This window comes from Gopherus flavomarginatus, chromosome 7, assembly GCF_025201925.1.
Source record: "Gopherus flavomarginatus isolate rGopFla2 chromosome 7, rGopFla2.mat.asm, whole genome shotgun sequence".
Classification (NCBI taxonomy): Eukaryota; Metazoa; Chordata; order Testudines; family Testudinidae; genus Gopherus; species Gopherus flavomarginatus.
The window spans coordinates 55035905-55155724 of NC_066623.1; the positions used below are offsets into that span (position 1 = coordinate 55035905).

At 45.3% G+C, this 119820-nt stretch overlaps 5 protein-coding genes across 17 annotated transcripts; 3 read left to right on the forward strand and 2 right to left on the reverse strand.

The window, feature by feature from the left end:
- The first annotated feature begins 6561 nt into the window (after nt 1–6561).
- Nucleotides 6562–17771, forward strand: LOC127055884 (uncharacterized). Of its 3 annotated transcripts, none has more exons than XR_007775634.1 (2): nt 6562–7273; nt 16497–16592. XR_007775634.1 is itself a non-coding variant. In XM_050963424.1 (2 exons), exons 1-2 carry the CDS (start codon nt 9192–9194, stop codon nt 16764–16766), a joined length of 333 nt encoding a protein of 110 aa, XP_050819381.1. In that variant the 3' UTR covers nt 16767–17771. The 3 variants fall into 3 exon arrangements, 1 of the variants encoding a protein (XP_050819381.1); XM_050963424.1 differs by lacking the exon at nt 6562–7273 and adding an exon at nt 9192–9254 and having other exon boundaries at nt 16497–17771; XR_007775635.1 differs by lacking the exon at nt 6562–7273 and adding an exon at nt 12446–12568 and having other exon boundaries at nt 16497–16540.
- On the reverse strand, nt 8947–23939 carry ANKRD45 (ankyrin repeat domain 45). 2 transcript variants are annotated; one of them, XM_050963407.1, is made up of 8 exons: nt 23660–23939; nt 22018–22162; nt 18727–19026; nt 17790–17957; nt 12440–12534; nt 11365–11503; nt 9880–9964; nt 8947–9235 (listed from the first exon to the last, which is right to left on the reverse strand). In XM_050963407.1, exons 3-7 carry the CDS (start codon nt 19007–19009, stop codon nt 9912–9914), a joined length of 738 nt encoding a protein of 245 aa, XP_050819364.1. In that variant the 5' UTR covers nt 19010–19026; nt 22018–22162; nt 23660–23939; the 3' UTR covers nt 8947–9235; nt 9880–9911. The 2 variants fall into 2 exon arrangements, with proteins under 2 accessions (XP_050819364.1, XP_050819363.1); XM_050963406.1 differs by having other exon boundaries at nt 21993–22162; nt 23660–23938.
- A 63-nt stretch (nt 23940–24002) lies between these two features.
- KLHL20 (kelch like family member 20) lies at nt 24003–71317 on the forward strand. Of its 3 annotated transcripts, XM_050963215.1 has the most exons (14): nt 24003–24092; nt 27286–27351; nt 47374–47947; nt 52473–52631; nt 54214–54308; nt 56503–56618; nt 57406–57589; nt 58435–58578; nt 58960–59093; nt 59759–59967; nt 61918–62024; nt 66184–66264; nt 68780–68828; nt 70591–71317. In XM_050963215.1, coding segments are annotated over exons 2-13 (1827 nt in total). In that variant the 5' UTR covers nt 24003–24092; nt 27286–27328; the 3' UTR covers nt 68781–68828; nt 70591–71317. The 3 variants fall into 3 exon arrangements, with proteins under 3 accessions (XP_050819172.1, XP_050819171.1, XP_050819173.1); XM_050963214.1 differs by lacking the exons at nt 68780–68828; nt 70591–71317 and having other exon boundaries at nt 66184–68019; XM_050963216.1 differs by lacking the exons at nt 24003–24092; nt 68780–68828; nt 70591–71317 and adding an exon at nt 45834–45959 and having other exon boundaries at nt 66184–68019.
- On the reverse strand, nt 70047–81831 carry CENPL (centromere protein L). Of its 2 annotated transcripts, XM_050963341.1 has the most exons (5): nt 81695–81828; nt 75673–75849; nt 73499–73750; nt 72062–72604; nt 70047–70414 (listed from the first exon to the last, which is right to left on the reverse strand). In XM_050963341.1, the coding sequence occupies exons 1-5, from the start codon at nt 81731–81733 to the stop codon at nt 70343–70345; spliced, it is 1083 nt and encodes a 360-aa protein (XP_050819298.1). In that variant the 5' UTR covers nt 81734–81828; the 3' UTR covers nt 70047–70342. The 2 variants fall into 2 exon arrangements, with proteins under 2 accessions (XP_050819298.1, XP_050819299.1); XM_050963342.1 differs by lacking the exon at nt 75673–75849 and having other exon boundaries at nt 81695–81831.
- Nucleotides 81832–81836: 5 nt separating this feature from the next.
- Nucleotides 81837–116475, forward strand: DARS2 (aspartyl-tRNA synthetase 2, mitochondrial). 7 transcript variants are annotated; one of them, XM_050963208.1, is made up of 19 exons: nt 81880–81986; nt 84035–84219; nt 85690–85789; nt 90700–90766; nt 91337–91438; nt 93368–93463; nt 94412–94535; nt 95240–95286; nt 99079–99185; nt 101046–101115; nt 101733–101912; nt 102969–103076; nt 107638–107700; nt 109320–109472; nt 111300–111518; nt 112665–112775; nt 113914–113989; nt 115482–115675; nt 116007–116475. In XM_050963208.1, exons 2-18 carry the CDS (start codon nt 84093–84095, stop codon nt 115667–115669), a joined length of 1938 nt encoding a protein of 645 aa, XP_050819165.1. In that variant the 5' UTR covers nt 81880–81986; nt 84035–84092; the 3' UTR covers nt 115670–115675; nt 116007–116475. The 7 variants fall into 7 exon arrangements, with proteins under 7 accessions (XP_050819168.1, XP_050819165.1, XP_050819163.1 ...); XM_050963206.1 differs by having other exon boundaries at nt 115482–116475; XM_050963207.1 differs by having other exon boundaries at nt 81975–82045; nt 115482–116475.
- The last annotated feature ends 3345 nt before the right edge of the window (nt 116476–119820 follow it).

The window sequence follows — 119820 nt, forward strand, 5'->3', positions numbered from 1 at the left end:
GTAGATGCAGTGCTCCACTTTTACAGAGATTTGCAAGAACCTGCTATGTGCACTAGAATAGAAACTTGGGTGAGGTGGGGGGAGATAAAGAGGTAATCATAAAATATCAGGGTTGGAAGGGACCTCAGGAGGTCATCTAGTCCAACTCCCTGGTCAAAGCAGGACCAGTCCCCAGATGGATTTTTAACCCCAGTTCCCTAAAGAGCCCCCTTAAGGATTGAACTCACAACCCTGGGTTTAGCAGGCCAGTGCTCAAACCCCACTGAGCTATCCCTCCTCCCAGATTTGCAGGTGACACACAAATTGGGGGAGTGGGTAAATAATGAAGAGGACAGGTCACTGACACAGCATTCTAGATTACGTTGGTAAGCTGGGGACAAGCAAGCAATATGCATTTTAATACAGCTAAATGTAAGTGCGCACAGCTCGGAACAAAGAACGTAGGCCATACGTACAGGATGGGGGATTCTATCCTAGGAAACAGAGATTGTGAAAAAAGATTTAGGTTGTGGTGGTGGAGGATAATCAGCTGAACATGAGGTCCCAGTGCAATGCTGTGACCAAAAAGTCTAATGCAATCCTGAATGCATCAATGGGAATACTGAGGAGAAGAGAGGTTATTTTACCTCTGTATTTGGCACGGGCGTGACCGCTGCTGGAATACCATGGCCAGTTCTGGTGCCCAGAGTTCAAGAAGAAAGTTGATAATCTGGAGAGGGTCAGACAAGAGCCATGAGAATGATCAAAGGCTTAGAAAACATGCCTTGTAGTGATGGACTCAAGGAGCTCAATCTATTTCACTTAACAAAGCAAAGGTTAAGGAGTGACTTGATCACAGCCTATAAAAGCCTACGTCAGGAACAAATATTTAATGTCTTTTCAATCTAGCAGAACGAGGTCAAACATGATCCAATGGCTAGAAGTTGCCACTCAACAAATTCAGACTGGAAATAAAGTGCAAATGTTTTAACAGTGAGAGTAATTAATCATTGGAACAATTTATCAAGAGTTGTGATGGGGCGGGGGGTCTTCAGACAGCTCTCCTCATTTCCTTTTGCAATGAAGGACAACTATGGGCCAGAGTCTCAGTGGAGACTTCAATGGAGCTATGCTGATTTATGCAGCTGAGGATCAGACTCTACGAACAAGGCCAGGGGACATGGACTGCTTAGCTTTGAGAAGCAATACAATACTTTCTCTTCTATTGATTCTGTTTTCATTAGACAGGAAAGGCTATTTCACTTGCTTAACATTCGGAGTTCGTTTATCTGTCTATCAGGCTGTTCCAGAGCCGGAGGAGTGCTTGATCATCAGAGTGAGAAGAGCTTGACTTGTTTCCAAGTATGCCTGTGTAATGCACTGGGCAGTGTTTGCTACTGGTCCCCCTCTGCAACTGCTCCACAGCAGAGAAGAGTCTAGTACAGCAGTTGCAGGGAGAAGCTGGCACTGTAACAGCTCATACCCTTAGCCATTTCAGGCCTCAGGGTCAGCCAAGCTGTAGCCCCTTCCCTTGGAGAGGTGTCCATTTGGACACAATGGAGTTGTTTAATCTGTTAACACAAGAGATAAAGATCAGCTCAAAGGATGGTACACATAGCATAAAAAGGGGCAAGAGGAAAGATATAGACGAGCTGTTTGTAATGGCAACCAGAACAGGAGTCTTGTTTTCTAGTTTTCTACTAGTAGAGCTTCCCTTGATTACCAGAGAAATAGAGCATTAGGAATCAAATCAAGGCATGTTTAGTAGGGAGTGTTCTTAGAGCAATTATTGACCCCATCAATAATAACAGGACATCACAATTAATGGCTGACCTGTAGAGGCAGTACATGAATGTAATTCTCTGGGCTCATACATACCCCACCATGGAGGCTGCTTCAAAGAAATCAGAAGTTGTCTGCAGATGGCTCACTCAGACATGGCTTCCCTCATGAAAGCGTGGGAAAACCATGCTATCTCAAAACATACCAAGGTTCGACTGGTGAAAAGCTTCATTTTTTTTCCATAGCAACTTATGGCAGTGAATCTTTGGAAACTAAAGCTGTAACAAAGGAGATAACTGATGCCTTTGAGCTGTGATGCTGGCTCTTACAATCTATTCAGTATCTCCTGCAGGGAAAAGGTGATGAATGCTTATGTTAGAAATATAATTGGAGAGAAGTAGCCCCTGCTGTCGGAAATCAGATGCAAACTTATGTATTTTGGTCACATCAGGCATACAGAGGGAAATAGCATTGAGAAGGCTATGGAGGAAGGAATGGTGGCAGGTCATCATAGTAGGGGATGACCACTGAGGAGATAGTAGATGGTGTGTAGCATATCACTGAGCAGCTAGCTGCCAAGAATGCAAAATTAGCAATGGATCAAGAAGGCTTCCAAAATTCTTTTTTGCTATGATGTCACCTGTGTTCAGACATGAGTGAATGGATGTGCTCTTAGAGGTGGATGAGCTAGCTACAGGGAGAGATCCCAGGATCTACACACACGAGTCTGTGCTGCCTGAGCTAAAAGGCCAGTGCCATTGGGCACTGCCACCTAAGGCATCAAACCTCAGGTCATTGATTGCAGTGGGAGTCCTAAATACCTGTGAGAATCTGGGCCCAAGTTATTCTAGAGAGAAATGTAAAGAGGCCATCCTTCTGGCCTTGCACACGAGGGTTGGTTTGGGACCCCTAATGTCCTATTAGAGCAGTAGTTCTCAAACTTTTGTATTGGTGACACCTTTCACATAACAAGCCTCTGAGTGCAACCCCCTGCTTATAAATGAAAAACACCTTTCTGTATACCTAACATCACTATATATGCTGGAGGCAAAGCAGGATTTGGGGTGGAGGCCAACAGCTCATAACCCCCTGAGGGGTCCTGACCCCCAGTTTGAGAATCCCTGTATTAGAGTCTCACCTTGATAATGTCCACTAATGAAGCCAACTTGGTGCCTGGCTTTCTGTGGGAAGTAATTTGCACATTAAGCAAGAAGAATGACCTCCAAAATTGACCACCACCTGATGTGTCATAAGATGCATCACAACCATTGCCCAGGTAGGATGTGTGTCACACACAGGCAGAACCATCCCCTGAGACTGAAACACACACTGCTTTTTCTCTCATTGATAGGAACTTGTAAATCACCCACAAGATGTTGCTTCAGTGTTCAAAGATATCTTTTTCCCAACCAATCTGAGGGCCCATCACGTATTGAAACCAGCAAAACTGGCTTTCCTCTTCACCAGCTACAGGATGTATTTTAGGTGTGTGCTACTACAATGAATTGGTAAGTCACACAGCTCAAGTCAGCAGGAAACACACCCACCTTTATTTTTCTCACCAACACAAAAGTTCATCAGGAACTGAACTTATGTTCTGTGCCCAAAGCACAGCCCTACTCAATCAAGCCAGTAGCGGGGTTAGTTTTTGTTTCTCTGGGAAAGGAATTTGTAAATTAACTAATAAGTATTTTTTTATTTATTTATGGTGGCTTTGGTGTCAGCAATGTGAAGGGACCTCAGATTTCACACCATTGTGACGCATGGGCTTCTGTTGGATTTACATCCAGAGCTTCTGAAATCTTAAATTACAGTCATTTCACTAAGAAGCCAGTCTTGTTTGCTTGTCTCTCAGGGAAAGGAATTAGTAAAGCTGGTTTAAGGAACTACCTCAACTCTGCTTCCACCACCACTGGCAGCCCCAACTGTACCCAGGGCGGGTGTAACCACTAGGTGAACTAGGCGGCTGCCTAGGGTGCCAAGATTTGGGGTACCAAAAAGCAGTGCCCCCCAATTTTTTTTACACTATTGCTCCCGGCGGGGGATGGGTCGCTCGCAGCCACGTTAGCACCTACCTCTGCAGGTGTCCTCTGCAACTGCGGGCCCCGCCACCTCGCTCCGCTCCACGTCTCTGCCCGCTTGCCCCCCCACACACCAGCCCAAAGCTGCCTACTCCCCGAGCCCTCGGGCTTCCGCATTGCTCCCTAACCAGCTCCCTCCGGCTCTGGCAGTCCCAGACAGGGCCAGTGCAAGGATGTTTCACGCCCTAGGCAAAACTTCCACCTTGCACCCTCCCCCGTCCCTGAGCCCCTGCCCTGAGGCGCCCCCCGCCCGCGGCAGCTCCCCACCCTCCGCCCTGAGGCACCCCCCCAGCCCCAGCTCACCTCTGCTCCACATACGAGCACCCTGAGTACGCTGTCGCTGCTTCACTTCTGCCTCCCAGGCTTGTGGCGCCTAAGCTGATTGGCGCCGCACGCCTGGGAGGTGAGAGAAGTGAAGCAGCCACATCATGCTCAGGGAGGAGGCGTGGCAGGGGTGAGCTGGGGCAGGGAGTTCCCCTGCGTGCCGCCCCACCGTACTTGCTGCAGGCGGCGCTCCCCACGCCCCCTGCCCCAGCTCCCTCCACCTAAATACCAGCAGCGACTGGGCCACGGTCACTGCTGAAAAAAATGGTGCCTCCCAAATCCTAGTGCCGTCGGTGACCGCCTAAGTCGCCTAAATGGTTGCACCAGTCCTGGTCCCGGACCCCATGCCACTGCAGCGGCTGCTGTCCAAGGGCTGCCGGCTCCAGATCAGAGCGGGTGACATCAGCCTGCCTGCAGCTAGTCCTATTGACACAATGCAGCAGTGGGAGGGGGGGCTGGGGTGGGAGAAAGGAAGAGGAGACTGTAGCCACTGGTCCACCTGTGGGGGTGGATCATGGCCCTGCCAGAAGATACAGGGTTAAAGAGCTGCAAAAGTGTAACCGTGCTCAGCACGTGTCACCTTCCAAGGCTTCATCCCCCTCCATCCCTGCAACCCTGTGGAGCAGGTAAATAAAGCCCCATTTTGGGGGAAACTGAGGTAGAGAACAGGGACATGACTTGCCCAAGGTCACCTGGGGAGTCATTGTCGGAGTCCTGCTTTGAACACAGGAGATTGAGGTTCCTAGTTCTGTGCTGGCTCAGACCATTTGACCAGAGGCCTTCAAGCCCTGAGCGCTGCACCTGCCCACACAAGGTAGTAATCTAGGATTCAGGGGTAGCACTCTGCAAGTTTTCAGTGAAGAAACATGGCTGCCTCGAGCCCTTATGGCTACAAGGAAAATCTTCCAAAGGCAATGGGCGTCTAGCTGACACAGTTCGGTCTGCCTGAGTCTGCAGCCAGCCTGGGACAACAGCTCTAGGAAATGTGGCAGTAACTGTTAATCTGGCTCTGACAGTGTCATAATTAGACTTTTCATGTAACATGGGTGACCAGTTGCATCGTGCACAACCACTGCAAGTGTGCAAGCAATTTCAGGTAAGTGCAGCTGAACCCTGGGCAGGCTGCAGCACCCAAGAGATTTTTGTTCTCCCACTGAATGACAGCAGATGCTCCAGTAACTTTACTAGGTAGAAGTTTAGTGACCACAGTAGGGCCATATCCTCCTCATTCTCAGCATTGGGCCAACTGCTCCTCATCATCCTCCTGATTGCTTGTATTGCTAGTGATGGGAGATCTGCTGTGGATTGAGGGGTGTACATGGACCTGCCTTTGCAGGCTCAGTCCTGGCCCAGCATTCAAAATAAATTGCCCTGAGTTTCAGAAGTACTGAGAACCCTGGAGTTCCCACAGACATCGGGGGAACCGCAGGTGCTCAGTATCTCTGAAAATCAGGCCCAGAATGACACTGATGCCTCTGCCCTGGGCCAGAGCTCTCTGAGTAAGGAGCTTCAGCAGTGATTGGCATGGGGCAGAGTAAAGCAACCAGAAGGGTCATGACGGAGGCTGGAACTCTGTCCATACCTCACACCTGTGGGGAAGACAGGCCTTCAGACACCCCCTCCTGCCTGCATTGCACTTTCCAGCCCAGGAGCAAGGAACCATTTCACACCATGGCACTGAGGGGATCTGAAGCCCAGAACAGGGAAGTAACTTGCCTGAAGTCATCCAATGAGTTGGTGCCAGGGTGGAGAACAGATGCCAGATTCTGATTCTCAGCTCTGTGCTCTGATCCCCCAAACAGCCCTTTCCAGATTCAGGTGTGGGGGGCAGGAGGGACTCTAGCCCCGTGCAGGAGACCCAAGGCCATTTATTTTCATTAAATAAGTAGACTAAATAATGAAATTAATAAATTTTCAAGGCAAACGTGTATTAATTCTAACAAACAATGCCACATTATTCAGTATTCATTTTTGAAAGTTTATAATAAGTGATGCTCGGGGAGGGGAGGGGAGAGGAGGTGGGGGGGGGCGCAATGTGGAAGTTTTGCCTAGGGTGTAAAATATCCTTGCACCGGCCCTGAATGTACCACCATACACTTCCCTGGCAGGCTCTGCTACCATACATGCCCTGCCCATTCATGCACCAGCAGAATCAGCTGCAGTTGGAGGATCAACACCATGTTAATAAAAACCTGATGAGGGGCCATGAGCAAGTTAGAATTAGCCTATGAAGGTAAAAGTTAGACCCCAAGGTGCGACTACTCTTCTGCTCCACTTGTAAGTTCTGGAGTTTAGGCTTCTTCTATCAGCTAGCTCAAGATAGCTGGTTCTGTCCCCAGTTCCGCAAAAATTTCTCATGTGACCTTGAGCAAGTCACTTAGCTTCTAGTTGCCTTAAGATCCCTTCTGTAAAACTGGGATGATACCTAGCTGCTGAGGAGTGGTGAGATTTAGCTCAGGGTCATGCGCCTGTTGGTTTCCAGGTGCCACAGGAGTATTAACACAGGCACAGAAGCGCTACAGAGCTGGCAGCCCTAACCAGGGCCATCCCTAGCCATTTGGGTGCCCTACACAGCCCCCCTGCCTCTCCCCCACCAGGGCCCGGGAGGCAGGAGCTGTGGGGGGCCACAGGCTCAGAGTGGTCTGAGGGATTGGGGGGAGGGCCGGGAGCAGCCCACTCTGCTTCCCTCGCCCCGGCCCCAGCCATATCGATTAGGGGAGGGGGCTTGGAGGAAGGGATCCCCCACTCACCGTCAGTGGCGGGAGGCAGAGCAGTCCGGGCCCAGCCTGCTCTACTCCGCCAGCTCCCGGCCGCGGCGCTCCGCTTTCTGCCGCCGGTGAGAGCTGGGGGCGGGTCTTTCCCCAACCCGAGCGACATCGCTGGGGCCGCGTCTCTCGGCTTCCTGCCGCCGGTGAGAGCTGGGGGCGGGTCTTTCCCCAACCCGAGCGACATCGCTGGGGCCGCGTCTCTCGGTTTCCTGCTGCTGGTGAGGGCTGGGGGCGGTCCTGTCCCCTCACTCACCGGCGGCGGGAAGGCGAGCGCCGCGCCGGGGGGCTGGCGCAGCAGAGGAGGCTGGGGCCGGCTTGCTCTGCTTCCCGCCGCTGCTGGTGAGCGCGGGGTAGCCGAGGGAAGAGGTGGAATGGGGGCGGGCCTGGGGCGGAGCAGGGGGAAGGGTAAGAGGCAGGGCGGAGGGAGTTGTTCGGGGCCCCACGCCCCCCTTAGGGACGGCCCTGCCCCTTGCAGGGGGTCCGGCCGAGGTATAGGGTTGGTCGTCGGGGTTAGAGCTGCCGCGTATGCAGTACACAGCTGGGATGCCCCAGATTTCATGGTGCCCTGCGTAGCTGCGTATGCTGCATATGCCTAAGGATGGCCCTGGCCCTGGCCCTAACAAAGCTTTAGCTCACTAGATGCAAGGTTTCTTACGTGAGGTAATGGAGGGACTAGGCTGGTCTTTCTAAACATACGGGACTATTCCTAAGGAATAGGTTAATATTGGGGAATACCACAGCATGATTCATCATGCTCCCCAAGCCATTAAGATTCTCCCTCTGGAATAACACCGTTTTAATTAATTTGTCTGCTCCGCAAAGCCTAGTGAGTGTGTGACTGGAAACCCAATCACTGCCTCCTGCATAGCTCTGTGGGGTACTAACATATGCCTAGCCTGAGCTGAGGTTTCTTTCAGATCACTTCTTCCACCCACACATTGGAATCTCTGCTAGTGAGCCCAGCAATGCTGCCAAGGAGAGTGTACATCAGAGCAGTCAGCCTGGGACACACCAAGGCTCTATCTAGCCCAGTATCCTGCCTCTAACAGAGGCCAATGCTAGTTGGCAGTGTGGACAGATAGCAGCACTTTCCCCACTGCGCTGGACGAAGGCTGGTTTAACTCAAAGCGCTCTACATCTGCAAGTGTAGCCATGCCCTTAGTTAGTATCACTCACAGGGGCCCCCCTCAGCAAGTCCTTACACCTTGAGGGTCATTAGCTTAGCAATGTATCAGCTCTTTGTGACATTCTCCTCTGCTCCTGCAGAGAGCCAGCCCGAGGCCTATGCTCCACTTAAACCTTCTAAGTCAGGTTTAAATGAGGCATGAGCTTTGCAGTGGCTATCTGCATAGGCTGAACTTCACCTGGAGTGAACAGACAGGTACACTTTTTAAAGAGGGCATTTTATAAGGTGCCTGTGGCAACAGAAGGGCCAAACAGAGCTACTCTCTGACCTACCCACAAGCTTCCCTTAAGACCTAGTCAGAGCTGAGCCAAAGGGCGCATGCATGGGACAGCTAAGTAATCAAAAGCAACGGCTCATACCGCGGTGGATTTGACTAATTTTATGGCATGTTTGGTGCAAACTGGCTTTCTGTCTGCTGCCATGGCATTGAGTCACACTGGATGGCTGAGGAGTTATTATGCTATTTGATTAATGTTTTGCATCATCAAGATTATGTGAGCAGCCATGTGCTGGCTCCACTAGCCAGGTGAACGGATGGATTTCATTCTGATGGATCCTGGCTGAAAGCCTCTTGTGAGCACCTTGCTTGTGGGCAGCACATACCACTACAGAATGAGAGTCAAGTCATGGAGGCTCTGGCAGCCAGGCGATTCCAGTCAGGGAAAGATGCCCCAGCATAACCCTTGGGGACCATCCATGCTTGGCCCAGATCACAATGAGCACATGTAGGCCGAGCCCTTGTCCCAGTCACAGAATGGCCTTGACCCAAACAAGAAGGAGACTGAGGTTTAAACCAGCATGGAAAAAAAATAAACAGAAGCTCCACTAAGGGCAGCCAGAGCACAGCCTCCAGCACATGCTCAGCTGAGTGATTTTAAACTGCACCTGTTGATTCAAGGGAGGGACAGGTGAGAGACTTTGCTATTTTTAGATTGCAAACTCTCCAGGACAGGGCCGTTGCCTTCTGTGTTTGTAAAGCACTGCACATGACTAGCGCCCTAGAGTAATAACTGAAGTGGGAGAGCAAGCCTGACAGCCCAGCTGTGCTTTGTCCTTCCTGTTTCAGGAGGCATGATCCTCAGAAGGTTTTCTGCCATCTGGAACAACAGCTACACCTGGGAAAGCATCAAAGAGGTACTGCAAAGTCAGGCTGATTTTTTAAAGTGGAAAGTTCAGGGTGAGCAGGAGCTGGGGATCTCAGGTCTGCAATTAGTAGACTTGTGGTGCAAAAAAACACTATAATGAAGACCCTAACCCTGAGGACTGCCCCCTATTGGTGTCACTGGGAGTTGCAGGTGCCCAGCACCTCAAAATCAGCCTCTAAATTACTGTGGTGCTGAAACAACAAGCCTCTGGATCAGAAAGGGCCAGCAATGACACCGAGCTACAGGAGATCTAACCCCAAAGACTGTATCTAATCTCAGCCTGAGTGGGTCATTCCTGCCTCTGACAGGCCTAAGGGTTCTGTCCCTTTTTAACACTTTGGCAATACTTGTAAAGCTTGTCATGCCAATAAAGTCTCGTTGAATTGAATTGAACTGAAAGTGCCACTGACCCAGATAACACAGAATAGCCAGCACCTCATCTGACCTTTCACGAACCGAAAACAACCTTGCTATCTTGGCATTTAGAAACTGATCAGGGATGGGTCCATGCTGCTGGGTCTGCAGGTGGACCCAGCCTCTCCCAAAGTTTGGCTCTAGGGCTGTATTTTCAGATTAATGACTATATATGTGTGAGGCTTAAAAAAATATAAGACCTGAGACAGGCAGGAGATGTGGAAATGAAGCTTCAGATTTTGCTGCAGTTCAATGCTGACCTGGTGCTCTTAGCTGTCAGAGGACCTGCAAGACAACAGATTTCCAAGCAATGCTTCATTGCGTTCTAATACTACCTCCTCTAGTGCAGTTACACACTAATGGATATGGCAAATACAATGCGTTGCAGCTGAGAGAGATGAGAAAACTGTCAACATCATTTCCAGACATAGAGACAGAGGGCTCTGTGCTCTGGTCACTTTTGACAGCAATGCTGAATGACCATTCCCTTGCTGTGTGCCCCTTCCTCATCAGACCTATTGAATCTCAGTGCTTTTAGTCCCTGGGAGGGGTTTTAGCCTGAAGTCTCTGATGTGCTCTCCGTCTTAACTCCAACTAACAAAGTCTTTGTCTGGGAATTTCCTTTGGTGTCTACGGAGAGTCCCAGCACAGCTGGCACGTGCAGAGCGACTCCCTTAGAGCTTGCAGGGTCTCTTCCCCATCACTTGCTTCCCCACCCCTTCTGCTTTGCAGTCCTCTCTGGCTTCAATCTCATGATGGAAGATGACTCAGAAAAGACTAGCCAGGAAGCGAGGACTGAATGGGAAGATTAGAGCAGTCAAGGACTTTGGATATTGAGGAAAGCAGAGTCTGTGGCCTGGGCTGGAGAGCAGGGGATTTGGATAGAGGAGAGAAGCGGGGAGTGGGAGCATTTAAGAAGGGCTCTGGTTGGAGGCAGTGATGAGTTTGGAGGTGCTGGCCCTTGGGTTTTGTGTGGCTCCAAGGGGAGAATTTGAGTTGCAGAGGTCAAGAGGCTGGGTGACTGAGGGACTGCTGGGGTTTGGGAGCTACAGGGGAGTGGGAGGACATCTGAGCCAGGGATAATTGGGCGTGAGATACGTTTGGGCAAAGAAATCCAGGATTTCCTGAGGCAGTGGGAGGAAAGAGCCCCCTGCATCCTTAGGAGGTTCCCTGGCCTCTGGCGTGTCCTTCTCACATTCCTAACTCAACAGTGAACAACTCTTCAGATTCATTTCTCCCCATTGCAGGTTCCCATCTCTCCACCTACATTCCGTTATGGCACCTGTCTGCCTGGAGTCTGAGCACCTTCTGTACACACAGGATGAAGGTGTTCATCCACCCCCTCCCTGCTTTCCAGTCAGAAGGGGTGGAGACCAGCACAAAGCTACCCTAAAGGACTAAAGAATTGGGCCCATCATCTTTCCGCCACAGCACATCCTTAGGTAATCTTGTCCTAGAAATACCATATACTATGTTGTGTAGGGCAACAGACGTGTACCATTTTAATTTATATGGTCACTCAAGACCCCACTCTGTATTCAGTGGCTATGACTATTTAAATTTATTTTTCAATAATTTATTAGTCTATTCATTATTATTATTTATTATTATATACAAATATTGATAATCATAAAACGGATTCATCCTGCCCTTCAGGCTCTGAGCTCTGTAGCCCCAATACTCACGGGGCGTGGCCAGCTTTGTGAAGATGGGAAGCATGGTATCTTCCAGCTGCTGCTTCTGATCCAGGAAGTCTTGTCTGGTGGGCTCCTTGGCGTTCTCAAGCCAGTCAGATTTTACACAACAGGCACTGAGAGACATGTTCTGTAGAAGAGACAAGAGACATTAACCGTTAGAAGACGACCTCCGGAAATCAGTTACTTCGTTTTAGATGAGGTTACAAGTGGCCCCTCTCATTCAATCAGAAGGTCAGGTAACAACCCAGGGTCAAACTGCCTGTGTGATCTCTTACATGCCTGCCTCTGTCAGCCACTAAAGAGAGGATGCAACATTGGCCTTCTTGAGCTGAAACTGGCCTCTCCCGTTAGGAGTTACAAATAAGGCATATAGATTAAGTTTGTATCAGTTAATTGAAGAGAGCGGTATGGTGTAGTGATCAGAGCACAGGACTGGGAGCCAGGAGCTCCCAAGATATCATCCAGAACCAGACACTCACTCTTCCTGTGCCTCTGGGTTCAGGAGAACTGGATGCGACTCTCTTCAGAGCCCACAACTGCTGTTGGGCTACAGGAGATACTGGCAAAGCAATACGAGGTTCCAAGCGATTCAGCGTTAAGAGTGCAGTGAAAGGGCTAGAGCAGGCAGGAGGAGCGTGGGCTCCGTTCTCCCTGTGTAACCTTGGAATACCTCTCCGTGGGTCGCTTTCCCCATCTGTAACTGGGGATAACACTCACCTCGCACAGGACCTATAAGGCTTCATTCATATGTGCAAAGCATCAGATCCTCAAAGGGATTTAGGTGTCCAACTCCCATTGAAATCCATGGGAGTTAGACACCCAAATACCTTTGCAATCTGAGCCTCTGTGTTTATCCAGCACCTTCTCCAGCAGGCTATCAAAGTATTATCATTCATACGCTGATCTGCTCCCCATTGCAAGCACTGCTGAGTGTAGTCTCCTTCCCTCTTATTCTGCAAAGGGTGTTGTGAGCAGAAAACATATCCCCACATGGAATCAAGAAGGCAGTTCTAAACTTTACTGCATATAGTTCGGTTCTCCTGATAAGAGCTCTGCACTGTACCTTGTCTTCCTTGTTCAGCCTTCCCTGCACCTTCTCTGGGTCTGCAATCGTTGCCTGGATGTGGGCAATGAACGTCCGCAGAGCCTGCTTAGCTTCTGCGAAACAGGACACACACGATGAAGAGACAAGGTTAGTCATGGGGAAGTACTCACAGAACGAGGCAGGGGCTTAAAGAGAGACAGACTGCTACACAAAAGGAACCAGCCTTGTGTCCCATATTGATCCAGACTGCTTTTAGGCTATTTAGGTACTAAATATTTGCCCTTCCTTGGAAGCCCTTGGGGTTTATAATTATAATGAATGGAGCCTCATCATACTCCCAGGAGGTGGATAAGTCTATTGTCCCATTTTATAGATTGGGAAACTAGGCACAACAGGACAGATCCTCAGCTGGTGTAAATCACTGCCTTCAATGACAATTTATGCCAACTAAGGATCTAGAAATGATGGGCCTGCTCCTGTGAGGTGGTGGGTGCCTCTAGTTCCCCTGGACTTCAAGGGAAGTCCCAAGAGCTCAGCCTCCCACAGGGTCACACCTACACTAAGGGTCATCTTTGTAGGGTCATCTCTGCAAACCTGAGGGGTCAGTCATTGGCAAAACTGTGTGTATTAGAAAGAGCACAATGCAGAGCACTGCCCTGACCAAGTCATTCGGGGGCCAGACTGTGAACCCCTGACTCACAACAGAGCAGTTACTCACAGGAGGAGCTGTGACTTCAATGGGACTAGTTGTGTGCACAAGAGGTTCACAACCACTCAATGACATCAGGTTTCTCATGTTACCTAGTTTCATAAATATAACTGGCTGTACTAGAACAGCATCCTTAGCAAGTCAAACATCTGTATTAACAATAGTTTGCACTTATATTGCTCCTTTCATCTGTGGATTTCAAAGCACTGTACAAAACAGGTCAATATTATCTCCATTATACAAATGGGGAACTGAGTCACAGAGCGGCTAAATCAGTTACAGATCTGGGATTAGAAGTCAATCTTTCTAACTCCCCTTTCCCCACTCTAGCTGCTAGACCATGTTAGGCTGCTTATATCTTTAACTTCTTATGATGCCCACTGAAAAAAGCTTTGAGATCCTTATGACATCACAATACCTTTCTTGAAAGCAAACGCCACTGGCTGATGATGTTACCAGCTGACAACTACTCTGGCACTCAGGACTGGAGCTTGGTCACAAGCCACAGAACGCCATGGTGGAGTGGTTCATTTGCTTAAAATCTATCCAAGGCACTACTGTATGAACTCTACAGGCTATTTGCTGCTGGATCTCTGGCTGCAGTTGGTACATGCTGATGATCAAGTCACTGGAGACCTTTCCTCTTAAAAAAAGAAGATAATGTTTGTCCGAGGTGTCTCCCTAGTCTTTCCTGTCTGGATTGCCTTGTTCCAAGAGACCCTCTGCCTTTGTGATCGCCCCAGCTGGGTTAGAGTTGGATGGGAAATTCTTCCAGAAGATCTGGAGCAACTGCAACTTGGAACTCCACTTCAATCTAACTGCCTGCCCTACCCTCTGGACCAACTGTCTCACTGCTTTACTTACCTGGAAATAGCCAAAGGATGGTTGGAGGTTTTGTATACCAGCTGCAAAATTATACTTTTCCTCCTAGGGGGCTTATGTGTATGTGGTCTTTGGAGCAAATTGAGAAGACCGCAGAAGAAGGTGAGTGATGGAAATGAGGAAGGTAGGAACAGTGCAGGTTAGATTAGAGCATGGGACTGGAAATCGACTAACTCTGCTACTGATTCACTGGGTGGCCTTGGGCAAGACACTTAAGCCTAACTTTTGAAGACACCAAGGCCAAGAGGTTCAGAAATAGGAGACTAAAGCTAAGTCCATATTTGGGCACCTCAGAAAGTGGCCTGATTGTCAATAATACTGAGCACTCAAGATCTCCCATTGATGGTACTCATGTCTCCAGGGGCTCTGCTGTGTGCTTGGCACTTTGGGAAGTCAGACCACTTATTTAGGTGTTGAAATATCCTGTGTTGGCCAGAGGCAGTTGTCAACTTTCAAGTTTTGTGCCATGATACAGCTAGAGGCTATGAACAGCTAGAGTCAAGGCATTTAAATGTGTGAAATAGCAACCAGCCCAGGATAGCACCCACTGCTTTGGCTTGGATCATACCTGATCCTTGAGTCCCATTTCCTGGGGGAGGTGGGAGCCCTCTGGGTATGGCCAGAGGTCTAGGGAAAGCCTACCTGTATGCTATTACTATTATTTGTATTAGAGTGGCACTTATGAACCCCAGTAAAGGATCAGGGTCCTATGGTGCTTGGTGCTGTACAGAGAGTAGTAAAACAAAAATAGTCCCTGCCCCAGAGAGCTTACAGTGTCAGTTAGTGCAGAGGTTCTCAACTTTTCTCTTTCTGAGGCCCCCCCAAAATCCTATAAAAACTCCACAGCCCACCTGTGCCACAACAACTGTTCTTCTGCATCTAAAAGCCAGGGCCAGCGTTAAGGGGTAACAAGAAGGGCAACTGACTGGGGCCCTATGCCACAGGGAGCACTGTGAAGCTCTGTTGCTCAGGCTTCGGCTTCAGCCCCAGGTGGTGGGGCTCGAGGCCCCAGGCTGCAGTCCTGCATGGTGGGGCTCTGGCTTTCTGTCCTGGGCCCTAGCAAGTCTAGCACTGGCCATGCTTGGCGGACTCCCTGAAACCTGCTCATGGCTCCCAGGGGACACCTGGTGGAGAACCACTGGATTAGGGATACCGAATGGTGCTCTCTGAATCCAAAGAGGTAAGGAAAGGAGCAGCGGAGAGATGAGAGGGGGTAACATTCCAAATATTTGGTGACCACCAAACAGTCGATGCCTGGGGCCTTGCTGCTGCAAACACTGAGCTTTCCAAATTAATCCACGTTCAAGGATTTGCTCCGGCTTGCCCATGTGGCAGGGCTGCCATCTGTCCTCAGACCACACGCGCCCTCAGTGAGGCAACATACTTGCACCTGGGCTTTCAGATGGAGTCAGATCTTGGCCCAGTTCCTCCAAGTATTTTGGCTCCTAACTTCTACTGAAATCAGTGGAAATTAGGAGCCTAGATACCTTTGAGGACCTGGGCCCTGCTGCTTTTGGGGCAGAGTGCTGTATGTCAGTGGGACTATTCACAAAGCAAGGTACAGCTCAGGGTAAGTGCATCAGGAAGTGGCCCTTACAGCTCAGTCCTGCTCACACTGATGAAAAGAGGAGTTTTGCCGTTGACATCAGCAGGCCCAGGATTAGACCCTTTGTCAGCAGTCTCTAGAGGATGCTTAAGAAACTTGACTTCTTGATTATTTAAAATGCTCTGGCTCCTCCTTCAGCACTGTTCCAAGAGGCTGGAAACCTCTCCATGAACCATCAAAGGGGAAAGGGCTGATTTTAAAGGGACAGGTCAACTGGGCCTCATCGTTTTAAACTGAATTGCTATTCTGAGGACTGAACCTAACGGCAAAGGACTCTGTAGCATGGGCTCGCTCGAGGATTTATCTCATGCACCATGAACATAACATAGGAACAGCCAGACTGGCTCAGACTTGTGATCATCTAGCCCAATGGCCTGTCCCTGGCAAAACCAGACACATCCAAGAAAGGTGCAAGAAACCCCCTATAGGCAGATGTGGGGGTGATCTGCCCCCAGGACGGTCTCATCCTAGTCCCTAAGAGTTAGAGATTGATTTAAGCTCTAAAATGGGCAATGGAGACATTTGAAAATACTGTAACAGCCAGGATAGAACCCAGTGGGAGCCTTAGCAGGTGGATGGGAGGATAAGTCTGAAGTTTTCTTATAACGACCTCCAAAAAGTAAATCTTTGGAGAACAACAGACTGGACCAGATCCCCAGGCTGGTGTAAACCAGCATACCTCCACTGAAGTCCATGGGCCAGATCCCCAGACTGGTATAAATCAGCATAGCTCCACTGAAGTCAGTGGAGGTGACTTACACCGGTTGAAAATCTGGCCTGCGGACTCTTGAATTGGTAAATAAGAAATCCAGGCTGATGGCTTTTGGCTCTCTATGAAAAGAATTACTGTCACAATGTCATCTGCTTTGTCTTTCCAGGTGTCCGTGAAGACCTCTTCTGTTTCTGTCACGACAGAATTTCATGCTGAGTGCACCTGCAATGTGGACAAAATGCTCTGCAGGCTGGTGGCAAACACATCTATCATGATGAAATGCCTGAAGTATGTATGCCACCATCATAGGAAAGAAGCCAGGCACCGGAAGTTAAGTAAGAAGAGGAAGGAAGAAGAAATTAAGGATGAAGAGATCTTCCCTATTTGTCTGTACAGCCACTGCTCCAGCACGGATACCGTGATGCAGGAAGTATAAGGGAAAGGACTCCTTCTTGGACAACAATCATATTTTTGTGCTCTGATAATTGTTTATCCATATTCTTTGCTAAGATGTTGCAAAGGCAGGAGAGTGGGGAGGTCAAGGACACAGCCAATCCGAAGTCAATGTCTGTTTGTTTGAACGTTTATCTAATGATGACAGTTTGAGAATTGAATGTTGTCGATGTTCCCGTGGACAAGGTGGGGAAGGAGGAGGGGAGAAAGAGGGACTTTTAAAAAAACATCTTTCAGAAGCATGGTGATGGCACTTTGAATTTGGAACATCAGTAAAATAACATTGTACTAGGCAGAAAGAAGCCCCAGTTCTCTCCTGTGATCCAACTTCTTTGAGCCACTCCCTCCATGCAACGCAGCTGGAAAGCTGCCTTATTCCAGATAGCTGGGGACTCCTCTAGCCAAAGGTGAATCCCCATATGGCATGGAACAAGAATTAGTGCTGTACATCAGCTCCTCCAGCACAGTGGGCATGGCCAAGGAACAGGGGGCATGACTGGAGAGCCGCTGTATCCAGCAACCCCTGGCTGCTAGAACGGCCCATTAGGGCTGTAGCTGCTGGGTCACACCAGGGGCCAAACTGCTCCCTGACCACTCTGCATGTCAGGGAGCTGCATGGACAGGGTAAATCAGCTTTGTCCCTTTTCCTCTGGTCCTGCACTAAGAATTGCTTGGCAGGACCAGAGAACCTCAGCCTGATGCTTTGCATTTCTGCTATCCAGGACTTTCCTTAGGGCATGGGCACCAAGGGTCCACCCACAGAGTTACTGGTGCGGCTCTCACCTTAGGAGCTGCATTTGTTGTTGGATCAATCACCTTACAGGTCAGGCCTAGAGTAGTATTTAAAATTCACTTGACCTACAGACATGGGGGTCAGATCTTCAGCTGGTGTAAATCAGCATAGTTTCATTCACTCCAATGGAGCTGTGATGGACTTTCACCAGCTGAGTCTCTAACCCATGGTGATCACAACCTCCCCTGTGTAGCTGGGCATTACCAGTCTCACCTGCCCAGTCCAGGAATTCGACACAGTCTATCTGTGCATAACGGTGGGCTATATCTCGGGCCTTTTCACCCTGGAAAGTCGTTGCTAGAATATCAGCTTCCAGTTCTACCAGAGTTTTCAAAGTCTCCAGCTGGCCCCAGGCCGCAGCACAGTGGAGGAGTGTGTAACCTGTGGGATGACAGAGAAGTCATCAGAATGAAAGGGAGAGGTATCTTGCTGTGGGTCAAATGCCAGCTAATAATACTTCGCATTTTCAGAGCAACTTTCTTCCCAAAGTGCTAAGTACATGTGAAACTCCCCTGTAATGCAGCCGCCACTGGAGGGGAGGTCAGCAACTAACCAGTGCTGCACAGCAGAGTGAGGACGGGGAGAAAATTGTGGCCAAGGGCAATCCTCAGACAAAATGTACAGGGAAGGAGAAAGCCATGGAGGGGAGGGGAAAGGCATATGGAGTCTGGAATCAGTGGTACAACAGAGGAAAGGGAAGTTTTGTAGCAAGCGGGTTAGAGAATTTAGGTTGCAGGAAGTGAGAGATGATCAAGCAGCTGGGACAACAGAACAGGAAGATCAATTTCTAACAGTGGAGAGTTACAGGAAGGGAACAGAGGAGAGGCCAGGATAGGGGGAGTGAGTGAGCATAGAGAGGAGGTGAGTATAAAGCCATGTGGGGATTTGGGGTCAGATCCAAAGCCTAGTGAAGTAAATGAAAAGGCTCCCATTACTTCAGTGGTTCTTGGATCAAGCTTCAAAGAAGCAGAGTGGAGGGTGGAAGGAGAAAGTGAATGTGAATTCAGAGAAGTCAGGCTAAGCTTGAAGGAGCAGAAGGGCTGATCCTGCACCAATGAAGTCAATGCGTCGGCTTGGATGGGAACTGGGTCAGGGCCGGAGTGAGCAGGTGTGGGGCCCAATCTGTCACCCGCTGCCGTCAGCAGCCTACCTCTGGCTGTTTTATCCTTCATGACCACTCCGTATTTTGCCAGTGCTCTGATGACTGCACTCTGTCCAGCCATGCTGGTTGCGTACAGTAGGTCTCTCCCTATGATGTCCTTTTCCATGAGAAGTTGCATGGCCTTTTCACCATCAGGGTCTTCTGGGTCAGCAAAAATCTGCTGCACACCTTCCACATCTCCAGTGAGAGCATGCCTCAGGAGAGGGTTAGAATACTCTGGTTCCTTAGGCTCCCCTGTATCTGCTGGCTGTGTTGCTTCTACTAGCTCCATTGTCTCTAGAGCAATGTCTGCCAAAAAAGGAGGAACAGTATGGAATCCTTTAAAGCAGCTGATTGGTTTTGTGGTTTGCCCATATATATATTCACCAGGATTGTAACCTGGGTCTTTTCCGAAATAGAATGGGGCACATCCAATATTCACCAATGACCCTCCCTGATATGAATGTATTCTTTTTATTTACAGTGTGGCCAACTCTCATTATTTTATCGTGGGTCTTGTGATTTTTCTTAAAGCCCCAGCTGTTGGAACCATGATATTGCATGTGAATCTCAACTTTCATTTAAAAAACAAAGTACACTGCGTGCCTTGTGGTTGCAGAGTACAGCTGGAAAATGTCAACCCTAATGGCTCAAACCCCAGAAGGCAAATACCAAGAACCCAACATTTACTACTTTTAAAAAAATCTCATGATTTTAAAGCCAATTTTGTGATTTGTGTGAGTCAGAATCATGAGTTTTGAACTTTGGGGTTGGCAATACTGTTTTTATATTGTTACCAATGCACAGGCCAGTTTTGCAGAATGTAATGTTTAAAAGGGCTTGCCACCTAACTCAGGCAGAGCAGATCAAATTAACTAGCGACAACATTAAGTGCAGATCATTGTGATAAATTAAGACAGATTTCCATGAGTTTATACATCAGGAAGAGCTTGGTATGAGCAAGACAATGAACTTTCTTTGAACTCAGTAGCCCTTACATAAAGATTTCAAATGTGATTTTTCTGCCCAGGGTCAATTTATTTCCATTACTATAGTGTATATTCATCCCATTACTGGCTCCTCCTCCTGGCTAAAGTGAAACATAGCAATTCGCAGTTTTACTTTTTACTGGGATGCTGGAGAAGGATAATTATTTTGGTATTGAAGATCACGGGCTCCTAGTCTCTTGCAGCTGTTGGGGAGTGTGCAAGACTAATTATTAGAGTAGACCACTGAAAGTTGAGATTGCTGGGTTCTAGATCTTGCTTTGTCACTTATTAGCAATGGGCTTGCTCCATCACCCATTGAAATCAGTGGAAAAACTCCCATTGATTTCAGTAGAAGTATGAGGCCGTGTGTGACCTCAGAAAAAAGTCACATAACTTCTCTGTGTGTTGGTTTCACCACTGGTAAATTGGGGATAATAATGTAAATTTGCAAGATTGTTGTGAGGCAATTAATTACAGCCCAAGAAAGCTAGCAACAGTGATATTGGTTGGGGGATAGGGACATAGTTTTTAATCTCATTGAAACTGGGCACAGTATGTTTTTTGTATATATATGGACTGTCAATTAATTGCAGTTAACACAAAACAAATTAACCAAATTAAAAAATAGGGATTAATCACAGTTTTAATCACACTGTTAAACAATAATGGAATCCTATTTAAATTTATTATAAATATTTTGGATGTTTTTCTACATTTTCAAATATTTTGATTTTGATTACAACATGGAATACAAATTGTACAGTGCTCACTTTATTTTTTATTACAAGTATTTGCACAGTAAAAAAAAAAATGACCCAAAGCAGTGCAAACCAATGCACCTTCATTTTCATCATCTGAGTCAGATGCCACCATCAGAAATTAACACATTTATTTTAATCATCAGCATGGAAGCATGTCCTCTGTAACGGAGGTCCAAGCATGAAGGGGCATACAAATGTTTAGCATATCTGGCACGGAAATTTCTTGCAACGCTGGCTACAACAGTGCCATGCGAACGTCTGTTCTCACTTTCAGGTGACATTATAAATAAGAAGCAGGTAGCATTATCTCCTGTGAATGTAAACAAATTTGTTTGTCTTACCAATTGGCTGAAGAAGTGGACTTTTGTTTTTAAGTGTAGTTATGTAAAAAAAATAAATCTACATTTGTAAGTTGCACTTTCACAATAAAGAGACTGCAGTACAACACTTGTATGAAGTGAAATGAAAAATACTGTTTCTTTTATCTTTTTTACATGACAAATATTTGTAATCAAATAATATAAAGTGAGCACTGTACAGTTTGGATTCTATGTTGTAATTGAAATCAATATTTGAAAATGTAGAAAAACATCCAAAATATTTATAATATATTTAAATTAGTATTCTATTATTAACAGGTGATTAAAACTGATTAATTGCAAATATTTTTATCTCACAATTGCAATTATTTTTAATCGTTTGACAGCCATTATATAGCCATTGTTTATTTTCATTTTATCACAAAAGCACTTATTCATAGATTTAAAATACACAAATACTTGGAGATTAAGGAACAAAAACACAGGAGACTTTAATATCTATGTATTCCATAAGAGAGGGACTTTCTAGGGACAGTTTGGCATGTATTTCCCAGGATCAGGGCCTAACTCAGTTAATTCAGGACAGAGGATTACGTAGCGTCCCAGTGAAGTCAGTGGGGCTCTGCACAGGAGAAAGGGTCCATACCTGGAAATTGCATCAGGCCCAACGTCACTTAAGCTGATAGGAACCATTTTGTTTCTGTTTTCTCATGAGAGGGCAAATACACTCTTACTGTGAGGCTACTTCTCTCTCCAGCCCATGGGAAAGTGCCATTTTCACAAACATTTAAGAAGGAAAGCCATGTTAGAGGAGAATTTGTCATAGAAGGACCTGATCCTGACTGATGCTGGGTGCCCCAGACTCACTGATCCCAGTGGGAGCTGCAGGTACCATGCTCACACAGTTTTCAGGGTAACAACATAGGACAAAGGGCCAGCTGCCAAGGGGATGTCCCCTGCACAGTGGCATCAAAGCTCACAAGACAGGGGCCTGCTGCGCTGGATTCGTGCATGCACCTTCATTGTTCTCTGTTCAAATGCTTCTTAGTGGCTCCTGACTGGACCCAGGTTGCTATGGGAGAACAAGCACCACACCTGCAACGTCCCACAGCTCCCTAGTGCAGATTCTCAGGATCAGGCCCTAAATGACCACACTGAACAAGCCACAATTAGGGCCCCATGGCCCCTCTAGGGCTCACACAAACCTGTGCACAGCGGGGATGTCCTCACCTCCGAGTCCCAAGAAAGCTATTCCGGACCCTGCCTGGCCCCACCGATGCAGACAGCTTCTGCTGTTGCCATAGCAACAGTTCTCTGTGTGCCACCGTAACTCTCCTCCGTGCCAAGAGTTCCAGGGTGCACAATGGCACTGAGTCTGGAAATGAGAGGGAAATCACTCGTGAATATGGCTGGAGGAATCATCAAAGCCTTCTGATGCCAGCCTGCATCTCCTGACACTGAAATTTTTAGGGAAGGGATTTAAAAGCCATTTCCAAACCCTTGTTATCATGTCATTTGTTTTGAAATGGGTTGTCAAGCTTAGGAAGGAGCATAAGTCTTTGTAGAATCAGAGTCCAGTTGAAGTACACTGAGATGAGTTCTTGCAAATGCTCTTCTTTCATTTTTGACACAACACAAATCTGCTATTCTCTCACCACTGTTATTGCCTGGTGTGGAGGTGGGAATTGTCTTGAGTCATTCTGAGCATATTGAGTTATTCTGATAGGCAAAGAATAAAAAACACAACACAGTTGTTGCAGAGGTTGCAATTTGTAGGGTACTTTGATATTCTTTGGGAGGAATGGTGCTCTAGAAATGTAAAATATTATTAGTTCAGGTTTACTTAGGCTGCTGGATTGTGCTGGAATGTTGGACTAAGTCCTGAGTTCTATATCTGGCTCTGTCACTAACTCACTGTGTGATCATGGGCCAGTCATGTAAATTGTCCATGCCTCCATTTCCTCATTTGCAAAATGGGGATAATAATCCTTACCTAGTAAACAGGAAGAAATCCCACCTGTCCCCAAATTTTCCAGGGTCATCCCACTTTAAATAAGTGAAAATGTGCCAAGCACCGTAATTAGGGATCCTAATGTAGCCTGAACATGCCTACAAATTTTGAATTTTTAAAAAAAATGTGTGACCTTTCATTTTATTATTCTGAATTCTTGTCATCAGGAGTGCTGAGGCATTAAGCCACATTTTGGGACATTTTGCACTGTGGGTTGGTAGCACTTCACCGTGATATGGCTATGCTTTGCCTCAACATGGTGATGCTTCATTGGGATGTTTCTCCACAACAGTTCGCTGTGACGCTTTATCATGACATAGTGACACTTCACCGTGATGTGGTGCTACTTTGCTATGATGCTTTCCTGTGGCCTGGTGATGCTCAGCTATGGCAGTATGACCCTTTGGTGTGACTATTTCTCCATGACACACTGCCATGATGGAGGGATGCATTGCTGTGAGGTGAGTGCTTCTCCAGGACACTATGATACTTGGTGGTAACCCATTGACATGACACAGTGAAACTTGACAGTGATCCATTACCATGACACTTGGTGGTAACTGTTGCCATGATGCTTTGCCATGACACAGTGACTCTTGGCAGTGTCCCGCTACTATGTCACTTGGTGGTGGCTGCTGCAATAATGCTTTGCCATGACACAGTGACACTTAGCAGTGACCTGTTACCATGACACTTTGCCGTGACACTTGGCGGTGACCGTTGCCGTGACACAGTGACGCTTGACAACAGGGTTGCCAACATTATAAAAAATAAGGGACTTTTCTTAGCACTCTCACCCCACTCCTCATCCCGACATTATTATGATCATCATTATTAATAATAATAATAAGCAGTACTCACCTACATTCGCGTGAGGTATTTCTTGCTGTTTTTGCAGCACTCAATAACTCCCAATCTTGTTCAGAGATGAAAAAATAAAGGACATCCTTGTAATAAGGGACTGGTAGCCACCTTATTTGGTGGTGATCCACTGCCAGGAGGCTTTACATGACACTTCATGGTGACGCCGTGACAACTCAGGGCGATACCAGCGCAGTTCGCTGCCATGACGGCCAGGCGTTCGCTTTCACCCTGGTGCCACCATTGGGCCCCCTGAACCCCCATCCCCGGGGGAGGAAAGGGGGCGGGCCGGTTTGAGGCCGGAACGGCGGTGTCCGCGGCTGCGGTTCCGGGGGGAAGGCTGGGGAGTCGGACCACGTCCTGCTGGCTGAGCTGACTGGCTGGGGGGTGGTTACTCGCTGTTCCGGGACCCGCAGGCACAGACCCCGCTCCTGTGAGTGACAGGGTGGGGGTCCGGGTCCGGGTCCGGGTCCCTGTCCCTCCTCCGCCGGCTACAGTCTCCCAGGTGGCGGGTCCTTCGGGGGAAAATTCCCTCTCCCCGCCCAGTTCAAGCGAGGGGGTCAGGCCTCCGCAGGATGGCCGGGGGCCCGGGCCTTGGGGCTGGGACTTGGTGGGAAGGGGGTGCTGGGGATGACGCGGGGAGGTGCAGGGTCGGAGCTGGGGGAGGAGCAGGGTGCAGGGTTGGGGCTGGGGGAGGGGCTTCCCATCTTCAACTGTAATACCTTACAATTCCCAATGCAGCCGTTTCCCCCCTTCCCCCCCGGACTGGTTGGGAATAGACAGTGGGTCATGCTGGAGTCTTGTCTGTGTCTGGAGGGTACTGATGGTATCTGAGCGCATCTCCCATCCTGAGCTCACGGTACTGCCTTGCAAATGTGAACAAATTATCCAGCATCACGGTGAGAGGAATATCTTGATTTTGGGGAGGGTCTCAGAGGCACAGATGTTAGTTAGGGGGCCCATTCACATTGGACGTCAATACACTGAAGTTCTTAACTGCTGTTTGTGCCTTTGAAATTCCTTCCCCTCCCTGAGTGTTACAGATGGGGAAACAGAGGCATAGGGATTTAAACCTTCTTATTGATGAGGTATAAGAAGTGATGATGCACCTAAGGTCCTGATCTGGTATTTTTTTGGAGGCAGGGGGATGCAGGGAATAATGTTGTTTAAGTTGCTTTTCTATTTTTCAATAACATTATTTGCTAGTTCTCTTGCTGACTTCTTTTCGTTTCATGTCACGTCTTATGCATGACATGATGCAAAAGGAAGGTCTGGTATCAGGAGGTGATAGAAAACCAGCTGTGCTTATTCATGAAAACAGCAGCGTATATCTGCTATATAGCTATATTTGTATATCCTGGAACTGAGACAACTATGAGAGAGTAAAGAACACTATTAATTGAATGGAACAACAAATGGGACTAAGTATTACGTGGTGTTACTATCCCAGTGAGCACATTAAATCAGGGACATAGTAGCAAAATTGTACAGAAATGTATTTTCTTGATTTTAATGATATTTTGAGGGGATTAATTCTGACACAGTCACACAAAGACTGTGAAGAACATGCCTCAGTCCCTTTACTGCACAAAATTCCTGCAGCATACTGTGAACATCTTATATTCACATTCCTGTAAAACGGTCGGGTGTGGACATGTCCATTTATCTAAATGTATACAGGTGATTCGTGACATCCAGTACCGTTAATCTTGTAGTGGAATGATCTTTATAATTCTCTGAAGCCCCTTCATACATGTGAAAAGTGTTTCACGTGTTGCATTGGAGTTGCATGTGCTCAACACGCCCCAGGAATAAGTTCCAAATGATTTATTAGTCACATTTATTAGCAAATAATAAAGAGGTACTGATAATTTGAGAAGCCTGCAAAACTAGAGAGAGCAAATCTAAACATCATCTTGATTAATCAACAGCCTCATTGGGGCAAAATATTAAATTTTCCCTTTGCATTCATAATGTATCATGTTGATGGAATATATGTATGATTGTTTCTTGATCTGACCATGTAAGATTTTTATAAATTAGGCTGCAAAAACAATATGTAAAGCTAAACCTTTAATATATACAGGAGTTAGGGAATTATTATTATCCCCGTTTTACATATATAGAGCTGAGGCACAGAGTGGTCATAAAGAAAATCTGTGACAGTGGAGAATTGTGTCCGGATCTCCTGAGTTTCTGTCTGGTGCCTTAACCACAAGACCATCCTTTTGAAGCTTTTTTCATGTACTGAGGATGTCTGCTCTTGTAGGTGGTATAATTTACCGCTTTCCAGTCTCCTAGCAATGTTGTGCATCTTAACTGTTTGTGAAGTGTTCTTTGATTCTTGAATAGGTGCTATGGAATTAGAAAGTATTGTTATACTGCTCTTGCTTCTTGAGTTCAAATGTTAAAGGCTGTTACGAAACACCACAATATAGAGGGAGTATTTGGTATTTCTGTAAAGTTTAGTTTATATATTGGCTTGATGTTCCTATTTTAAAAGAAACATGAACATTGCACTTCTTTTTTGTACCTACTATAGATTTTTTTACCTAAAGCTTCTCCCTTGCTGAAAAGACATTTATGATTATTAACAGAGGGGAAAAAAAGAAAGAGAGAGTATTAAAAAGAAACTTCACATATCATTTAAAGTAGGGGTTCTCAAACTGGGGGTCAGGACCCCTCAGGGGGTCACAAAGTTATTACATGTGGAGGTTGCGAGCTGTCAGCCTCCACTCCAAACCCTGCTTTGCCTCCTGCATTTATAATGTTAAATATATTTGAAATGTTTTTAATTTATAAGGGGGGTCACATTCGGAGGCTTGCTGTGTGAAAGAGGTAACCAGTACAAAAGTTTGAGAACCACTGGTTTAAAGGATGCTGTACCAGAAAAGCGGAGTTTCATTATATTAATCATTTTTTAAAATGATCTAGTTGACAAGGGTTCCTGTAAAAAGAGAGTGTATTCAGCATTAGAATTGAAAGTCTGAGGAGTACAAAGTATGTAACTATTGCTTCTACTAAAAAGTAAATATACATTTAATAGAATTGGAAAGTGAGTTACAGTATCATGCAACTTCATCTATTTATTCTGTAGATATGTGGCTTTGTTAGCGTTCCTCTTACCTCTGGGACATACAGTTGTTCAGACCCTAACCTGATCTTATACCAAATATTGACCCTAGGTCAGTGCTGTACTGTTTAATGGATGCCATCTTTTTCTCATTAGTGGATGAAGTATAAATATTTTCTGGCACTTTTTTGGAAATGTCAAGAGAAACATCCCATTCCCCACCTCCCAGTGTCCTAGATAACCTTTCCTTCCTTGATAAAATTGTTTAGAGTGTCCAGCATAGTATGCAGTTTACTGAGCGCATGATGGGTGTCACATGTGCCGACACCATCACTGTGTTAAATGTATTAAACTCATTATTTGTTAGGTGCTTAACTTTTCTTCTGTCTTATTCTCTGCAACCCAGCCATTGTTTAGCAAGATTGTGAATTTTGCAGCTGGATAAGGGCTTGAAGTCATACTATTTGGGTATGATTAGTTATTGTTTGTATCATGGTGAAGAGCTGAAAGAGGACATACTTTCACTTTTTTCATCCTTTTTTCCCCCCCTTAGGTCAGGTCTTGAAGTGTAAGGTGCAGACTTCTCTTCACAGTGCATGGACGGAAAGCCAATGCGCAGGTAAGGTACAAAAGAAGAAGTGATTCTTCTCTGATCAAAAGCTGACAATTGATATTGAGTTGATTTTGTAAGTAGCTTGTCCATAACATGGTTATTTGAGGTGTATATTCTACAACTAAGAATATTTATTTAAGGGGCAAAACTAAACATCTGTTAACATGAATATGCTGTTACAGAAAGGAAGTATAGAAGATATGTGTTGCCATAATCATCCATTTTAAAACAGTTCACTGTGTTGCTTAAAAAATGTACTTTGGGCTACTTATTTTATGATGTGATTATACCAATATTTCCTCGTGAACCATCTAGCAGTATTTCTTAAACCTAATCATGCTCCTGATGTGCATTAGTGTGACCTTTACTGTAGACTCGAGTTCTCTACAGGCCAAGGGGATTTGTCTCTTATTTGTGGATTCTAATTGCATCTACTGTAATGGGCTGTGGACACATCTGCAATCTCTTCCTGTGTAATGCTGACATCAGCTATGTCAGAAACAATTTTTGTCCTGTAAAGGAAAGAAGAATTGTGTTGTTAAAAAGGGACATTGACCAGCCTGCTTAACATGAATTGTATCTGTCCATTTTGATTATTTTAATACTGAGTGTGCCATCGTTTATGCTTTATAGCAGATATATTTCTGTATTTTTAAACAGGCTGCCTACAAAAGGCCTGTCTGTGTTTGCATGGTTGTGAATCACTTTTCAAAGGTATTGGACAGCCAAGATTCATGAATATCACGTAGCCTGATAAGCTGGTTGTGTCCCTTAGGTCAAAATATCTGCTGGAAGTGGGGAAAACTTATTAGATGCACACCAGTAATCACATAAACATTACAGTAGGAAAAGAGGTGGGATTTTAGCATAAGCCACTTTGCAGAGGGATATTAATTACTGCATTTGCAGAAACAAGTACTAACATAAACTTGGTTGTGTAACAGGGTGGTAGAAATTGCATTGTGTATTAGCTCAGTAATGTCATTCTACAAACCCTTATTGAGTTAAATGAACCCCTCAACAACCAGAAAAAGATTATCTATGATACTGCTTCAGTTAAGCTAATAAATACATCCTGGGACGTGACACAGGTGTCATTGTATCATTCAGCATTTTGCTGAGACGAGGAGACTGATTTAGGCTGTGAGGGGACACAGTTGGCTTTCTACTGGGAGTTTTTTTCCTCAGAGGACAGACTGAATAATCTACCAGATATTTTCATCTTGATCATCTTCAGTGGGAGCAGTTTAAACATTTTTAGTAACCATAAGGCCACATCTATTCTATTCGGATTCTTGTTCTGCCTCATCACTGTAGTACCTGAATGCTTTGCCTAAACGCATAAAACAGTGTGATAAGCATTTGCTATGTGTGGCTTCCCCCCCACACACACTTTTTTGTGTGTGTGCGCGCGCGCACAAGGGCAAAAAATATGTGAGGTTTTTTAAATTGTTTCTGCATTTATTTTGGTTGCTGTGCTGTATGAGAAGGAATGGAAAGTGTTGAGGTTTTAGGTTGTTTTTAGATCCTGTGGAATTTCATTTCTCAGCCTTAGCTCTGTCTCCTGCACAGACAAGTTTACCCTGGCAATGGACAGGGTAATGAGCAGCAGATTTTTCTATCATGGTCCTAATCCTGGAACATTAGGCAAAATTTTTAGATATACTGGATCCAGACCCTCTAGCACCTTGAAGAGAAGGACAGAGATCTTGAATTTGACTCAGTGTTCTATAGGAAGCTAGTGGAGAGAGCAGATGATAGTTGTGATGTGCTAATGCTAACTTATGTTGTTGAGGTGTTTGTGCTGTGTACTAACTGGAGTTTCCTAACAGCTGACAGCTTCATGTCCAAGTATATTGCATTGCTGTAGTCCAGCCAGAAGCCGACAATGGCATGGATCTTCTTTTTTTTGTTTTTTTTTTGGGGGGGGAGTGAGGAGGGCTCCTAATCTTCTGCATATCTCAGGGAGCTCTGTGTGAACCATTAGCTTCCTGTTTTGTTTGTCATTCTATTGCTTATTTGCTTCCAAAATGTATTTCAAACAAAACTTGCTACATTGTACTATTGGGGAAGCATTTATTTTTATCCTTAATCAAGACCCTGCAGACATAGTAGCACCTTGTGTGATGGTCTTGTCAGAGCTTACAAGCAAAGTGGGATTGGGCTGGGTCATTACTTGGATAGATGGTTATGTTAGGTCTGGTTTCAGAGTAGCAGCCGTGTTAGTCTGTATCCACAAAAAGAACAGGAGTACTTGTGGCACCTTAGAGACTAAGGCCTTGGCTACACTTGCGCGTTATAGAACAATAAAGACACCAAGAGCACTCTAGCTCACTCCCCAGCCACACTGGCCAGCATGTAGAGCACTCTGACTCCGTGGCTGGAGCGCTCCTGGTACTCCACACCCCCAAAAGGGATAACGTTTGTTGTGCTCTCGCTGGAGCGCCGCAGCACCAGTATGGACACTTATTGCGCTCTGATTGGCCTCCAGAAGTGTCCCACAATGCCTGTTCTAGCCAGTCTGGTTGTCACTTTTGAACTCTGCTGCCTTGTCCTCAGGTGACCAAGCATCAAACCCGCCCTTTGAAAATTCCCCTCCTGTTTGCTCAGCCAGGTGTGGAGTGCTCTCAGTGCATCTTTCCAGGTGGCCGTGCCTCCACGCGCCAGGCAAGCCCCAGTATGGAGCAATGACGAGGTCCTGGACCTCATCAATGTTTGGGGGGAGGAAGCTGTGCAGTCCCATCTGCACTCCAACCATAGGAATTACAGTACCTTCCGGCACATATCAAGGGCCATGATGGACAGGAGTCATGACCGGGATGTGATGCAGTGTTGGTTTAAAGTAAAGGAGCTGCAGAATGCCTACTGCAAAGCCCACTAGGCAAACGGCTGCTCCAGTGCTGCCCCCGTGACCTGCAAATTCTACAGAGAGCTGGATGCGATACTTGGCGGTGATCCCACCTCCACCGCAACGACCACCATGGACACTTCTGCGCCCAGCATAGCAAGGATGTGGGGGAGGAGGAAAGCACAAGTGATGGTGCTGAGGCAGTGGGAGACAATCCAGAATCCCTTGATCAAGGGTTGGCAACCTATGGCATGCGTGCCGATTTTTAATGGCACGCTGCTGCCTGCCAGAAGCATGCCATTAAATATCCTGCCCAGCCCGGCCCACTCTTCTCTGCCCTCTGCTCCGTCCCCCGCAGCAGGGACAAGGGGCAGAAGTTTGGTCCTGCCGGCTCCCCTGTCTCTTCCCTAGTGTGCTGGGTTCCTGCCCCTCCTCCTCCTCCTCCTCTCTGTCCCTCTCTCCTTGCCAGCTGATGGCCCTTGCAAGGGAGGGTGTCCGGAAAGAGCAGAGTCAGCGTGCCCGCTGCTACAGGCGGAGGCAGAGAAGAAGCGGGGGCAGAGCTGTGGGGAAGGGGGGATGTAATAGGGACATATCCCCTCTAGTCCTCTGCCATGACTCCCTCTCACACACACTCAGCCCTGAGCCCCACAGCCTGCACACCCCCCAGGCCCGTGCCCTGAGCCCTGTGCCCCGCACACACCCCAGGCCACTGCCCTGAGCCCTGTACCCCCCTCATACACACACAGCCTCTGCTTGACTCCTTCACCACCCCCCCACGACCCCAGCCCTGACTCTTGCACCCCCCCACGTACCCAGCCCCCACACACCCCACGCACCCCCCACATCCTGACTCTTGCACCCCCCACATTTCCCCCCCTGAGCACCAGATGGGAGCTCCTGCACCACCACCCCCCAGATTCCCACCTGCTCCCCTCGCACCAAATGAGAGCTGCCCAGGTAAGTGCCTCACACCCAAACCTCCTGCCCCAACCCTGAGCCCCCTCCCTCATTCTAGCTCCTGGCCAGACCCTTCTCCTCCAGCCCTGTGCTCAGTGCACTCCCACCCTCATCTCAGTGCAGAGAGAGGAAGAGAATAGGCCAGAACCAGGAAGAAGGTAGATGCCTATTGTATGTGAGCAGGGCTGGGACCACAGACTGGCAGCGGGCTGAGCGGGTCCGGCAGCCGGGATCAGCCATTCAGCCCAGTGCCGGTCTGGGGTCCCGGCTGCCAGCCCCACACAGCCCACTGCCAGTTTGGGGTTCTGGCTGCCGGACTCTTGCCAGCCGTGGTCCCGGCTGCAGGCCCCACTCAGTCCATTGCCAGCCTAGGTGAACAGAACCTCAGACCAGCAGCGGCTGAGCAGGCCGGCGGCATAAGATCAACATTTTAATTTAATTTTAAATGAAGCTTCTTAAACATTTTGAGAACCTTGTTTATTTTACAATACAACAATAGTTTAGTTATATAATACATAGACTTATAGAGAGAGACCTTCTGAAAAACATTAAAATGTGTTACCGGCACACGAAACCTTAAATTAAAGTGAATAAAGGAAGACTCGGCACACGACTTCTGAAAGGTTGCCGACCCCTGCTCTAGATGCATGCAGCCAGGAGCTCTTCTCGAACCAGGAGGAAGACAGCCAGTCGCAGCATCCGGTGCTTGGGGAAGGACAGACAACAGAGGAGGTTCCTGGTAAGTGTCTTTCTTTTTGGGAAGGAAGTTTTTAGATACAGGCTCTTTGAGCGACGAGCGTAGGGGCTGCATGCATGCCTAGATGCGGAATAGCACATTGATGTGGTCTATCACATTGCGATAATCGGCATCGATGACCTCTTCAAAAGTCTCAGCCAGAATGTGGGCAATGCGCTTGCGCAGGTTTATTGGGAGAGCCAGCATAGTTCTTGTCCCAGTCAGCCTAATGTGTCCATGCCACTGTGCCGTGAGGGGCGAGGGGACCATTGCTGCACACAGGTAAGCTGTGTATGGGCCAGGGTGGAAGCTGCATTGTAGGAGAAGACCCTCCCTTGCTTCCCTGGTCACCCTCAGCAGCGAGATATCTTCCAGAACAAACTCCTGTGGAGAATGTTGGGACAGTGTTCGGTGTAGGTGCCCCAGCTGTTGGTTCTCCCCAAGACTTAGAAACCCAGAGGACAGTACAGCCATGAAACAATCAGTCCCCACTGGACCCTGTGCTTACTCACCATTTCTGGGGCTCCCATGGGTTATGTGCGCTCGCTTTAGGACAGACAAAGTATGTTTTTTGTGATTGCCCTTCTTAAGTGCAGGGGAATCATTGCTCTGTCTGGTGTGTACAATGCTGCCTCTGATAAGTGTTGCATTTTGCCTGTCTAGGTGCAACCTTGAGATCTCTCAGCCGTCATTCTTATCACCGGCCGACAGACTGAGAAGACTCAGGAAGAGGCTGCGCAAAAGCAAAGAAGACATGCTGCATGAAGTCATGCAGCAGTCTGTAAACGAGAATCGAAAGGCACAGAAGTGGAGGGAGAGCAAAAGGAGGATCTGCCAGGAAAATGCGACACACCGGCGACAAAGAACAGAATGGCTGATTAGTATAATGGAGCCACAGTCAGACTCTATCCAAGCATTCGTCGCCATGCAGGCAGAGCACTACCGCGCTAGCCCCCCACCCCACCCCCACAGGCCTTGTCCCAAAACTCTTCCCCATGTGCCCCCATGTCCCATCCAACCCACTTTCCCCAACATCCGGGTTCTTACTGCCCCCAGCTGTCTCCTACACCTGTAGCTTCACCACCCACCCACAAAAACTACGACCCTTATTCATTGCATTCAACCCCCTCAACATGCCTTATAGCCATCATGAAGTGCATCACTCAGTGCACAGTACTCCAGACAGGATTCGAGTGTATGAAATCAGGACATACTCAAGCCTATGAGTGAAATGGTCCCCACTCCACTCCCTTGCCCTCTTGTTATTTCTGTGTTACTTTGGTTTTTCTCAATAAATGAATTTTCTTTTCAATAAATGGAGTTTTTTACTTTGAAAACATACTTTATTAGTGCATAAAGCAAAATATACCTTAGCCCAGGAAAGCAACAAGGACTGCAAGTCATTGTATCAAACACAGCCACTGGACTTAATTCCCGTGCAGAGCACCAGACATTACTAGTGGCTTTCAGCCTCAGATTGCTCCCTCAGGGCATCCCTAATCCTTGCAGCCCCATGCTGGGCCCCTCTAGTAGCCCTGCTCTCTGAGTGTTCAAATTCAGCCTCCAGGTGTTGAACCTCCAAGGCCCATGCCTGAGTGAAGCTTTCACCCTTCCCTTCACAAATAATATGGAGGGTACAGCACGCAGATATAACCGCAGAGATGCTGTCTTCGGCCAAGACCAGCTTCCCATAAAGAGAGCGCCAGCAGCCCTTCAAACAGCCAAAAGCACACTCCACAGTCATTCGGCACTGGCTCAGTCTGTAGTTGAACCGTTTCTGGCTGCTGTCCAGGGTCCCTTTGTAGGGTTTCATGAGTCATGGCATTAAAGGGTAAGCGGGGACTGCAAGGATCACAGTGGGCATTTCGATTTCCCCTAAGGTGATCTTCTGGTCTGAGAAAAAAGTCCTGGCTTGCAGCTTCCTGAACAGGCCAGTGTTCCGAAAGATGCGTGTGTCATGCACCTTTCCGGGAAGCCTGCGTTAATGTCAATGAAACAACCATGGTGATCCACAAGCGCCTGGAGAACCATGGAGAATACCCCTTTCGGTTAACGTACTCGGAGGCTAGGTGGGCTGGGACCAGAATAGGAATATGCATCCCATCTATCGCCCCTCCGCAGTTAGGGAAACCCATTTGTTCAAAGCCAGCCACAATGTCATGCACGTTACCCAGAGTCATAGATCTTCTGAGCAGGATGCGATTAATGGCCCTGCAAACTTGCATCAACACAATTCCAACCGTCAACTTTCCCGCTCCAAACTGGTTAGCAACTAATCGGTAGCTGTCTGGAGTTGCCAGGTTCCAGATTGCAATAGCCACTCGTTTCTCCACAGTCAGGGCAGCTCTCAGTCTTGTGTCCTTGCGCTGCAGGGGCGGGGGGCGAGCTCAGCCCACAGTCCCATGAAAGTGGCTTTTCTCATCTGAAAGTTCTGCAGCCACTGCTCGTCATCCCAGACTAATTAATTAAGATGAGCTGTTATCAGGAGGAGAAAAAACCTTTTGTAGTGATAATCAAGATGGCCCATTTCAGGCAGTTGACAAAAAGATGTGTTTACTTAACATAGGGAAATAGATTCAATTTGTGTAATGCCCAGCCACTCCAAGTCTCTATTCAAGCCCGAATTCATGGTATCTAGTTTGCATATTAATTCAAGTTCAGCAGTTTCTCGTTGGAGTCTGTTTTTGAAGCTTTTCTTTTGCAAAATTGCCACCTTTAAGTCTGTTACTGAGTGACCAGAGAAGTTGAAATGCTCTCCTACTGGTTTTTGAATGTTATGATTCCTGATTTCAGATTTGTGTCCATTTATTCTTTTGTGTAGAGACTGTCTGGTTTGGCCAGTGTACATGGCAGAGGGGCATCCCATGGTGGCATACATCACACTGGTAGATGTGCAGATGAACGAGCCCATGATGGCGTGGCTGATGTGATTAGGTCCTATAATGGTGTTACTTGAATAGATATGTGGACAGAGTTGGCATTGGGCTTTGTTGCAGGGATTCGTTCCTAGGTTAGTGTTTTTGTTGTGTGGTGTGTGGTTGCTGGTGAGTATTTGCTTCAGGTTTCGGGGCTGTCTGTACGTGAGGACTGGTCTGTCTCCCAAGATCTGTGAGAGTGACGGATCATCTTTCAGGATTGGTTGTAGATCTTTGATGATGTGCTGGAGAGGTTTTAGTTGGGGGCTGAAGGTGTGACGGCTAGTGGCGTTCTGTTATTTCCTTGTTGGGCCTGTCCTGTAGTAGGTGACTTCTGGGTACTCTTCTGGCTCTGTCAGTCTGTTTTTTCGCTTCAGGTATCCAACCTTTAGAGAGAACTGGTTAAAACTGTCTTCTTTGAGCAAAGAGAAAATAGCAGGTATGGGTTTTCACTGAAGTGATTACAATGGAGGAACGAGAGGAAGTTAATTAAAGATTAAATTGTAGTTTGGGGAAGGCTGTTGCCTCTCACTGGGGAAGTCAGCCAGCTGCATGGATTGGGATCTCATCTGAGTGAAATTAGCTGCAGAAGGCATAGAAACCTTATTAAAAGACTCAGGATGCAGAGCCTCATTGACTTCTTTCTTTCTGCATATAGATAATCTCATAGTTAGTGAAACTGACTTAATTGATTTTAATTCACTAAACTAAGAGAATTGTCATAGTAAGCAGTGTAAATAGCGACAGATAAACTGGCTTATTACAGTTATTTAATTTTTAATAATATACGGTATTAGTATCAGGTTTTGAAAAGTGCATGTTCACAACACAAACCTGTAAACTATCAGTGTCCCTTTAAATCCAAAAATCTGTGAAGGGCAGGGACATAGTTTTGTTCCCACTGTTGATGACTGGAATTAGTACTCTGCTCCTAGAAGCCTCCACTAAACATCTGGTTGATCCAGTGCATAGTGTTGAGGATTTAATAGCTGGCATTCATGGTCAATACTGAACTAATGTCCCAGCATGTTGTGAGTGGGCACTGTGCTGTTGGAGGTAACTTATTCTGGCTGAGACATAAAATCAAGTTCCTTGTGTTCTGAAAATCCCATGACAGATTTAGGAATTGTAGCCTGGTGTACACACCAAATTCCAACACTGATATTTATATTCTTCAAACAAAAATGCAGTCCCCTTGCAGCTTCAGTTGGATACTGTAATCTTCACTTCTTTTCCTAATGAATGTTGCAGAGTGCTGTTAAACCAGCTGCCTGCTTTCCACCCTAGGGAGTGTGTGGGGTTGGGGATGAGGGGCTGAGAGTTGAAAGGTGCTTAAAAGTAAATTATTACTGAAGTGTCAGTGTGCATTTCACTCAGAAACATAGCCTTAGATGTTTGGAACCTTGTAGGAGTTCTTTTTATACTTCAGGGATGGGTGCAGTAGAGGAACTAGAAGTGGATAGCAACGTAGGCAGCAGTGACCATGAGATGGTTGAGTTAAGGATCCTGACAAAAGGAAGAAAAGAGATTAGCAAAATATGGACCCTGGACTTCAGAAAAGCAGACTTAGACTCCATTAGGAAACTGATGGGCAGGATCCCCTGGGAGGCTAATATGAGGGGGAAAGGAGTCCAGGAAAGCTGACTGTATTTTAAAGAAGCCTTATTGAGGGCACAGGAACAAACCATCTCGATATGCAGAAAGAATAGCAAATATGGCAGGCAACCAGCTTGGTTTAACAGTGAAATCTTTGATGTTCTTAAACTCAAAAAGGAAGCTTAAAAGAAGTGGAAATTTGGACAGATGACTAGGGAGGAGTATAAAAATATTGCTCGAGCATGCAGGGGTGAAATCAGGAATGCCAAGGCACAATTGGAGTTGCAGCTAGCAAGGGATGTGAAGGATAACAAGAAGGGTTTCTACGGGTATGTTAGCAACAAGAAGACTGTCTGGGAAAGTGTGGGACCCTTACTGATGGGGAGGCAACATAGAGATGGATGATGTGGGAAAAGCTGAAGTACTCAATGCTTTGTTTGCCTCGATCTTCACAGACAAGGTCAGCTCCTAGACAGCTGCACTGGGCAGCACAGTATGGGGAGGAGGTGAGCAGCCCTCAGTGCTGAAAGAACAGGTTAAGGACTATTTAGAAAAGCTGGATGTGCACAAGTCCATGGGCCCAGATCTAATGCATCCAAGGGTGCTGAGGAAGTTGGCTGATGTGATTGTAGAGCCATGAGCCATTATCTTTGAAAACTCATGGCGATTGGGATTGGTCCTGGATGATTGGAAAAAGGCAAATAGAGTGCTCATTTTTAAAAAAAGGGAAGAAAGAGAACCTGGGGAACTACAGACTGGTCAGCCTCACTTCAGTCCCTGGCAAAATCATGGAGTAGGTCCTCAAGGAATCCATTTTGAAGCACTCGGAGGAGAAGAAGGTGATCAGGAACAGTCAACATGGATTCAACAAGGGCAGGTCATGCCTGACCATCCTGATTGCCTTCTATGATGAGATAACTGGCTCTGTGGATATGGGGAAAGTGGTGGATGTGATATATCTTGACTTTAGCAAAGCTTTTGATATGATCTCCCACAGTATTCTTGCCAGCAAGTTAATGAAGTAGGGATTGGATGAATGGGCTGTAAGGTGGATAGAAAGCTGGCTAGCTTATCGGGCTCAACAGATAGTAATCAATGGCTCAATGTCTAGTTGGCAGCCAATATCAAGCAGAGTGCCCCAGGGGTCGGTCCTGGAGCTGATTTTGTTCAACTACTTTATTAATCATCTGGATAATGGGATGGATTGCACCCTCGGCAAGTTCGCAGATGACACTAAGCTGGGGGGAGAGGTAGATATGCTGGAGGGTAGGGATAGGGTTCAGAGTGACCTAGACAAATTGGAAGATTGGGCCAAAAGAGATCTGATGAGGTTCAACAGGGACAAGTGCAGAGTTCTGCACTTAGGATGGAAGAATCCCATTCACCGCTACAGGCTGGAGACCGGCTAAGCAGCAGTTCTGCAGAAAAGGACCTGGGCATTACAGTGGACGAGAAGCTGGATATGAGTCAGCAGTGTGCCCTTGTTGCCAAGAAGGCCAACAGTATATTGGGCTGTATTAGTAGGAGCATTGCCAGCAGATTGAGGGAAGTGGTTATTCCCCTCTATTCAGCACTGATGAGGCCACATCTGGAGTATTGTGTCCAGCTTTAGTCCCCCCACTACAGAAGAGATGTGGACAAATTGGAGAGAGACTTGTGAAGGACAACAAAAATGATTAGAGGGCTGGGGCACATGACTTAGGAGGAGAGGCTGAAGGAACTGGGGTTATTTAGTCTGCAGAAGAGTGTGGGGGGATTTGATAGTATCCTTCATCTACCTGAAGGGGGGATCCCAAGGGGATGCAGCTCGGCTGTTCTCAGTGGTAACAGATGACAGAACAAGATGCAATGGTCTCAAGTTGCAGTGGCGGAGATCTAGGTTGGATATTAGGAAACACTATTTCACTGGGAGGGTGGTGAAGCACTGGAATGGGTTACCTAGGGAGGTGGTGGCATCTCTATCCTTAGAGGTTTTTAAGGCCTGACTCGACAAAGCTCTGGCTGGGATGATTTAGTTGGGGTTGATCCTGCTTTGAGCAGGGGGTTGAACTAGATGACCTCCTGAAGTCTCTTCTAACCCTAATATTCTGTGCCTAAGGGCATGTGTACACTTGCCATTTAAAGTGCAAAAAGTCCCTTTTTTGCTCAAAATCCATGGGAGCGTCTACACTTGCCAATGACTTTTTGCGGTGAAACTCAGAAGTTTCACCGCAAACAGAAAACCACCTCCACGAGAAGTGTGTAGTTGTTACTGCTGATCCTTTTGTGGTGATGTGCAAGTGAAGACAAGTTCTTCCTGTGTAAACAGCATTTTGCCTCCGAAGGATAGCCTAGAGTGACCACTCTGGCCAGAGGCTCCGCTGCTCTGACGCCAGGTAAACAGACGTCCGCCCCTCCCCCCGTAAAGCACCCGGGAACTTTGAAACTCCCTTTCCTGTTTTATTTGCAAATGCTCATCTGGCCAAGTGACCATGGCTGCTCCACAGAGCAAAGGAGCTCCCGTTTGGACCCTGAGCTCCCCCTGCCACCTCCAGAGCTATGGTCAAAATGGAGAGAGCTGCACTGTGGGATAGCTGCCCTAAGTGCACTGCTCATTGGTGATGGAAATGCTGCAAATGTAAACACTATCTGATGCCTGTGGAAGCAAGTGAGTACACAAAACAGCAGGCTTTTCTTTCACCAGTTCCCTAATCACAGGTGAAACTGGCAGTGCAAAAACTCCCCAAGTGTAGACATCAGCCTAATAAATGCTTGTGACAATGAATAAAGCTCTGGGAGCCAGCATAGCCAAATACAGTGAGGAGATAAAACAGCCCATTTATTTAACTGACTTGCAGGCTGGCTGTATTCCTATTTTACTTTTCAGCATTGTATGCTACAAAATGATCTTGTCAGCTCTTCCTTAATCCCATTATATTTGCTGATTTCCCCAGCCCTGCACACTGATGGAAGCTAATCCGTGAATATCTGTATAGTTGAGTGTGAATCTTTGATCCTTTCATACACAGTTCCTCTTCAGGTTTCAGTGGTAGCCGTGTTAGTCTGTATCAGCGAAAAAAAAAAAAAAAGATACCTCCGCCCCCCAGTGTAGACCAGGCCACAGGCACAGAAGAGTGAATTAAAAGGACCCAGCTGATGGCATATGTCTAAACCAGGCTAATAATTTAACTGCATAATGTGTGCATTATGCATAAATATGTGCAGGGAATGAAATGATGACTCAGTGGCTTAGAAGTGTGAAAGACAGAAGGCAGCACTTGATTCTCACATGCTAGGCTGGCTTCCTTCCCCCACACAAAGGGCTGAGAGATGCTCCTGCGAGACTGAAGAGGAAATAAAAAACTGAGTCGTCCTTGTGGCACCTTAGAGACTAACAAATTTATCTGGGCATAAGCTTTCATGGGCTAGAACCCACTTCATCAGATGTATGAAGTGAAAAATGCAGGAGCAGGTATAAATACATGATAGGATGGGGGTTGCTTGAGTTCTAGCCCATGAAAGCTTATGCCCAGATAAATTTGTTAGTCTCTAAGGTGCCACAAGGACGACTCAGTTTTTTATTTCCTCTTCAGTCTCCCAGGAGCATCTCTCAGCCCTTTGTGTGGGGGAAGGAAGCCAGCCTAGCATGTGAGAATCAAGTGCTGCCTTCTGTCTTTCACACTTCTAAGCCACTGAGTCATCATTTCATTCTCTGCATATATTTATGCATAATGCACACATTATGCAGTTAAATTATTAGCCTGGTTCAGACATATGCCATCAGCTGGGTCCTTTTAATTCACTCTTCTGTGCCTCTGGCCTGGTCTACACTGGGAGACGGGGGTGTTGATGTAAGATACGCAACATCAGCTACGGGAATACCGTAGCTGAAGTCGACGTATATTATTTCGACTTACCTCCCGTCCTCAAGGCGCGGGATCAACAGCCACGACTACCCCGTCGACTCCGCTACCGCCGCTCGCTCCGGTGGAATTCCAGAGTCGACGGGGCTCAATTGCTACCCACTGATACAGCGGGTAGTCTGGACGTACCCCCTGTATAGCAGCAACCCACAGTACATAACATCAAGCATCTGGTCTGATCCAATGTGAAAATTCCCAAGTCCACTGATCTCCAGCACTATCCAGAGCAGGGGTCGGCAACCTACAGCACGCGTGCCAAAGGTGGCACGTGAGCATATTTTGCCTGGCATGCGGCTGCCAGCCAGGGTTCTGGCCACCAGCCCCACTCAGCCCGCTACCGGCTGAGTGAACGGAACTCCAGGCCAGCAGGAGGCTGAGTGGGGCCAGTGGCCGGAACCCCCGACCAGCAGCAGGCGTGCCCCCCTGCTTCCCTCTCACCGCGCTCGGGTTCTGCCGCTCCCAGGAGTGTGAGCCACAGGGGCGCGGGGCCCTGAGCCTGCTGCGGGAGGAGTGGCAGCGGCGGCTCACACTCCCGGGAGCCACAGAGCCCGAGCGCGGTGAGGGGAGAGCTGGGTGCACACAGGGACTGCCACCCGCATGTATTCTCTTCAGGAGCCCCCCGAGGGGGCCACGGGGCCGCAGCCCAGGCAGGCGCGTCCCTCGGCTCCTCCCTCACCGCACTCAGGTTCTGCGGCTCCCAGAAGTGTGAGCCTCCGCCGCTGCCCCTTCCGCAGCTCACCCCGTCCCGTTGCCTCAGCACTCTGAGGAGTTTTGCCTCCACATGGAGCCAGCGTCTGGCCAGCATGGGCATGGTAAGGGAGTCCCAGGGAGCAGGGGGAGGGTTGGATGGGTCGAGAGTTTTGGGGGTCCTGTCAGGGGGCAGAGAGTGGTTGGATGGGGCATGGGAGTCTCCTGGAGACTATCTGGGGGCGGGGGTGTGGATGAGGGTTGGGGCAGTCGGGGCAGATAGGGGGTAAGGTTCTAGGGGGACAGTCAGGGGAGGGTCTCAGGAGAGGGCAGTCAGGGGACAAGGCGCAGAGAGGCTTAGATAGGGGATGGGGTTCTGGGCGGCAGTTAGGGGCAGGGGTCCCAGGAGAGGGCATGCAGGGGACAAGGAGCAGGAGGGGTTGAGGGTTCTGACGGGGGCAGTCAGGGTGGGAAGTGGGAGGGAGTGGATGGGGGCTGGGCTAGGGCAGGGCTTCCCCCTCTTTTTTTATTGTTGAAATATGGTAACCCTAGGCGAGGGAGGAGCTGGGGGGCACATGGGGACTGGTGCCTGCATACATCTATTGCAGCCTGCAGGAGCCCCCGGGGGGGTGCCGGGCTGCAGCCTGGGCAGGAGGGGTGGGTGGGGCGTGACTGCTCCCCGCTAGTGGTGCCGCCACCTTTGCAGGGCTGCGGCCCCTCTGCACCGTGCCGACTCCTCCATGGCTGGGGCTCGCTGCTGCCGCAAGAGGGATGCTCTGGCTCGCCGGTGCCTCCAGAAGGTGGCACCTCCCTGCCAAGCTGCTGCAGCGGCCCAAGCCCGTCAAAGCCAGTGAGTGGACTCGGGGCGGGGGCCACCGGGGTGGGGCAGGCTCGTGGTCTGGAGAGCAGCCCCTAGGCACAGCTGGCCCCTGGGCAGGCTGGCCCTGGGGGTCTGTAAAGGCTCATTGGGATTTGCCCGTCAATGAACCGATGTGCGGGGGGGGGGGTGGCGCAAGGTGGAAGTTTCACCTAGGGTGCAAAATATCCTTCTACTGTCCCTGCCCCAGGTGGTGCATGCACCCCAGGTTAAGAACCACTGCACTAAACTGATAAGATCTGCATTTTAATTTAACTTTAAATGAAGCTTCTTAAACATTTTTAAAAACTTATTTACTTTACATACAACAATAGTTTATAGACTTATAGAGAGAGACCTTCTAAAAACGTTAAAATGTATTACCGGCACGCGAATCCTTAAATTAGAGTGAATAAATGAAGACTCGGCACTTCACTTCTGAAAGATTGCCGACCCCTGATTCAGAGATAAGTTATGGACGAATTGGAGTGTTGACTTTAAATTTCCTTACATCTGTTCAGCTTTCAGAGTGGTAGTTGTGTTAGTCTGTATCAGCAAAAAGAACGAGGAGTACTTGTGGCACCTTAGATACTAACAAATTTATTGGTCATAAGCTTTCATGGGCTAAAACCCTCTTCATCAGATATATGCAATGGAAAATACAGTAGGAAGATATATATACACAGAGAACATGAAAACACGGGTGTTGCCATACCATGGAATTAATTTTCAAACTGGACACCATTAAATTAGGCTTTAATAAAGACTGGGAGTGGATGAATCATTACACAAAGTAAAAACTATTTCCCCATGCTAATTTTTCCTCTGCTGTTACTCACACCTTCTTGTCAGCTGTTGAAAATGGGTCATCCTGATTATCACTACAAAAGTTTTTTTTCTCCTGCTGGTAATAGCCCATTAATTGATTAGCCTTGTTATAGTTGGTGTGGCAACACCCATTTTTTCATGTTCTCTGTGTGTATATATATATCTTCCTACTGTATTTTCCACTGCATGCATCCGATGAAGTGGGTTTTAGACGACGAAGGCTTATGCCCAAGTAAATTTGTTAGTCTCTAAGGTGCCACAAGTACTCGTTCTTTTTACATCTGTTCCGTTTGCTTTAATCATTAAGTAACACTCTTTCCTTTAGGAAATATACCAGATACCTTGTAGGTACTAGAATACCAAGATGATGGGCATGGTGTAAGAACCTGAATAGAATAGAATTCTTCTCATTAACAAGCCAATTTTCAGCTATTCAGTTTAAAACCAACTTCAGTCTAGTGGAAGGGAGGAGATTTCATTCTCCCCAACTAGAGGCAAAGGGCTAAGGTTTTTTACCACACAAATTCAACTAACTTAAAATATAGCCTTAGCTGGATAAAACGCCCACAAGCCTAAGATTTCATAGGGAGCTTTACTCAGTCTAGAACAGTGGTTTTCGAAGTTCAGGTCGTGACCCAGTACTTGGCAGGGATCCAGGGACCTTGGCAGCCGGCCAGTAAAAACTAGTAGTAAAACTAGCACTTCCTACCTGGAAGTGGCCAGCAGCAGGTCCGGCTCGTGGGCAGGGGGCCACGGGGCTCTGCATGTTGTCACCACCCCGAGCACTGGCTCCACACTCCCATTGGCCAGTTCCCAGCCAGTGGGAGCTTCGGAGGGTGCCTGCGGGCGAGAGCCGCCAGAAGCCACTGCCGCGGCTCCACCTAGGAGCCAGACCTACTGGCCACTTCCAGGGCGCAGTGCGTTCCGCAGTGCCAGGAGAGGCGAGAAGCCTGCCTCTGCACTCCAGCTGCACTGCTGACCCAGAGCCGCCGGAGGTACGTCCGTTCCCCAACCATGTGCCCCAATCCCCTGCCCCAGCCCTAAGCCCCTCCAAGCCCAGAGCCCTTCCTGCACCCCCGAGCCCACACCTCCAGCCCAGATCCCTGACCCCCTCCTGCACCCCAGCCCAAAGCCCCTCCCACACCCTAAATCCCTCATTCCCGGCCCCACCCCGCAGCCCTCACCCCCACACCCTAACTGTCTGCCCCAGCTCTGAGCCCCCTCCCACACCCCAAACCCCTCATCCCCAGCTCTGTTGGGTTGCGGGCATAAACAATTTTCAACCGGATCACCAAAAAAAAAGTTTGAAAACCACTGATCTAGAGGACACTCATAGTTTTCCCCTGGTTCTCTTCCCAACTCTCAAAATCAACAAATACTATGTCTACACTAGAGACCTTACAGCAGCATAGCTGTACCAATGCAGCTGAGCCGCTTTAAGATCTTGGATTTAGCCACTCTATGCCGACGGGAGAGAGCTCTCCTGTCAACATAATTAATCCACCTCCAATGAGCAACAGTAGCTATGTCGGCAGGAGAAGCTCTCCCACCGACATAGCACTGTGCATACTGCCACTTAGCTAGCAAAACTTATGTTGCTCAGGGGTGTGTTTTTTCACATCCCTGAGTGACATAAGTTTTGCCGACATAAACGGTAGTGTAGAAATGGCTTAAGACTTCCAGATAATGGAACTGGCTAAGTAAACCATCCTACTTGTAGGGGAGTAGCCTTTGCCATGACTCTGTAGAATGGAAGCATATACAGCTCTCAAAAGAGTTTAGGAAAGCTGCTCCAGGACCACATTTCAGGGGGCATATGTAGTTGGGAAGCCCACATGTGTCTTCAAAAGTTCATCTTCAGGCATAACAAGGAGCATCTCATTTTTCAGAAAATGGCTCCCCTAATAGAAATATCCCACACTTTTCTGTGATGGGATCTATAAGTTCATCAGGGTCACTTTGCAATTGATCGCAGCATCTACCTTGCTCAAAAATGCTATGGCTGCAAGCTTGGTCAAGCAACACTATCCAAAGTGGTCTTGATGGTACACATTTTACTCATACTCTCTCTTTTTCAGAGAAGGCTTGATGCCTCTTAAAAATCGTGGTGCATAATGCAATCTAACTTTGCCTAGCTAGCACTAGATCTCCTACAGGAGGATTTTGTCACAAATTATTTTGAGTCCCTCTCCATCTCCTGATAGAAGGATAAAGTACCTATCCTCTGGCCTGATTTACTAAAAACTATTAAACGAAACTGGTAAGGCAAGTACATGAATGTATAACCAAGTTTTCTAGGGTTTGCATGGGGATATTTCTGAGATTAATTTACATAATCCACACTGGAGAGTTTCCCAACATTGTATGTGAAATTACCTTTCTGAAAACAGGGCATGTCTTTGAAAATGTTAAGAAAGCCCCACCTGGTGAAATGAGCTAGAAAAGTGCAGGAAGGTAGAGAGAGTTTAAAACCAAAAGGATTTGTCAGAGGTGTTATGAAGGGATAACAATGAGCATATAAAAAGGATAAAGTTGAGGAGGAACCAACCAAGCTATTTGAAGTGTACAGAGACTGAATAGGAGTAACCAGCAAAACCTAGAGGAGAGACCCAACTGAACCTTTGTAACCAAGATATGAGGGAAAGGTAATGGTCTGAAACATCTGAATATGACGATTGGGAAGGAAGTGTGGAGAAAGAGGGAAAACAGTTTAAGATGCAATTTGAAATGTCATGAATAGAACAACTTCTTTGTGGTTAGAAAGTGCGTTTGACATCATAATGAGAGAAAAAGATATGATCTATTTTTAATTCTTCAAGCATGCAGCAAAATGTACCTTGCAGTTGCAAAGTGAGGCTAAATTTCCTTGTAACTCTTAGTGCAGATTGAGTGAGAATGTTTTGCTACTAGTGGTTGTGAGCAGCATAGAATTATAGAATTGTATGGCTGGAAGGGAACTTGAGAGGTTAACAAGTACAGTGCCTGTACTGAGGCAGGATCAAATATAACTAGACCATCCCTGAGAGATGTTTATCCAGTCTGTTCTTAAAAACCTCCAATGATGGGGATTTCACAACCTTCCTTGTAAGCCTAGTCCAGTGCTTAGCTATCCTTACAGTTAGAAAGTTTTTCCTAATATCTACCCTAAATCTCCCTGCTGTAGATTAACCTTCAGTGGACATGGAGAACAATTGATCACCATCCTCTCTATAACAGCCCTTACCGTATTTGAAGACTGTTATTAGGTCCCTCCTCAGTCTTTTCTCAAGACTAAACACATTCCTCGCAGGTTAGTTTTCTAAACCTTTTATCATTTTGTTTCTCTCTGGACTTTCTGTGATTTGTCCACAGCTTTCTTACAGTGTGGTTCCCAGGACTGGAGATAGTACTCCAGCTGACCCCTCACCACTGCTGAGTAGAGCAGGAAAATTACTGCCCACGTCTGACATACAACACACATTAATACACCACAGAATTATGTTAGCCTTTTTTGCAACTGTGTTCTCCCTATTTATAGCCAGTGTGGGTGGGATACAGTGCAGTTTCTACCCCTTTGTTTTGGAGGGCTTGTGTGGCTGGTGATGATAGTATAAAGCAGTGGCTCTACTCCTAAGACACCGTGTGGCTGATGCCCATCCAGGGGCAAGAGGGTGTATGGGAAAGGTAGTTGTGGCCTAAAAACCTAGTGGAGGACAGCAAAGAGCTAAAGTTATTTCAGAAGTGGCTGAAAACTTTTTACACCTTAGCTAATGACAGTGACATTGGTGAAATACCAGGGCAGTCCTCTGCCCCCCCAATCTCTGTAAAACATATTATTGTTTATATATCTTGCTGAATAGTTTCTAGTTTCTAAGGTTTCCATCTTGACTTTATTTTCTTCCTTTCGGGGAAAGAGAGTTGATTTTTTTAAGTATTGTTGAAAATGTTTTTACTATTTAGGATCCAATCACACTGATTGCAGTCCTTAGTATGCCATTCCTAGGAGAAGTTAACAGCCTCTTGGAACCCACAGAAACACCAGAGTGTGTATTGTGTCTGAAGAGTCCAGGTACAAAAATCAGAGAGAGAAATAAATTAGTGGCTGCACCAGGAAGCTGGGACATAACCATGATACTAGCCAACTGTCTTACTTTATGAAAGTCTGCAGGGCTGCCATGTGCTCAGATACCACAGAGGTGGGTGATATAAAAATCTATGTAGAGGAAGCTTGAAGAAGAGAAGAAAGTTGATCTTGTAGTTAAGGAATTTGACTGGGACTCTGGAGATCTGGGATTTAGTTCCAGGTCTGTGTCAGACTTCTTGTGTGACCTTGGGCAAGTCACTCTTTTATTCCTTAATTCACTGCCTGTAAAATGGGGGTATTATTTCCCTACCTCACAGAGCTATTAAGAGGTTCAATTAAATGTGTAAGACATGCTCAGATACTACAGTGATGAGTACCAGAAAAGTCTATAAAATAGATGTAAACATGAGCTGGTTTTTGTTAACTCACTGGGATGCTTTGATTTAGACTGATTTTTTTTTTTTTTTTTTTTTGGTTATTTGATCGGAAGTGCTTATTTCTATAGGTGGCCAAGGAAGCTGGAAGTGGTTCTATTTCTGTGCCCAGCTCAGACCAGACAGTGATGGACACAGAGCCACCAATGACATTTGGTGAGAGATGAGTCAATGATAATCCTGTTTCATGGCTTGCTCCTTTGCAGGTGTACCAGTACTCGACCAGGAGAGACCGGAATGGATGTGACGAGCCGTTGCACCCTTGGAGATCCCAACAAACTTCCAGAGGGGGTACCACAACCTGCTCGCATGCCCTACATCTCAGACAAGCACCCTCGGCAAACCTTAGAGGTTATCAATCTTCTGCGGAAGCACCGGGAGTTGTGTGATGTGGTACTAGTCGTGGGTGCCAAAAAGATCTATGCACACCGGGTGATACTTTCAGCCTGCAGTCCTTATTTCCGAGCCATGTTCACTGGGGAACTGGCAGAAAGTCGGCAGACAGAGGTAGTGATTCGAGACATCGATGAAAGGGCCATGGAACTGCTCATTGACTTTGCATACACTTCCCAGATCACAGTGGAAGAGGGCAATGTCCAGACCTTACTGCCAGCTGCTTGCCTACTCCAGTTGGCTGAGATCCAGGAAGCCTGCTGTGAGTTCCTAAAGAGACAATTGGACCCTTCCAACTGCCTGGGTATCCGGGCTTTTGCTGACACTCACTCTTGCCGTGAGCTGCTGAGGATTGCCGACAAGTTCACACAACATAACTTTCAGGAGGTAAGCTGCAGGTTGTGTGTTCTGGGCATTTCTTGTTTAGTGCCTCCTTACAGATCCTGCCCTTCCACCTGCAATGTCTCTTGTTCCTGGTCAGTATTGACTAGCGTAGTAAGAGAGAGAGGATGTACCTGCAGCACTAGTACTAAGTTGCATGATAACTATTCTATTTTACATACTAGTTCTTTCTCAACTTAATGTTCTGATGTGAATACTACACATATTATAAACAGTGACTGCTGAAAGCTCATTGGTAAGTGGCAATGTGTATAGGTCGCATCTGAAGCTCTGTTCCTGAACAATAGTTTGTGACATTCCACTCTCCTTTCGGAAGTGTTTGAGGTGCGAATAGTTTAAAACACACACACACACACACACACACACACACTTCAAAAACTAAATATAGAGTTTTAATAAAGGGATCGGAGAGAACTGAGGAAGCTGTGGGAAAAACTGCAGAGGCCTCAGAGGAGCTTTCCTATATCCTTTCCTAATCAGAAACTGTGTTTCACATCTGTCATTCAGCAACAGTTGTTTGAAAGTAATTCAAATGTGTATCTGCAGAGGTGACCTTTTTAAACCCAAGCCAGGTTTTTTACTTTTTCAGTTATTTCTAGCAGATGTGAAAGACTTACCAGACATCAGCTCAGTGAAGGACTAGTCCTACTAGCCAGAAATAGATCTGACAGAAGACGGTGGGGTCCCACCAAGGAATCCCATGGGCAGAGCTCTGGTGAGAAACATAGCCCCTTCTCACATTCTCTTCTGGGAGTGATAGGGCTGTGTTTTTTATCAGGATGCTTTTCCTGATCACTGTTTGGTGGTTTGGGGGCTGTATATTCTGTGTCAGCCTCTGACAAGAAAGTGTCTTCTGAACTTGAAGTTGTACTCGCCTGGTGGAGAAGGAGCATTATATCTCTCTTACCTCCTCCAGAACCTGCACCATTTTACCCCTCACAGCAGCCAGGAGGCTTGAAAGGAGTTACTCCTACTCTATTTCCCCGCTACCAAATTTTGGATCCCCTTCACTTGTAAATAACTTCAGTGCCTTCTCTTCTACATACAGCTTTCCCAATGCAGCAGTATGTAATTGACAGATTGGTTGTGACCCACAGGTTTTTCTGAAGAGCCTGTGTGAAGCTGACTGGAGTTGTGTTCATTTCAGTCTGGTGCCACTTAGTCAGTTATGAGCAGGGGCAGACAGGCTTGAGCTTGACTGTTTCAAACACGTTGAAGACTGCTCCACAGCTGACTGAAGACACACTGCATTGATTTACGCCCAGATGTATTTGGAAGGCTTCTCAGACATGAGGGCTAGAAGCTGAGGGGGTTTTTTATGAATCTAAATTCTGTAGAACTTAATGATTTGCCATAGATGAGTGAATTTTTCAGGCCCAGGCTTCAAGCTTGCCATGCCACTCCACATTTTCTCTGTACTGCATTAATTCTGCTGTTTTCTTGGGGAGGGACGGTAATCAGCCAGTTGTTTATTTTCAGTGCTTGCTGTTTTCAATTATTAGAGCTGTGTTCTTTCCACCATTACATGAGTAGGGCATGACTACAAGCCTCTAAATAACTTTTTACAGTCCAGTATTTTTGTACTGAAATATTCAAGCATTGATACATGCAGCTAGAATCTGAAAGTGTTAGGTCCCAATGGCAAGGAGTCCATTTCTTCCTTTATGTTCCCACTGCAGCCAGCTCCCTGTCTTTCTTCCTACCCACCTCAGATTACATGCCACACAAAAGCTTTGGCTGCCAAAAAAAAAAAAAGAAAAAAAAAGCTTCCCCTTCAAATATATTAGTGTATAAATTACTAAACTGAAGTGTGGCCTTTAGAAAGCTGCTGCCGTGATTACAACAGTATTTTTTTCTTTACTCAGAACAGTTTATATTAACTTGGAAGGGGCAGATGCTATTGTTTTTATGCCTCTATATCCATGTCCTTATCAGAGCCCTAAAAAGAACTCCCTATTTTTTCATCCTCTCTCCTCCATCTCTTTCCCCATCTTATTGGTGCCACCATCCTTGCAGCCATCTTCTTTCCACCTGAAGAATGGACCAGAATCCTGTGTGGAACCCAGTTACCTGGCTATTTAATAAGCCAAAATGGAGACTGATAAGCAATGCAAAGCATTCCTTCCTCCAGAGGGATTGCATATACATACTTCTGTCAACCTGACAGAATGAAACAAAAGATGGACTCTCCTGCCTGGCAATGTAGAGGACTAGGCAACTGGGCAAAGCCAGTCAACTACTTTGCACACAGTCTTTGGATTAGTCCATTTACTCTACTGTGCTAACTTTCTAGTTCTGTTTATTTTTATGTATGTTGCTGCAATACATCATTAATTCCTTGGTAAAGTAGTTCTCCAAGTTTTCATTCCTCTCAGTTAAATCTGTCCTAGTGAATCTCATGCAAATAATGTGAAATGAATCTATTAACAACTTTATTCTGTGAAGGTTTGTTCCGGCATAATTTTTTTTTGTTCTGTTCCTGACATCTGTGCAAAGGGGGAAAAAAAATCAATTGTATGATGGACAGCTCATACTTTTTTGTGTCAGTAGGCAAAACTTTTACCATATATTCTATTTTCAGACATTCGTTCTGTGAGGATGAATCATGTTGTCTGGTATATAAATCAAATAATCACAGCCAATACTGTAAGATAAATTCTCCTGTTTACAATCAGCATGACAACAGAAGTGTAGCCCATTCAAGATCTTGTGTAATGCTATAAGCTTTCAGTAAGGAAGCAGTCAAATAGTCTATTAATTTTAGCCAGATAATTATCTGGAAAATTGGGACAAAGGTGCTGTTTAGAGATTTTTAAATGATATGATTGTTAAATTATGTGTGCTAGCAAGTTACATGGAGGTAGCAACTCAGGTGGCAGAAGCGCTAGCATTACTTTCAGGGTCTTAAAAGACCTCCCATTATGAAATAAATTGGAGAGTCACAGGATTTTGCTCCCTGCAGTGCTCTGCTACTTTTCAGACTGACACTTTGCAACTGTCAGCGCCAGCCTTAGGCACAAGCTACCGTTTGCAGGATTGGGAGGCAGACTCTACAGACATGCTGGCAGCCCAGTTTCTCCCTCCTTCCCCAGCAGTGGAACTGTAGGGGCAAGGTAGTTTGTTGACCAACTTTATCTCAGTTTCTCCTATGACCATTGGAATCTAGTCGGATAACTGTGACCTTCGCTGCCTGCTGAGTCCCGTTTAGCAACATGTGCTGTTGTGAGCATCTTGGATATTTTTCTAATACACACACAATATTTCAAATCAGTTCTTCAAGTAACTAAATGGAACATGCAGCTGATCACTAGAAGAGTGGAAATCTTTGCCAAGAGAATTTATTTTTGTTATGCTTAAAATCTTACAGCCAGGAAGCTGAGCTCTTGCATGCACATTACTTACTGTGGAAGGCCAATGTTCAAGCACTTCATGTTGCTGAACCTCTTTCCCAGGTGCCGTGGTAGAAACTGGGCACACTTGTGTGGAAGATGGGTTGGCTGTCAGCAGTTATGCCATGTCCATACGTGTGTTTTATTTAGGTTGTTATACCTCTCCCGTTGTCCTGCTATCTGAGTGCCTGAGCATGATATTCAATGTGTCTTAGCTCCATAGCCACCCAGGAATGTGTGCAGCATGGCTGTGTAGTGCATTATCACTGTGCTATCATTTGGGCTGAGCATAGGAAGGAGAAGCATCTCCTCGGTCTTCTAATACTGGCTAAAGTCTTCAGAGAAACTTGCTTCTTATCTTGGGTACAGAAGAAATTATTAACATGTTTGCAGGTTGTCAGTGGCTTATATTTCATAGGAGATCAGTCCTTGGGGTTTTTCAGAGGCTCTGATTCCCTCTTAAGTGCATTTGCACTCTATCACTCTGTGTATATATTTAGAGAGAGTGAAAGAGACAGAGTTAGGATCATATGAGTCCATCTGCTGTCCTGAGACACTTTCCATTCTGCTACAAATCAACATCAGGAAGATTTTTCCTACATATCTACAATGGCTCTGGTAATTTGTCTTTGAGATTCTTTTACCTTCCGTTCTGGTTTGGATTTGTTATTACATTACAAATAAAATGTCTTTATTTTGATGCCGTTTTCCTCTCAAATATTTATCAGCTGCAGAACATTTTTCTTTCTGTTTTATGTATTCCACATGGCAAATGCAGAGGCTGGCTTTAAATGAGGGCTTTGCTACTCCTGAATTTTGAAACTAGATTAGTGCATTCTGTTACTTACCACTTTACAGAACTTTTATATTCCCCATTCATTTGCGTTGCCATCTAAAAGTTATCTGAACTGCACTGTTGGGGTCCAATTTTGGGAAGCGCTGCAGATCCTTCACTTCCACTGATGTCAATGGAAGTGGAAAGTGCTCAGGACCTTGCTGGACCAATTGGACCCTATCTAAAGGGAAAGATTTCTCCTTTAACCTTGAGGTAGAATCCAGAAGCAGTGAGTGCTTTGAAACACTGTCCTTACCTTTTTCTTTATCACCATCTTTTTGAACAGGTGATGGAGAGTGAGGAGTTCATGCTTCTTCCAGCCAATCAGCTCATAGATATCATATCCAGTGATGAGTTGAATGTTCGCAGTGAGGAGCAGGTGTTCAATGCAGTGATGGCCTGGGTAAAGTACAGCATTCAAGAGAGGCGACCCCAGTTACCCCAGGTAACCTTGAGCATGGTTCACATGCATCTGCTTTGTACAAGGAGAGAGAGATTGGATTTTGTTGGTGTAAGCAGTGGAAGTAATTCCCCTCCTAACTTCCTAGATGTGTTAGAACACTCACAGTTTCCAGTCAGCTAGGCCTAAAAGTCCAGTGCCCAGGTACATCAGTAACTGGCCCTTTAAAAGTGCTTACAGATAGAAACATTAAGATTTGCTCTACTGGATCGGACTCCAGGTTCATCTAGTCAATCCTGTCTTTAACAGTGGCCAGTACCAGATGCTTCAGAGGATTGTGAATAAACCCATAATGCAATTATGGAATAACCTGCCCCTAAGGGAAGTTTCTTCTTAACCCCAGGAAGTTGATTTATACCTTGAAGTCTGAGGGTTTATACTAGAGCTGGTCAGGACATTCTCAATTAAATATGCCCTTTTGTCAAAGCTAAAATTTTGCGGCAGCATTATCTGTTTTGACAATGTTTTTGAGGGAATGGTTTCTGAGTTCCAGGATTCTCTGGTCAGAAATAATGAGAGAGAAAGAGAGACTTTTATTGCCCTGCTTTGCCCTTTTTGCTCCAAAAATGGACATTTCAGCACAATTGCATTTCATGAAAACTCTCAAAAATTGTTGTGAAACAGAATTGTCATCCTCTTATCAGCTCTAGTTTATACCCCTTACAACTCTTTGGACCCTTGTAGGACCATATGTTCATCTGTGTTTAATTCTGTGTTCTATTATACCTGCTTGTGCATTTAAAACAGGGGTCCCCAATGCGGTGCCCACGGGGGCATCTAAATGCGCCCGCGTCCTGGCCGGCAGTCAAGCATCTGCCGAATTTCAGCGGCATTTCGGCGGTGACATCTCTCAATGACGTTGCTTGCTGCTGACAAGCGGCATCATCGAGAGGCATCACCACCGAAATTTGGCGGCATTTCGGCGGCGGCGCCTCTCGATGGCATCACTTGCCACCGACAAGCGACGTCATCGAGAGGCGGCGCCACCAAAATTTGGCAGCATTTTGGCAGATGCTCGACCACTGCCATCGTCCTTCATCTGGCACTCACCAGACGAAAAGGTTGGAGACCACTTATTTAAAGTGTAAGCTGTTTGTGGCATGTTTGATGTAGTTCATTTACTGTACAATGCAGTGTACACTCAGAAGGGTAAATAGATAATAAAACTGCCAGCCAAACAAGTGCTTAGGACAATATGTATAGACATCTGCAGTCTCCTCAGGATTTTCAGTCAGGTTGTTGGTTTCATCCATTAGCAGTCTCATTGGATCAGCTCTTTTAAAATCTGATGATGTCCTGCTGGATGACTACATTGGCTTATTGAAATTGCAAAGGTGCTATAGACAAAAAGCTGCATTGAGCCAGAGTGTCATGGTCTGTATTGCTACTGGGATTGTTATTACACTCCTATTGCTAATCTTTCTATCGTTGTGACTGCATTATAACTTAATTGGATCACAAAGCATGTGGAAGCAAGTTAACTAATGTTGCTCTCTATTTGACTGTTCCCTCCATCTGTAAGGTGACAAGTGCGTTGCCTTTAATTGTGTTCTGTTTTGTCTCATAGGTGCTGCAACATGTCCGTCTGCCACTACTCAGTCCCAAGTTCCTGGTGGGTACAGTCGGCTCAGATCCACTCATTAAAAGTGATGAAGAATGCAGGTAAGTCCTGCTGGAAAGAATGAAACTGAACAGTGTACTTCTATAAATTTCACTTCATATGGGTGCCTTATCTGTGTTTGCACTCCAAAGATATTGTGAGTTGTCAGTGGTAAAACTAAGGTGATACTTACCAGTTTCCTTTTCTGGGATTGGGTAGAGTTAAGCACTGCATTGCAAGAAGAAAGCACCACATTGCAAGTATGTATTTCTTTGTGTAGAAGTTGCAATGTACCCTCAAAGGAGCTTTTTTAATTAATATTTTGGTGGGAGAGAAAGCTTTGGGTAGGCAATTTATCTTTCAGATAAATCACCCTTCCCAAGATGGCATGTTTTTCCTATCACTTTGGCTGTAAAGCCAGGTGCCTTAGTTACCACGAATCCCACTGAGCACTGCTCAGAGGAAGCCATTTTCTAAACAACCTAAAATTGCTTTTCTGTATCTGAAAATGTCATTACTTTAATGGCCTGTGTCGCCAGGTGTTCCCAAACTTTTTTCCCTGAAGTCCACCCCCAGCTGCAAAAGGCACTGCGACCCACTATTAATACTTCTTGGGGAAAATTTTAGATTTTTGTTATTACCTACATATAAATTAGAACACTATACAAAATGTGCATGTTTCCTTTTCATTTTAACATAAACAATTATGGAAATCCCAAGCAATATGCACTCAAGGAAATGCTTCATGATCTTTGAAACCAAACAGCTTTAGTAAAACTACACCTCACTTTAAAAATATGTTGAGAGCAAAATTCGACATTCAGACAGGGAAAATGCAGTGTGCAAATGTACAATGTATAAAACTGAACAATAAGCAACACAACAATGTTAACAAAATTGTTTAAAAAATTGTTGATTTTAAAACAAAATAGTTGTCCAACTTTGAACACTATCTTGTGTTTTCAGTTTTTTTAATGTAAAATCTGAATTTCTGTGCTGTGTAAGTAAAGACCCAACCATACTCTCTACTAACTAGAAAAGAATAAAATATTGTAAATAAAACATAAAATGACAATTATATTATAACACGCTGAGACAACAAATACTTAACTGATCTGGTAAAAGAGAATCCAAACTTCAAATATGTGTCATCATATTTTCTTACCACTTCCTATATTTTTTTGACTGGCTCATTTCGTGTAGCTCTAGATGGTCTGAGACTTCCAGTATCTTCTCCGTCAGAGCATCCTTCTCATTTTCTAAAAATAAATATATCCATGTCAGATTGAAATACTGCTTGACATTTTTTACAGTTGTAAATGGTGGACTGTGTGTACATTACTAGATTACCTTGCAGCGAAATGCTCCATTGTACTCACAAAAATTAAACTTGACATATTGCAGCTTGTTTTTAAAATAAATAGTTTTTTCTATATTTTGTCCAACATACACAGCTCAGAACATTACATTTATATAGCTTTTACTTAGATTACATGAGTCCCATAAAGTTAAATATTTACTAAGAGATTGGCTGGAGAATGCAGTTGTGCTGGCAGACCACCCGAGACTGTGTCGTGGCCCATCTTTGGGTCCTCACCCACAGTTTCAGAACTCCTGACTATACTAACCCTCCTGGAACTAGAAGAGAATGCTAGGACTATGGGGAAGCTGCAGCTCTCCTTTACAGTGGCATAAAGCTCCCCTTTCTAATGCTGCAGGCTCACGAGATATCAGACTTTGAAGCTCTGGTGTTTTTATATACAGAAAATTGTCACTCGTGTAGCACTAAATTGTTCCTTTCCTGGTCTTTGGACAGATGTAATACTTTGGTGCTGGAGAAGTTCAATTTGTGCAGGGAGAAGGCGGAAGCTTTCTTGTGGCAGGTTATTTAAAATAAAGTTGTGAAAAAGCTGATTGAAGTTGCTCAGGGGGTTAGAGTATTAGAATTATTTGCAGGGTGATGGGTAAAAGGGTGAGTGAGCTAGTTAAAGCTGAATGATGACATTTTTATCATCTGGATACCGCTTCCATCTATTGGTATTTTGTGTGAGTTTTTTAGCAGTAGATGTCTAATGAATACCTAAGAGAGGTCATATATATAGTACATAAAGTCATGCGTGTTCTATTTAGTATGGCAATAACTGGAAGGTGATTGATGATGGTTGCTATTTTTAGGGATGGCATGTCCCAAATAGTACTTCCTGAAAAATGCCACTGTCACCCAGACATTTAGAATAAATGTTTTCTCTTGCACAGGGACCTGGTGGATGAAGCTAAGAACTACCTGCTGTTGCCCCAAGAGCGGCCGCTGATGCAGGGACCAAGAACTCGACCCCGCAAACCCATCCGTTGTGGAGAAGTACTCTTTGCAGGTGTGTACAGTGCCTGCAACTTTGACTGTGAGATCCAAGTTTAAATGCTCTGTTTCAAAGTTAATCCATATGGCCAACCCTAACTATCAGACCATCAGAAATGACATTTTATATTACCCATCCCACACTTTGAGTTAACGTTCACTTTCTTCTTGTCTTGCATTGTCTTTGGGCTTGTCTATACTTACCAGGGATCAATGCATGGCAATTGATGCATCAGCGGTCGATTTAGTGGGTCTGGTGAAGACCTGCTTAATCGACTGTAAATCACTCTCCCGTCGACTCCTGTACTCCACCAGATCGAGAAGAGTAAGGGGAGTTGACGGGAGAGTGTCTCCTGTCGACATCACATAGTGTGGACCCCGTGGTAAGTAGATCTAAGCTACGTCAGTTTGAGTTACAGTAGTCACATAACTCAAATTGTGTAGTTTAGATCGAATTTTCCCTGTAGTGTAGACAAGGCCTTTGTCTTGCAAAATGGGTTTCTGGTCTATGATTAGGGCTCCCAGGCACTGTGGTAGCACTTATAATAATACATGCTGAAACACTTGACTTTCAATGGGACTTGTGCTCCTAAATTTACGTAGGCACTTCTGAAAATCCCATCCTGTTTTCTTATTGACAGTCTATCTATCAGTGAATAATTCTGATAGACTGTCTTCTTGCGATATTGTGTAAGAAACATCTGTGGGCAGAAGATGTAGATAGATTATTTGTTGTAGACACATACACATGGTGTGAGTTTGATGTACTACCTTGACACTGTTTCTTGTGTTGATTCCCACAGTGGGAGGCTGGTGTAGTGGGGACGCAATTTCCAGCGTGGAGCGCTACGACCCTCAAACCAATGAGTGGCGGATGGTGGCTTCCATGAGCAAAAGACGCTGTGGAGTTGGAGTCAGTGTTCTGGATGACCTCCTGTATGCTGTGGGAGGCCATGATGGTTCTTCTTACCTTAACAGTGTAGAAAGGTAGGTCTCCAGCAGATCATTGCAGAGTTAACATGCATTCAAAACATTGTGCTATCTGTGATAAGGGTATCCATTTTGCTGTCTGTGTTGATCGTATGCTGAACAGCTGAAATACTACATCTATACTATCTACATTTCCTGCATCAGTACATAAGCTAATATGTGGCAGTGATTACTAGCCTTTTTGATATCTGTATCAATGTTATACTAAACTAAGACATCAGACATAACAGGATGTAGCCTTGTATCCCTAACTTAATGGTAATCTTAGTCTGACCTCTGCTCTGAGCTCTCTATAAAGCATAGCCTTTGGCATGTAAAGGAGTAGGGAAATGAAGTGTAAGAGTGGCTGTAGTTTCTGATGGGCATGGCTTTTGCTAACTTCCTTACGTATGCATTCCGATTTTCTTGTTTTTTTAGTGTTGCTCATGAAGGTGAGCCTGCAAGCATATATTTACTTGTAAGGTGCGGAAAACTATCCAGACATTCTTTTCTGGGCTTGGTAAACAGAGAATTATGTGAACCTTGGAAATACATACAAGGGAGGAGGAATGGAGTTCAGAATTGGGCCTTTGAAACCTTCAGTGATTTAAAGTAAAATACAGTGGAGTAGGTAACTTTTCCAAGAATGAATTCATGCTAAGATGAGGTTTTACTGCAACCAGAATTGCAGTTTGCACTACATAGTGCATTGTGCATTCAGGACTTTCATCCTTCTTCTTTATAGTTTCCTTCTGAATTCAGGGTAAGCAAGTTCCACTGTACCACTAATCCTAAGCCACAGGGGATTCAGAGATTTCCATAGATAAGCAGTTCAGACTTGAATTATTTGACACACTTTTTAGATATGACCCGAAGACGAATCAGTGGAGCAGTGATGTGGCTCCCACCAGCACCTGCAGGACCAGTGTTGGAGTGGCAGTTCTCGGGGGATACCTGTATGCTGTTGGTGGCCAGGATGGCGTCTCTTGTCTCAACATTGTGGAAAGGTATTAAAAATAATGAAGCTGGAGGAGAGGAGAAGGAAAGATCTTATAAGAAGATGCAGTTGGTGCACATGAGTTTGAAAGGAGGCAACAAATGCTGAGTGGGTTTGTTAGTGATTGTATTTGAAGGTGGATGTCTTTAGTTTAACCTGAATTCCAGCAAACAGTAACTGTCTGCCTAGCTGCCACAGTGTGCATATCCTGAACCTCTTTTAGAGGCTAAAACCAGAACAGACGTGTTAGTATTACCCCACCTGAATGTGGAACTGTCGGAAATACTGCTCCCCCCAGATTCCTTTGGTTGCTTGGTGCAGCTCCCAAGGGAATCAGGGCCTGATGTGTATATTTGAAAGCTCAACTGGTCTCTGCTTTTTCTTGTGGCAGGTATGATCCAAAAGAAAACAAATGGACTCGTGTGGCTTCCATGAGCACCAGGCGCTTAGGAGTGGCAGTGGCTGTGTTAGGGGGCTTTCTTTATGCTGTGGGAGGCTCCGATGGGACGTCGCCTCTCAATACAGGTATGTCACTTCTCCATACTGCACTGCAACCAGTATCTCCCATGGTCCCGTTCTTTTACCCATAAGCCTTCCCCAGACAGCTAGTAAATATTTTTTGGTCTGTTTTCTGAGTGAGTTCCTCACCTGAAGTTGATTTTGCTGTACCATAGTGTTGTTCCCATCCTGCTGAACCACTGATAGCTAGTTATATGTTTGTATGTCTGCTTATCACTAGGATGTTGCAATAGGCAGTTACTTTCTGCATTTTCTTAGCATTTGCCTACCAAGAGCCAGTGCATCATCTCTGCAATATCTCTGGTCTTCACTGGGTTGGGCAACAGGATACTTACTGGAGGTCACTTTGTCACAAGTGTAGATGGCAGTATAGACCAGTTGTAGCTTCACCAGATTGTCATTCTTCAGCTGAGATGCAATAAATGACTGAACATCTGGCATTCCTGTCTTTGTTAGACTAGGGTTGGGGAGAGGAGGAGGAATAGCAAGCCTTCTAGAAAAAGCAGGGAGAAGCAGTGTGGATGGTGACAAACTGACACAATGTGTTTCTGATCTGGGGAGGAAATGTTGTGTCTTCACAGTCTGATTCGTGTTATGGCTACAAGCACAGAGTCACTTATAGAAGGGCATTAGATGGTGTCCAAAGATTTGTAATGTGACTTTCTCCACAGTGGAGCGCTACAATCCCCAAGAGAATCGCTGGCACACGATAGCTCCCATGGGGACTAGACGGAAGCACCTGGGCTGTGCAGTATACCAGGACATGATCTATGCTGTGGGAGGCCGAGATGATACCACAGAGCTCAGCAGTGCCGAGAGATACAACCCCAGAACCAACCAGTGGTCTCCTGTGGTGGCCATGACATCACGGCGTAGCGGCGTGAGTTCTGCTTCATTTGCCAGCTTGTGCTGTGCATAGCTATTTAGCTGGAGCATATGGAGGGCTCTCTTCTTTTCTTGCTTCTTGCACTTTTCCTGCGTCTTAACCCCCTTCTAAGAGGGAAATGTTTGTAAAAAGGCAAAGCACATTGCCCAGAAGGAAGTACAAGATGTAGCAATATTAGCTTCCTATGCTGCAAGGGGTGAATGGGTGATGACAACTTTTTATACAACTGAGAAGGGGAAATGTTTTTAGGCTACTTTTTTCCATAAGAGTTTTGACAAATAGCACTGAGTCATGAGCACTTAATTCTGAAGCAGGGAATTCTTGAGCGCACTACTTCAGTAAGTACTTCCCCCCACCCTCCCAATAACATCAGAAGCCATTAGAGGAAAGAACATGCCATTAAACACACAGGCCCTGTCCTATTGTGCACTTTGGAGGAGTTAGCAAACAGACTAGAGAGCTATCATGTTTATCTTGCCATCCAGACAAACTGGACTTTGTGATAAATGGTCATTTACACCAAAAATCACACCACATTCAGGTTGCTTCCTGTCCCAAGAAACCAGTCACTTACCTCTAGTCAGTTGGTACCCTAGATCTTACACCAAAGACAATGCCTGTAGCCATTCCTGTAATAAACTATCTAAAGGTTTATTAATTAGAAAAAAGGAATGAGAGCTATTTACAGGTTAAAGCAAGCAAACATATACACACAAATGACTTGCAATCTAAATCCTAAGAGTGATTGAATTGACAGACCACTACAACTCTAAGTGTCTTTCAGGGCAGGCCCTGGGGATCTCTGGCTTCAGTTTAGAGTCTCTGGCCCTTCAGAGTTCAAATAGCCAAAACGTTGGAAAATTTTCCTGTGGCTTTGTTTTATTTCCTTCATTCAGCTTCCAAGGCCACAGGATGAGCTTTCTTGCATGTAGCATTTCCTACGTATGATCGGGCCATTAACCAATCCTTTGTATTGCAATGATCCTTGATGGCCTGTCTGATTTTGGTAGTCCTTCTGGATGGATGGGAGAACGATTCCCATGCCTAAGTTCATAAATTCAGAGCAAACATTTTCAAAGTTATAAAGCAAAATGTACATATTTTCTTATAGCATGGAATACAGACATTATAAGTGTGATTAATGCATACAGCAACTTACAAGCATTTCATAGAATCTAAACACTAAATACAGTCTTATAAGACTAATACCTGTTTTAAGCAAAACTAACATACAGGTGACCTGGTCTGGTCTCCAGCTACGAGATTGTCGGTTCTTTGCTAATGTCTACAGCCTGGGCAAGAGCTGGCATCTGGCCTGCCAGCATCACAATGAGGTCCTCGGAGCCTGGGGCTGGAGGATCTTACTGTTCGCTCTGGGATCAGGGTAGTACAACTGAAGGTCTTGTTCATTCTAACCCTTGCTGTTTTTACTCTCCCAGTCCCTGGGGCATGAGCTTGAATGTATCATTTGTGCTATCTGATGAGCTGAACCAGTCTTGAGAGCAATGACATTTAAATCACTTGTAAAACCAACATACTGCTGATGAGAGTCCAACACAATTGCCAATGCACCAAGCAGCAAAACACATTTTTTGTCTTCTCTGACAGGGTGGGAAAGCTCTAATCTTCTTTTCTTTTTGGTTAACTCTACTCAGCATCCCAGGGAAGTAGCCGTGTGTTTTGAGGGAATCTGTACTGAAATGTTCTAGCTGAATACAATTTTGTGCTAGGTTTTCTGAATCTGTATTTTAACAGAAATACTAAAATACAATTGTCCCTTCTCTACCCCTACTGCCTCCAGGAACGTGTGTGCTGTGTACTGACATCTTCCCAAGGCTTGACTGCTGACTAATGAATGGTCTTTATTGAAGTGTCTTTCTTGTGAGACAAGCCTTCAGGACCTGCAATGAAGCATGAATAATGTCTAGGGGGGTTGTTTTCTAGGTTGGCCTTGCAGTAGTGAATGGACAGCTAATGGCAGTGGGAGGCTTTGATGGCACAACATACTTGAAGACCATTGAAGTGTTTGATCCTGATGCTAACACATGGAGGTAACCTTTAAATTCATGAAACAGTGACAATGCAAACCTTAGGCACACCTGCTTAAATTATGCTTATGACTAGAGTCTTCCCAGCAGAGCGGAGATGTGTTGTGCCTCATCTTACTGGAAGTCTGGTTGATGGAGGTGGCCATTGTAACCCTTTGTGTGACTTGGCTGGTTTGTTTGAAAGTGAAACAAACAGAGGGAGCAGGCAATGTGATCCAGCATGTCACATGCTTAACCTCCCATTTCCAGTGTGAGAGAGAGAATCCCTTTCTGAATAACTGAGAGGTGGAGAAACTGTGTTTCACTGCCACCCATATGCGCCTGGAATGTGTTTCAGAATAGAAAGGAAATGGAGACATTTACCACTCATAATGCTGTCACTTTAGTGCTGATAGACTATATCAGTAGCAGTGAAGTCTCTCTACACAGCCATTTCCTAAAGAGAGGTAGCAAACCTCTACATAAGTGTTGGGCTTTCACCAAAATAATCCATATCAGAATGGTCTGTAGTGCTGCTGTGTTCCAATATGTGTCATGCCCATTGCTCCCCCATACATCTGACCAGAGGAGTAACAGCCATTTTGGAAATAGCTCCCTGTGGTGAGGGCCTGCAGTTTCCTTTTTCAAAACTGCAGCCACTGTGCTTGAAGTCCCCTCTACCATCTTCATTTTGAATATAATAGAGGTGATTCTACTATAGTGCCTTATACTTAAGGACCCCAAAGACCTTTGCCCACTTTAGTGAATTAAGCCTCACAACACCATTAGGAAGTAGGGAAGTGTTGATTTGCCATCATAGAGATGGGGAAACTGAGGTCCAGAGAAGGTGAGTGACTTAGTCAGTTACACGGTGAGCCATTGGCACACACTGTGGGTACGTCTACACTACAGGATAGTTTCGAATTTACTTAAACCGGTTTTATTAAACAGATATTATAAAGTCGATTGCACGCGTCCACACTAGGCATATTAATTCGGCGGTGTGCGTCCATGGTCCGAGGCTAGCATCGATTTCCGGAGCGTTGCACTGTGGGTAGCTATCACTATAACTATCCGGCCAATAACTTCGATTTGCGGCCGCACTAACCCTAAATCGATATGTTAATATCAGTCTTAGCGTTACTCCTCTCGTTGAGGAGGAGTACAGAAATCGATTTTAAGAGCCCTTTAAATCGATTTAAAGTGCATTGTAGTGTGGACGGGCACAGCGTTAAATCGATTTAACGCTGTTAAAATCGGTTTAACAGCGTAGTGTGGACCAGGCCTGTGTTAGAACCTAGACCTCCTAATCTCAAATACTGTGCTTTGGCACTTTTTTTGTAGGCTAATCTGGAGATCTCTGTGTGTACGTGTGTGTGTACATGTGCATTGAGCCATGTCTGCTCAGTTTACCAACAAAAATAAACATATACCTTAGCTGTGGTAGCTTTAAAGATACAGAAAGCAGAGAAGAATTCAGTGTGCTCATTTGGGGCTATCTAGGCTTCACAGTGCTATGCTCTGATTCCAGAATCTCTCTATATGGGGATCTATTGTATGAAGCAGAGCAGTTTGAGTATATGGAGTTCTGTTAAATCTACATGGTTAGCAGTTAGAAAAATCTTGTTTTGACCTTTAAACTAAACAGATCTGATATGAAACCACTGGTGGGAAATATGTATTGAACAGAGAGAGGCTGTTTTTCCAGAATCACTTTTCTGACGATAACTGCACTTGAAAACAACTGTTCGTACATTAATCTAATCAGTGTAGAGTTTGACTCCTATTTATATCCTTAAAAGGGATTTGATGCTTTAGAAATCTGTCAGGGTGCAGGGAACAGGAAGAAATTAATGTCCTTGACCTATTGAACTGGCCTGAACTAGTATTTTACCCTTTCATGCTGAGATTTTCCTGTGTAGTATAGGAGGCACTCCTCTCAGTTAAGCACTTTTGTGTGGTGATGCCTCAGCTCAGAAAGGCAGCCCAGTGGGGAGCAGTATATACTTAATATTCCTGAGGGAATTTTGCACCAAAAAATTAAAAACTCGGTGCCAAAAAAATATTCTGCGCACACATTAAAATTCTGCAAAATTCTACAAATTTTGTCAATAAATAAATGTGGAGGCTCCAGCATTGCAATGGAGAGCACAGGCCACAGGCTGCACAGAGGTGGGAGATCACCTCCAGCCATCTCCCCAACCCTGCCCCACCAACACAGACTTGATGCAGAGGCAGCACCCAACCATGACACGGCGCAAGGGCTGGGCTTGCCACAGAAACACCCTGGGGCTCTGCCCCTCCACACCAGGCACACCGGGTGTGGGCAGTTAAGCTCAGCCCAGCAGAATCCAAGTGTAAGGGGGGATCCAGGTGTGGGATGAGAGGGTTCTGTGTGAGGCAATCTGGGTATGGGTGGCTCAGTGGCAGGTCTGGCTGCGGGGGGATTTTGGATGCACAGGGGCTCATTCCAGGTGCAGGGGCAATGGGACTCTGCAGGGGCTCCAAATGAAGGTGGTTGGGGCGCAACAGGGGAATCTGTTTGAGGGGGGATGGAGCTTAGCATGGGGTGCTGGTGGGGTGGGGGTCTGGGTGCAGGGGGCTTGTCAGGGTGGGGATTGGAGTGTGGGGGACTCACTGGGGGGGTTGTCTGGGTGAAGGAGTTGGGGTTCAGTGCGGGGGGTCTGAGGAGGCTCAGCGGGGTGGGGGTTCAGGTATGTGGGGGTCTGGGTATGCGGGGGTCTGGATGCACTGGGATTGGGTAGACAGCAGAGGAGTTCCCTCTACAGTGACCCCTTCCCCCATTGATGAGGAGCAATGGAAGGAGGGTGTGGAGCTTCCTGCAGATGGCGGAGGTTTCTGGGGGTGGGTCTGACCTGGCCCAAGCCGCTCCTTTCAGGGGAAGAGCAAATCCCATCCATCCCAGCCCAGCCGGAACTAGCAGCTGAGCCCGGTGCAGGGTAGTTGCCACCGGCCCGAGCATCCCCAGCCCCGCCTTCCCCGCACCCCTACATCCCATGCAGTGATTTAACTCTCTGCCATCTGCTCCAGGTGCCCAAAACAATGCGCTCGCATTGCTGGGGTGGGGCGAATGACCGCTTTTGCGGCTTCCCTTTGCTTCCCCTTCAGAAAGTCCTTTCTCTGTAAGGAAGCAAAGAAATCTGTGGGGGACATGAATTCTGTGCCTGCACAGTGGTGCACAATTCCACCAGGAGTAATTTAATTCTGCCTTTTAACAGAATGGTGACAGCTGCTCTCCCTGGCAGGAGTGGTAGGACATATTGTATGGAGAGCTAGCCAAAGCATGTGTTTGTAGCTAATATAGGTAGCTATTGAGGATACTAGCGTATTTGTTACCGTCACTGAATTGAATAAAGCTGGTGATGTCGCCTATCATCTTCCCGCTCTTTATTGGCTGCGGTTCTTCTTGCTGTGTGAAATTTTTCTCCTGTGTGTGGAGCACCACTGGGAAATCCTTGATATGCAATCTGCAGTTAGTGGGTGGCATTGGTGACAGTTACTGAAAGAACTCCAGTCTTATTTCTTCCAGCAGACTAACTGCGTCAGCACATAGAGGAATATGCAGCTGAAGCAGGAAATGAGAGCTGATAGGCATCAGATTTCCATATGAAATGTGGTCACTGTTTCAGTATCATAGCATGGAGAGAACAGATGATGTTTGAAATGCATTATACATTGGTCTGTTCAGCTGTGTGTAGTATAAAGCAGATATGAGTCTGAAATTAGCTGTGCACCATGTAGAAGATTTACCCACTGCTTCAGGGTTGCCCAAAGCATAGTCAGGGGGCCAAATGCAACCCACAGAGTTGGGGCCAAATGCAACCCACAGAGTTGCTGCCCTCTGTTCCTGAAACTACATAGGAGCAGAAAGGAAATTCAGTGTAGTTTTCTGATGCTGGAAGACACGAAGCAAAATAATTTGCTGTCCTCCTCAAGGGTGATACATATGTGAGCAAATATGGCTATTTACTTTAGATGTGTGTTTAAATAGATTGGGGATCCCTGCCTTACTCATCAGACAGCTTAATCACAGGCATCACGTGAAATGGAGACCAACTATTGTGCTGAACGATACATGCCGCCTATGGAGGCTGTTTCATGCTTTTATTAGAGAAGACAGTGCATTAAGAACCTAAGCAGTATGACCAACTTGTCTTTGCAGGTTGTATGGCGGAATGAACTATCGTCGGCTGGGAGGTGGTGTAGGCGTTATCAAAATGACACATTGTGAATCCCATATATGGTAAGCGTCTAATGGAGGGAAAGCCCTTGGTTCTCAATCCTAAACAAACTGAAGAGACTTACTGACTCTGGAGCTCTGTGCAGCTCTAGTAAAATATAGATCCACCTTAATTCTTTGCTGGTGCCTCTTTCTATGGAATTATAAATAAAATGACTTTTTTGAGCGCACATCCAATGGGAGACCACCGTGTCAGACTCCAGGAACCACCTACTACAACTAGAAGCTTTGCTTATGTCCATATTTTTTCCTAAACAGTCTCTTGGTTTTTGAATAAACGGAACTGTAAAAGTAACTCTAGCATAAACAATGACCTGGGACTGCAAGCTGTGCCAGGAGTCTGGCAAAGAGGAGGGCCTCTCCTCCTCCAGCAGTGGAAGTGGCATCCATACAGTGGGTGAAAGAGGAAAGTGATACTGAAAATAGTGCTTTTGCCTTATTTACAGAGAGCTTCATTTAAAAAAAAAAAATGTACTTGACCAGAAAGGTGCCACCTTTGCACAGAAGCTTTTCTGAGTGCAGAGTATATTTATTTTTTCATTTAATTTGTATCATGTATTTTCTTTGTATCACTCACAGTGAAAGATTCCATCTTTTAATTTTTTGAGATTGAGTTCTGACAGGCTGATGGTTGGGGCAGGGCTACATCCTGTGATACTTCTAGATGCTGCTGTGCCAAGCCACTGGGCCTCTTAGAGCACAGGAGCTGTGAAGATTAGTGCCCTGAGTGCCTGGTTGGTTTTTTGGGCAATGAGAAGCAGGACTGGAACTCCCATCTCTTTGCTGAATTACTGATGCTCAAAAAGGAGGTTGGGGATGAAAGGTGAAAAATAGCTAGACTCCAAAATTACGCATTTTTCCAGTGTGTGGTACAAAGGTTCAGGATCTCTGTCTTTCCTGTATGTGAACCTTATGAGAGCACTTATTGTTATTATCAAGGCTTGTCTCTGCTCACATGGGAACCACTTGTTATTTTTGGAGAATCTAGAAAGAGATAGTTGCAATTTCCTAACACTCACCTCTATTGCAGACTTGAAATAGCTCCTGCTGAAAAATGCTCTGGTCAGAATCAGCTTAGCTCCCTACCTATCTCTCTCCTGTTCCTTTATAATTCATACTGGGGAACATTAGGATAAGGATCAGATGGTACCTCCCCTTAGTGAATTTTTATGCACTTCCTTATGTTGGCTTTAGAGCTGGAAAAGGTGTGAGGCCTGCTTAATAGACTTCTGCAGGAGGTAGTGTGCAATTGCATTGTGAGTAATGGGATATCTTTTAGCGAGTGCAAAAAACGTGGGAGCAGCCTGCCATCCAGCTTGAGCAAACAAGACAAGTTTGCTGTATTGTTATGCTCCAGAATGAGAGAATGTCATGATGCAACCGAGGTAACTTTGTGGCATATCTACTAAATTAGAGATTTGAAAGAATTGGAGAAATGTACATCCTTGATATTAAAAGAGCAGTGCTAGCATCTCAGTACGGTTTGGTTCTTATAACTCAGCACTTTAATGTGCTTGAGAATGTAGAAAAATAACACTATGCTAACAAAAATGGGTCATTAAACAAGACTTTAAAAAAAAAAAAGGCCCCTCAAAGGTTGGCATTCTTGTGTTTACATTTGAAGATCATTTGCACCTTTACAAGGAAAAACAAGTATTCTGTAAACAATTGTTTACATGTATCATTTATGCTTTTTTCTAGCATGAGTAACTTGTATAAATAGCAGTGTTACCTTAATAAATTTCTTTTATGCTGTTATTTATTGCTTGTTCTTTTTGTCTAAAGCAGCAGCAGGAGGAATGATTTATGGTTTAATTTTATGCTGATTTGCTTCCTTTGATTTCAAGAGAAGCAAGAACAGGCCCATTTCAACACTGCTAACAAAAGCAGGACACACATGAAATTCTAATAAGCTGTTACCACTGTCCAGTTAAGTTATAGAGGCTCATTGCTGCTCCAACTTTAGGGTATAAACTGATCTGCAGATGGGAGTCAGGCAGAACTACTCTTCCCCTACCACACGGTATAGTATTATTCAGTCGGGGTTTGACACCTTCCTGAAGCACTGGCCCAGTAAAGACAACATACAGGAATGAACAAATGGCTGGCTGAAACAGTTCCTAAGCCAAACTGACTTGTAGTTCTGCTGGGAGGCGTGGGGGAACGGCACATGCATTCTTTAGCCTAGAAGTGCATTGTTCAGGACACAGCTATTTGTCTAGAGGGAAAGGTGGCCCCGATAACAGAAGCCCAATCCAGCCCTAGTGTAATTCCACTCATTTGCAGACGGGCATTTATTTTAGCACGCTTTCCTAGAACTATGGTTATGTAACACTGAACATAGGGAAACAAAGTTATTTAGCAGGTGGTTGTAAATTAAATACCATTTTCCAAAGTGGAAGGTGGCTGTAGGTCACAGGTACACCGTATTGATCTTTCTTTCAGTTCTTTTGTCAAAGCTGGAGTGAATGTGGGCTAGTGTGAAATTTTTGTATTAAATTCAATATATTTATTTCAGATCTTATAATGACCATGCAAACAAGACAAGGATTTTGGTATCGGAGAAGGTGAGAGAGACATACAGTTCTGGGATAAATGTAGTAGTTGGATCTTTCTCCTAAACTGATCAGCAGTGCAAGTTAAGTCACTGAATTTCAGAATAAAGCTCCTCAATATAAACAGGAACTGCCTCAAGCTGCCAATCTTTATATCAGTTTTCAGTCTCTTGCCAAACAAGGCCTAGAATGTACTTTTTTTTAAATGAAAACGTAAGCCAAGATTTTAAAAAATGGAACTATGAAACTATGCTCGGGGGAAAAAAAAAAAATCAATATTTAGGTACCTTTCATCCAACAGCAGCCATGGATCAGTGGGAACTGGTGAGTGCTCAACACTTCTGAAAGTCAGGCCACATAAGCACCTGCCTGCTAGTTGTATTATAGAAGTACTTAAGAGCCTAGTCATAGCCAGTGTGCCATGTGCTGTACAAACAACAAAAGGATGGTCTGTACCACAAAGTATTTAACTATAGACAAATTCAAGAGTAGGTGAGGTGGTCTTACTGCCCACGTAGATTGCGGCAGGTAGAATGCAGCTTGAGCAAAAGTCTGTTTTCACATTGATTCAGAGCCAGTACATTCAACAGCAAAGTCAAGTAAGAGGTTGACACTCTCAGTGAAGCTAAAGTCAAGTAAAAGGAGGAGAAAAAAACCCTCTCTATGTATTTGCAGTGTGTGTGTGGTGGGGGAAATCTCATTTTACCTTACAACACTTTAATTTGTACATTTCAAACAGCTATATTAAATGTAGCCAGTATCCTAATTTGTAGTTAAAGAAACAGACGCATCAAGGTAAAGTGATTTGCTTAGGTCACTAGTAGCAGAGCTGGGAACAGGAGCCTTTTCCTTCAAATGCTCTGATACCAAGGCCATACTGATTCTTTTGAATATCTCACTGTTCACTCAACAAACATAGGGGAGTGCTTTTGAACCTTGCAGAAATTAATCCCAACAGACAGGCTTTTCTGCCCTATGTTACATATACCACCCTCCTGCACTACTGTGTTAGCCTCTAGGCCAGTGGTTCTCAACCTATTTACCATTGTGGGCCGCTTGTGCAGCTCTCTCTGTGTTATGTGAGCCACATCCATACTATATACTACCTGTATGGCCCTAAGGATGTCACATGGGTTGCAGCTGTGTGCTGATTGAGAACCACTGATCTAGGCTATGGAGCAGGAGCAGTGTTCCATCTCATGCCCCACTCTTTAAATGATACTTGAATCATTACAAAATGTTACTTTATTATAGCAAAATGTGCAACTATATTATTTTCCTCCGATGGCCCTCTTTGCTTCATTACCCATTGTGGATTTCAGTCCAGGAACCAATGAGGTCAAATGAAACTAATATGCTTTCACTTGGTGGACTGGAGTTTTGTGAGGCTAAAAAAATGTGCAGGAAAGCCAGCTTTCTGCAGTCAATGTCTCTCAAACATGAATCTACTGCAGATGGACTTAATGTGGTCCAAGCAGAGCATCTATAATAAGTTTTTTAGGGCAGCAGGTATAGAGTACAAGGTTTCATTGTATCTGTGAGATCGCCAGCTCTGTCAGCAGCGTCAACACGCCTATTAGGTGCTTGCTATGTAAGATCTGCAAAAAAACAAACCCCAAAACATTAGTTATAGTCTGAACAGAAATACAATACGCTATTTAAGTCACTGATGGCTGCTGTCAATGTGCATTCTACATATTTAAATAGAGGGGAGTGAAGGATTTGCACTATGGCTTAATCGCATCACCATGCTACTTTCCCTGTTTCTTTGCAGGACTCCTCCTGTTGGGTGTACATGAAGCCTAGCGTCCTATCTCCTCCTCCTCCTCTACATGGGCCCTTCTGATCTTCACTCCCATCATGGGAAAAGATCAGCAGCTTAAGGGACATTCTCCTCCCGCCTCCTCTTTGAAAGAGGGAGAAAGAAGTCCCAGCCACTTTGTCCCCTCACTTCTCCTTCCTCTCCTTGGAAGAAGCACCGACAATTAGCCACTCTGCTCTTCCACCCTCCTGCCAACTCACTTTAGCAATGATATCTGATGATCCCGCAGAACTCTTCGATATTCTGGTCTGACAAGTTATTGTTGAACACTTATATTACTGAAGTGCCTAAGGATCATAACCAGGTTGGGTCACATTGTGTTGAGAACTGTACAGATTAGCATTACCTGCCCTAAAGAGTTCACATTCTAAAAAAAATCTCCTGTGCATTTTCCTACCCATTAAATGAGGCAGGGCTCCCATAGTCAATGGTTAAATAGGCCAAGCAGCCATGAAATGAGAAAGATACTTAAGACTGGCAGCACCCATTTGGCAGCTTCCACATTTAAAACCTATTTCTTTAGCTATGTTGCTAGCACTTCAGATTACAAATGAATCAATTTTTAGTATTTTTTTTAACTTTTCATTTCCCAGCATGGACAGTGAAAATACACTAGTCATTACCATGTTGTATCTCAATGCCAACATTGTGCTAGCACCTAAATAAGGCTAAGATTTTGTGACGGATATTTTTAGTAAAAATCACGGACAGGTCACGGCCAGTGAAGAAAAATTCAAGGAAGCCTGTGACCTGTCCATGACTTTTACTAAAAATATCCATGACAAAATTAGCAGCTCAGCTGGGGGGTCCCTACACCACCCGCAACAGCTAGGCAGTTGCAGGGGCCCACACTGAGCTCTGGGGGCCCCTGCTGCCCAGGAGCTGCAAGGTGCCCCCATCACCTGGAGTAGCAGGACCCTGCAGCTCCCTGCTCCGGGGGCTAAAGTCACACAAATTGCTGAAAGTCACGGATTCCATGACTTCTGTGAACTCTGAAAAAATCGTAGCCTTACACATAAATACATGGGGATTTTCTTAATGTTTTTTTTTTATGTATCAAAAAAGTCAATTGTAGTTTCTATTGGCTGTAAGTTTTGTATAACTTTGGGATTTTTAAATGCAAATTTTAGCCAAAAGCTGTCTTTGTTCTGTGCTTGTACAGCACCCAACACAATGACTGGGGGTTCATCACCATACAAAATGTTGACTGCACAACTGTCAGATGTGCTGTGGAACACACTAGAAACTAGTTATGTCTGGCAGAGGCTGAAATTTTAATTTTTTTTTTTTTTTTTAAAGGGGGAAATCAGTTAAAGAGAATCAACTAGCAACAACTTAGGGGCAGCTTTCTGGCCAGGTATTTTAATTATACTAGCTAGAAGAGTGTTAATCAAAACCTCATACTTGGAATGCAATTTAGTACCTTTATATTCCCATCACAGTGTGCTGAAGCTATAGATGTAGAGACTTTCACCAGTCTTGTGGCTGACAAGTGGATCTTAAAGTGTCTATGGAAGTGAGAGTAAAGGCAGTCCATAAATAAATTCACTTCTTCTTGAGTAACTTCCCCAGGAGTTTTTTGCACTGTGTCCCATAAGGCTTTTGCATCCTCAGGGTGTATGGCATATGAAATGTCCAGAGACTGGGGAATGCAGGGCACAGAGAAAACAAGTTCTGTTGCAGCCATATGACTGTCCACTTTGCACCCAGTCCACATAGCAGCCATCCAGGCAAGATTGAGCGGGCTGATGGTTAAACGACTGAAATAACAGTCAAAAGTCTTCTGAAACCAACTGCCAACTATGGCTGTGTAACTCTCTGCCCCATTGGCAAGGAACAAAGATAAACAGGTAAAATCCTCTGGTACACTCTCCAAAAGATCATCTCCAGATATACAGCAGAACCAGCCTGACCACACCACTTTGTCTTCTGCATTTTCAAATGGGAGCGGAGATCTTGATGCAATCTAAAATTAAAAATGTCTGCATTAAATCTCCAAGTTCTAGAGTGCATTTGACAGTTCTTAGCCAGAGCAAAATGGATTCTAATAAGAATGGCTAAACCACAAGAATTTTCCCCTGATATACCATTTTAATAGCAAGAGATCAGAGGGTGTCAACTGAAAATCAGTGGCTTGATTTTCAGAGGTGCTATATGGCTTTGGTGCCCAATTTTTTTTTTTTGGCCCAGCCAGAACCCTGTTTTGACACTGCATTGCACTGGTTTCTGTGCCATTATACCACTTTGGATAGCTTGACTGTTTAAAGACAGTTTTTGCAATTCATCTATTATGCCTATAGAGGACCTGGCTCCTCCCACTGAAGTCAGTCAAAGTATTGCCATTTACTTCAATGGAAATAGAAGCAACCCTTAAGTCTACATTAGTGCTGCTTAATGAAGCATTTGCATTGTGCATTAATTTTCCTACAATAATTGCAGTACAAAATGTTGCACTTCAATAGCATCTTTCCTCTAAGGACCTCAAGGTGTTAATAGGCCTTAACTATGGCAGGGAAGTAGCATTACATCCATTTTACCAATGAACTTAAATGACCTGTGCAAGATCCTACATCAAGCTGAAGAGCGTCAACTCCTACTTATGTGCTCTAACTATAACACAGATTAGTTCCCAAGTCTATGTTTGATGGATCAATAGTTTATGAAGAGGTCCACAAGGGTGTTAAAAACAGACAAGAACCATATTGGTTAAAAGCAAAGATTGCAAAAAAAAAAGTACAAATCACAGGATACATGAAAATTACTATACTAGCAGCCATAAATATTTCAACATGTTACAGGGAGGCAATTTAGAAGTGTTAAGACACCCCACTGCTATCAAAGTGCTAGCTGCAGCCCTTACCTGGACAAGGATTGCAACCTGGTCTTGATCCGTACCTTTGAGTCCTAAAAGGGTGGACAAAGTCACTTTGATACCAAAATCATTGCCCACTTCTACAGCAAGTCCTTTCTGCTTTTCAGCAGCAACAAAGGCACTCAGAAGTCTAGAATACTCCTTCAGATTACCATAAGAGAACTTGTACATGGGGGTCACACTATACAAGGTCCACTGTTTGCGTAGAAGGAATGCTATCTTCTGAGGATCTGCATTTTCCTGGAATTAAGAGAACAGTATTCAGTTTTCTAGGCCTGCCCACAATTTCTGTAATGAAATTGAAGAAAGACTTGTACATTGCATCAAATATACAGGCTAATCAGTTGTGTTTATTCTATTAGCTATTTTTCCTAACTTGTCCGCATTTCTTTACTGTAATGTATGTCCATGAGCACTGCTGAAGGACTTAACGTGACAATCATTTTTCTACTTAGAAAATAGAGGTGGAGGATACCAAAGTCATTGTCCTCTATCTTCCCAGCTATAGCATTCAGGCATTAAAGACTGGATTATAGCAGCAGTGTTCTTCAGAATACAATCCCGGCTCATTTTTAAGAAAGTGAGTCCTAGCAACATACACAGAATCTAAACTTTCATTTCAGAAAAGTTAAGTTTCTAGCTTTAGGGTTGCAAAGATACTCAGTTTAGGTTTGGAAGGCTGATAACACATTCAGAACTGCCTGTGTGCAAAAGACAGTTTGAGTGCCTCTGCTGCAGTTCATAGCTTTGCCAAGCTAAAGTACAGTTAAAACAGACCAGATTTGTCAGTTTTCATTGCTGCTAGTGGACAGCAGTGGAACTGACAAAAATTAGCTTAATTTTACTTGCTGCAGTTTGGGTAAGCTGTGATCAATAAGAGGCAGACCATGAAGATGTTCAAGGAGCCAATGGAAAGAATAGAGTAGCACATGCACGCCCATCTTGCAGCATAAGGAAGGCAGAGGGAAAGATAGCATATATGAGAGACTCTCCACCCACTTGAACAGCAGCTAGGAGGCTCCAAGACTAGGGTAGTCCAGAAGGGAAGCCCATGAAACAGACTGCTCCTCTTTTCCATCAGCCAAAGGAGCCTTGGAAGAGAGCTTTAAATTTAATCACATGCCAGAACAATCAGGCAAAGCCTGAGACTAAATGCGTGAATCCCAAAACAAGGTCCAGAAATAGCAGTTTAGTAGCTGTCCCAACACCCTTCCCTTTCCCAGTGGCTTGGCAAGGAAGAAAGAAAGAACTGCCTCCTCCCACCCTTCCCCCCACACACTCCTTTACATCTGACTGGCTAGTAGTGTCAGTCCTGTAGCTATTGGATGTTTGGGTGGACAGGGGTGCAAATGCACATGAATGTGTGGGTGGGGGTGGGGGCACGGGCATGGGAAAGATGGCAATATTGATGAGACGTTAGAAAAAGTACAGCAAAGAGACTTGTTTAAGAGTACAGAAATGTAAAATACAGTGAAGAAAACAGAGTGACTATGCTGGAAAAGAAAGTAAAGAGAAAAACACTGAAGATAATGCAGGAAGATGTATACCATGATTATTACAGAAAAGACGATTAATTTATTACATATCTTGCTTTGGTTGTTTTAAAAAATTGTTAAAGACAGTCAGCAGTATCACAAACAATACAGTACATAACTTGTATTCCTTTAAATTGCAGAGGAAATGGCTTATTCTTCAGGCCAGTAAATATTTGGTGAGTGCTTCATACTGTTTTGAATAACTTAAGTGAAAGGAGTTTCTCTGGTTTTCTTAAGTTATTTTACAGTATAGAAAAAGTCTCCCCACAAGGAGAATAAATTCCAGGAAGCTTTTTTTTTTTTTTTTTTTTTTTAATTAGTTTTATTGCATTACTCCTAGTTCTACCCTTCAGGTTTGACTTGAAACTAATTAGCAAAGTGCTTTACACATTTTAAAGCCCATTCCTTTCAGGAAATGCATGATGAATATCCAAGCAATTGCAACATAGGAGAAAAGCCATTATATCAAAATTGCAATTACTCTGAGAAATACAATTGACATCATTAGTGACTCAGCATACAGATCTATTCAACAACAGAATGGTTAGATAAAGCTGTCAAATAAGATGTGATAGCTGATTTAAGATATGAATTTTCTTTAATTATATTAAACTACTAAAAGCCCACCTGCAGTAAAGATGTTTGTGGAATTATTCTTCTAGTTGGGCTCTGACCAAACAGGGTGTGTGTCCTGATGAATGTCAAACCTCTTGAGTAACCTGTCGTACTTGTAATGTTGATTCCAGTCTCTGCAGTTTTTCTTCCTAAAGGGGTCATGCCTCCAGAATCAGGAGTATCCATATCCTGTGCATGGAAAGAGCCCAAAGACTGAAAACTTCCTATAGTCAGGGTGGAGTGATTTAAATTATTAATTTCAGTCAATTAAGTATTTGTAAATCATTGATTCTGATCACAGTGAGCCTTTGTAAAACTAATTCAAATTGATAAACTAAATTATAGATGTTCCTTTCTAATTCAAATGCTACTACTGGCAGAGTCTCTTATTTGATTTTTACAGAACTGCTATAGGCAAGAGACAAATATTGAAAATTAAGGTGGTGTTCCTGCAGACTCCTGAGCAAGTGCATAACTTTACTTACATGAAAGGAACTAGTGTACTTAAAGTTTAGCTCAGACACTTGTGCACGTGCTTACGTTGTAGTTTTATTTAAAAAGATATTTTAATAGCATGAAACCGAACACTGAAGCAATTTTGTTTTGAACTGACAATGAAAAGTTTATTAGAGAGACTGCATACAATGAAAAGTTTAGCCTTGCAATTAAGAGTTATTACGAATTGTTTTATAAACAGGCCAAAATGTTCAAAAATGGGAGCCTAGAAAATTAAGCTTCTAAGCCCATGCTTAATGGTGGAATTTTCAGAGGCACCCAAGTGACTTAAAAGTACAAATCCCATTGACTTCAAACTGTGAACCCTGATGGAGGAGCATAGCCTGGTTGAAGCATTCAGCTTTTCTGAGTCAAAGTTCAGCATATGGGAAGGTGGTGCTGGCTGTAAATATAACATTGGCTAGTTGCTTATATTAAGGTTGTTACAAGTCCCTAGGTTTAATTCAGCATAAAGGAACATTTTAAATGAGAGAAACTTTTTAGTAGAAAGAAATCTGCATAAAGTCTACTGAAGTCTACTGAGAATTAGGAAACTAACAAAACAAATACAAAATATTCACCTTTGCAATTTGACTACAAAATGGGACGGAAGTAAAGAACTAGTAATATGCACATACAAATATTTGATTTAAATTCAATAAATTGATATTTTTTTCAAAAATAACCATTTAAAAGTTAAAAACAGTGTTTTTATCCACCTTGGCCAAAGTAGAGATTGATAGTTTATTTTAATGTAATAGCATTTCCCAGGATCTAAGTACTAGACACAGTCAAGAAATGGTAAAAGCTGTTCAGCATAGAAATCTTTGCTTTCTCCACAAACAGCAAGTAGGAACCACCACCTCAATGAGATTTAGCTGAATAAAATATACTGAGGTACACAATTGTATGATGATACTTCCACAGATCAAATACAACGTGAGGAACATAGCCACAGCCTAAGTGCCGTCTGTCATAAGCTGGTCCTGTCCCAAACTCCCAGTGTTGTTGGACGACACTGTTCTGTTCTGTGGGGATGGAATCTTCCACTGGAGAATTTCCAGGCAATAAACCCCTTTCCCCCTGGGCTTCTGATCAGACAGTGGATCAAAATCAATGGCCCTGCTAGTACCAAACTCATTCTTCTGCTGGGGTAGAACAGTTAACATAAGAACGGCCATACCGGGTCAGACCAAAGGTCCATCTAGCCCAGTATCCTGTCTACCGACACTGGCCAATGCCAGGTGCCCCAGAGGGAGTGGACCTAACAGGCAATGATCAAGTGATCTCTCTCCTGCCATCCATCTCCATCCTCTGACAAACAGAGGCTAGGGACGCCATTCCTTACCCATCCTGGGTAATAGCCATTAATGGACTTAACCACCATGAATTTATCAAGTTCTCTTTTAAACGCTGTTGTAGTCCTAGCCTTCACAACCTCCTCAGGTAAGGAGTTCCACAAGTTGACTGTGCGCTGTGTGAAGAACTTCCTTTTATTTGTTTTAAACCTGCTGCCTATTAATTTCATTTGGTGGTCCCTAGTTCTTGTATTATGGGAATAAGTAAATAACTTTTCCTTATCCACTTTCTCCACGTCACTCATGATTTTATATACCTTTATAATATCCCCCCTTAGTCTCCTCTTTTCCAAGCTGAAGAGTCCTAGCCTCTTTAATCTCTCCTCATATTGGACTCTCTCCAACCCCTAACCCCTTTTCTGAACCTTGATGGCCCTTTGACTACTCTGCCACAGTTTCCCAAACATAAGGCAGGTCTACACTTAAAACACTGCATCAGTGTAGCACTAAAGTGAAGATGCTCCTTTGCTGACAGGAGGGAACTCTCCCATAAGTGTAGTTAATCCACTTTCCCCAGAGGGGGTAGTTATGTGGATGGGAGAAGTTCTCTCATTGACCCAGCAGTGTCTACATGAGGGGTTAAGGTTGGTATAACTCAGTGTTTCTCATATGCGGCCACTGTGACTGCACCTTTTCTTGCAGCCACAGCCTCCTGGGCAGTGATTGGGAGTGGAGGTGGGGCATGAAAAGCAGCAGCCCCTCCCCTGGGGCCACCAGTAGGGGCTGGTCTGTGTCCCCTTCAAGAGCCACAAACTGTAGGCGCAAGCGGCCAGCATGGATTCCCCATGTTCCTGGGGGCGGTGGGGCTCAGGCTTCAGTCCTTCGGTGGTGGGCGGCAGTCTCTGGCCATGTGGCAGCAGGCTCCATCACCCAGCCACAGGGCTTTGGACTCCCCCCCTTGTCTTACCCCTCCCCCATCCTCCTGGCCCTCACTGACTCCCATCACCCCTGAGCCCCCTTACCCACCTCCCCATCCAGGGCTTAATTTGTTCCCCAGCGTGCCAGGGCTGAGTAAGTCTGCTGTGAAAAGTGATATTGTTAATGCCACTTTTCATAGCCTCTCAGCTAGCTAGCAAGTCTGCTGTGAAAAATGATATTAACAAATATACAAATGTCACTTTTCACAGTAACAGACTTACTAGCTAGCAAGTCTTTAAAAAAAGCAACCAAAAAATCAAAACATGCAAAGCACCTTACCTGTGTTTCTATGCTGTTTAGGTCCAGTAAAGAATGAGACAACTGTACATTATTATTGACTCGGGGTGAGGGGGGGAGACACACCTACACAAATCAATGATAATGATTTGTACATGTATGTGTGCATATTTATTTTTCCTAAAATTAATTACTTTAGGATTGTCAGAGTGGCCATTGGCAAGAGTTGGTGGCCGCACTCTGAGACCACTAAAAAATTTGTAGTTATACCAGGGGCTCTCACATCATCATTCACACGCCCCTGAGCAATGTAGTTATACTAACACAGGTCTGTAGTGTAGACCTGGCCATAGATTCTTCATCTGGAGTATGTCTACTACACTACAAGCACCACAGCTGTAGCTACACCACTGTAGTGCAGACACTTAGGGCTTGGCTACACTTGCAAGTTAGAGTGCATTAGAGCCCCAGACACCCTAACGCATGACCCATCAACACTGGCAAGGCACTTAGAGCGCCTGGACTCTGCAGCTGGAGCACTCCTGGTAGTACTCCTCCACGAGACGCATAATGCTTGGTGTGCCTCGGCTGACGCACCCCAGCCTCAGTGTGAATGAGGTGTTGCATTACTGTGCTCTGATTAGCCTCAGGAAACATCCCATAATCCCCTTAAGTCAAGTGGCCACTCTTATCATAGTTTTGGAATCACTGCAGGAATGCGGATATGCCCTTTCAAAGGGTATGTCTACATCTACAATTTTGCAGCGCTGGTTGTTACAGCTGTATTAGTACAGCTGTATAGGGCCAGCGCTGCAGAGTGGCCACACTTATAGCAACCAGCGCTGCAAGTGGTGTTAGATGTGGCCACACTGCAGTGCTGTTGGGTGGCTTCAAGGGGGGTTCGGGGAACGCGAGAGCAAACCGGGGAAGGAGACCAGCTTCACCGCGGTTTGCTCTCGCGTTCCCCGAACCCCCCTGCAAACCGCAGGGAAGGAGACCTGCTTGCACGGGGGTTCGGGGAACGCGAGAGCAAACCGGGGAAGGAGACCAGCTTCACCGCGGTTTGCTCTCGCGTTCCCCGAACCCCCCTGCAAACCGCAGGGAAGACCTGCTTGCTCGGGGGTTCGGGGAACGCGAGAGCAAACCGGGGAAGGAGACCAGCTTCGCCGCGGTTTGCTCTCGCGTTCCCCAAACCACCCTGCAAACCGCAGGGAAGGAGACCTGCTTGCTCGGGGGTTCGGGGAATGCGAGAGCAAACCGGGGAAGGAGACCAGCTTCGCCGCGGTTTGCTCTCGCGTTCCCCGAACCACCCTGCAAACCGCAGGGAAGGAGACCTGCTTGCTCGGGGGTTCGGGGAACGCGAGAGCAAACCGGGGAAGGAGACCAGCTTCGCCGCGGTTTGCTCTCGCGTTCCCCGAACCACCCTGCAAACCGCAGGGAAGGAGACCTGCTTGCTCGGGGAACACGAGAGCAAACCGGGGAAGGAGACCAGCTTGATTACCAGAGGCTTCCTCAGGTATGCTGGGATACCTGCTTATTCCACGGAGGTCAAGAAAAGCGCTGGTAAGTGTCTACACTTGATTACCAGCGCTGGATCACCAGCGCTGGATCCTCTACACCCGAGACAAAACGGGAGTACGGCCAGTGCTGCAAACGGAGTTGCAGCGCTGGTGATACCCTGCAGATGTGTACACCTCCTAAGTTGCAGCGCTGTAACCCCCTCACCAGCGCTGCAACTTTGTGATGTAGACAAGCCCAAAGCTCCATTTCTGACAACTGGCATGCTTATCTGCTCCAGAACAAAGCAACCATTAGTGTGGAATGCTGGGGGGAGGGGGGCTGCTGCTCTCTGAACTTACAAGACAGCATGCTGACACGCTCAGCCCCCAAAAACCCACTCTCTCTCCCCCCACATACACACAACACACTCCTTGTCACACTCCAGCCCACCTCACCCATTTGGAAAGCACATTGAAGCCACTTGCATGCTGGGATAGCTACCACAATGCACTGTTCTCTGTGGCCGTTGCAAGAGCTGCTAATGCAACCACGCCAGTGCGCTTAAATCTTACAGTGTGGACACACTGCAGCGCTTTCCCTACTGTGGTCTCCGAGGGCTGGTTTAATTCACAGCGCTCTACATCTGCACGTGTAGCCATGCCCTTACTACAGCTAGGAATGCATTTTTTCATCACTGTAGTAAATCCACTGGCCTAGCAGTATTTACAGTGGTGCTTAGATAGACTTAAAACTCTTTGGAGTGTGAATTGTCTCACCCATAAGTGAAATCGCTTCAACCTCAGTTTTAGATGCAGACCAGGGTGTTGGTGTCAAGTACCTGCTACAACAAATGCTCAAAGCCACATTGAAAGTTACATTCAGAAGAGAGGTTGAAATGTTCCCAAACCCAACATAGAATCCTAAACTGACACAGACCTGTCCCCAAACTGTCACACCTTCAACCACCCTAGTAATGAAAAGTTTCCTGCCTAACTCCCCCAACCTCCTTTTCCAATGTAGTGAAGTCAGCTTAACCTTAATGCCTGTGAAAGATCTTGTAAACTAAGGACTATGCCCTCCATCCTGGGCTGCAAGCTGGGGACGGGCTTTGTCCCCTTCGTGTCTGTTACAGGCCCAGCCCGCTAGCGGCAGTGGATAGAGCGGGCTGCAGGGGGTAGGGCTAACACAGCACATGGAGGGTGGCAGATGTCCAGCCGCTGCTCTTTGAACACGTTCGCAGCTGGTTGCTCCAGGATGGGTGGGGCGGAGAGCCTGGTGCCTCCCCAGCGCGGGGCCGGGGCCAGGCCCTGTCATGCCTCACGGGTTGGACAGAGGGGCCGCTACGGGGTGGTGCTCCCGGGCGGCTCCCCAGTTACGATCTCCGGTGAAAGATCGGCCCCCCCGCGCCACGCAGCTCAGCGGCACGAGCAGCGCCCCGGCGCCAGCCGCCGGACGTGGGGAAAACATCCTTCTCCGTACGTTAGACACAGGGCGGCGGGCCTGCCCCGCAGACACCGCGCTCTCACCTGCCGCCGCCGGAGACTAGGCCGCCCCGATCGCCTCATCGTGGACTCGGCTCTCGCGCGCTCCCCCAAGATCGTTTGAATCCTCTTCCCGGCAGCCCGTGCGGCAGGAACCCCGCACGCGCGTGAGCCTGAGCCAGGGGATCCCGTCACGTGACGCAAATCTGCTCCGTCGCCATGTTTACTGCGGGCGTGGAAGTGCCACACGCTTCCGTCCTAATCAAACGTGGTGACTGAATGCGACGGTGGCCGGGTAGGGGCAATTAGCGAGATTCGCGCTGAAGCGATTCCTGAGGTAGGACCGATCCTGTACGGAAAGGAAAGCGCGTGAGGGAGGAAGAGCGACTGTATGGAGTGGGGACTCTAAACCTAGCCCCTGCGGGGGGGGGGGCTGCCGCCAGCAGCAGGAAGAGGCTGGGGCTGAGGGCCGCCCGGGGGAGCGAACACTCCGGTGCGGGGCGGGGTCTGTGCTGTGCTGTGCTCGGGAGCCCGGACGCCTGGGTTGTCTCCCGGCCGGCTACTCTCGGAAAGCCCCAGGTTCGCGGGCACCTGTCCTCCCCGGTAGCCGTTTACGAACAACAGAGGGCCGCCTGTCACCGTAAAACGGGGCAAGGCCCCTGCTGGGAGCGCGAGCAGCGGCCTGAGGGACCCCCGCCGCTCCGCGCTTGGGCCAGCGGGTGAACGGGCTGTGCTTAGGGGCAAATTACTGCCGCCGCTTGCTGGCAAGGGCCTGTCGGCCCTGCAGCCCGGCCGGTGCATTCCCTGGCCTCACCCGCTGGGCTGGAAACGGGGCGGTCCCTAGTGGGGCCCTGTGAGGCGCCTGGGGCTGAGCCGTGCCCTACAGCTGCCCCAGCTGCGGGGATTGTGGCATTACCGGGGGCGCAGATGGCACCGGACCTGCTGTGGTCTGGCCACGCCAGTCCCACTATTTGTATCGCCTTAACGGCGGCCAGGGCTGCAGACAGACTGGAGCCACTTAACTTCTCTACCCTCCAAAGTTTTGCCGCTATGATCCTTAAAGTCATCAACGGTCCTGGTGGAGTCTCCATTGCTGGCCATTTTTAAATCAAGATGGGATGTTTTGCTAAAAGATCTGCTCTAGGAATTATTTTGGGGAGTGTTATGCACAGACTACTTGGCCTGTGTTATGCACAGACTACTTGTTCACAACGGTGCCTTCAGGGCTTGAATCCAGGAAAAAAGTGGCAAGCCCCTTCCCCATTGTAGATGCAGCTGTATGAACTCTTTTATACCAGTATAGCTTTTTCCAGATCACCAAAGTGAAATACTCCATGTTAATATAAAGTGTATTATACAAGTATAAGTACATCTACATTAGGGCTTTTATCAGCAGAGCTATATTTATCAGCAGAACTATATTGGTAAAAAATCACACCTATTACAGATATAGTTATGCTGGTAATATTTTAAAGTACGTCAGGCTAAGTCTGTTTTAAATCTCACCTTTATTTATTTATTTCCAAGTAGGTGCTCTTATTTCAGATTGAGTGTCCTATTTTGATATAGTGTAAAAAAATAAGTTTATATAAAAATAGGAGACCCTTTAACTGAAATAAGAGTATTGTAAGCAAACATGCACTGGACTCAGTAGGTTTACACACACACCTTTAGTTAAACTGAGACAAGTTTGTATGTAGGCAAGGGCTGACTCTTTGCTGTGAAGAGTCTGATCATCTTTAGGGCATGTCTGTGGTAGACAGTTTTTATACTTAATACTAATTTGAATTACATGGAGTTGGAAGCAAGAAGGTGGAGCCACTGCCATGTGACCTGACCTGCCTTCTTTCCAGACATCACCAGCCAGTGGTTTATAGACCTCCATTTGAGATCCTCTTTGATAATGGAAGATGCTATACACATACAAAATATTAATATTATACCAGCTTGAGGGAGACAGGAACTAGTATGGATGACAGATGGGAAATAAAGGTGGAGTTTGTACATGTGATTATTATTTATATTACAGTATTGATGTCCCATTGTGCTAATCACTGTACAAGCAGATAGTGAGTTATGGTCCCTTTTCCGGAGATCTTACAATCTAAATAGACAAGACAGTAAAAGGTTAGGAGGAGAAGCAGAGGTAAAGGGAGGTGAATTGATTTGTCCAAGATCGCGTAGCTGATCACTGACACAGCAGAGTCTCAGGTCTCCTAATTCTCAGGCCAGTGCCCTAGCCATTAGGTCACCTGGACCCTTTCGGGAAATAAGGGCAGCTGGTCAGTCAAGGGAGAATTTAACACAAGTACTGATTGAAGAATAAAATCTGAGGATTGCAAAGTGAAATTACTTTCCATGTTGTTTTTTCCTAAAACTGTCCAGTGTGTGAAAGATCCAGGACTGCCCTTTTGTTTGTCATCCAGCTTTTGTGGCTTGTAAGATGTCGTTCTGCCACGGGCTGCGACTGCTGTACAGTCAGCTGCCTCTGTTCTCTAGAGAACTAAACAGACCATGGTGCAGATACGTTTCCAGCAGTTTGGCTCTTAGCTCAGAGAAAAGAGCATCAGGTGAGCAGGGGTGGGAAGAAGTCTGAATACAATATTTTATATTCACGTACTGAATTTACAAAAATAGGTTTTGTATCTTATTTGTCTTTTCTTTAACTTTGCTCTTATTCTGGGTGACAGAGCCTCATATGGTAATCCAGACAGAAAATTAAACAATCACTAAAATGAGACATGTATTAGCACTTCCCTCTAGATATTTTTAAAATGTATATTTTAAAAAAGCCCTTAACCCATTTATGCTCTTTACTTTTTGCACATAACTCCCACATGGGATATGAGCCAAAGCCAATTATTTTGGCTTTCAAATCACATTTTCCTGTGTGAAAACCCTTTTTTCCCTTTCTCCTACTGTAGCGTGAAGGATATGGACAAACATAAAAATTGACTGTGCCTGACATAAAAGTGAGGGAAATTTTTTTCCCCTCTAGGAATTTTAAGGGTCTGTAATAATAGTAGGTGAAATGTTTTCAGGCAGGAATGTGCCTAAGTTGAGAGTCTCCCTTTAACCTTCTAAAATACTATAAACTTTAAAACCCAAGAGCACCTTGTGAATGTTTATCAGCCAGAGCGTGAAACTGACCAGTCTGTTTTTCTTGTCTAAGGACCTGATGCAAAGCCCATTGAAATTAGTAAGAAGACTCCCATTAACTTCAGTGGGCTTTGAATCAGGCCCTTGCTAGTCTTGTCTAAAGCAGGCAGAGATTTTCAATTTTTCCTTATGTGGTTTTGTCAATACATTTAGACCTTGATCTAGTGCTACTCTGTTCCTCAACCCCCAATACAGCTCTGCCAACATGACTCAATCCATACCTGCATCACCCTCTGCTATTTTTGTCCTGGGTCTTTTTTGAGTAGAAATTGGCAAATGTTGTGAATTATGCTTAAATGTCAAAGAGCACCATGCTGGAATTAGGATGAGACATCAGCAAACCTGTTGTTACTTGTAGCATAAGCAGATCATCAACCCAGGCTGCCAGAATTGGTATGTGCAGGTTGTTTGACAAATATCACTGTTCTGATTTTTAGAAAGCTGATGATGTTCACATATGGCCATGTTTCAGTTGTGCCTCCCTATAGTTGTCCCTGTTGTTTTCTTTGGATATACAGTCTTCTTTACAAATCATTTCAGGCAAGGAAGTAGTGTTTCTATGCCATCCTTAAAGGCTGCTGGCTTTCACCCAAGGAGTCACTTTAGCGGTGGGAGAAATTATCTGTTTATATATAGGCCATAAAACAGATTTGGATTATTATTTTTATTTTTGTATCACCATAATGCCTAGGAGCCCTAATCTTGGATCAGTACTCCATTGCACTGTACAAACAAAAAACTCTGTGGGACGGACGGTCCTCCTTGTTCTGTGTTTGTACACTGATCTTTGAATCACGGGGCCTAGATTGCTCTCGTTATTGTATAGCTACATTAACATTCATACTCCCATTGAAATTGTTTTTCTCTGGCTTTGTCTCAAGATTTCAATAGCTTTGTGCCTCGGACCAACACTTGCGGAGAGTTGCGTTCTGCTCATGTGGGCCAAGAGGTCACCTTGTGTGGATGGATTCAGTACCAAAGGTAAACGCAACCCACATGGATGGAGGAGAGGTTACATTGCTAGAGCCAAGGCAGCTCCTCGCCTAGGGCCTGATTCTTGGTTATGTTAACAGCCCTTTACACCACCCTGGCAATGTATAGGGCCTTAAAAATGTGAGGAAACACCTTTCTGAGAATATCCTCTGTGCAGGGTGGCTTCCTGGCCCGTATAAAGCACCAGCTCTAAGTGCCCTGTGCCCAGACTTGGGTGTAGGAACAGGTCAAGGTCTGGCCCAAGTGCATACAGTATGGCTGTTCTCTGTTTCCCGGGCCTACTGGGGAGCTGCAGAAAGCTCACCTTTGCACAGACACATTCCTCCCAGCTCTTCCCCATCTGAAGAGTTGGTATTGAACAATGAGATTCATGTCAGATTAGTATTTAAAACTTGCAAAGACCCAGGAGGGAAGTGGGACTGGAAGCTATGGACAGGCTTCCTTATGTCCATTGGCTTTCACTGTATCCACTGAAGCTGTCTGTGGAGGAGGCTGAGGAGCTTCAGATGTTTTTCCTACCGTATTGAGGGCAGCATTCTGTTTAATCAGTCAGAGGGGATTCCCTCCTCCTAGCTCCCTCTTTTGTAAAGTGGGGAGAATGATACTTATCTCCTTTGTAAAGTTATCTGAGATCTGCAGGTGAAAAGTGCTACAGGAGATCTTACTAGTAGTAGTTTAACAACCATCTGGAAGTGCACTGTGTTTTATTCTAGCTTTCATCTGATCTGGGATTATGCAGCACTCACAGAAGTACCAAAGTGATAGCTGCCTTACAAATATCTAAGATAGATAGATCTGAGGACACCTTAGAAATACTTGTAATAATTTTAGGCACAATACATACCACTTTGTGCTGTAATTTTCTCAAATGTCCTAAATGAAGCAAGCGCAGGTCGGTACATGGATGGGAACCTACAAGGATAATCTAGTAGTTGAATCAATAGACAGAACTTTTTTTTAGCATCTGTCTGAAATTTTTTCCCCACACACTGTTACTTTGTGCTTTAGTACATGTGCAGCCATGTCACTGTGTGCTGGGAACATCTTGCTTTTCACAAGATAAGCAGGGCTGCTTTGGGTCACTATTGATTGGGATGGAAGACCTCCAGAGAAAATTCAGGTACTGCAGGAAGTGGCTCTGATGATTCATTACAGTAGCCAGCCATGTTCCCATCAAGTCCTCTACACCAAGGTCCTGACCATTTACCTGTATTAAATATCCCCTGGGACCTTCCTCAAGAATTGAGTGTTAACCCTGGAGTCCTGACCAAGTTTGTATTTGGGTAACTACATTCTATCCATTTAAACATCCACTGTTGTTTCAGTTGAAAACTGTGTTCTTTTTCATTTTTGCTCTAAAACTTTGATTAGTATTGCTGTATGCTGTTATGCATTGCCCTAGAGGTTGCTGCATTACAATGGGGATGTGACAAAGGCACTTTTGGAGTCATTTTCCCTAACACTAAATACTCGTGCAGGGGTCGGCAACCTATGGCACGCATGCCAAAGATGGCACGCGAGCCAATTTTTAATGGCATGCGGCTGCCTGCTGGGACATCGTGTGTCACTAAAAATCCTGCCGACGCGGCAAGCCGCAGGGTCCGCGGTCCCAGGCCGGAATGCTGGCCCAAGTGCAGCAAGCCGCTCCCCCCTCCCCCGCCTTCCCCTAAAGCCCTGCTGCCGCGTGCGCAGCGCTCTGGGGCCAGGCGCTCCCGCGGGGCAGCATTGGCTCCGTGGGGAGGGAAAGATGCTCCCCGCTCATCTGGAGCGCTGCTGCCGCGCGCACAGCTCTCTGAGGGACGGGGTGGAGCAGGGCTGCGTGCGCAAGGGTGGCGGCGGTGGCGGCAGGGCTCCAGATGGGCGAGGAGCCTCATGGTAAGGGGGCCGGGTCTGGGATGGGGGTTGGGTAAGAGGTGGGGGCAGTCAAGGGACAGGGAGCAGGGTGGGTTGGATGGAGGGGTGGTATACTGGGGGATGGTTGGGGCAGGGGTCTCTGGAGGGGGCAGTCAAGGAGCAGGGGGGGTTGGATGAGGCATGGGAGTCACGGGGTCTGTTTGGGGGGTGGATAGGGATCAGGGGACAGGGAACAAAGAGGGTCCTGGGGGAGCAGTTAGGGTGTGGGGGGTTCTCTGGAAGGGGTAGTCGGGAGACAAGGAGCTGCAGGGGTTGGATGAGTCGGGAGTTCTGGGGGGACTGTCAAGAGGTAGGGGTGTGGAGAGGGGTTGGGGCAGGCAGGGAGCGGGGTGGGGGTTGTATGGGTCCAGAGTTCTGGGGATCCTGTCAGGGGGTGGGAAGCGGTTAGATAGGCATGGGAGTCCAGGGGGTCTATCTGGGTATGGGGATGTGGATAAGGGTTGGGGCAGTCAGGGGACAGGTAGGGGGTAGGGTCTTAGGGGGGCAGTCAGGGAATAAGGGGCAGAGAGGCTTAGATAGAGGATAGGGTCTCAGGAGGGGGTAGTTCGGATGAGGAGCGGTGGGGGTTGGGGGTTCTGGGGGGGTCAGTCACCCAGCCCTCTGCCCTGAGCCCTGACCCCCCCAAAACACCCCCAGGCCCCTGCCCTGAGCCCTGTACCACCAGCCCTCTGTTGATTCCTTGACCCCTCCCCCATGGCCCCAGCCCTGACTGGCACCCCCACACATACCCAGCCCCCCTACCCTGATACCTGCATCCCCCTCACATGCCCCCAGCCCTCTGCCCTGACTCTTGCACCCCCCACATCCCCAGCCCCCCCACATCCCATGCACTCTGCACATCCCCACCCCCACCCTGAGCACCAAACGGGAGCCCTTGCACCCTCACTCACATTCCCACCTGCACCACTCACACCACATGGGAGCTGCCCCGGTAAGTGCCCCCACACCCAAACCTCGTGCCCCAACCCTGAGCCCCCTCCTTCATTCTAGCTCCTGGCCAGACCCTTCACCCCCAGCCCTGTGCTCGGTCCACTCCAACTGTCACCTCAGTGCAGAGAGCGGAAGAGAATGGGCCAGAACCAGGGAGAAGGTAGGTACCCGCTGTATGTGGGCAGGGCCGGGACCCCAGACCGGCGCTGGGCTGAGCAGGTCCGGCAGCCGGAATCGCGGCTGGCAGGAGCCGGAGGATGGAATCCCTGAGCGGCAGTGGGCTGAGCCGCTCAGCCCACTGCCGGTATGGGGTCCTGGCCACCAGCCCCACACAGCCCGCTGCCAGTCTGGGGTTCTGGCTGCCAGACCCTTCTCAGCTGGGATACCTGTCGCAGACCCCACTCAGCCTACTGCCGGCCTAGGTGAACACAACCCCAGACCAGCAGCAGGCTGAGTGGGTCAGTGGCGTAAGATCAACATTTTGAAAACCTTGTTTATTTTACAAGACAACACTAGTTTAGTTATATAATATATAGACTTGTAGAGAGAGACCTTCTAAAAAACATTAAAATGTATTACCAGCACGCAAAACCTTAAATTAGAGTGAATAAATGAAGACTCAGCACACCACTTCTGAAAGGTTGCCGACCCCTGTACTAGTGATTAGTCTTATTTGACTACTGAATACAAATCCATCTCTGTTAGGGTTTTCTATAGCGACCATCACATGAGCATCACATGAGTATCTAAGTTTTGAATAATCAGAAATGACTGCAGTAGTGTGTGAACATTATCAACAATGCTACAGTAAGTTTTATAAACTAGTTTTGATTAAAATGTTTTGCACTGAGTGCTTTATATTTCTTCAAAGTTATGCTCAAACATTAACTAATCCTTGCAACAACTGTGGAAAGTAGGTAAATACTATCATCTCCACCTTAGAGAGGCTGCATAAGGTTTGAGTGTGCTTTTTTGACAACAGGACTTAATTATGCACATTGAGAATACATAGGGATTATTCATAAAATATAAATAAGAAAAATAAGTTAGCTAACTAGTTGCAGTGCTAATTCAAAGTGTTGAATATAAACAATAATACATGCTTCAGTGTACTAACTATGTTAGCATAGCTACAGTGATTACATTTTTGCAAATATCTAGTAAAGCATTAAATCTTCATGTAACATAGTCACAAATAGTCTTAATACTCTGGCTTAGTTATGGCCACATTGGGCGACATTCTGGTTCTAGCCTGAGTACAGTGCATGTAAATTGGGACTAACTCCGGTGATTTTAGTGATGAGTGTAACCAAGATCAGAGCCTGGTCCTTTGCATTTTATAATGTAAAGATGTTGTTCTTTATCTGTTAGAATTCTACAGTAATGGTCTATAAAGATTTTTATCAACAGTATTAGACATGTCATGGAACAGTCCTGGATGGAGCTCCAAGAAAAGACTTTATTATTACTACAAGATTATGTTGTGCTCTCACCTTTCTACAGGCTCAATAATGCATCCCATCTGTCAGTGCATGGCTCTGTTACTTATGACAGGTTTATTGACCGTATCTGAGGAAACAGATCCTATCACAACTCTAGAGACTTGGATTATCCACATGAAGTTTCTATATAGGAAGTTAAATATCATTTCCTTTGTTTTCATTTTTTCTCATCTCTCCCAGAGCTTTAGTTTGATTCCTTAGCTAGAATTGTTCAGATAGACTATGATGTTCAGTATCAAGGGCCTATAAATGTTATGTTGTGTATTCAAAACTCTTATTCTTCATGGATGTGTTCAAATTCAAGCGCTGCTGTTACGGTTTTTTATAGTCTGGTTTAGTACCTGAATCTAATCCAAATTAAAGATTTATTTTATCCCTGATTTCCAAAGTGAGTAAAGTGATTCCTATTTCATGTTGTTTCTAAAGTGCTTTGAGATGAAAGCCATAATGTCCCCAAAAATACAAGATATTAATATAGGCTTTGGCTTAGAAAGCAAAAAGATTGAACCCTGAGAGAAGCAACTCTTTCCATTTTGTTTTCATCATGTTCAGACAGGGCCTGTTCCTGGTTCTGAGGGACTTCCAGGGACTGACACAAATCATCATTCCACAGGATGAGGTAAGGGCTGCCAGGGGATGAGTTTCTAGATTTTTTGCTTTAAATGCTTGTTGTCCCCCATGGTGTGCAGGGCAGAATGAGCTGCCCTGTACCAGCAGACTGAATTTATATTGCGTATTGCACTCTGCTCTGATTTATGTACATCATCTGTGGCCCTCAGTGTCCTGACAGATTGTTAGCGCAGCCCCAGGTTGAGCAAAATTTGAGCACTCCTGAAGTAAAGCAACAGGACTGTGATTACTAAAGCTCTTAGCTGAGCTAGAGACCTATCTTTGAGTGAATTGTGTTCAGAATGTAAGATTTCTTAGATTGTAAGATCTTAGAGAAAGAGGCCATCTTTTTGTTCTGTCTTTGTGCAGCACCTAGCATAGTGAGGTTCTGGTCCATGACTGGGGTTCCTAGATGCTACTGCAATACAAGTAGTAATAATGTCATAAACTGGTTTCTAAAGAATGATCTTTAAATTTATTCTGAGAGGAGGCCGTAAAGAAAACAGAAAAGCATCCAAGCATGGCACAGTCTGTAATGTGACTTCAGTTTCCATGACATCTCAGTATTTTTTTCCTGCAGGCACATTCCCATGTTAAGAAGGTCTTGTATGATGCCCCTGTGGAATCTGTTGTGAGGGTAACTGGGACAGTCACCTCTCGGCCCCCAGGGCAGAAGAACCCGGTTAGTCCTTTGAAATCTTTCTGGGATTTTCTAGAGTTTGGCACGCTGGTAAAGTGCACTGAATTTAGCACAGAGATTTGGTAGGTGGATTCATGCTGCACACGTTGTGTCATTGCTTTGCCGTTAGCAGGCTTGTTTTCTCCAAGGTATGATAATCCATCTTGGAGTGATGTGAAAGAATTGTGAATACAATGAAATAGAAATAACTGCTATGGCATGCACCTTCCAGGAACTTCAAAGCACTTCACAAACACTAATTAAGTAAGTCCCACAATACCCCTCTGAGAGGCACTGGTCACCATGAAAAAAGGCCAGACTTTACCATCTATGTTTTTGGTTTGCTAATCTAAATATAAGAAATGCCATAGTACTTCTGCAGTAATTGTTGACCACTTTTACTCATGCCTGCTGTCAGTAAGTTTGATTATCCATTTCATAGATAGAGAAGTTGAAGCATGGAGGTTAATTTCCGGATTGTTCAGAGGTTTTCCATACCCACAGCTCTCGTTGTCAGCAGCTTTAAGTGACTCTTCCAAGACCCTACACCACCAGTCATTGGAAGGCCCAAGTACAGAACCCGGGAGTTCTAATGCCCAATCCACTTCTCTAGCCACTAGATACTATCACAAAGTATGCCAGCTCTGGGCTCCACAGTTAGCTTTCTTTTTAAGGCACATATTGGAAACTTTAATGTGGTCTTCTCTGGTTAGTAGAAGGTGTTCCACTCTGTCCTACAAGATGGGAAGGAATGGATAACAAAGTTTAGTGGTCTTTATTGTGGCAGTGATGATAGATGGGAGAAAAACTCAAGTCTACCTTATAATTCAACTGGGAACTCTACTGATGGAAATTGGTGTAACCTTTACAGTTCCTGGGTGTCATGGGAGGCGGGCAATTCATTTACCAATGATCTGAACCATAGCTCTCCTCCACATTAAAGGTTAAGGGCCTGATACTGCCAACATTTATCGATTCATAGATTATTAATCCAAATGGGACATTGATCATCTAGTCTGACCTCTTGTATAACACAGGCCATACAGTTTTGCTGATTTGAACAAGAGCATATCTTTTACAAAAAATCCCATCTTGATTTAAAAATTACCAGTGATGGAGAATCCACCACTACCCTTTGTACGTTGTTCCAATGGATAGTTACCCTCACTGTTAAAAGTGTGCATCGGATTTCTAGTTTGAACTTGTCTGGCTTTAACTTCTAGCCATTGGATCTTGTTATACCTTTGTCTGCTAGACCTTCTGTATCAAATTTCTGTTCCCCATGTGTAGGTACTTTCAGATTGTGACCAAGTCATCCCTTAACCTTCTCTTTGTTAAATTATATAGATTGAGCTCCTTGAGTTTATCACTATAAAGTATGGTTTTTCAATTGTTTAATCATTCTTGTGGCTCTTCTCTGAACATTCTCCAACGTATCAACATCCTTCTGGAATTCTTTACACAGGTTTCCACTAGTAGTCACATCAGTGTCAAATGCCTCCCTACTCTTGTTTGCAGTTCCCCTGTTTATACATCAGTGAAGCTGAGGAGATTATTCTTGAGCATAAAGTTAAGCATGTGCATGAGTATTGGCAGGATCAGGCCCTAACTCTTGCCTTGTAGTTGGTACGTGTCACAGGGAGAGAGCAGATTATGGGCAAGAAAGCAGGTTCACTTCTAATAGGGATGGATACACTACTGAAGGAGAGTGAGAACCGGTGTTTCTTAAATAGGAACTGATTGGCCTTAAACTGCCAATGAATATTGAGGAATATTTGGAGAAGCTGATCAAGAGACATTCCTGCCTTGTGCTGTAAGGGGATCAGACTGGATAATCATAAGCATCCTTTCTAGCCTGAAAATCCAGGAATCTAGAAAGAAACTTGTCCAAGTATTTTGCCTGATGTTCAAATCTATTTTTCTCTGTTTCAGAGAATGCCAACAGGTGACATTGAAGTGAAGGTGAAGACAGCTGAGGTCCTGAATTCCTGCAAGAAGCTGCCATTTGAAATTAAAGACTTTATCAAGGTGGCTGCCTGCCTTTAGGCATTAAGCACTTGCTCTTCAGAAGAGTTAGAATTGCCATGCCGAATGACAGAGCAGTGTTGTTGCACTGTTGTAGGGCATTCTCTTCTTACTCCCACCTGTTCTCTGGGGCAAGAGTTGTTTACAATGGAACATGCCTAGAGTAAGCTCTGAGAGTGAGATTGTAATAGCAAAGTAGAATGTAAGGCCTAAATTGGCTCCATGCTTTGGGTTTAAAAATATAATGACAGTAAGAATTGGTGGTATGATGGGAACAAGGAAAATTTGGGCTCATGTCCATCTTTTGTGATTGTGAAGCAAAAGGTGTCAGGAGGACTAATGTGTTTAAAAGTTAAGGTATATAGCCTCACCCAGGCATATGGCCGGCTAGCAAGAGAGTATATCCCTCCAGGACACTAAGATCACTCAGACTGACGGTTAGGTATGTCTTGCATCACTGATTATTGTGTCCTTTCTCTTCCTTATGAAATGTGGACCAGTGCATAGGGGTTGGGACCAGCATTCAAGCGAACAGGGCTCTATATCCTCTGTGCCACTGCTTCACTATGTGACTGGGCAGCTCACACAATGTCTTGTATCTTAGTTTTCTCCATCTGTAAAATTAGTTTAATAATGCTTGGTCACCTTTGCAAAATGCTTTGAGATCTATGATTGAAAACACCCGACAAGTCCCAAGTAGGATTATTATGATCTGTTGCTGCCAAGTGAAAAGTGAGCATTCCAGAATATAGAGCTTAGAGCGTGCAGCTCCTCTCACAGTTAGAATCAGTGTGACCTAAGCAACTAATGCTTTTCCACGTAGATCATGAGTGACTGGCAGTAATGCAGGGTCCTATGTTTGCTTCCACCTTTCCATTGTGGTCTTTGAAGGAGCTTTTATGGGCATCTGGTTTGGCTTTGGGTCTTTAATCAGAATCCTTTTCTCTTTAGAAATCGGAGTCCTTGCGCATGCAGTATCGCTACTTGGACTTGCGCAGCTTCCAGATGCAACATAACCTGCGGCTGAGATCGCAGATGATTATGAAAATGCGGGAGTACCTCTGTTATCTCCATGGTAAGAGAAATATATCTAGTGAGTATCTAGTTCTTAGCACTTTATCGTCTTTTTCTTTTCTCCTTGTTCTTGCTATCTGCTCTACTACTGCATGACATACTAGGGGAGAGGTGCTGGGCAAAGTACTGCCCTGACATGGCTCTATATCCCAGGAACATACCATGGGGTGGGTTATTGAGATGTCTAAAGAGCACAGGGGCTGTAAGTCCCTTATCATGCCGCAGATGATCGTTTCTAAATGAACAGTATGTATACAATAAATGTTAAGGCCAAGAGTTTAAAAAGTGACTAGTGATTTTTGGACATCTCAGTTTTTGGGTGTCTTTCTTTATATGCCTTTTATAAAGGCCTAATTATCAGAGTCCAGGTGCTCATCTTAAAATTACTGGTCACTTTTGCAAAATTTTTACCTAATTATTGAGAGTAGCCAGTGCAGACATAAGCAACTATGCAGCTTGTACATGAGAGGCTGAGAACTCAAGTCATGATAGGAGATGTGGGTGCTCAGCGCCCCTCAGTATCAGGCTGTGCCTGCATAAGTAATCTTTAGTCATCCTGAAAAAGAATCAAGAGTCTGTATATGACTGAGGACCTGCATGCTCTGCCAGACTACCTCAAGCTGACTAACCGCAGTCTCCAGTCAACTTGTCTCAAACCAACATTCTCATCATGTTCAATGTCTGAAGCTTGTGTTTGTTTTTTAGGGTTTGTGGATGTAGAAACCCCAACACTATTTAAGAGAACTCCAGGGGTATGTATGCTCTTAGTCATCCATCCTGGCCTCCTGCAATCATATAGACAACTTACTTGCTCACGTGTCCCTGTCTGCCCCTTTGCCTTTATTTCTGTCATGTGTTACTACTTAATTGTTTACCTCCCAGTCAGGAGCATTGTTTCAGAAAATTCCAGGTGTGAGAGGCAGGCAAAGTCATATCAGCATATAGAACATTATATGTGATTATATTGTATCCTGTGAAGTCAGGGGTGGCAAACGAATGTGTTGAGGGGGAACTGCCTCCCTTGCCCCTCAGCAAATGTTGCTTCTGCTGCCAGTTACTAATATGTCAAATGGGTCCTTCTGAGGCATGAGGGGGTGGATAGGACAGAGTGATAACCCATGTTTTGACTCAGAATCTTCTAGTATCATGAAACAACAAAGCTGCTATCTTGCAGTGCAGTGCATATGATGACTCTGAATCCTGTTTTTCAAGGATCATATTCCAGAAAACACCCATCCTCCAAGCACTGCATTCTGTTGGCATGTATCTCTTGTGTAAGTCACTATAGTAGTATTCCCATTTAAGGCTATTTAATTTCCAGTTCTATATTCTGGTCTTTTATTTTGTTAAGTAATAATGTGGTGGTAGAGACCACTAGCCTAGTAATGAATGGTGTAAGGCTCTATGCTCTGTCCTCTAACTGACATATCTTATAATTAGATGGCCTTCTTAAATCCATATAGTTGGATAGCATGTTATTGTAGAAGTGATGAAGACAATCCTTTGAGATGTTTAAGATTAAATAGGAGAAAGTTTTATCAAATCTATGAAAGGGAACCATCCAGTCCTGGCTGAGCAGATTCAACAAGCTATACACAGGACATTTTCTTCTCAAACTTCTGGGGATGCTGGTTTTTAAGTTCTAATTCATGTACACATTTGTAAATGTTCAGTCCAGCCTCACACAACAGATTTTAGCCATTTATGGAAACGCATACCACAGGCATTAACAAAAGTCCACCCAGTTTCTAACCATATAAACCTAGGCCAGACTGCGTGAGTCCTTCAGGAGTAAGATTGTCAGAGTTTGCATCATTGTTTTCTGCAAGGCAGAAGCCAGGTTGTTGGTCCTGGATCTAGCTCTGGTCCCATTGAGCTCAACACAGAGCTGCTTTTTACGTGCTGACATAGAAATGTGACTGTAGCAGGAGGAAAGATAGTCTATCCAAAGCCCATTGAAGACATTAGAAAGACTCCTGTTGACATGAATGGGCTTTAGATTAGGCCCTTACAGGGGAATGATTTACCACAGTGACTAGAGAATTCTGAATACAGCCTGAAGTTCTGTTATGCTCATGTTCCTTTGTACATCTCATCCTTAATCAACATGCTAACATCTCTTGAGTAGCCGTAGTAGGGCCAATGCTGCATTGATTGTTTCAGCTATTAACTTCTTGCCTAGGCAAGCCACATCAGTGAATCGTATGAAAGAAATAGGAGGGACTAACTATTAAATTAGAAAATGAATATAATGGGTTTGTAAACATTTTCCTCTTCTCTTTGAGGGCTTTCTTTATATTTTCAGAGCCCAGTAATCAGCTGCTCCCATTTTAATCCATTGTTAACCTGCCAATCAAAGCTGAACCCCAGTCACTAGCCTTCTGCCAGAGGACAGGAATCTTTTCAGAGCCCCCTGATGCTACTCCTTAAGTGACAAGAAGGGTCAGTGTAGAAAACACCAGGCATTTCCTCCCTTTGAGGCTAACCAAACTGTGGCTGCCAGTCCCTGGTGACCTTTGGAATGTGACCTCAGAACTGAGATTCACACCCACATTGTACATATGCCAGTTCAAAGTCCTAAGTGCCCAGCCACCAGGGCTGGCCCCAGATTTCAGCAGTGATGATTAGAATAAAATTTTTCTTAGTTTTGCAAAAGACCTCAGCTCACCCATTTACAGCTACTGTTTGTAACATGTTCCTGCATCTGAGGTTAGGTCACCGAAGAAAACAGTGGCTGGACTTTTCACTTAGCTCTGTCTTGAGAGACAGGCAGCCTTTCAAGAGCCAAAAAAACCCGGCTTGTCAGCTCCCCCAGTATGCAGGGAAGGGTGTTCTCCCTGATGACGTAGATATGACGACAAGATAGTGATGCACCCAGCATTCCCCTCCCAGAGCCTGAATGCTGGGCCAGAGTGAGAGGGGATTTGCATGGTGATGTATGAATTTCCTGTGGGTAAGTCATTGTAACTGACATGCTGAGAGGACAGAAAGCCAAAGTTGCCGCAGAAGAACAAGCAACAGGAGGATATAAGGAGCTGTAAGGTACGTGGGGTGGGCAGTTGTTTTATCTCATCTCCTGTTGGTTGTTGTTTCTGCCACAACCTCCCACTCCATTGCCTAACTTACACCAAATTAAAATGAAACCTACACCATCATGTACATCACCTCTGAGATTAGTCCATCGTCACCTCAAAATATATTCACCTGTTAGGAAAGTTCAGAGACCTGAAGCTTTAGGCAGTTCTAATGGAAGAGATTTCTAGCTAGTAACCATGGTGCAGGCTATTTTGAAACAATAGGGGTGGGCGTGTGATATGGAGAGAGAACATGAGATCAATGGCCCCTCTGGTCCAGTATCCTCTCCCCAATAGTTACTAATGCCAGATGTCTCAGTGGAAGGGTCAGCCTCTAACAGAGAGTCCAAGCAGATGGGATGGATTTATAAAGAAAACAGGTGCAGATAGGGTAAAAGAAATAGAATGTATTAATCCTTCCCTGCACCTTGGAAAATGGGACCAAAACCCCACTAATACAATAAAGGTCACTGTGAAATACAGCATCAGGATCTTAGCCCACAGTAACATGGGAATATAGGACTGGAAAGGACCTCCTGGACCATCAAATCCAGTCCCTTACTATCACAGACAATGCTGTCATACAATCAATCCCATTCATAAATTTATCAAGCTTCATTTTAAAACTAGTTAGATTGTTTGCTCCCACTATTCTTATTGAAAGGCTGTTCCAGAACCTCACTCCTCTGATGATTAGAAACCTAACATGAAGTTCACCCACAAATTCTAAATCGGAGCTTCCCTGGCTGGCCACCATCTCCTGAGGCTTATAACTTCTAACCCATTTCATGTGCCTCAGGTTCCCATCTTTCCAGCAAGATTTGGCTAATCTGGCTTTTTGGTTGTTGGCAGCTACCAAGAGTAGCTTTTACATGGGCAGCTGCATTTGCCTATTTCTCCTTTTCTAGTTTTCTGGGGGAGGATAAAGAAAGGAAAAAATGCTGCAGCTATTAACAAAAAGAAGAAAGAAAACAAAGAACTTAACCCCTTTCACTCTCCATTCATGTTAAATCCACTCATAACACACAAAACAAGAGAACCCAGTACAGGAAAAAATAGCTAAGGGGAAAAAAACAGAGAGGTAGACCATCCTGTCCTATCCCCCTCACACACATCCTGCTGTTGCATAGTGCCCCTAATTCTTCAGTTCTGTACCCTGGGAGGAGATTTCATCCTAACTCCATCCAGCTGGTGAGGATCTTGTGCCCTATTATCACAAACTTTTGTAATTGGATCCTAATTAGCATAAAACCACTGGTGCTGTTCTTATCCATAGGGAGCCTGACAAAAAGCTCTTTGGAGTCCATGGAAAATCTTCCATTGACTTCTGCTGGCTTTTGGTCAGGTTCATAATTGTTTACTTTTCTTTTGAAACTTACTACGCTCTTTGCATCAATAAGATTCTATTGCAGGGTTCAAGATGGCAGTTGTACACCCATTAAAAAATGTCTCTCCCCTCTTCCGTACCAGGGTGCAAAGGAATTTGTGGTACCTTCCAGGGAGCCTGGAAAGTTTTACTGTCTGCCGCAGAGTCCTCAGCAATTTAAGCAGCTCCTGATGATTGGAGGTCTGGACAGGTGAGCGTTCCTTTGCCGCCTTTTCTCTGAAACATTAATGTCATGGGGTCTATTCTCTTTGACATGGGAGAAGTTAAAAATTCCCCCACAAACTGATTTCAGTCGGAGTTAGGCAACTAAATTAACCATTGAGGATCTCGCCCTTAGAGCTGTTTTTTTGTGTGGGTAGAATGGCCTTAAATGGATGAGGTAAATGACCTAAAGTGGGAGAAGCTTAGAAATTGTAAAGCATACACTGTGACTCTCAAAGCCAAGTAATGGATTTAGCCACATGACTCCCATTGAAATGAATGGGAGGTGTGTGGCTAAATCACATAGTTGCAGGTGTGAAATTTTCCATTTTAGTCTAATTCTGAACTAAAACTTGGGAGGAGACTTCTCAAGGAATGGAATGCTTGAAAGCAGAAAATGAAAGCATGGTGCAGCCCTCACCTGGGATTGACCAATATAACCAATTCTCATTGAGATAAAACTAGACTGTTGTGTGTGATTGAGACTTGGAAAAGACACAGTCCCAGCACACGAGTGCAATACCTTTTAACATGCCTGCTTCATGAAATAAAAGCAGGAAATGTCAGAGAGTGGTAGGGAAACATTCTAGAGGAACTTCTCTTCCCAGCAGCATCAGACAGTTGGGAGGACCATCCCATAAGAATTCCTCACATGCCATTGATGTGCTTGCATAGCCCAGTATAACATAGAAGAAGAGGAGGTTTGGCTGGGTTTTTTTGCCTAGAGTACTAGATGGCACTGGTGGAGTGCCACTGAGATGTTAGCCTCCTCCAAGAGGTCACTGCTGGAAGGTGGCTCATCCTGGTTGGTATCTACAGCATGAATCATCAGGAGAAATCATAGGACTGGAAAGGACCTTGAGAGGTGATCCTATCCAGTCCCCTGCACTCATGGCAGGACTACATAATGAAGTTTAGAATCATAGAAAATTAGTGTTGGAATAGACCTCAGGAGGTCATCTAGTCCAACCCCCTGCTCAAAGCAGGACCAACCCAACTAAATCATCCCAGCCAGGATTTATCAAGTCAGGCCTTAAAAACCTCTAAGGATGGAGATTCTACCATCTCCGTAGGTAACCCATTCCAGTGCTTCACCACCCTCCTAGTGAAATAGTGTTTCCTAATATCCAACCTAGACCTCCACCACTGCTACTTGAGACCAATGGTCCTTGTTCTGTCATCTGCCACCACTGATAATAGCCTAGCTCCATCCTCCTTGGAACCCTCCTTGAGGTAGTTGAAGGCTGCTATCAAATCCCCCCTCACTCTTCTTCTCTGCAAACTAAATAAGCCCAGTTCCCTCAGCCTCTCCTCATGTAATGTGACCCAGCCCCCTTATCATTTTTGTTGCCCTCCACTGGACTCTCTCCAATTTGTCCACATCCTATATATAGTGTGGGGCCAAAACTGAATGCAATACTCCCGATGTGACCTCGCCAGTGCCAAATAGAGGGGAATCATCACATCACATCACCTAGTAATGCAGCCCAATATGCCATTTTCCTTCTTGGCAACAGGGGCACACTGCTGACTCATATCCAGCTTCTCACTTATATCCACTGTAATCCTCAGGTCTTTTTCTGCAAAACTTTGCTTAGCCAGTTGGTCCCCTGCCTGTAGCAGTGAATGGGGTTCTTCTGTCCTAAGTGCAGAACTCTGCACTTGTCCTTGTTGAACCTCATCAGATTTCTTTTAGCCCAATCATCCAGTTTGTCTAGGTCACTCTGGACCCTATCCCTACCCTCCAGTGTATCCACCTCTCCCCCATCTTAGTTTCATCTGTGAACTTGCTGAGGATGGAATTCTGTAGCCACAATTTAATTTAGGGTGCCTTTAATTTCAATTGCAGGTACTTTCAGGTCGCCCGTTGCTATCGAGATGAAGGTTCAAAGCCAGATAGGCAGCCGGAATTCACTCAGGTAATGTATTCCCAAACAGACTCTTTAGCTGCTAAACTCTGGCAAGGTCTCAGGCCACTTAGGAGACCTCATACAGCATTGTTAGTAGCAAGTATTATTGATATAGCCCAGTGGTTCTCAACCTTTCCAGAGGACAGTACCCCTTTCAGGGATCTGATTTGTCTTGAGTACCCCCAGTTTTACCTCACTTTAAAACTACTTGCTTACAAAATCAGACATAAAAATACAAAAGTGTCACAGCACACTATTACTGAAAAATTGCTTACTTTCTTATTTTTACCATATTATTATAAAATAAATTGATTGGAATATAAGTATTCCAAGTCTTCTCCTTGTGCCCTGAATTCACTAATGGTCATTCGGCTTCTGAACAGGGAATTATTGCTGATACCATGGGCAGGATTCTCTGTGATGATGTATCTAACTATGTGAGGTTAGCCACATGACCTTTGTGTAAGGCAATTGTGGTATATGCAGTATATTGCATCTAATCCTCTTTATGATCACTTTATATACAAAGCCTTTGGGTCCCAAAAAGAGCTATAAGGGGGAACTAGAATGCAGTTTTCCTGGTGCCTGTAGCTAATGTGTAATGATCCTTTTGTTATGTCTTTAAGATCGATATTGAGATGTCATTTGTAGACCAAGCTGGGATCCAGAAACTCATTGAGGGCCTGCTCCAGTATTCCTGGCCTAATGAGAGAGGCCCTATTACCACCCCTTTCCCTTCCATGAGCTATGCTGAGGCATTGGCGGAGTATGGGACTGATAAGCCAGACACTCGCTTTGGTATGAAGGTGCGCTGTCTCCCATTGGAAACATCTATCCTTTCTCCTTCTCCTTTTCAGTGTTTCCTGTTCATCTCTGTTTACACTCCACTTCTCCACGTGGATGGAAGTGTGAGAGCGCCTTGGTGCCATAACGTCTACTGGTTCTGAAAGCCCTGCAATTGTAGCCGGCCCCTTATGTCACTGGAAGCTGTACTAATGGGGTATTAAGGCAGTGATGCAAGATGGATTTGGGATCTTCCAACCAATTTGTTCTCTTGGATGTCCTATCTTTCTCATTTATATCCTAACTAGGATACATTAACACCAAGGACATGCCTTGTAGGGTAGGAAGGATCGACAGTGCTGGGAACTGAAGTCCTCAAATCATCCATAGAGACCACAAGATTGGTGAGAAATCCAGACAATGTGTCTTGCTCCTGACCTGGCAGGACCAACTCAAGAGAGAGGCTAGTTCAATCTCCCCAGTCCAGTTCATTCCTTGGTCTCTCTGAGGTTCTTACCAGCTGTGATTTTGGTTCTTTCTTCAATAATTGTTATTGTGCAGAAAATAACTGTTCATAAATGTAATGGGGGAAGCAGTACTGAAAAATGTTGCACAACATTTTATACTTGCTGCTATGTGAAGATTTGAAAGGGCTGCATCATGGCTGATTTGAGCTGATGTTATCCCACTGTGGGTATGTGTTCTGGGGAACTTGGGCTGAGATCACCAAACTCATGTCTCATAGGAGCTCTCATCGATATTATCTACTGACACCCTTTGGCCACTGCTGACTAGAGGTACGTTTAGACTGGTCACCTAGAGGTGAAAGTCTTTGGATTCCATTAGCAATCCCCTAAACCATCCAGTCTCTCACTGAGTGTCGTATTTAAACTTTTTCTTCCTGAAGTCTGTGACTTCTAAACCACTGCTCCATTTGTTTATTTATAAATGCCCTGTGGTTTCTTGAAGCGTGGTTTGCTGTCCCGGGAGATCTTGCTGCAAATGGAGGACACAGGAACAGTTCCCCACTGCATGTTCCTGACATCTCTTCTCTTTTATGTGCTCTTTCTCTCTGTCAGATAATTGATGTCAGTGATGTGTTTAGGAATGTGGAAATCGGATTTGTGCAGAATGCTGTCAACAAGCCCCAAGGCACTGTCAAAGCCATTTGTATTCCTCAGGGAGCGGTGAGTGGTGTAGTTCTGTATTGTTAGTGGCACAGCACAATGTAAAGAAAGTAAATTTTTGAAATTAATAAGTTCTGTTGATTTAAGTTTATCCTTAATCACAATCCCACTGGCCCCTTTCTGGGGACATTGGCCTAGTCCCACCTTTGACTGATCAGTTGCCTCTCAGATGAGGTTGTGGTGTTAGGTCATCAGGTAATAGTGTGAAGGGCATCTGGAGCTGAGAGAGGCCAAGGGGAAAAGCCTCTGGGGACTGTAGCCTGCTTTGGTTAGAGGAGCAGTTTTTGTTTTGGGCTTGAATAATAAATTATGCCCAGAGGCAAGGGTCTGAAATAGACTTGGGCAAGCCATCACTCCTTCCTGGACTGGTGAGACAGACACACAGATAACAGCACCCTCCCATGTGGGCGTTTGTTACCTGGGTGAAGATCATTAATACGGTACCTCATAACAATACGGTCAAAGATCAAATCCAGGCTTGACTGTAAATCTAGAAGTAATTGTTACTTTCTCTTTTATTTATATATTTCTATATAAAAAAATTAATTGCAATTAATCACAGTTTTAATCGCACTGTTAAACAATAGAATACCAATTGAAATTTATTAAATATTTTTGGATGTTTTTCTACATTTGTTAATATATTGATTTCAGTTGCAACACAGATTACAAAGTGTACAGTGCTCACTTTATATTATTTTTTATTACAAATATTTGCCCTGTTAAAAAATGATAAACAAAAGAAATAGTATTTTTCAATTCACCTCATACAAATACTGTAGTGCGATCTTTTTATCATGAAGGTGCAACTTACAAATACAGATTTTTTTGTTTGTTACATAACTGAACTCAAAAACAAAACAATGTAAAACTTTAGAGCCTAGAAGTCCACTCAGTCCTTCTCCTTGTTCAGTCAATTGCGAAGACAAACAAGTATGTTTACATTTACAGGAGATAATACTGCCTGCTTCTTATTTACAAAGTCACCTGAAAGTGAGAACAGACATTCAAATGACACTTTTGTAGCTGGCATTGCAAGGTATTTATGTGCCAGATATGCTAAACATTTGTATGCCCCTTCATGCTTCCATGCCACCATTCCAGAGGACATGCTTCCATGCTGATGATGTTTGTTAAAAAATAATGTGTTAATTACTTAGTGACTGAACTCCTTGGGGTAGAATTGTATGTCTCCTGATCTGTTTTACCCGCATCTGCCATATATTTCATATTAAGCAGTTTCGGATGATGACCCCACCACATGTTGTTTGTTTTAAGAACACTTTCTCTGTAGATTTGGCAAAATGCAAAGAAAGTACCAATGTGAGATTTGTAATGATAGCTACAGTATTTGAACCAAGGTTTAAGAATCTGAAGTGCCTTCCAAAATCATACTTTCAGAAGTCTTAAAAGAGCAACACTCCAATGCAGAAACTACAGAACCCGAACCACCAAAAAAGAAAATCAATCCTCTGCAGGTGGCATCTGACTCAGATGATGTAAGTGAACATGCGTCTGTCCGCACTGCTTTGGATCGTTATCAAGCAGAATCCATCATCAGCATGAATGCATGTCCTGTGGAATGATGGTTGAAACATGAAGGGACATATGAATCTTTAGTGCATGTGACATGTAAATATCATCTTGTGACACTGGCTGCAACAGTGCCATGCGAATGCCTGTTCTCACTTTCAGGTGACATTGTAAACAAGAAGAGGGCAGCAAATTTCCTGCATATGTAAATAAACTAGTTTGTCTCAGCGAGTGGCTGAACAAAAAGTAGGACTGAGTGGACTTATAGGCACTAAAGTTTTACATTGTTCTGTTTTTGAATGCAATTTTTTTATATACATAATTCTATGTTTATAAGTTCAACTTTCATGATAAAGAGATTGCACTACAGTACTTGTATGAGGTGAATTGAAAAATGCTGTTTCTATTGTTTTTTACAGTGCAAATATTTGTAATAAAAATAAATATAAAGTGAGCACTGTACACTTTGTATTCTGTGTTGTAATTGAAATCAATGTATTTGAAAATGTAGAAAATATCCAAAAATATTTAAATAAATGGTATTCTATTATCATTTAACAGTGCGATTAATGTTTTTAATTGCTTGACAGGCCTTGTATATGTTGTGATTGCATCTACATAAACAGTCAAGTGAGTTAGTTAATTGGAGTGTCTTAACAATTCAGTAGCTATGGAAAGGGCGTTGTACAAATCTCTAAGGGAACCAGGCAGCCCTTGCCAATGGTTGCAGCCTGCAGGTATATTATCTACATTTTCTAATGGGCCACAGAGGCAAAGTCACGAAGGCCCTACATATAGTCATTAGCAGCACATCTAAAACAATTGAGTTTTACCCAAAGATGGCGTCAAAAGTCAAAAACGGGGCTGGACTGTTGGATCTGTCATGAGATAGGCACTGGCTATGTTTGAAGCTTGTTCTTGCCACCAGGCGGTGATATCCAAGTTAAGGGAATTGCCCAAACAGGATGGCTTGAGCGGAGATGGTGGCCTAGTGGATTCAACATCTCTTTAAACAGGGGTGGATGTGGCATGTCTTGCACTTTAAGGAGCAGATTCTGCAAGGTGACTTCTTGTCTGATGTCAGAAGAGGCAATGCTGGAAAGGACTGGCAACCAAGCCAGCTTGGTCGGTCTCATGGTACCTATTGTTATATGCATGGTTTCATTCAGCTGAGTGTCAACTAGTCCTGTGTTAGAAGAGCTGAGCAACAGCCTGCTGTAGAATAGCAAAAAGCAAGCCAAGAGTGTCTTAGTGTCTGCTCATTGGTTCTGCAGGTAGACCCAACTAGTTTGCTGATCAGGTTGTTCCTTGTCTTTGTTTTGGGTGATATCTTGGTGAGGTATTCCTTAAAGGTCAAGGTACAGTCCAGTGTACCTCAGTAATATATTAGTCCTGGGAGAATATTGTGCATGTGCATAACTGAGCTGCGCATATTTTAATTTTTTGCTCAGAAAAAAGCTGCCAAAATATTGCTGCAGTTCTTCCTTTTGTCCACCAGAGGGCGTTGTCTTGATAGAACACAGCAGCAGCTCCTGGCCAGCTAGGAAGGAGAAAGAGCCTGCCTTCTTCACAGCACCCATCAGGCTTTTCAGGAGAAAGGGGCTATAGAGAGACAGACAGTGTGGGGTGCTGGGGAGATCAGACAGGCTCATAAGGGCTAATGGGGAAGGACAGATTGGGGCAGGGGCTGAATGGGAGTGGAAGCACAGGGCCACATGGTGAAGGAGGAAGGGGTGCAGAGCTACATAGGGACAGAGGGTGGCTGAGTGGGGGCACAGAGACACGTGGGGACGGGGAGGTGCAGGGACACATGGGAATGGGGGAGTGGGTGTCTGAGTGGGGGTGGAGGGACACGTGGACAGGGGGTGCAAGAACACACAGGGATGCAGGAACACATGGGGACAGGGCCATACTTTCCCCACCCATACCCAACTGAATGTGAATGGCTTGGGGTCAGCCTGCGTCTGCATGGGGGACACTCCATAACAATCCCTCTCCGCCCCCTTCCCCCCCTAAAAAAACCCTATTCCATACTTTCCCCACCCATACCCAACAACCCTCCAAATTTACACCCAGGCTCCTACCCAGCAATATATTTCCCTCTCCCTCAGCTCCTCCATTACCCCTGACTCTCCCAAGCTTTTGCAGTGCTTCCGAGGGGTGTGGGAATATACAGTTCTATGTTGTAGTTTAAATGAATTATTACTCAGAGTTCTGTATTAGTATGCCTAGTAAGGAATCATTTGTCAAAAAACATTTCTTGAATCTTTTTTGTTGTCTGTGTTGTTACAGACATACTTGCTGTTGGGTATTTTGAAATAAATTACCAAAAATAATTGAAATTGGTGTGATTATATTGTGTTATTTTGACAAATACACAGAATTTTGCAGAATTTTAAAATACCGTGCCCAGAATTTTTAATTTTTTGGTGCAGAATTCCCCCAGGAGTTATGTATGGGCATGACTTTCAACTCCTAATAATGTAGGAGGAATTAGTATCTAACGGTTGATGCACTGTGAATCTTGAAATTATACCTGACTCTGTTTTGTAACACATGGGCTTGACAGTTGTGCAAGGGGTTTGCAGATTAGTAGTAGGGTTACCCCTCTTACAAAAATACAACAATATCAACTTTTATGTAGCACTTTTCATCCATAGATCTCAAAGCACTATCATATAAGTTTATCATGTGATAAAATGTATGTTGGGTACAAAGGGTGATAGATTCTGAATTATCTCTTTGCACTCTTGCTGCGCAGACTTTCCAGGGCTCTCCAGCCACAGTTTCTCACTAGTTATTGTTAGTTTGGCAGTGAAAGGTGCAAGTCTTTGGCATCCCTTTAGGTGGTGCTGTGGTGTGTCATTAAAAAAACAAAAATGTAATGGTGATCATGTCTCCCAAAAAAGTAATTCTGAAATCAAGGGCTTCATGCGTGAAAGTGGGCTCAGCCACTGGATTCAGTTTCTGACTTGACTTACAGCAGTTATAACTGTTTAATGTCTCTATTTTTTCCCCTTTTTTGCAGAGACATCTTCAAAATAAAGATTTTGAGGCTTTAAAGGAATCTGCAAAATCCCAGTTTAATCAGGTGAGGCACAAACACTTCTACACTGTAAAGAGTTTATCTGAAAGGGGCAGGTAAAATGCATAAAGTGTTGCTTGGAATTTGCAAGCACATACTAGATAGAAAAGTGAGTTAAGTTTTCCACCTTGTGTACAGTAACTCCTCACTTAACACCCTCCCACTTAAAGTTGTTTCGAAGTTACATCGCTGCTCCATTAGGGAATATACTCATTTAAAGTTGTGCAATGCTCCCTTATAATGTCATTTGGCTGACTTTACAAGGGAGCATTTCACAAGTTCCTCTTCTCTGCCTACTCCCTCCCTTCCAGCACTTCCTCCACCGCCAAATAGCTAAGCTGTTGGGTGGCGCTTAGGACTTTCTGGGAGGGAGGGAGCAAGCAGGGAAGCTGTCTCACCACCCCCACCACCTCCGGCAGGCAGGGCCACCCGGAACTTAGGGGCTTTAGGGCCCTGGGCTAAGGCGGTCCTGGGGCCCTGGAATGCAGCTGTAAAGCTCCTTTCGGAATGCAGCTCTGCGAGCATGGGCCAGAGGACTCAGGAGGAGCAGGGGCAGCTGTGTAGCCACCGGCCGGAGAGAAGCCACTTCTTTCCAGCTCCCTTTGAAGGGGAAAACACCTCTTCTCTCTGGCTGTGTGGCTGCCCCTGCCCCTGCTCCTCCTGAGTCCTCTGGCCCCGTGCTTGCAGGGCCGCATTCTGAAAGGGGCTTCAGAGCTGCAGGCCAGGGCCCTGAGGCCCCCTTAGCCCAGGGCCCTGCAGCCCCTAAAGCCCCTGCATTCTGGGTGGCCTTGCCAGGGTGCGGGGGGAAGAGGCGCTCCGAGAACTGCGACCATGGGGGTGGTGCCACGCTGCACAGAGCCACCTGCACACCCCCTGCACCAAACAGGAGCAGCCCCTGGTAAGTGCTCTGCACCTGCCCCAGCCCTGAGCCTCCTCCTGCACTCCCACCCTGAGCACTCTCCTGCACTCTAACTCCCTCCCAGACTCTGCACCCCACCCTGAGCGCCCTCTCGCACTCTGACTCACTCCCACACTCTGCACCCCCAACCCTGAGCCCCAGGGGTAAGCCAGGGACTCCTCCCAACCACAGTACAGTACTGTACTGTATATAATGGCTTTTGTCTGCCTCCCAAAAATTTCCTTGGAACCTAACCCCCCGCATTTACATTAAATCTTACAGGAAAATTGGATTAGTTTAACATTGTTTCACTTAAAGTTGCATTTTTCAGGAACATAAGTACAACATTAAGTGAGGAGTTACTGTACATATAATCACCTTGTTTTGAGAACTATTAATATAGGTGGTGGCAGCTTCTTGTCTGTTGAAGGTAAATAGCCAGGTAGCTGTCTGTATTGCACTGTGCACTGCATAATAGTTCTGTGTCTTCCTACAGTGCCCTCGAATATTCTAGTAAATGAGATGGTAAATTATGTTAGGTATTTTATAGGATATAATAACTTCAGGATATAGGAGGTTTTTAATAGTGCATCCTCTGCTTAGAGAGAAAGAGACAGTCTCTCAGCAACACAAAGACAAGGAAGAACCTGATCAGTTGTGTGGATGTTGTGTGGATGTACTGCAGGAACTGAATGTGCTTCATATCTGTGCCTCTCTTTTGCAATAGGAAGTTTTACACTTGATCATGAAGCCTGATGAGAGCTTGAAGTCTCCACTCAGGAAGTTTCTCAGTGAGGAGCAGCAGTCGGAACTCATCAAAGCACTGAAGGTCCAGGCAGATGATGTGGTGCTGCTGGCAGCTGGAGAGCATGAAAAAGTGGTAGGGAAAGCCCTGGCTGTCTGTGAGGACTGAACATCGCTGTCTGTTAATATTAATACCTAGCATATCTGTAATTCCTTCCACTTGAGGATCTCAGAGCATGCTGCAAAGATTAATGAATAAAGTCCCACAACCCCCTGTGAGAGAGGTGCTATGAACTCGTTTTCACAGATTGGAAGAGGAAGGCACTGAGAGATGAAGTGACTTGCCCCAAATCACACATCCAAAGCAGAGCTGGAAAGAAAACCTGGATAAATGTAATTGTGTTCTCTTCCAAGCAGCAAAAGCAGGTGACAAGGTGTATGGTTATGCTAAGGGTTTCCACTATCCAGAGTTGTGAGGCACAAGCCCAAAGAAAACAACCATTTTTCTCTCTAGCTCACTTTGTGAATTCAGGGTACCATGGCTAAAGAGAGCCCTCCCCCTACCTCATCCTTAGGAAGTTCTTTCCTCAAAGCAAGGATAGGATCTCTTATGGAAATGTGATTTTAAATGAGTGTCCGACTCTTGACAGAGACTAATGATCTCAGCTACAGCTCTGATGTAGGGATCATATAGTTAAACAGTCTGAATTTCCTCTGATCCTAACATGGGAATACAAAGTAAGTACACTTTGCAGCTAAGATCTTAATGCTTGTGTTAGTCAGCTGTAAGAAAGGTTTTACAAAAAAAAATACCAGTCAAGATGATGAAAACCATACTAATTCATGTTTAAAAGTCAGTTCTGATCCTAGAACCAGATTCTCAGCACATGCAAATCGATATAATGAAGATAGACTGGCTTACATCAGCAGAGGATCTGACCCTGATATGTATGTCAGGATACTCCCATTAAGTGTTATCTTTGAAAACTGTGCTTGCAATTCTTGCTGTTTAGGGAGGCAGTGTTGTATCTAGTTGTTAGAACCAGTAAGCTGTGAGTTAGTTTTGGATTCTGTTCATGGCTTTGCCATTAATGTGTTCTGGACTTTGTGTGAGCTTGCCCTGCCTCCAGGTCCGGCTCCAGGCACCAGTGAAGGAAGCAGGAGCCTGGGGCAGCCAATAGAAAGGGGCGGCAGTCTGTCCATTGTTGGGGCGGCACGTCCAGGTCGGCAGCGGGTCGTTCAGTGCCTCGCTTCCTTTTTGGCTACACTTCGGCTGAAGCTGAATCACCCCACTTCAGCCTTCGGCAGCAATTCAGCAGCCACTCAGTCGGGTTTTTCTTTTTTTTTTTTTCCTTCGACACTTGGGGCGGCAAAAAAGCTGGAGCTGGCCCTGCCTGCCTCTCTGTGCCTCCATTTCCTAATATGTAAAATGGGGATAATATGGCTGACTTAACTCATGAAAGTGTTGTGAGAAGTAAATAATGTTTGTGAAGTGCTTTGAGATCCGTGCATGAAAGATGCAATAGAGGGGCAGAGTGTCTTTTTTTTTTTTTTTTGCTGTGAATCACTGTGGTTGGCCAGGCGTTGCCCCCATGAGACTGGAGCATTTGGGAAAGATGAACTTTCCAGCTCCTGCTCAGCCTTACTTTGCAGAATCTAGAATCCTAAGGACTGGCATTAGCTACACAAATGCCTCTCCTGTTGTGATGTTGTCTTATAAAAAGACTGATGCCTTCTAAAGATGCTGCAACTAGTGCAAAAAATGCAGTGAAACTGACATGATGGTGTGTGTGTGTGCGTGTGTTTGTCTGAGATAATTTTCTACAGAGACAGGATCACACATACACCTGCCAGAGGGTATTATGAGACCCTCTCTAGAGCTCTCTGTTCGTGACATTAAACTCGACTTTATCTTTCTCTCTCTATTCCCCTTCCCTCCCTCCCTTCTCCGCCCTTTTTTCAGTGCTTGGTGTTAGGAAATATGCGCTTGGAGAGTGCGAACCTTCTGGAGTTGAGAGGCCTGGTGCTCCGTGATCCCACTGCTTTTCACTTCCTGTGGGTGGTGGATTTCCCACTATTTCTTCACAAAGAAGAAAACCCTGCAGAACTGGAATCTGCTCATCACCCCTTCACGGCCCCTCACCCCTCAGACACCAGCCTCCTCTATTCTGAGCCTGCAAAGGTGACTACGACCATGCCTTTCACTCTTGCTTAGTTTTTCATATTGACTTTCCTTGAAAAAGTGGGCGAGGTGCAACTTTAGCTGCTGTATTAAGGGACATTAACTATTGCAGAAAAATATGCATTCTACATATCTGTTGAGGAAAGGTGGATCCCAGGTTACCCAGAACTAGCAAATATTTAAGTGTGTCTCACCAGATAATTAACTAGCTTACTTCCTGAAGACTTATGGGAAACAATTGATTTAGAGTGAGGAGTTTCTCTGGAAGACAAAGCTGGGTCAGAACTCTTCCCTAGAAGTCTCTGAAGACGGGTGTTACATTCATCTGTAGAGCTGTAACGATTAGGCAGTTACTATCTGATGTGTTTCCACGTCAATCGTACAGTCTTGATCTTGAGCTCAGATGTAAGGGGTCATTTAACAGGAGCAACCTCAGGGTTTCAGTGCCCGGGGGCAGTAAGAGAGGGATTTGATTAATTGTCAGTACTGCCAGTCCCAGGAGATTTGGGGGAATAACAGCAACGTCTACAGAAAGGGTCTGTGGGGGGTTGTTTTGTTTTACAACTTTCCTAAGAGTCCAGTTGCAACAAGGACAGTGGTCACAACCAAGTCTCAGTGGGAGTTTGTTCAGTCTAAGAAGGACTTTCTGAGAGAGAAGCCCTGCATTTGGCTGGCTGAGTGTGTCACAGATCAGGATTGGTGTTGCATTGCCATGGCGGTGTGTGGTTCCCAGGACTGAAACAGCAAGAGGCAGAGCAGTATCACAAATGGGGCACTGGGAGAGCTACGAGTAGGGGAGAGGGGAGGCTTGCACAGCAACTACTTGCACACTGCCTGGGATTCCGCAGTGCTGATCCAAAGCCCACAGAAATGCATCTTTCTCTTGGCTTCAGTGGGCTTTGGATCAGGTCCCAGGCAGGCATCCCTCACTTGCCAAAGCATGAAATTTGGTTGGAAAGATTCCTCCTGGTAGTGATTTAAACATCCTGTTACACCCCTCCAAATATCAGAGAGTCCGTTGATAAAGCAAAATTGTAATGTGTCTTTTTTTCATCAGACCTTTGACAATCTGAAAGAATAATGATATGAGTACAGTGAACTGCACCCCAGGCCTGCTAATACACTTGTCTGTCTCCCATACTCCAGGCCCGTAGCCAGCACTATGATCTTGTGCTGAATGGCAGTGAAATTGGAGGCGGCTCGATCCGAATCCATAATGCAGAGCAGCAACGTTTTGTTCTTGAGACAGTGCTGAAGGTAACAGCCTGCAAAAGTTTCCCATGTCCTCTCGGAATTTTTAAATTTAAATAGACACATTTAAAACCTCAAACGAGTTTGCAAATGGTGCAATTACTGGTTATAGAAATCCAGCCGAATTAGGTTTACTAACAACAATGCTGTGCCAGTAGGAGCATCTCATTGACACACAGATGATCTACTTGGGAGGACACTAAAGGGACACTGCAAAGTAAAAAATTATAGCACCCAATCCCGCAAACATTTATGCACCTGTTTACTTACGTGAGTGTTCCCATTGATATGATACACTGGCTTATTCCTCTGTTGAGATTGATATCTCTCACTCCTCTCATGCTTTTGGGAGTCATGTATGTAAATTTCTTCCCTCCTAGCTCCCTGAGAAAGGTGATGCTCGCAATATCTATCTCTTATATAGTGTTTTTCATCTTTAGATCTTAAAGTACTTTACAAATGCGAGCAGTATGATTTTTTACAGATGGAGAAACTGAGGCACAGAGCTATGAAGTGACTTGTCCAAGGTCACCCAGCAGGTCATTGGCAAAGCTGGGAATACAAGCTAGGTTTCCCAAGTCTCAGTCCAGTGCTCTATCCACTAGACAACACTGTCTCCCAAATCTAGATAGGACTGGAGGTGGAATACCAGTTCTGTCTTCTGTGAAGAGTCAGAAAAGGACCATAACTCATACAAGAGGTGAAGAATCATGTGTGTCTATAGTACCAAAAAACCCTGTGCTACTGGGTTGCTGAATCCTGCTTTATCTAATTCCTGGTGTCTCACTAAGGAAGTTGAGAGCTTTTCCAAAGAACCATTTATTGTATCTAAAACTTCAAGCAAATAGTTACTGGCTTTGGATACAAAATATAACTTCTAAGTAGCGTTGCCTTCTGAAATAGTTTCACATATATTACTGGATAATAGCTGGTTTGCTTAGGACAAGTTACTTTAGGTGGTAGAGCTTCTTTGTTAGCCATCATGACAGTGATATTGATGGGGAGCAGGGAAGGACGCCAAGTGACCACCACTGTGGTAATACAGGTAATGAAATGTGACTCCCAGCCCCAAGGAGTGGATGACTCAGCCTCCACTCCAAATCCAATACAAGCATTTTGTTGCGTTTTGTGTGTAATGTTCCAGGAGGATCCTGAGCTGCTTTCCCACCTGCTTGAAGCTTTGAAGTGTGGAGCGCCCCCTCATGGAGGAATCGCTTTAGGTAGGTGCACTGTAGCTCTCCCTGTGATTTTTCACTGGCATATCAGGACTCTAATCATAGCAACAAACTAAATATCAAGAAAAGGGGCTTGTGCCTGTTAGCAAAAACCCTTTCCCCTTCTGAGCAGGACTGCAGTGGTGGCCTCACTGTTCGTGCTCACCTTGTCTCCCCTCTTCAGATCCTGCATTACTGTCTCTCTTCATTCTGCCTAGAGCATGCAGAGAGGAACATCCCAGGCAGCACTTAACCTGACAACATCAAAGGGGCACACACAGTGCTCACATAACGGTAGCGAGTGTGAGGGAGGAGACAGGTTCCCATAGTATTGTGTTTTCAGTTCTTACGTGCAGACTTGATTGCAGGCATCTGGGTCCTGAGAACAGTCCTTGTCTGAGCCCTAGAGATGGCCTCCCTCATAGAAATTAAGTCATATCTTGTCACTTGGCCACTGCAGGATTGTTTCCCTTCAGTGCATATCCTAGTGTTTATATCCAACCTAGTCCTAAATGTCCCAAGCAGCAGGTCACCTACCCCTTCCCAAAGGAAACTATTCTACAGCTGAAAGATCTCACCGCTACAGAACTTTAACCCATCAGTACTTTTCTTAATTTCATCCCATTGGTCCAGATATCTGTAGATTAAGATGCCTTTCCCCAGTCACAGCTCCTACTTGGTTGTTGCTGAACCCTGCTAGTGCATATTTCACTCTTCAAGTGCATTGCTAAAAGCTTTTGTAAAACTTTAAAGCAGGTTTTAAATCTCCAAACAAGGTAAGGAGTGTGTAGTTGATGTGTTAATACAAGTGCTATGATGTGAGAAAGCTACTTGGAAATCTGAGCTGCTTGCTTCCTGCTTTCTCTGGAGGTGCTTGTGATGTCACTCATTCTGGCAGAAAAAATTGGATGCCTGCATCTGAGATTGCTCAGGGCCATAAGGACGTGGTAATCCATCTCAGAAGTAGTCAGACGCTAGTGCTATTTACACAGCTTTACAGCAATGGCCATGTATTGTTTTCCTCTCAGAGTTTTGCGCGTTTAGGCTATAGTTTGTAAACTAAGATTTGCATTTCACCTTTAGTCTTCCCATATGACTCAATCCCCTCCAATCATTTGCTTGCTCTTGTTCTTCCCTGACAGCTAAACCCTTGTTTATTTACATCTGTTAAGGTGCTGTGTTCTAAATGTAGTCTCAGCAAAGCCCTAGTAAGCAACTGCCACCTTCCTGGTCTATGGTGTGATGTTTCTGCCTTTGCTCTGCAACACCGCACTGCACACTCTTATTTAATTTGCTATTCACTGTCAGCCCTAGGCCATTTTATCATGATCTCCTATCCATTCAGTCTCAGTTTCTGATTATTTTTCCCCAAATGTGCTACCTTCTCCCGGTTTCCAGTAATGTTGTTTCCTACCTCGCATAATGTTTTATCGATTCAGAGGGAAGTAATGTGGGGCTGTAACACAAATATTTTATCTAATTTGGTGTCTGCTTCTAGGACTTGACAGACTGATCTGTCTTGTGGCTGGAGCTCCAAGTATTCGAGATGTCATTGCATTCCCCAAATCCTTCAAGGGACGGGACCTTATGAGCAACGCTCCAGATTACATCACCCCTGAGGAGCTAGAGCCATACCACATCCAGGTTGCATGGCCTGCTGCAGAAGCAGAGGCAAACAAGAACTGACTCAAAGCAGGTGATTGTAGCTGATCCTACAATTGGCATTGTTTCCACTCTGCCTTCTAAGGGCAGAAAAGATCAGCTGATGTAGGGCATATACTATGGATCATACCATTGAACTTACAAAAGATAATAGTGACTACTTCCCTTTGGGAGGGAGGGAGGGAAGGATGAATTGAAGAGCAACGGAAAAAACACGGGTTGCTTTTCTCTCTCTAACATAGTACAGAGGGGAAGGTTGGGACCACTGGCATGGGGTGTGGTGGTGGGTTTGGCAATTTTTTTCGTTTTAATATGTACCTAGTGGAGTATAGAAAAGATTACATTTTAGCTTCTTTTTCAGGTCACCTGTGTCATGAGAATCACGAAATCATGGTTAGCTGAGAACTAGACTTTCCTGTTAGAACAGAGCTATTCTGGGCTGAGAACCACATACAGCCTATGGAGAGCCCTAAACATGGCCTGGGCTGTCCTCTTCCTGTATCTACAGGATGAGGATAAAACAGATCAACTACAGCTTACTGCTGGTGAACTCAACGATGACCAGTATCTGTTCACTTACTGAGGAGCAGTATAAGCACACACATAGATTGTGCATTGATCTTTTTAAAAATCATGTACACATGTGAGTATGTGCAGCCCTGGAGATCTTGGCAAGTTACAAACGCTCTTAGGTCTTGCAGTTTTGGTTGTCCTTGTAATACCACCAAATGGAAAGTAGATTTGTGTTGGGGCCTGTGGTCCTGGTGCTTTTAGGAGATTTATCTTTCTAACATTTTATGTTTGTAAATAAAGCTCAGTCCAGGAAACAAGGTTTTTAGTCTTTAACGGAACATTGCTTTGAATAGGGCTTTTCTCTTTAACATCAAGAAACAGATTGAAAAGAACACCTACAGTGGAATTTACTTACAGATGAGTCCAGGGGACTGGGGGGGCAGGCAAGAAAAGCTTTGATCATGGAGAACATTTGACAACTCCAGATTCATTCCACCTCTCTCTACAGAGATTCTGCTCTAGTTATGATAAAGCTGCATGTGGCTCCTTGAATGCTGTCAGACATCCATTGTCACTCCCACTGCCACTAATGCAGCCAGTCACTGTAGAAGTTCCTGTGTATTGTACAGGAGTGCAAGCTCAGGCAGCAGCCTGCCCACCCAAACCTTTCTGCTCTGCTTCCATGCTTCTCAGCTGAAAGAGCAAATCAGGCCCCACCAAAGGAACCACCTGTAGACATCCTCTCTCTGGAGCATGTAAGGTCAAGTGAATGGAAAGGGAACAGCAAAAAGATAAGGATTGGCTGAAAAGGCTAGAAAAGTGGACCAGCAAAACAGAATGGAGCAACTGTGCCATGATTTGGTGCAGTAGGACATGGCAGGTGGGCCTTCCACATGAGTGGAGGGAGGCTTTCCCAGGTGTCTGACTGGTGGGTCTCCCTAACATGCTCAAGGTCTAACTAATCACCATATTTGGGGTCAGGAAGGAATTTTCCTCTGACTCAGATTGTCAGAGACCTTGGGGGTGTTTTTTCTCCCTCTGCAGTATGGGGCATGGGTCACTTGCTGGTTTGAACTAGAGTAAATGGTGGATTCTCTGTCATTTGAAGTCTTTAAACCATGGTTTTAGGACTTCAGTAACTCAGCCAGAGGTTATGGATCTATTACAGGAGTAAGTGGGTGAAGTTCTGTAGCCTGCAATGAGCAGGAGGTCAGACTAGAAGATCACGATAGTCCCTTCTGGTCTTAAAGTCTGAGTTCAGAATGAAGCTGGGAATTCCCAAGCTAAACTGGAGATTCAGTGGGTAGTGTTCTTTCATCTGAACCAGTGCCTTCAGCTTGGAGATGCCTTCTTTCAGGTGAGATGTAGCTGAGATTCTGACCATCTGCAATCATTCCTAGCTGTCTTCTTCCTAATTTGCTTGAGTGCGTGTGTGCCCTTTTAGCAAAAACCCAGCTTGCTGATTAGCAGTTGCTATATTGCCATGTCAGTAAGATATCTTCCATTTTTTATTCAGTGTTACTATAGCCATGTTGGTACCAGGATATTAGGGAGACAATGTGGGTAAGGTAATATCTTTCATTGGACCAATTGGAGAGCGAAACAAGCTTTTGAGCTTACACATAGCTCTTTTGACCAGGATGTCTCAGGCAGAAGCAGCTCTGTCCTGCTCTCCACCCAGCTGCCAGGGAAAGTGGCCAAACGTGTGGGAGGAGGCACAGGGAGAGGACAGAGCCCCTCCTCCCCCGCAAGTAACGTGGGATGGAGATAGGACGACCAGACAGCAAGTGTGAAAAATCGGGACGGGGGTGGGGGATAATAGGAGCCAATATAAGAAAAAGACCCAAAAATCGGACTGTCCCTATAAAATCAGGACATCTCATCACCCTAGGTGGAGAAAGCGTGGTGGCCCCAAGCTGGCCGCAAGGCAGGGGATGGTCACTGGGCAGAGAAGACATGGGGTAGTCATGTGTCCTCCCCTTTAGATTGTGCCCCCACTAGTATGGGGAGGCACCCGTCTATGCTGGAAGGTGGCCTTTCTGGTAGCCATTATTTCTGCTATAAAGGTCTCCAAGATCCAAGCTCTTACTTCTGAACCATTATACACTGTCTTCAAGGACCAGGTTCAGGTGCAACTGCACCCAGCCTTCCTACCAAAGGTGGTTTCACAGTTCCATAGTAACCACTATGTCTTTCTGCCAGTCTTCTATCCAAAACCACATGCTAACAAGGAGGAACCAAAGACTCCCCTTGCTGGATGTTAAGCATGCACTAGCCTTTTACATAGAAAGGACTAAATCCTTTCAGAAATGCACTCAGCTCTTTGTAGCCATTGTAGACAGAATGAAAGGACTTCCAGTCTCAACCCAGAGAATTTTATCATGGGTCGTGTCCTGTATCACACATCCTGTGACCTAGTGAAAGTCTTGGCTTCTCTGCTAACAGCCCATTCTACAGGGGCTCAAGTATCGGCGGTGGCAACCCTGGCTCAGGTTCCAATTTATGACATTTATAAGCGGCAGCGTGGTGGTCAGTCCACGCTTTCGTGTCCCACCGCCATCACCCAGCCACGCAAGAGACTATTCGGGTTTCGGCTGAGCAGCGTTACAATCAGTATGCCAATGAACTCCGAACTCTCCACCTGCACAACTGCTTGGGAGTCTCCTACATTTGAATGGACATGAGCAGGCACACGAAGAATTAAAAGCGGTTAGTAACCTCCCGTAACTGTTATTCTTTGAGATGTGTTGCTCATGTGCATTCCAAAACCCACCCTGCCTGCCCCTCTGTCAGAGTTAGCCAGCAAGAAGGAACTGAGAGGATAGTGGGTCAGCAGGGCCCTTTATACCAACTCTATGAGGGTGCAACTCCAGGGGGCACCAGAGACAACCCAATGGATATAATTGAGGGAAAACTTTCCTGCGGCAGTGCTCGGGATGAGCACACACACCTACATTGGAATGGACAGGAGCAGCACATCTCAAAGAACAAGTTACGGAAGGTTAGTAACCGTTTTTTTGTCAGCATCTCTTGCTTTTTGAAAATACCATTTAGTCTGCACGTGCCAATTTAAATTGGAAAGCAAAAGGTGTTGTGTGTATGTGTATATAATTTAGATACTATTAAATAGATTTATAAAACAATAATCTGAGTGTCTAAAGATTTTACAAAGTATCAGAGGGGTAGCCGTGTTAGTCTGTATCCACAAAAGCAACAAGGAGGCTGGTGGCAGCTTCACTCCATGCATCTGAAGAAGTGGTTTTTTACCCACGAACGCTTATGCTCAAATAAATCTGTTAGTCTTTAAGGTGCCACCGGACTCCTCGCTGATTTTACAGACACGCACTTCACCTCTTCTCACTCCCGCCCAGCTGCGGCTGTGTCCTTTTCATGCATGTGAAAAACAAAACGATGAGAAAACAACATCTCTGGAGAACAGTGGTGGTTGTTGTCTGTGCCGTAGCCCCTAAGTTAAGCACAGTTGCTCTTTGTTGGGAATAGGAATGTCAGCTGAGCATGTTGTGGATAGGGATTTGTTTTGTGTTTCTTTGCTTTAGAAAGGATGGGAATTCACAACTGGTTGCGTTTCTCCTAGAATTTCCCACTCCATTTTAAAGGCAACATCTGTCTGTGCTGGTTGTGACACTAGATTTATATCAGCT

Excerpts from the sequence above, each read along its gene's own strand:
- LOC127055884 (XM_050963424.1), top strand. The coding sequence starts at position 9,192 with ATGATCCTCAGAAGGTTTTCTGCCATCTGGAACAACAGCTACACCTGG. Across the intron at positions 9,255-16,496 it reads CCTGGGAAAGCATCAAAGAG|GTGTCCGTGAAGACCTCTTC; the intron begins GTACTGCAAAGT and ends TTGTCTTTCCAG.
- ANKRD45 (XM_050963407.1), bottom strand. The coding sequence starts at position 19,009 with ATGGAGCTAGTAGAAGCAACACAGCCAGCAGATACAGGGGAGCCTAAG. Across the intron at positions 12,535-17,789 it reads CGAATTCCTGGACTGGGCAG|AAGCTAAGCAGGCTCTGCGG; the intron begins GTGAGACTGGTA and ends CCTGTTTCGCAG. Across the intron at positions 9,965-11,364 it reads CACAAAGCTGGCCACGCCCC|GTCCTCTGACAGCTAAGAGC; the intron begins GTGAGTATTGGG and ends GTTGTCTTGCAG.
- KLHL20 (XM_050963214.1), top strand. The coding sequence starts at position 27,329 with ATGGACGGAAAGCCAATGCGCAG. Across the intron at positions 54,309-56,502 it reads AAAAGTGATGAAGAATGCAG|GGACCTGGTGGATGAAGCTA; the intron begins GTAAGTCCTGCT and ends TCTCTTGCACAG. Across the intron at positions 57,590-58,434 it reads TACCTTAACAGTGTAGAAAG|ATATGACCCGAAGACGAATC; the intron begins GTAGGTCTCCAG and ends CACACTTTTTAG.
- CENPL (XM_050963341.1), bottom strand. The coding sequence starts at position 81,733 with ATGAGGCGATCGGGGCGGCCTAGTCTCCGGCGGCGGCAG. Across the intron at positions 73,751-75,672 it reads CACAAACATCTTTACTGCAG|GAAAATGCAGATCCTCAGAA; the intron begins GTGGGCTTTTAG and ends TCTTAATTCCAG. Across the intron at positions 70,415-72,061 it reads ACTGTGATGGGAATATAAAG|ATCTTACATAGCAAGCACCT; the intron begins GTACTAAATTGC and ends GTTTTTTTGCAG.
- DARS2 (XM_050963206.1), top strand. The coding sequence starts at position 84,093 with ATGTCGTTCTGCCACGGGCTGCGACTGCTGTACAGTCAGCTGCCTCTG. Across the intron at positions 94,536-95,239 it reads GTACCTCTGTTATCTCCATG|GGTTTGTGGATGTAGAAACC; the intron begins GTAAGAGAAATA and ends TTTGTTTTTTAG. Across the intron at positions 112,776-113,913 it reads TTCTTGAGACAGTGCTGAAG|GAGGATCCTGAGCTGCTTTC; the intron begins GTAACAGCCTGC and ends GTAATGTTCCAG.